Raw genomic sequence first — 144179 nt, forward strand, 5'->3', positions numbered from 1 at the left:
AGCATTGCTAAGGCGAGCCTGTCCTCAGCCTCCACTGTACACTAAATAGGCCACTTTTTCAAAAAATCCAGTCCCTTTAGCTGGTTTCTGCCTATCTGACTTGCTGTCAGCGCTGATCACTGGCAGCTCTGCTAATTACTATTTTCCCTGCACTTCTCTGATATCTTGTGAGAGCAGAGAAGAGAGAGAACAGGAATGATGTAATCAGAACTGAAATAGTTGAGACTGTTACCGTGCTAAAAGCACAAAGGAGGAAGTTAAAAAGCCAGGACAGAAAGTAAAACACATTGAATGATTTAAAAAACAACTATAGCCAGAAAACCATCCAGACGTTTAAATATATAAAAAAAAAAAAAAAAAAAAAAAAAAAAAAACACACAACACACATGCAAAAGAGGCTTCTCCCAAGAAAAAGAACCATCTCAGCAGCCCCACCTCAGCAGCCTCAACAAGCCTTGAGATTTGATAAGGGAATATAGCCAGGCCAGATATCCAATCGTAGACTAGCTATTTTAGGGGGCTTGCTCTCAGTCAGTATTGAGTAGGATTCTGGCTGGATGAGTGCAAGGCCTTGATTCTGCCTTAGGCAGGGTGCTGAATCTTCTTAAAGATACCAGTCCTGTATGGAGATTCACTGGAAGTACACCATGGTATGGAGACCTATTGGCAATGTTTCATGGGAAACAAATATGCAAAAAAAAGTATCTCCCAAGCATTGCCATTAAGTCTCCATACCAAGACTGGTCTCTTTAAGGAGACCAAGCACCCTGCTTAAGCCACATTCAAGGCATCTAACCCAGCCACCCAAAATCCTACTCTGTACTGATGAGGTCCAAGTACCCCAAAACAGCTGTCTATGGATTGGCTATATTGCCTTATCCAATCCCAAGGCTTTTTGGAAAGAAGGATTTTGACTCATAGGAGCCACTTCCAAGTGGTGGCACTCGTGAGATGGTTCTATTCCTTGGGAGATACCGCTTTGCATATTAGTTTCCCACGGAGCATGCCACCAAGTCTTGATACCATAAAGTACTTCCAATAAGTCTTAATACAGGACTGGTCTCTTTAAGGAGACTCCGCACCTTGCTTCAGATGTAAAAAATAAAAAACATACATAGAATATACACTTATAGGAATTAAATATGTGGTAAAATGTTTGTTGGTAGTGTCTGTAAGGGTGGGTTAACTCTGGGAATAAAAAAATGCATAAACTACAGATTTTAGAAAAATATAACTTATTTGCATGTACTGTACTATACAATATAGTTTTGGTTAAGATTTTGGTGCAATACTGTATCTATGGTGAAAATTTTAACCAAATACATGTGAGTAGAGCCTAATTTGATGTAATTATAGCACTGTTTGGGGATAGTGAACTGTATAATATACATGATACTAAACTGAGAAGTTTAGAAACCAGTAAGGGAACCAGGACAAGCAGCATGTCCGTTATTCGCGCCATTGCCGAAGTACTAGCAATCTTTGACTGAATTTAAAAAGGAGTTCATTTTTATTTATAGAGCAGTGGCAGAAGGGCAGCTTTGATATGAAGAAGCACAATGGGCGATAGGTCTCTGCATGTGTCTCATTGCTACAATCTTTGCATATAATGCATAATACAAAGAGATCTTTGAAGTCATCTCCCTCTGCAGGATCTTTGGAAAAAATAAAGTCATCAAAATGTATTATGACATGTAAGGAAGATACACCTATCTGGGATATCAAAAGTACATTTATTTGCTGAAAGAAGACCATGAATGTCAGCATACCAGTTTTCAGGCTACAGTTAAGTTTGCATAGATACAGCTGGTAAACAGCATGCAAATACAGATTCGAAGGCTTACGTTACTGCATGAATAACACAACCATACAATGGGTTTAGGCAGCAGCAGGAAACATGCCGCTTCCTTCAAACTACAAAAGAAATCTGCAAGATTTATAGCACAAATTAACTCCTTGCTTGCAAGTTTTACATATGAAATTACGCAGAACAGGTATCATAGGTTTTAACGAATGAAATATTCAATATCCCATTAAAGGGGTTTTCTTTGCAAAATAACCTCCTTTTTGAACAGAAGATGGGGAGGTGTGGGTAATGGAGGTGTGGGTAATGCATGGACAAGCTGGGTCCGCAGAGCAGCGCTCCATTCTGGACCCTCCCATACACATGCATGCCCATCTCAGCCGAGTGTGCCAGACTCCTTCCACACTTATGGTACTAAGAACAAGTTCAAGACACATTTGGCATGTTTATAGCGGATGACATCAGTATAGGCAAGGCCTTAGAGGGGTATTTCAGTTTCATTAAATAAAGTGTATTCACTGTATACTGAAGAGTTCTACATTTTCTCAATAAACCTGCGGTATCAATTCTTTATGGTTATTCAGTAGAACCCTTCAATATTTACGTCCAGTAGCTAAAAATCACACGACCAGGACAGAAGTACGCAATGGTTCCATGGAATCATAAGAAGCAGAAATTCTGAAAATGTTAAGGAATTGCTACAAAAGGATACTCGAAAGCTGTACAACTTTTCGCTTTAATTGCAGAAAGTGAAACCCCTTCTACAGGTGTGGGAGTGCTTGTTAACCATTTCTTAGATACGTTTCCTGGAAACTGGGTTGCAATAAACTTCCAATATGGCTTGTGACTGACCTGAATGGTAAGTAATGGACTTCCTTGGATAAGAACATTGGGGGAGATTTATCAAACTGGTGTAAAGTAGAACTGGCTTAGTTGCCCTTAGTAACCAATCAGATTCCACCTTTATTTTTTTTTCAATTTCCAAAAGGAGCTGTCAAAAATGAAAGGTGGAATCTGGTTGCTAGGGACAACTAAGCCAGTTCTACTTTACACTAGTTTGATAAATAACCCCAAATGGGATTGCATATCTAGTACTACTCTACATTCAGGCAGATCAGCATTCTAGGAAGGCTGACAACAACCGTAAGAGCTGTAATGGTTGGTTATAATTTTCCAGGATATTAATTTAATGGTTGAACAGAGTTTAGAACAACATGACCATAAAGAACAACTCCTAGAGGGGGGTCTATAATATCCCCTACACTGATGGAGGATGAGTCTAATTTGGGACAAGGTGCAGGACTCATCATAAATTAGGTGCATCCTCTGGCAGTCCATGTGCCTAGACTGAAATGTATGGCAGTTCCAAGATAAATTAAGATAGATGTGCTGGGCCTGCTAACCCCCCCTCCTCCCCCAGCCCTCGCCTTGCCCCTGTTCCAGGAAAGTGGCGAGGGTGGTGTAGAAAAGACACTTGCACCTAGATTTAGCACAAGGGCTGCAACTTATTTTATTCGAGAAAACCATTGTGGAGGGGAAAGATAAATTCTCCCCTTCCCCCATGACTGTTATATCTGTTGGTGGGGTTTTTTAGGCAGAGAAAACTATTGAGCTGTGAGAGGCAGGTATAAAAATAATTAGTCCATAAAAACTGAATAAATCCATTACATAGAGAATGTGTTGACGACAAGGCTCCATGATATCATAGCTGAAATGATAATTTACTTTATAAGCAATTCATTCTAATGCAGTACACCATCCCTGGACTGTGGCTTCCTCATCGTAACAATACATTCACTATAAAGTGCAGCAAACTAATGCCAAGTTACTTGATCATAATATGTGGTTGATATGATAGTGGAAACTGTATTTAGGCAGTGAAGAGGTTTATATCAAGCAAAGCAGCATTTCTCATTTTCAATAAACTTGCATAAAAGCGATTTTTCTTGCAAAAGTACAACTGCTGGGCAAGTCCTCTTCAAAGAGTTCCACCTGATATTGAAATGATTACATTATTGTCTTTTCTAGGAAGTCATTTTCTTCTTGCACTCCACAGAGCAGAAGACCATCCCCTCTATTGGCATGAACTTCTGACCAATCAGACACTTGCTGCAACAGGAGCATACGAAGCAATCCGTTGATGCATGCCAATGGAAGCCACTGTAACTCACACGCTGTACTTCCGGGTCAATGGCATTGTGACAACCTTGGCATGTCTAAGGGAAGCAAAAGATATAATGCAATTTAATTATTTATTTTAAAGTGCCATTAATTCCATGGCGCTGTACATCCAGCAGGGGTTACACAAATATAAAAATACAAGACACTATTAACAGACTGGCACAGAGGGGTAGAGGACCCTGCCCGCAGGAGCTTACAATCTATAAAGGTAAGGGGAGAACACAGTAGGTGAGGGTATAGGCTGCTCATGCGGCTGTGTGGTGGCAGCATGCTTATTAGAGGTGGTAGGCTTTACTGAAAAGGAGGGTTTTTAGGTTACTCTTGAAAGTTTGGATGTTGGTGGAGGGCCTCATGTGTTGGGGTAGTGAGTTCCAGAGTAGGGGAGAAGCACGCGAGAAATCTTGTAGTCAATTGTGTCAAGAACAGATGATAGGGGAACTGAGGAAGAGGTCCTATGAGAATCAGAAATTGCATGTGGGGATGTATCAAGAAAGCAGGTCAGAGATGTAAGGAGGGGACAGGTTGTGGATGTCCTTATATATGTAGTTGTAAGTATTTTAAACTGAATTTGCCAGGCAATGGGGAGCCAGTGAAGGGGTTGGTAGAGGGGGGGGGGGGGAAAGATAGATTGGTTAGGAGCAAGAGTGCTGGATAGGAGGCCACACAGGGGGATGTTGCAGTAGTCCCGGTGGGAGATGACAAGAGCATGCACTAGTATTTTAGTTGATTCAGGGGTGAGAAAGGCACAAATGCGAGAGATGTTCTTAAGTTGAAAACGGCAGGTGGAGGTGAGGTTTTGGATGTGTGTCTTAAAGGACAGGGCAGAATCCAATGTTACCCCCAGGCAGTAGACCTGCGATACTGGAGAAAGCGTTGTGCTATCAACTGTAATGGACAGGTCAGGTAGGGGGGCTGAGTGACATGGGGGCGGAATAATGTGCTCCGTCTGTGAAGCACCATATCTCTGCAGTGATGTGGACAGCTAGTCTTTACTTCATCATGTCTTTGCAAATGCAAGACTGCAGGAGCCAATGCATTGTGGGTTTGTGTCACTTCAGTAAGTGGCATTTATCGTGTAGAGAAAGTTAATACAAGGCACTTACATTTGCTTCCTGGATTCATTTTCCATCATTATACACTGCTTGATTCCATGGTTACGACCACCCTGCAATCCATCAGTGGTGGCAGTGCTTGCACAATGTAGGAAAAAGCGCCGGCCTCTCTGTCTCTCACATAGCCTGGTGCTTTTTTCTATAGTGTGCAAACATGGCCACCACTGATTGATTGCAGGGTGGTCAACACCATGGAAAAAAGCAGTGTATAACGATGGAAAAAGTAATCCAGTCAGCAAAGGAAGCAACATGTAAGTGCCTTGTATTAACTTTCTCTACACAATAAATTCTATTTGCTAAAGTGAAACAAACCCCTTTAAGGTAAGGTAAACAAAATGCTAAATGTAGTGGGGTATCCGATCTGTAAGATATCATCAAGGTGCATTTACACTGCACAACCATTGGGAATGAACTTGCTACGAACGCTCGTTCCCGATAACCTGCCTCTGTAAAGGTGCTGCAGATCGCCCGATGAACGAGCAAAACACTCATTAATCTGGTGAAATTATCTTCCATGCAGCACATTAACTAATAGCTTCTGTCTGGACAGCAGACCGTGCTGTGTGAAAAGTGAACTGCTGCACACAATCTGTAGGAGGATGAACAATGGCAGTAACCATCGCTTGTCCTCGCTGCATGTTACAGCTCTTCACCTCCACTGACGAGCAGGCAATTATCAGGAAGGAGCAGTCCCTTCCCGATGATTACATGCTCAGTCTGGCAGTGCAAATCCGTCTTTACATGTAAGGCAAACGTGAGTATGATGAAATTGCACTTCCATGGAGAGTGAAGGATGGACAGGCTATCAACTTGCTTTACAGAATATAAACTGATAACCCCAAGTTGGCGGCCTCTCCATCCTTCCCTCCGAGGCAGCACCATTCCACCATACCAGAGTTTGTTAGCCCTGTGCTTTCTGAAACTGACTGCTGTTGGTTATGTACAGTATACAGTAAAATATGATAGCTCTTTAAAGAGATGAAGGGTCGTGATTTCCAGTACTAACAGTGGCAAGAAAAAGTGAAGCCTTTGTGCATTACTAATAAAATGTGGCCTGACTCATAATAGAGACACACAATCTAACTAAACTAATAACACAGACAGAAATGCAGGTAAATTTCAAGTTTTAACTTACTTTTCCTTGCAATGGTATTTCTACTCTTGCACATAGTGTTAGGCTGTCTTGGACATTTTATTCTAGCAAGGCGAGTTTAAATATAACCAAATTCATTAATATGAGCATATTATTACATTTTAAGTTCAAAATAAAAAATGCCATAGCATGTCAAAGATAATAACTTTTCCTAGCACAAGAATCACATTGATAAATTAGTGCAGGAAAAATACAACTGTTCTGAAACCACAGAAGGCAGGTGCACGATTATTAATAAAATAATCTGAAGGTCTTACCACAGCATGATTTTTCACATAGCAAGGCTTGCACACTGGCTTGTCATTCACCATCACGTAAATTTCCCCAGCCAGGACACAATCACAGTCAAAGCAGCAGAAATGCTTCAGATGCCAGTTTTGACCTTCCGCTTGAGTATATTCATTGCTGAAAATCAACTAAGAGAAAAAAATATATATTCTAGCTTATGATGCTTTATTACTGTATATAACACTGAATTATTTGTTAATTTCAACTCTGACCACTAGATGTCACTGGATCCTTACTTTTAAATTGGTGATTTGTGCCACCTAGTGTACATTTAGAAAAACTACAGAGAGATCTGCTCAGTGGTGTTCTGTATTACAGAAATAGATCCCTATCAGGTGTATTAGCTAAATACTGCAAACCAATTATACTGTTGCAGTTTAGTATTAGAGTTTTTCCACTTTTGGCTGCTTACACCTAGAGTGCTGGAAACAACCTTCCTCTTCTCTCCGCAAGGTGTTATGCTACAAGAGAATATTGGAATGTAGAAATGGATTACACCCACTCCATATTAACAAAAAAAACAAAACAAAAAACAAAAAAATCACACGCAGGAGCATTTAAATTAATTCCATCACTGTAGAAGACAACATGACTGATGACTCATAGAAAATTGGCTTTCAGTAAAAATCTTATGCATAACTAGGACTGGAGATATTGCCATTATATATTTGGTTGGCATTGCTTCCATGCCTGCTCCATGAGATCAGTGGTCAGAGTATATACTGACTGTCCACCGAGCATTCTGCCAGAAGATTTTACACTGCCTAGACTGGGGGTGCACTGTGATATCGAGCACCTGTGGTCATATACATAAGGGCAAAGTTGTCTGAATTTACCGACTATCATGTATTGGGAGTGCTGACTTTTCCCTGGCGGTAAACAAAAATAGGGCATGTTGGATTTAAAAATGGTCAATCCTTTGCTCTCAAAGGTGTCTGACAAGGGAATCCTTTTCTCTACCTTTGCACTCTCGACCAAGCTGGGCATGCATGTATTTGAGGGGATTCAAAGGAATAACTGTCGGCTGGATGAGTGAGTTACAGCACATTTACTGAGCAGCCCAAAACCTGCAACCTGATAGAAAATTGTTCACTGCTTCATGAATGCTGCTACAACTGGTTCATTAAAGGGGCTTAAAATATACCCCCCCCCCCCCCCCAAGTTTTAACATTCCTAAAATGCGTTGTTTTTTCTTAAATGAAAGAGTCACCAAAAATGTTGGTGTTTTTACCCATTTTTTTCCCCTCAATGCCCTCAGAGTACATCGCTTGTTTTCCTGGGTTACGCCCATTATTGGGGTGTGTCATTAGGCAAGACATCAGCCCAAAACTATGTGCACCTCTCCTAGCTTTGTTTAGTCCTGCCTATTACACCTTACATAACATACATGGACCAGTTTACTGACTGCTACACATATAGAGAAACAGACACCTGGCCCATGTATGTGACGTCAGCCATGATGAAATATACATTGGGGTAGGCCGCCATCAACAGAAAATCCCGTTTTGGCACATGATTTTACGAAATGACCTAAGGGGTCACGTGACCATGTTCAGAATGGCTGGATTCTGCCTGAAATTGGAAGTAGTAGATTACATGATAGAAGATATGATTGGGCATTAGCATCTGAAGAAAACAGGGGTCCTATTAAGTTGTCCAACGTATTTTGGTGTAGTAGTATATAGTAAACATGTGGAGTAGGAGATTCATGGGAGTCTTTGTCCCTATAATGTTGTACAGGTGAGATTATATACAGAAGGTAGGCCACAACCAATGAACTACTAGACATATGATAATATCATGAACGTCTTGTGTAGCAAGAGGGATTCAAACGTGCCAAAAAGCTGTTTGGATAATTTCAAACTACACATGATGAACATGTGCTGGCTACAGATAGTCATATGGTCCAGTGAGCCATTCCATAAATAATGCAATATTAAAGGATACCATCTATGACATGTGGAACCTTCTGAAGGTGGTGGGTCAGTTTTAGACCTCATGCACACGGCCATTGTTTGGGGACCCATTCACTTCAATGGGGCCGCAAAAGATGCAGACAGCAAAAATACAACATGTCCTATTCTTGTCCGTTTTGCGGACAAGAATAGGCATTTCTACAATGGGCCGCCTGTTCCGTTGCGCAAATTGCGGAAGGCACGCGGACGGCTTCCGTTTTTTGTGGATCCGCGGACCACAAAAAAACGGCACAGTCGTGTGCATGAGGCCTTAGACTTGCAGAAGAAGAGAACATGAGTTTACCTCATCACAACCGGCACACCGCGGCTTCTCACTGTCACAGTAATGTCTGCCACAGTACAGTTTTCCCTTTTTCCAGAAGTAGATCATGTCAACTAGAAGTTCGTTGCAGGTGAAACAGACAAAGCAAGAAGGATGCCACAGCTTGTCGTAGCCGGCCCGTTCTGCATACACTGCGGGATCACCCTCCTTCATGTTCTCCTTGCATCGGAAGCAGTACTGCGGAGACAAGAGAGAAGAGTTGATGGTCTATCACACAGTAAACCACAGGTAGATGATGATGTGGGGAGGAAGCAGAAAGCAGTGCTTCTAATGACGGAGCATGTCTGAAACCGTGCCAACAGAAACATATGTCGTCCTGAAACCTACATGTGTCCCGGTTCCAAAATGCCATGTAGATAGTGACATGGACCATCAATTAGCAATGCAGGGAGGCTTCCTAGTCCTGCTGTGACAGTGAAAAATTAGGCTGAGAGCAGGAATTGAGCAGGCATGCCAGAGCTATTTCCACAGGGATTCTTAAGGTCTCAACACTCCCTCTCTACGCAACGATAAAATGCTAATTAACAATCCAATTGTGAGCCGGTCACAGTGCATTCTTCGCCCTCTCAATCTTTTAACCCTTCCCTGCGGTCACAAGCATCCCATTGTCCGCAGAAAGGAACGCCTCACATGGAAAAATTGCCACAAGATATTCCCATAACTGGAGATACGCTTCTGATGGAGTTTAGTGAGTAATGAGCTTGTTTTATGACACATGATTCACTTCCAACCGCGGCTGAAATCTGGAGCAGTCAGAGTAAATAAAAGCATAGTGGGCCGTTCTGGACGGATCGCAACCTGTAAACACAGGAGAAGAGGAACCCGCGCATCTTTTCCACTTCACATTCACATAAACCCTTGCTTTTTTAAAGTTTTTATAGACCTGAAATAAGAGACAGCAAAGAATTCCTTAGTATACCCCATAAATTAGATGAAAAGGGCGTGGAGTCAGTGCTGAAAGCAAAGGCTGCGCAGTAGCAGTGACACACAGAGAACGGAGATGTCTGGATCCAAGGACACTCATACCTTCTAGGTTTCCATAGACTACATCCATGATGCACAGCTCACAGGAGGGCACCTATATCAGCATTAATTACAGAAATGCACTTGGTGTGTCTAGCATTAATGTAACAATACACATTTAGGGGCACGCTAAACCAGAATTTTTCTGCAGCACACAAAAAGGATGGGGCCTAGGTGGAGCAGCACATTATTTATACCGTACACCAGAAAAAGTAAATTATACCTTAAATCTATGGCAGCTCGTGGCTGGCATAGATTTCGATACTGGTACACAGACAGCCCGGGACACCCACAATTAAGAGGTGTGCATCTGATACCAGAGGGCCATACAAGAAGACCAGTGTATATAACCCGAGTTTTAACAAATGTTGGTTTTGTTTAGGCTGCATGTAATGGTAGATGTACTTTACACCTTCCTCATTATTACTACAGGACATAAATCAGACTTGTGATAAAAACTGTAACAACCCATTACATCACCTTAAGGCCTTATTCAGATGGCCGTATGTTGCTTTCCGCATCTGATCCGCAATTTTGCAGATTAGATGCAGACCCATTCACTTCTATGGGGCCCCAAAAGATGCGGACAGCACACCATGTCCTATACTTGTCAGTCAAAAATCAGGACGTCACCCCATTGAAGTCTACGGGTACGCAAAAATGCGGAACGCAACAGTGTTTTTGTGAACATGCTGAACTGCCCACCAAAAAACTGATCCGCATTTATGCGGACAGCAAAAAACATACGGCCATCTGAATAAGCCCTAAAGGGGATTTGTCAGCGTACTTGTACCTATGAAACTGGCTGGTTCACGTCTTAAAGAGATCGCCTTGATGCTGGCAGACGGGCACAAATAATTTTGTACAAAAGTATTTGCCAAGAATCTCACATTTACAATGTAGCGTTAGTACTTTATATAGTGAGTATGGCATTATTATATGTATTTAGTTTATTGTTTGTGTTTGCAGAGTGATGTTGCATTTTGTTTGTCCTTTAGTTTTGTAATTTCAGCATGGCGACGAGCACCTGCACATTGGGATGTGCTGACTGACCCCCAGTTTTGTTTATGAAATTGGCTGACTTTGTGCACTTGGCAGCTGAAGGCATCTGTGTTGGTCCCATGTTCATATTTACCCACATTGCTGAGAAAAATATATTATTTGAATATATGCAAATGAGCCTCTAGGAGCAATGGGCTGTTGCTGTTACATAGAGGCTCTGCTCTCTCTCCAACTTATGCGCCCCCTGCACTTTGATTAATAGATCCAGGCATGATAATGTTTACTGGTGTTAATTGCAGTGCAGAGGGCACCAGCAGTTGCAGAGAGAGCAGAGCCTCAAGGGTAATGGTAATGCCCCCGTTGCTCCTAGAGGTTAATTTGTATATATTAAAACATCATTTGTCTCAGCAATGGGGGCACATATGAACATAGGACCAATACAGATGTCTTCAGCTGCCAAGTGTGCATGCAACAGGCCAGCCAGTTTCATAGGTACAAATCTGCTGAGATACAAATAATTTCATAGATAAATATATATTTTTATAGCACTGTTCCAGAGAAGCAGTTTCAGGTAGCCTGCAGATCTTACTACTCTTGCATCAGGATGTGTACGAAGTGGGTGTTAAAGTTAGCTGGAAAGTACTATGCAGCAGGGGGCTCCGCAAGGTTATAACATCCAGGGCTTGGGCTCGGATGTTTTAGCCAGGGCTCTGAATGTTGTGGGTGCTGACTAGACAACTGTATCGTTGTCTTCAGGCCTATGAGACAGTAGAATGGCACAGGTCACAAAGTGATTACAACATTGCTACCAAGGTGCATTTCATCATGACTTCCTGAGCTGAGAAGCCAGCAACTCATGCTGCAGGCAGGGAGAAGCCTGTGGCCAGCATCGCAGATGGTGGGGGGGGACATGGAGTCAGGTGAGTTTATTCCACCTTCTTCCTCACTTTGGTGGAAGATAGTACTGTGGCACCGTGTCGGACATAACTACAGGGGGCACTATTGGCAGCATTATAACTATTGGAAACAGTACAAAAGACATTTTAACTACTGGGGGCTTATTACCGCTGGGGGTTCTGTGGGGGCATAATTTTTAGAGACAATATGAAGGGCACTACTTACTCTTGGGGAGCATTATCACAGAATGGGGCACCATTACTAATGAGGGCATTCTGTGAGAGAATAATTACTATTGGTGGGACTATCTGTATCTTTTGTAAGTAAGGTATATGGGGGCATTGGGGAGCACAGGATAACACTGGGGGTAGCAGCAGGATAACACTGTTAGGGCACCAGGAGGAGGAGGAGGAGATTAGAAAAGTTAGGAAATTAAGACGTTTAATGTGGCAAATCCTGCAGAGACAAGATACAGCTGAAAGAAACAGTCATGGCTGTCTGGGCTGAATGGAGAAGATGAGAAAAGAGGATGTCTAAATCATGTCACTGGATGTAAGAGATATGTGGGGTTGTATTCTCCTGTCTGAGATATAACTGAATATAATGTCCATCCAAATATGCCATTAGCACTGGGTCTGGGAGGTTGGATTGAAAATTTAACAAATATGCATTGGAGCTTGGGTCCCAAAATCTTTTATGACCCTAGCAATGCCCCTGCTGGGCATACTGTGCGTAAGCCTACTGTAAGAGAAATACATTGGGAACATTTTGAGATGTTTGACAGAAGGCTCTGTCATGTATGGTACATTGGTGTGGAATATGTTTGTGCTATATATGCAAGAGAGCTAGACGATTCATTCATTACAGCCTGCCAGCCAGCACATTGAAGGCAAATTGCAGTTTATAACTATCTGATGGTTTTAATACGGGGGATTTCATTTCTTTAAGGATGCTCTGTAATCTAAGGGTAACTCATTGGTTAAAGAGTCTCTAAGGAACTATAGAAAATCCAAAAAGTGGCCTCCCCGAATCCACTTGCTCAAAAACGGTTACCAAGAGTATGAAAGGCAAGGGATGAATTAACCTTGCACTGACCTGCACATCATCGTTGTAAAAGAGTAGAGCTGTCTCTTTCTACCAAGCTACATTTAATGTTTATTCTCTCGTGCTGTGTAGAGGTCAAAGTTAACAGCAAGGAAAATGATATAAACAATGGTAAAAAGATTCTTTGCTGGTACATCACATAAAAAGGGAACTAAAGTAGATGAATGATGCAGTACACAAGCCATTTTTATAGCACACTGTGAGAGTAATTTGCTTTGGGTTTGAGATCAGACTTCATGGGGCCACTTGTGTGAAGATTTACAAGAAACAAGCCACAATGGCATGCAACAAAAGATGCAGACATATAAAAATCATCAGTTTTGACGTTCTGTGGGTAACTCACATAAACAGATCCCGATGGTGCTGCTGCCTTGTCTTCTACGTTCTTTACAGTAGTAAGCGTGCTTCGATTTCCACTGTCCGGCTTAGCAGTTTCACCCCCCTGTGCACCCACTTCTTTGGGCAGCTTGATATCTCCAACACCAAGGACATCATTTTTGTATTTCTTCACAAACTGCTCCATCTGCTTCACTTCGTTAGGAGATAGCTCATGACACTTGGAAGGATCCTGGTCATGAGCAGGCAGCTGCTTAGCCAACTGCTTCTTCCTGTATTGGGCTCCCTCTGAACCAGCTACAGGCTGCTTCTCTTTTGGGATAAGTTCCATGTACCGCCTGGCCTAAAACAACAGGGATTAGTTCAGTCATCGAGCCATATAAAAATTTTTTTTTTTTAAATAGAATTGATAATAAATGAAAAAATACATAAATTTTTTACAAGTGCACACAGTAATAGATTAATAACTACATCCAACAGCACTTTATGCTGTTTTATACTAGACTCTATAATCTACCAATATACCATTACCATTCAATTCTAGACTGTAATACACATTCCACCCAATTCAAGACACCTTTACTTACTCTGCAATGAAGCCTGGCAACAAAATGTTAATAGAGAAATTGCACACTACAGCTCTAACCCCCCAACTACCACCTACCCCAGACCAAGTAGGTCTCTGTGTGCTCATTTATGAAAGGTGTAAGTGTAGGTACTTACTAGAGTTTGGTTCTGCACTGGTGGTGCCCATTCATAGGTCACAGTGTTGATGGACACATCTTTCTTTGCCGAGATCGGGCTTGTCAAGATCATTACATTCCTTTTGTAAGTGGGAATGCCATCTGTTTTCAGCTTTGCAATCAGAGCAGTGTACTTTGTATCTTCAAACAGCTTGCCAACTTTACGATCATCTTCGTTGTTTGAAGGAACATCATGTTCTTCTTGTCCACATTTGCAATTTCGACATATTTTCCTAAATTTCAGAAAACGGTATCAATTACATAGAGGGCACATCAAGAAAAATGTATTACTAAACATGTCTATAAGGTTATATTAGCTAAACCAGGCATCCTCAAACTGCAGCCCTCCAGCTGTTGCAAAACTACAACTCCCAGCATGCCAGAACAGCCTACAGGTATCAGCCTACAGCAGGGCATTGTGGGAGTTGTAGTTTTACAACAGCTGGAGGGCCGCAGTTTGAGGATGCCTGAGCTAAACAAAGGGTAAAAGAGTGGGCTTTTAGCCTCCTTCTGGCTGGTATACATCAGTATACCTCAAAGCAAAACTGCATAGAACAGCATCATTGACTATGATACTCCATGCAATGGTATCCAGTGGAAAAAACAAAACACATTTGTTGAGATGGTGGTCCATGCCTGCCGCTGCCCCGCTCTTCTGAGTGGGCACAGGGGCCATCTTGCTTCTCTTGTCTCGGTGACCAGGACCTGCTCACCTTTCTCTACTCGCCAGCAGCGGGTTCGGCCACCAGCGTCCCATGTGGCTCCTGCAAGCCGTTGCCTGCTCTTCTCAGTCAAGACCTCCCAGCAGGTATATAGGACATGCATTCCCCAGCTCCTAAAGGTACAGCAAGTGGCCACCTTAGCTGTCTCCAGCCACTGGCTGACTACTTGTCTATATGTAAGGCACCGTCCCCAGGTGGAAGGTGCCTGAGCTTTAGGTATTCTAGTCTAAATAGGGCATGGTGGCTTCTGGGAAGTGAAGACCGAATCCCAGTATATGGGTTGAAGGGTGAAAACCAGGTGACAGACAGGACAATGCCCTTAGGAATAGCCAGAAGTTAAACTAGTTAGTTGGCACAGTGGGTCCACCCCCTCTGTCCATTACAATGTTGAGTGTGTGTATATATATATAGATATATATATATATATATATATATATATATATATATATATATATATATCTCTATCTCTTATAAAAAGTACAATAGTTTTTTTGTTGTTTTTTTAAAAACTTTTTTTATTAAATATGGCTATTACAAAACCTTGGATAGTCTGATAATGTAGTTATAATTTCTTCCATCTGTCCTGTGCTTTACTTAAAAGGGTAATTTCAAGTTCAAAAGTTATCCCCTATGCAGAGGATAGGGGATAACTAACTGATTGATGGGATCAAAGAGCTGGGACCCCCACTTATTTTGAGAACTTCGCTGTACTTGGCAATCTCCGGCAATCCCAATGAGAATGAATGGAGAGGCAGGACACATACTCGGCCTTCCACTCCATCAGAACAGGGAAACAGATCCTCTGTTCTTGGAGTCAGTGGGGGTCCTAGGCCCTCCAGTTAGTTATGCTAAATCCTATGAATAGGGGAGGGTATTAAAACTTGGCACAACCCATTTAAAAATGGTTTCCCAAACTTTGGTATTGACTGTCCATTCTTAGGAAAGGCATCCATCTCAGATAAGAGGGAGTCTGACTCCCAGCACTGCAGATTATTGGAGTTCTAGTTTATATATTAAAGGGGTTGTACGGTAATTAATATTGATCACCTAGCCTCTGGATAGGTCATCAATACCAGATCGGTAGGGGTCCACATGCTCCTCCCTAGCCCATGTGACGTCACCGTACATTGGTCACATGGCCTAGTAGCAAGCAACCCTATTGAAGTGAATGATGCTGAGCTGCAATACCAAGCACAACGGCTGTACTATATGTATAGCGCTGTCCTTTGAAAGCTGCCGGAAGGTCCGGTGAGCACAGTGGCTTCCTTAAACAGATGATAGGCTGGGGTGCTGGGACTCAGAGCCCCACCGATGTGATAATGTTGACCTATCCTGAGCACAGGTCATCCTCATCGATTCATGGATAACCCCCTTTAATGAGGAATGGTAACTCATCTTGGCGGAGGCACGCATCTGTCTTATTGCACATATCACTACCGAGCTATAAAATGTTACCAAGGTGGAATAATCTGTTTTCCGTTAAGATGCTTAGTGTCTAATAGAGACCCATCACATGCATGGCATATTTTTGCCTTCTTTGGATAGAATTTGCTATTCATCTGAACTCTAGCCATACTCCCTGAATTATGACCAACATTAAGAATGATTAAACGACAGTCTGCTTTTTAAGCTTTCAGTTATAATAGAGACATGCATTTTTAGTTTTATAGGCATTAACCCATGTATGGAACAGTTGGCGGGCTGCTTAGCATCAAGACGTATATCTCAACAGAAGGACTTGAGAAACAGTGCTGTGAGTAGTAAAGCAGATCAGTCCGTTTCAGTTAAACATGTCAAGCTGTTTTTGCTCTCATTTTATATCATTATATTAGGATAGCCACTACCATGGAAGGGGATGCATCATGCTTCCTAAAATGCTTCAATGAAGATACCAGCAGAGATTTTTAAATAGACTATGGGTGCACAACAACGCCATTCTGTGGATCCCCCAATAATCTACACACAGAAAAGCATGTTTGGGTATGGCTTTTCACATGTAGTTTCCATGCCAAACAGATGAAGAGTAGGGACAGGCAAGCACTACTGGTGCACTGTGTATGTCTCTTTAGGAAGAATGGGGGTGCACTGACCCGTCTTGCACTCCAGAAAGGAGTATATGGGTTAGAGGAGGACGGTTATGCATGTGGCACCCTCCATTGTAGTTTGTAGTAATTGTGAAATCCCAAGCAGTTATCACAACTTGCATAATCTACGGTTGAGAAAGCCACATAAATGCCTGGCCTTCCTACTCTGTAGAGCAGTGTTTCCCAATGAATGGGTCTGCACCCGTTCCACATAATTGTGGAACGGATCCGGACCCATTCTACGGATGTCTGAATGACCCTTATATATGAAAAGGGATAAGAAGGGTATTCTAGTAGTGATAGAAATTCAGTTCTCTCCTGTTCTTATACTATAAACAGTAATAAGGAGGGTGCTCTAGCGGTCAGTAGTAAAGCCCAGAGAAGGAGGTTCACTACTGAGCATTGCTACAGTGATCTTAGAACATGACAGCATTAACCCCTTGCCGACCAGTGGCGTACATGTACGGCGCTAGCCAGGACTTTAAGAACGTTGCCCACTCGCAGACACCCGCAGCTAATGTCTTCGTTCTGCATTACCAGATTTTTAACCCTTCAGACCACGGCATCTGTACACACTAAAACAAAGTATAATTCCCATAGACTCCAATGCTAATGCATTGGAGTCTATGAAAGAAGAAATCTAATAAATTGTTGTTATAGTTCCCTAAGGGAAAACTATAAAGCAATGTTAAAAACTTAAAAATAAATGTTTTTAAAAATAAAAATATATGAGATAAATATTAAAATATTTATCCCATATGGCAAACTGTGAAACAAACAAAAAAAAAGCCAAAATGGCGAAGTTTTTTTAAATTGTTTTTTCAGTATGAAAATGCAAAAAAACTATGTGGTATCACCGTAATTGTACTAACCTGGAGAATGAAAGTAACTGGTCAGTTTTACCATATAAGGAAAGCTATATTTTTTTCAAATTCACCCCATTTGGAATTTTTTTTCCCATCTCCCCACTATATCGTATGCTATATTAAATGATTGAATTAGAAAGTGCAACTTGTCCCGCAAAAAAACAAGCCCTCACATGGCTACGTGAACGAAAAAATAAAGTTATGGCCCCAGAAAAGCAGGGAGTGAAAAACGTAAACTCAAAATAAAAAATATTCCGGGGCTGAAAGGGTTAAACGTGTTTGGGAATAAGTAACCTGCTTCTGCTATGGAAACAATCATACTTACCTACTCCCCACCACTCTGGTCCTGTACACCTCCAGTTTGTCAATCTTCTGGTCCGCAGCTTATGGCATGATAATCTGCTCTGTTGCAGCCAATAACTGGCTTTAGCAGTGATGTATCTCTTGTAGACATGTCACAGCAGAATCCAGTCATTGGCTGCAGCAGATCATCATGCCTATGCTGGAGAGAAAGTAAAGAAGCCGTGGACCTGAATATAGACACAGTAGAGCCAGTCTGCAGGACCGGAGCTGCAGACAGCAAGCAAGTATCAATCTTCCTATAGTGTAGGCAGGCTGTGGGGACCTGTGAAAAGATATTTATTCCTAGACAGCCCTTTTATGCAAATACTGAATATAGCTGCTACAAGGAGCATAATAAATAATAAAAAGGGGTTGAACCCGGACATATCCCCTTCTTCCCCTACTCAGCCCCTCTGACATGAGCATCGGAGCATTTTATGCTCAGATGCTCTCCCTTGCCCTGCACTGAATCATGCAGGGCAAGGGCTTTTTTGTTTACATTTTTACACTGCTAGGTTGAGGCTTCCCCGCCTAGCAGTGTTCCCGGTTACATCACTGGCACTAATAGGCGGGCTTTAGCGCTGCCCTAGCTGTTTTACAGGCTAGGGCAGTGCTATACCCCGCCTCATCAGTGCCAGTGACGTCACCGGGCTGCTCACTGCTAGGTGGAAGCCTCAACCTAGCTTACCCATGGAGAGCCCAGTAGGTCACCGAATCTCCAGAAAAAGCCCTTGCCCTGTGAGATACAGTGCAGGGCAAAGGAGAGCATCTGAGCATGAAATGTCAGAGGGGCTGAGTGGGGGAAGAAGGGGATATGTCCAGGTTCAGCTCTGGGGGTCATTTATCAAAGACCAACCTTTTACAAGTGCGCCTCGTCATAAATTAAGCACATCCTCCAGGCGTCCATGGGCGTAGAGTGAAAGCTACTCCAGCTGATAGCTGGCCTAAATGATAGTGAATAAGCCAGGGCCAATGGAACTGCCCACATCATGCCCCCACCACTTCCCCTTTTCAGAAAGTCCCAAGGATGACGTAGGAATGCATTTAAAAGTCGCAAACCTGCAGTTTGTGACTTTATAAGGACAGTTTCTGGCATACAGGGGCATAGTAAATAACCCCCAAAGGGCCATGTAACGCACCTATACGAGCAAGACGCTTACCTCCAAAAGTGCAGTTCAAATCCCTCACATTTGTCTTTACATTTAAAGCAAGAGGCTCCAGACCCTTCTTCATGGCCCAGTGTCAACTGTTAAAAACAAAAAAATATATAGTTATTTAGTATCAGTATCAATGTACAGAAAAAAAATTGGCTTAATAGAACAAATCATGATAAGAATATTTCCAATCAACAAATTATAGATAATATAACACAACAGACAATAGGAAACATCAGGTTTGCTTGCCCGCCTGCCCTGCAAAACCATAAAGCGAGTGCCCGGCACAGTTCTCTGCATGATCAGGCAGACTGCTTTGCCAAATGTAAATTACCCTAATGAGATTATTATTATATTAGGGATTGGTGCCAGCATGCACATAGTAATGATTACTGTGTGTGTACTGGCAAGTGAGGCCAAGGCAGGAATGTATGACAGACACAGCAGTTGGACTTGGGCCCGAATTTGGCTGCTGTGTCTGCCGTCCATTACAGACTGGGCCTGTGCGTGCCCCAGCAGCAGGCATAGTGCAGTGATGTCATTGGGTCTGCTAGGCTCACTAGGCTAATGCCTGCTGCTAGGGAGAGCATGGCATGCCGAGTTCATCAAGGGAACAGGCCTAGGCCTGGTATTACTTTTCATTTTTTATCGCTTCACTACGGGGGGCACTAAGGGGGAAGGACTACTGTGTGAAGGCAGTAAGGGAGTATTCTACAGTAAAGGGGACACTAAGGGGCATACAGGGCTCGGCTCCATACCGTAAACTTGACGCCTCCTCCTGTTCAACACTAGCAAGCATTTTATTTTCACATTTTTAACATGACTGATTGGTTGGGGGACTGTATGGCGAGTGTGGGCAGTCTTGACTACTTGCGGGAAGTGGGGGCAGCATGGAAGTTGCTCTGGAAGGGGTGGACATTCAAAAATCTGCTATGGGGTCCAGGCTCATCTACTTATGCCCCTGGCCCACCGGACTCCTAAGCCTAGAATGAAGAGGGATATACAGTGATCCCTGAAGATACAATGGCTTCAGGATACAATATTTTCAACATACAATGGTCTTTTTTGACCCATCGCAGGTTAAAACTAGACTCAACATGTAATGCCTCAGACTGAGATCCAACCAATCAAGGTCACTTCTCTGGTAAAATAGCTGAATTAGTTTCTAGTTAGCAGCTATTCCTGAATGTTACATGCAAGGACTTACTTTATCTGCCTTAGGCCTCATGCACACGACCGTTGTTTGGGTCCGCGTCCGAGCCGCCGTTTTGGCGGCTCGGATGCGGACCCATTCATTTCAATGGGGCCGCAAAAGATGCGGACAGCACTCCGTATGCTGTCCGCATCCGTGGCTCCGTTCCGCGGCCCCACAAAAAAAAAATAACATGTCCTATTCTTGTCCGTGATCTGCGGACAAGAATAGGCATTTATGTTGCAACACGAGCGCCTTCCGTTTTTTTGCGGATCCGCCGTTTGCAGACTGCAAAAAACGGCACTGTTGTGTGCATGAGGCCTTAGTTATCTGCTTACTTGTCTTAAATCTTTATTTTCTTTTATCTTGGATGAAATTGTTACAATGGTTTCAACATACAACGGTCATCCTGGAACCAATTAATATTGTAACTTGAGGGACCACTGTACATGAATGAAATACAGATTATACAGAATTTACCATAAAACTATAAATCAATTTTGCTCCTCCTGCTCTGTAACACGTTGCTTACAGATTGCACTGTATTTTAAATATGACAGGGACCCTTTAAGGTAGTGGTCTGAGGACTGTAGAGATTCTTCATAAGGGGTCCTGCACACGACCAAGAATAGGACATGTTCTATTTTTTTTGCAGGACCATGGAATGGACTTACAGATGCAGACACCACATGGGTGTGCTCTCCACATCTTTTGCGGCCTCATTGAGATGAATGGATTGGCACTCTGTACCCATGTACTATGCCAGGATTAGCTAAGCGCAGCGGGCTCCTGCCTGCTCCGCTAAGCTAAGAGCTGACATGCAGTTCTCTTAGCTTAGCGGAGCAGGTATAAGCAGGAGCCCGCTCCACTCAGCTAATCCTGGCAATATGTGCTCCTGTCTGTACTCAAAGTGCTGCTGCGGCCCCATTCATAAATTTCACACTCCGTACACCGCTGAGCCAGCAGTGTAGGTAAGAAAAAGAGTAAAAAGAAATAAAATAAAATATATAATACAAAATTAATAAAGTATATTGCAAAAAGTTTTTTTATGCCATTAGGGACATCATATTAAAATTTCATTCAAAGGTTTAGTTACTCTTTAAGCATCAGCAACAATAAATATAGGCGATGTGTTTTAAGTATATTATTAATATAATAGCTTCCGGGTCATCTGATCTTACGAAAAGTTAAGTTGTCTAAAACTTGGGTCTCATTCCCTTTTTCAAACATTCACGTTTCCACCTATCTCTTAGTTGAACTTGGACTTTTTTTTTTTTTTAAACTGTATTAACTATGTAACTTGATTATATTGGCTTTTATCCTTTTAATAAAAATAAAAAATAAAAATAAATGTAGCATTCTTTCATACAAGCATGCAATGACCAAAGCACATGCAGTGGTAGAAATGCCTAAGGGGTTGGCTTGACTATTCTAATCTATTTCTGGATTACAATTCTACAGTACTTCATTGGAATAACACTGACATGTCTTTTTATCTCTTTGTGCCACACAAAGGATTTTCTTTTCCCATGAATACAGGGCAACAGAGGCAGGTCGCAGGCACAAGACTTAAAAGCTCATGCCCTGTGGTGAGCTGGTTTTTACATGCCATCTACATGACTAGGTTCCCAGCACAATGGGGCAGATTCATCAATGTATTTAAAACTGTTTTGTGTCTAAAATAAATTGAAAAATATAGCCTGGATTAAAAAGAATGGAAACTACATGTGCAAAATCTGCTGCAGTGCACAAGTACATAAAGGGATGTACTGCAGCAAGTCCGCATAGATGACTGAAAACACTATGCAAGTTCTGAATGAGTCAATTACATTTTGTAGAATGCTGGGGTTGTCCCAACTGTACTACCCTGGCATTAAGATGATGACTGGAGGTGCCCACTCATCCATTCAAATGAAAGGACAACATGCAAAACATGGTTGCATCAAGGTGGCCGTAGCACGAACGGCTCTTTCCAGTTTGTTCATACAGGACTCCAGATGGCAAACAAGGTGGACAAAAAGTGACCAAACATTTCCAAATACTAACAGAATTGCAGCTATTTCTTCTATCTAAACCTCAATGGATTTGTGAGGGATACTGAAGCAGCGAAGTGACAGTCCAGGTCGGCATGGGATGGGGAATCTCAACAGTCCAGGGAAGAATTACCACCATACATTAGTCCTACTATGCAGCGTAGGATTGCTGTAGCCCCAAATTTTGAGTTGCAAAATGGAGAAGCAGCATTAGTGGGCACACATATTGAGCCTGCTCTTCATCTATGGATGCTGTCCACTAGTCCCAGTTCTGATCTCTACATTAACCTCTTTAAGACTAGAACCAATTTTTTTTTCTTTGTTTTTCATAGGCATCTCCCAATCTCCATCCTGGGAAGATGTCATCTTATAAAAATGATGAGTACACCCAAACTACTATACCTTATACAGACAATTCCATTACTCATTAAAACATAAGGATGTACTGATGCTAGAGAAATCATTTTCATCTTTCATTTGGGCTAAGAAAAGACCTAGAATATCTAAAAAAAAAAAACTCATGAAAATACATGGGGGCATCAACTTCCCAGACATCCGTGCATATAATCTGGCAAGTTTAATGAGACACTGTATAGATTGGATAAGGAAAAAAAGATAGATTTTCAAACTTTTCACTAGAAACAGACCTACCTGACCCATGGAAACTGAACACTATTACACACCGCACTCGTAGATATTCTCCCCAGAATAAAACGCAGTTTGATATTTAAAGACGTGGGCAACATGGAAAACAGTCAGACTATTTAGGCTGTCTTTCCAAAGTTCCAAGTCCCTGGATATAAAACAACTCAGGGTTTCATTCACACATCCGTATGCGTTTTGCGGATCTGCAAAACACAGACACTGGCAATGTGCGTTCTGCATTTTGAGGACCGCACAGCGACAGCACTGTCGTAGAAAATGCTTTTTCTTGTCTGCAAATCGTGGACAAGAATAGGACATGTTCTATTTTTTTGCGGAATGGAAGTGCGGATGCAGACAGCACATTCCAGCCCCATTGAAAATTAATGGGTCTATACCTGTTCCGCAAAAAACCCTAAGTGTATCAACAACAGGGAGAACACTAAACTGGCAAGGCACTCACACCCTATCTGATTTCTGGAACTCAGAACAGGGAAGATATCATACCTTTCAGGAATTTAGATTAAAAAAAAAAAACGGAGTAAAAGACTCTTCCTTCCTGCATTATTAAAAAACAAACAGAGATTGCTCTAACGAAATCTCCCAAAATGACTTTGATCTAATAATTGGACAGAAAGATTTGAAAGTCACCCTGGCATACTTATATAAAGACATAAGACATCAATAAAACCATCTGCAATAGCCTTTCAAAACTGGAAAAAAGAGATACCGGAATTAAACACGCCATTAGAGGTGTTGGAGGGGTGGAAGAAGCAACAATAAATGAAGGGTGGAGGGAAACCCAATTCCGCATAATTCATAAAGCTAGTTATGGCTTTTATACTCGGAAAGACAAAACTGATAGAATAACTAGGTGTCCCAAATGCCAATTGGAAAATACCAGCCATTTTCATGGCCTTTTGCAATGCCCTAAAAAGGTACAGGACGCCTGGGGAAAGATGCGCAGATCAATACTGGACAAAATGAACATACAATTACCAGAAGCGCCAACGCAATATATATTCCAACATGACACACACATCCAACGTATCCCTGTGATAGAGAAAGATGTGCCATCAGCAGCGAAAAGATGCCCATTACTAAATTGGCTGAAACCAGAATGCCCTCAATTCTCTGAAGTTATATCCCAGTTAAAGAAAAATGTTTAATGCTGGAGATAGTAGAGGTGGAAAGTAAAAAAACAAAGATGACAAACACCTTTTTTTTAAAAAAATGGGAAGTTTTTATTGAAAATTTCTCAACAGATGAGGAAATACAAATGATAGTGACACCTTTCAAATTAACAACATGGTGTCTCCTAGGGAAAGACACCAATGGATTAGGCAGACTCCAGATAGATCCAAAAACCGGTAGATAGAAGAGAGAGGAGGGACAGATGAAACATATCATGCTCTGGACATAGATTGCCATATCTCTCAAAGAAAATCACATACCAGCTCAGATGAATCAAGATCGATGGAGACTGAAGCATAATGAGACAATACTGTATCATAAAAAAATTGATAACTGTGCTGAGAGAAGGGGTGGAAGGAGGGAGGGAAGTTGGGAAGGGAGAGGGAGGGAAACGGGGAAAAAAAGACAATATGGTACTGTATTTCATATAACGAATAAAGCAGACGTCATATTGTAAACACAAGATATATAATACTGGTTAAAGATGTAGCAAACACCAATTTGTGTAAACATGTAACTGCTTTAAAATGAAATAAATAAAAAACTTCAAAAGAAAAATTATTTTTTGGAGCCATAACTAGGGATGAGCGAACTCGAACTGTATAGTTCGGGTTCGTACCGAATTTTGGGGTGTCCGTGACACGGACCCGAACCCGGACATTTTCGTAAAAGTCCGGGTTCGGGGTTCGTCGCTTTCTTGGCGCTTTTGTGACGCTTTCTTGGCGCTTTTTGAAAGGCTGCAAAGCAGCCAATCAACAAGCGTCATACTACTTGCCCCAAGAGGCCATCACAGCCATGCCTACTATTGGCATGGCTGTGATTGGCCAGAGCACCATGTGACCCAGCCTCTATTTAAGCTGGAGTCACATAGCGCCGCCCGTCACTCTGCTCTGATTAGCGTAGGGAGAGGTTGCGGCTGCGACAGTAGGGCGAGATTAGGCAGATTAACTCCTCCAAAGGACTTGATTATTGATCGATCTGCAGCTGTGGATCATTGAGCTGCTGATCCTCAATTGCTCACTGTTTTTAGGCTGCCCAGACCATTTGTCAGTCACTTTTTTCTGGGGTGATCGGCGGCCATTTTGTGTCTTGTGGTGCGCCAGCACAAGCTGCGACCAAGTGCATTTAACCCTCAATAGTGTGGTTGTTTTTTGGCTAAAGCCTACATCAGGGTGAAGCTGTCACACCAAGTGCATTTAACCAGCAATAGTCTGTTCATTTTTTGGCCATATACTAAATCAGGGGCAAGCTGCGCCCGTCACCAAGTGCATTTAACCAGCAATAGTCTGTTCATTTTTTGGCCATATACTACATCAGGGGCAAGCTGCGCCCGTCACCAAGTGCATTTAACCCTCAGTAGTGTGGTTGGTCAAGCTATCACACCAAGTGCATTTAACCAGCAACAGTCTGTTCATTTTTTGGCCATATACTAAATTAGGGGCAAGCTGCGCCTGTCACCAAGTGCATTTAACCAGCAATAGTCTGTTCATTTTTTGGCCATATACTACATCAGGGGCAAGCTGCGCCCGTCACCAAGTGCATTTAACCCTCAGTAGTGTGGTTGGTCAAGCTGTGACACCAAGTGCATTTAACCAGCAATAGTCTGTTCATTTTTTGGCCATATACTACATCAGGGGCAAGCTGCGCCCGTCACCAAGTGCATTTAACCCTCAGTAGTGTGGTTGGTCAAGCTGTGACACCAAGTGCATTTAACCAGCAATAGTCTGTTCATTTTTTGGCCATATACTAAATCAGGGGCAAGCTGCGCCCGTCACCAAGTGCATTTAACCAGCAATAGTCTGTTCATTTTTTGGCCATATACTACATCAGGGGCAAGCTGCGCCCGTCACCAAGTGCATTTAACCAGCAATAGTGTGGTTATTTTTTGGCCATATCCCAGTCTAATTCTGTCACTAAATCCATACCGGTCACCCAGCGCCTAAATACTAGGCCTCAAATTTATATCCCGCTAAATCTCTCGTTACCGCTGTCCTGTTTTGGCTGGGAAAGTTATTTAGTGTCCGTCAAAGCACATTTTTTGTTCTGGGTTGAAATACAATTCCCAATTTAGCAATTTCATAATTTTGTGGTTTCTGCTATATCAGAGCTATTTGAAATCTATCCCTAAAAGGGTATATAATATTCAAGGTGCACATAGGGTCATTCAGAATAACTTCACACACACGCTACTGTGCATTTCCAAGTCTAATTCTGTCACTAAACCCATACCGGTCACCCAGCGCCTAAATACTAGGCCTCAATTTTATATCCCGCTAAATCTCTCGTGACCGCTGTCCTGTTGTGGCTGGGAAAGTTATTTAGTGTCCGTCAAAGCACATTTTTTGTTCTGGGTTGAAATACAATTCCCAATTTAGCAATTTCATAATTTAGTGGTTTCTGCTATATCAGAGCCATTTGAAATCTATCCCTAAAAGGGTATATAATATTCAAGGTGCACATAGGGTCATTCAGAATAACTTCACACACACACGCTACTGTGCATATCCCAGTCTAATTCTGTCACTAAATCCATACCATACCAAGCGCACGTTGGTAGACGCGCTACTGAGAGCATTCCCAAATGTCACAGGGGAACAAGTGGAAGCCCAAGGCCAAGGCAGAGGAGGAGCAAGAGGTCGCCAAGGCAGCTGTGTCAATGCCAGCTCCTTTGAGGGCAGGGTTAGCATGGCAGAGATGTGGAAAACTTTTGTCAACACGCCACAGCTAACTGCACCACCACCTGATACGCAACGTGTTAGCAGGAGGCAACATTTCACTAACATGGTGGAACAGTACATGTGCACACCCCTCCACGTACTGACTGATGGTTCGGCCCCATTCAACTTCTGCGTCTCTAAATTGTCCACGTGGCCAGAGCTAGCCTTTTATGCCTTGGAGGTGCTGGCCTGCCCGGCGGCCAGCGTTTTGTCTGAACGTGTATTCAGCACGGCAGGGGGCGTCATTACAGACAAACGCAGCCGCCTGTCTACAGCCAATGTGGACAAGCTGACGTTCATAAAAATGAACCAGGCATGGATCCCACAGGACCTGTCCGTCCCTTGTCCAGATTAGACATTAACTACCTCCCCTTAACCATATATTATTGGACTCCAGGGCACTTCCTCATTCAATCCTATTTTTATTTTCATTTTGCCATTATATTGCGAGGCTACCCAAAGTTGAATGAACCTCTCCTCTGTCTGGGTGCCGGGGCCTAAATATATGCCAATGGACTGTTCCAATGTTGGGTGACGTGAAGCCTGATTCTCTGCTATGACATGCAGAATGATTCTCTGCTGACATGAAGCCAGATTGTCTGTTACGGGACCTCTCTCCTCTGCCTGGGTGCTGGGCCTAAATATCTGACAATGGACTGTTGCAGTGGTGGGTGACGTGAAGCCTGATTCTCTGCTATGACATGCAGACTGATTCTCTGCTGACATGAAGACAGATTCTCTGTTACGGGACCTCTCTCCTCTGCCTGTGTGCTGGGCCTAAATATATGCCAATGGACTGTTGCAGTGGTGGCTGACGTGAAGCCTCATTCTCTGCTATGACATGCAGACTAATTCTCTGCTGACATGAAGTCAGATCCTCTGTTACGGGACCTCTCTCCTCTGCCTGGGTGCTGGGCCTAAATATATGCCAATGGACTGTTGCAGTGGTGGCTGACGTGAAGCCTCATTCTCTGCTATGACATGCAGACTAATTCTCTGCTGACATGAAGCCAGATTGTCTGTTACGGGACCTCTCTCCTCTGCCTGGGTGCTGGGCCTAAATATATGCCAATGGACTGTTGCAGTGGTGGCTGACGTGAAGCCTCATTCTCTGCTATGACATGCAGACTAATTCTCTGCTGACATGAAGCCAGATTCTCTGTTACGGGACCTCTCTCCTCTGCCTGGGTTCCGGGGCCTAAATATCTGAGAATGGACTGTTCCAGTGGTGGGTGACGGGAAGCCAGATTCTCTGCTATGGGACCTCTCTCCAATTGATTTTGGTTAATTTTTATTTATTTAATTTTTATTTTAATTCATTTCCCTATCCACATTTGTTTGCAGGGGATTTACCTACATGTTGCTGCCTTTTGCAGCCCTCTAGCCCTTTCCTGGGCTGTTTTACAGCCTTTTTAGTGCCGAAAAGTTCGGGTCCCCATTGACTTCAATGGGGTTCGGGACGAAGTTCGGATCGGGTTCGGATCCCGAACCCGAACATTTTCGGGAAGTTCGGCCGAACTTCTCGAACCCGAACATCCAGGTGTTCGCTCAACTCTAGCCATAACAATTATTTTTCTACAGAGCTGTATAAGGGCTTGTTTTCTGCATGATGTACTTTTTATGGTACCATGTTGAGATACATATGAGTTTTATTTATCATTTTTATTTTAATATTTTTTTATTGGCATTTTGGATACTCCGATCACTGAACACATAATGCACAGCGTTACTTACAGTATGTACCTACAACGCCACTGTATGCTGAGCTCTGGGAAGTTAGTCCTTAGCTTGACAAACCGTTACGTCAAGGTGTGAGATGGTTGTGTGGGAGTATCTTGCCGTCACCACTCCCCTTTTACCGAGAACCATGTGCATAATCTCTATGGGTTGCTGCATTCGCTTGAAATCAAGAGCAATACGAGAAGTTTTATTGCTTGATTTTGTATCTCTATTATGCCTCATTCACACGTCAGTGTTTGGTCAGTGATCGCCATCAGTGATTGCAAGCCAAAACCAGGTGCGGCTCTACACACAGAACAGGTGCAGATAATTTAATTCTACCTTATCTCTGTGTAGCTCCCATTTTTGGCTCACAATCACTTATGGAAATCGCAGATCAAACACTGACATGTGAATGAGGCATAATAGAGGAGGTTAAACCTTTACCAACTCAAATTAAGGCTATATGCGGGAAATTTGGCGATGCACTATAGATAGTATACCTTATTAAGTGATATTACTTTAATGAGTGGGCACAACATGTTTTGCCGCATTCCTTCTCCTATCAGTACCAGCCTGCATCGGACCTCATTCTGCATCCACTCGCAGCGGATTGGCTGCGAGTGACTAAAAGGGGGTGGGTACTATGTATATAGGAGGGAGGTTTGAGGTGCGCCGACGCTAATACCCTATACCCCTGACAAAGCCGCAAATGAGGCGAAACATGTCGGGTGGGGAAGTGTTAGTCGTGCGATTTTAGGCAGGCTAGGGACAAGCGAGCAATATAAGAGTGGCTCACCAATAGAAGCCATACTTAATGCAATGAGTGTGCATGAGTGTGAACCTTTCTAGTGTGTATGAGGGACATTGTCAACTCAGAGGTGTTGCAGTGGGAAGGTCCTTGTATGGGTGGAAGGTGCTAGTGAATTTAAATAGTGGGGAGTGTGGCCAGCAAGAGTCACCCCCACTCCACACCAGTATATGTATATTGCAATTCTAGCAGCAGCTGGGAGCATTAACTCCATCCTATAGCACACATACAGGAATATCTAGTACTATAGTAAAAAACACTGGTACCAAACACACTGGTTGTTATATTGTGGTGACAACAGCATTGGCGAGCAGCAGCCCCAAAATACTGTCACCAAACAATTCACAAAAATTGTGCCCACTCATTAAAGTAATATCACTTAATAAGGTATATTATCTATAATAGTGACAAATTTCCAGCATATAGCCTGAAGTTTTAATTTGAGTTAGTAAATGTTTGGGTTTTAAATATATTAATAAAGTGTTTTAAAAAGTATAGGTAGGACCCCTACAGGGGATTTTCCGGCATAGTTATTTGTCATTATATATCCCGAGGGTCTTAAGGGCCCATTCAGAGATAATAGAGGAGGCACCCCTCCAGGGGTCCACAGGGTGATACCAAACCTTTTCATGTCATTATTATCTATGGTACAGATGATAGGTGCTCTTTGATACTTATCACATATGGGATCCCCATACTGGTGGTTGGATGGGAAACATCTAATTACCCCTTGTCCCTGATCAGACCATATGTGATCGAGAATTATTTTTTTCTTTTCTGAAGACACATTTAAGCAGGCACACACATAAGTAACATGTATGAACACTGAACATCTTGCGCTTTTCTTGTTAGAAGATGATTTAAAAGGGAACCAGTTACCAGTTTTATGGTGTCCTAACTAAGGGCAACATAAATAAGTGACCGATTCTCTTAGCAAAATGCTGGGTCACTTTCTTTAATTGACCCAGTCAGTCTGTCAACATCTTGTATTGTAAAGCTCCAGCTCATAATGATGAGTCCTGAATATTCATGAGCTCCTGAGTCTCCCCGCCTACCGGCTGCATAATGACAGTTATTTTCCATATGAATCAGCAGCAGGTGGGCAGGGGAGCGGCTATAGCTGTTAATTAAATAAACACTGGACTCACTGACATCACGCTGGACTCAAAGCAGCTCATTAGCCTATGGCATGTGGCATCTTTGTGTGTATATTATGAGGTTACCATCTGTGACACCAGTAATTGAATACATCTAAGGGTACTTTCACACTTGCGTTGCTTGATTCCGGCAGGCAGTTCCGTTGCCTGAACTGACTGCCTGATCAGGCAAATTGTATGCAAACGGATGTCATTTTTTCTGACTGATCAGGCATTTTTCAGACTGATCAGGATCCTGATCAGTCAGAAAAATGCCTGATCAGTCAGAAAAATGCATTGCAATACCGGATCCGTTTTTCCGGTGTCATCAGGCAAAACGGATCCGTTTTTTTTTTTTTTTTCATTTTTAAAGGTCTGCGCATGCGCAGACCGGAAAAACGGATCCGGCATTCCGGTATTTTGAATGCCGGATCCGGCACTAATACATTCCTATGGAAAAAAATGCCGGATCCGGCATTCAGGCAAGTCTTCAGTTTTTTTCGCCGGAGATAAAACCGTAGCATGCTACGGTTTTCTCTTTTGCCTGATCAGTCAAAACGACTGAACTGAAGACATCCTGATGCAAACTGAATGGATTACTCTCCATTCAGAATGCATGGGGATATGCCTGATCAGTTATTTTCCGGTATAGAGCCCCTGTGACGGAACTCTATGCCGGAAAAGAAAAACGCAAGTGTGAAAGTACCCTAAGGTACTTTTTAGTAGTTAATGATTGTGTATAATTAGTTAGATTATAATCAAATATCCACATGACAGGTTCCCTTTAAGTCTCAAATTCTTAGTTTTTTTCATGTGTCCCTTTAAAGGAGCTGTCCGAGTTTATGGGTGGTTTTTCCCACTTTATAGAAGCCAAGAGACACATTTAAATATATATTTCACATTTTTAACACATTGAACACCTTGTGGTCTTAATCGGTTTAAATTTTTTTATCATTGTAGATCTTCTACAATGAGCAGATCTCTTACTTACCCAGGGTGCATTCTTTTTTCTTCAGGAGGTAAGCCATTGCCAAAAAGGTTCTAGACCCCACTTTCTTCCCATTAACTCCATATGCATGCATGACCAGGCATGAGAGGAACGGGGGACACAGCTTTAAAGGGGGTTCTCCGGGAATTAAGAAAATGAAAAAATACTTAAAAGGGATTCTGTCACCAGGATTTCACTTACTGAGCTGTTAACATGACCACATCAGTCTCCATGATTTATATTACAATCTAGGGTTGTTGCGGGTATCGAAATTTCGATACCCAATCGATACTTTTGTCCCGGTATCGATACGATACCGGGATTTCCGTTTTTTCGATACTGGGCTGCGCTTCTGCGCAGTCTAGTATCTCTGAACATGAGCGCGCTGCTATCGGCGCGCTCATGTTCTCTCTCAGCAGCACGGGGAGAAGGAAGCTGTCCTCCCTCCCCCTGTGCTGCTGCTGCCGCTGCCACCAATGAGAAGCGAGGGGCGGAGGAGGGGCGGCAATGAGAAGCGAGGGGCGGAGGAGGGGCAGCGCCGGCAATGAGAAGCGAGGGGCGGAGGAGGGGCAGCGCCGGCAATGAGAAGCGAGGGGCGGAGGAGGGGCAGCGCCGGCAATGAGAAGCGAGGGGCGGAGGAGGGGCGGCGCCGGCAATGAGAAGAGAGGGGCGGAGGAGGGGCAGCGCCGGCAATGAGAAGCGAGGGGCGGAGGAGGGGCAGCGCCGGCAATGAGAAGCGAGGGGCGGAGGAGGGGCAGCGCCGGCAATGAGAAGCGAGGGGCGGAGGAGGGGCGGCGCCGGCAATGAGAAGAGAGGGGCGGAGGAGGGGCGGGCGCACTGCGCCACCAATGATAGGATTATTTCAACACAGAGCTGCGCCCAGCGATGCCCCAGCACTCACCATTAGTCCTGGGCGCCGCTCCGTTCGCCTGCAGTGCCCCATTACTGTCTCCTCTCCTGCTCCACATGCTGCTGATTACTATCGGAGCGATGGGAGGAGACATCAGCTTCACTAGTAGGCGTTCCTTCTCCCTGCGCTGCGATTGGACAGCGCTACAGCCAGGGAGAAGGAACGCCCACTAGTGAATCTGATGTCTCCTCCCATCGCTCCGATAGTAATCAGCAGCATGTGGAGCAGGACAGGAGACAGTAATGGAGCACTGCAGGCGAACGGAGCGGCGCCCAGGACTAATGGTGAGTGCTGGGACATTGCTGGGCGCCGCTCTGTGTGGCCTGATAGTGAAAGTCTGGACTCATATACAGTAGTCAGTCTTTAACACATACAGGAGGCGGGTGCCGGCAGCAGAATCGCATTGCCGGCACCCTGCCCCTGACAGGGAGCTGCGATCAGCGGCAGTTAACTGCCGCTGATCTGCCAGTACCCGCCTCCTGTATAAAGAGGTAGTTATCATTGCCCCCCCCCCCCCTCAACCCACCCATCCCATTAAAATCATTGGTGGCACAGTGTGCCGGCCCCTCTCAACCCCCCAGTATTAAAATCATTGGTGGCAGTGGCCACAGGGACCTCTTCCCCCCCCCCCCCTCATTGGTGGTGCAGTGGCAGCTTCTGATCGGAGCCCCAGCTGTGTAAGCCTGGGGCTCCGATCGGTTACCATGGCAGCCAGGACGCTACAGAAGCCCTGGTTGCCATGGTAACATCCCTGATGCTGTGTGCACAGAGCAGCAGGGACAGTGTGGAGTCCTATTCACCCTAATAGAGATCTATCAGGCTGAATAGGAAAAGGGATGAAAGATCCCAGGTTCTAGCCCCTAAGGGGGAAAATAGTCATTAAATAAAAAGTGTAAAAAAACAAACAAAAAACACTAAAATATGAAGTATAAATCACCCCCTTTTCCCAATTTCACATATAAAATATTTAAATAATAAACATATTACATCGCCACGTCAGAAAAGTCCAAACTATTAAAATATATTAAAAAAAATCTAGGTGGTGAATGCCGGAACAGAAAAAATAAAATAAAAACTGCGCGATTCGCCATTTTTAAAAATGAGGAATGCACGTGGCTTTTTTTGTTTATTTTTTTCGCGTGGTATCGAATGGTATCGAGTATCGCAATACTTTTTCATGGTATCGAAACCGAATCAAAAAATTGGTATCGCAACAACTCTATTACAATCTACAAGTATTACTGCGCTGTGTCTTGTAATTTGTCTATAAAATATTTTATTATATGCAAATTACCTAAATAAGGAGCCCAAGGGGCTGTCCCTCTGTCTGTTGGAGCCCAGCTGCACCCCTTCTCCTTGAGCCCAGCACCACCCCACTGCTAATTTATTCACTCCTCATCGCTGACCTCATAGGCCTGGTGCGCCGTAATCTCGCGCATGCGCTGTGGATAGACCTGTCAGTGCCTGCGCGGTGTCCTGGCATTTGCCTCACAGAACACATTGCGCATGTGCTGACTGGTCTTTCCATGGTGCATGAGCGAGATTACGGCGCACCAGGCATAGGAGGTCGGCGATGAGGAGTGAATAAATTAGCAGTGGGGTGGTGCTGGGCTCAAGGAGAAGGGGTGTGGCTGGGCTCCAACAGACAGAGGGACAGCCCCTTGGGCTCCTTATTTAGGTAATTTGCATATTCATAAAAGCGATTTTATAGACAAATTACAAGACACAGGGCAGTAATACTAGTATATTGTAATATAAATCGTGAAGACTGATGTGGTCATGTTAACAGTTCAGTAAGTGGAATCCTGGTGACAGAATCCCTTTAAATATTACTTTATCAATAAATATATTCCCAAATACCTTTTATTAGTTATAATGGCTCATTTTGTCTGAAGAACAATCATTAGGAGAAATAAAAAGGCAGCCATCCTATTAGTACACACAAAAGCTGTCCTAATCACACAGCAGGACAAGGTACTTCACAGCACTGAGGTAAAGAGCTGCCTCATCCTTCTCTCTGTTCTGTTTATCAGGGATTATGATCCTGAATACAGTTTAATATGATCTTTAGCAGAATCTCTGTAGGAATGGAGTTCATAAAGAGACATGAGGATGGACGGGACAGACTGTGGTAATGTGAGGCTTTGGTAATGGATACTGAATAGAAGTGCTGCTCCTCATTAGCCACATCCCCACCTCCTCTTCATGTATCCTCATGGACTCCATTCTTACAGAGATTCAGCTAAAGTTCCTATCAGCTGTATCATAATCCCTGACAAGCAGAGAAGAGAAGGATGAGGCAGCTCTTCAGCACCATCCACCTGTCCCTCGACTCTGACCAGTTTCCCCAACTGCTGAAAAGCATCCCCACAGCATGATGCTGCCACCACCATGTTTCACTGTGGGGATGGTGTTCTTTGGGTGAAGGGATGTGTTGGGTTTGCGCCAAAAATAGCGTTTTCTTTGATGGCCGAAAAATGCAATTTTAGTCTCATCAGACCAGAGCACCTTCCTCCATACATTTTGGGAGTCTCCCACATGCCTTTTCGCAAACTCACAAAGTGCCTTATTGTTTTTAGCTGAAAGTAATGGCTTTCTTCTGGTCACTCTGCCATAAAGCCCAACTCTATGCAGCGTACAGCTTATTGTCGTCCTATGTACAGATACTACAGTCTCTGCTGTGGAACTCTGCAGGTCCTCCAGGGTTACCTTAGGCCTCTTTCACACGAGCGTGTCCGGATAAGATCCGGATGCGTTGCGGCAAACCCGCGCGAGTAGGTACCCAATTGCAGTCAGTTTTGACTGCGATTGCGTTCCGTTGTTCAGTTTTTATCACGCGGGTGCAATGCGTTCTGCACGCACGTGATAAAAAAACTGAATGTGGTACCCAGACCCGAACTTACAGAAGTTCAGGTTTGGGTTCAAGGTTGTGTAGATTGTATTATTTCCCCCTATAACATGGTTATAATGGAAAATAATAGCATTGTGAATACAGAATGCATAGTACAATAGGGCTGGAGGGGTTAAAAAAATAAATAAATTTAACTCACCTTAATTCACTTGTTCGCGCAGCCGGCATCTCTTCTGTCTTCTTCTTTGAGGAATAGGACCTTTGATGACGTCACTGCGCTCATCACATGGTCCGTCACATGATCTTTTACCATGGTAATGGATCATGTGACACACCATGTGATGATCGCAGTGACGTTATCAAAAGGTCCTTTTCCTGTACACAGCAAAGAAGAAGACAGAAGAGAAGCCGGGCTGTGTGATCAAGTGGATTAAGGCGAGTTTAATTATTTTTATTTTTTTAACTCCTCCAGCCGTATTGTACTATGCATTCTGTATTAAGAATGCTATTATTTTCCATTATAACCATGTTATAAGGGAAAATAATAATGATCGGGTTCCCATCCCGATCGTCTCCTAGAAACAGAGCGTGAAAATCGCACAGCATCCGCACTTGATTGCGATTTTCACGCAGTCCCATTCACTTCTATGGGGCCTGCGTTGCGTGAAAAACGCACAAAATAGAGCTTGCTGCAATTTTCACGCAACGCACAAGTGATGCATGAAAATCACTGCTCATGTTCACAGCCACATAGAATGGGTCAGGATTCAGTGCGGGTGCAATGCGTTCACCTCACGCATTGCGCCCGCGTGAAAAGGGCCTTAGGTCTCTGTGCTGCCTCTTTGATTAATGCCCTCCTTGCCCGATCGGTGAGTTTTGGTGGGTGGCCGTCTCTTGGCAGGTTTGCTGCTGTGCCATGTTCTTTCCATTTGGTTAGGATAGATTTGATGGTGCTCCTGGGGATCATCAAAGATTTGGATATTTTTTTATAACCTAACCCCGACTTGTACTTCTCAACAACATTGTCCCTTACTTGTTTGGAGAGTTCCTTGGTGTTCATGGCAGTGTTTGGTTAGTGATGCCTCTTGCTTAGGTGTTGCAGCCTCTGGGGCCTTTCAAAAAAGGTGTGTATGTAATGACAGATCATGTGACACTTAGATTGCACACAGGTGGACATCATTTCACTAATTATGTGACTTCTGAAGGTAATTGGTTGGACCAGAACTTTTTATGGGCTTCCTAACAAAGGAGGTGAATACACAGGCACATGCCAATTTTCTGTTTTCTATTTCTAAACAATAGTGTTATTTATATATTTTTCTCATTTCACTTCACCAACTTAGACTATTGTGTTTGGATCCATCACATAAAATTCAGATTAACAAAACATTTAACTTAAGGCTGTAATGTAACAAAAAAATAATAATAATACTTTTGCAAGGCACTGTGACCCTCCCCTACACCCACTCCAGTATAGTTACAGGCCTCACACTGGTTGTGGGAATGTACATACTAGGTTGTTAGCCATCACAACCAGAGAGCAGCTTTTATTCTTGTAGAACAGGTTAACCCTTTCCCTACATTGACCGTATATGTTGGGCTCTGCAGGCAGGTAGCTGCCATACATGACTGGTGCAGTGATGGTAGGAGTTGCGCCACCGCCAGATTCAGCTATATATTTAAAAGTTTAATAAAAGGCCATCCACATAATGTAAAATAACCAGACAACCGTCTTCCACTGCTCAGTGGTACAGTTCTGATCCTCACATGAACACTGTAGTCACTTTTGCCAGAGAACAGTCAGCAATGGCACTTTGTTAGATCTGCGGCTACTCTGCCCTGTACGCAGCGAGCTGTTCTGACACTTTTTAATCATAGCTAGCATTCATTTTTTCAGCAATCATTCCTTCAGCAGCACTTCAGGGGGAGACGATCAGATGGCATAGTTTAAAGGGACACTGACAGGCCCAATAAGCATATTTAGCTATAATATATATATATATATATATATATATATATATATATATATATATGCACAGGTCTTCTAAAGTGTATTAAAATCATAAGTATACCCCCTGTCCACTTTATAAATAAAGTAAACTGATGTTTTATAACCTGACAGAATCATCTTCTTTCTGCCCAAGGGGCGGTGTTTCAGCTACACTTGCGCCCAGCCAGCCTCGCCCCAACCACCGTTTTGAAGTGCCGCCCAGCTCATCAATATTCACTTCGCTGGGCAGCTTCTGCTATCCCCGACGTTCCGAGATCCGGCGCACGCGCCCGGCAACCTCACTGGCTGGGATCACATCGCGCCTGCGTCCCCTCCGCTTCTTAGAGGCCACTTCAGCCTCTGCGTTCTGCGCCTTCACCGGGCACTCTTCAGAGCAGCGCTTCAGAGCGGGGACAGCAGAAGCCGCCCAGCGAAGAGAATATTGATGAGCTGGGCGGCGCTTCATAACAGCGGTTGGGGCGGCTGGCTGGGCACAAGTGAAGCAGAAACGCCGCCCCTTGGGCAGAAAGAAGACGATTCTACCAGGTTATAAAACATCAGTTTACTTTATTTATAAAGTGGACAGGGAGTATACTTATATGATTTGAATACACTTTAGAAGACCTGTACTTTCATATATATACCTAAATATGCTTATTGGGCCCGTCAGTGTCCCTTTAAAGGGGTTGTCCAGGTTCAGAGCTGAACCTGGACAGCCCTCCATTTTCACCCAGGCAGCCCCCCTGACATGAGCATCGGAGCAGTTCATGCTCCGATGCTCTCCTTTGCCCTGCGCTAAATTGCACAGGGCAAAGGCATTTTTCAGAGTTCCGGTGACGTACCGGGGCTCTCCATGGGGCTGACAGGAACCCCGGTGACGTCACCGGCACTGATGGGCGGGATTTGGCTCTGCCCTAGCCAGTAAAATGGCTAGGGCAGAGCTAAAGCCCGCCCCTCAGAGCCGGTGACGTCACCGAACACATTGCTGGGCGGAAGTTACCGCTCGGCAGTGTGTTATTGAAAACAAAAGAGCCCGTGCCCTGCGAGATTTAGCGCAGGGCACTGGAGCGCATCGGAGCATGAGATGCTCCGATGCTAGGCTCAGGGGGGCTGCCGGGGTGAAAATAAGGGTATGTCCGGGTTCAGCTCTGAACCCGGACAACCCCTTTAATGTTCAATCCACCAGATGTCTAGTCTAGTCTTCCTGGGCACTCATGAGTATCACTGGTTCTATAGTTGTGCCTCCTTGGACCACCTTTGGTAGGTACTAGGCGCTGCATACATGGAACACCGCACAAAGAAATGCTGCTGCCTAATATATTGCTGCCCTTGATAGGGGTCATAGAAATAAGAAAATTAAGGTTACCCACTTTAGCCCCCAATGGGTTTAATGGTATGGCTGATCAGTGTAGATTACGCATTGGCACATTACTAATGTGTCTGCTGTTAGAAGCTGGTATTTTGGAGCAACTAGGATTTCTACACTTTTTCTTGGCCAAAGGTGTGTTGGGGCATACTGGGAAGGAGTGCGGCCTAAGATAAAACATTTTGCCACAAGTCTGGTAAAATTCTGTCTCAAACTAAGCCAACCAATAATTGGTATAGAGAGTCCGAGAGAAGCGTCTGTCCCCGCACCACATCTATCATCCAGCCTGAGCCCCCGTGATAAATCTGCTGCTGGTCTAGACAGCGTTGCTAAGCTTCCACCATCTACAGGATCAGGAAATCTGGGCCGTTATATATTATTTTATATCCCGTTCAGTTGTGAAATACAGTTTAGAGCCCCTTTATTGAAACTTCAACAGATGTGTGCGCTTCTTTTCCTGTTTAGCTAGACAGTAGTAAATGCAGCTGAACAGGAAAAGAAAAAGTGCATACATCTGGAGGGGACCCGAGCAGAAGAGCTCTCAGCCTGTGCAAGTGCAGCAGGCACAGCAGCATCAGTGCCATGATGGATGGTATTAACCCTTTCAGGACCAGAGTTTATTTTATTTTTTTGCGTTTTTGTTTTACGCTCCCTGCCTTCCCAGAGCCATAACTTTTTATTTGTCTGTTCACATAGCCATATGAGGGCTTGTTTTTTGCGGGACAAGTTGTACTTTCCAATGCCACAGTTTTATGTTTTGTTTTTTTTTGTTAGTTTTTTTACGATGTTTGATAAAACTGACAAGTTCCTTTTATTCTACAGGTCAGTTCAAATCCGGCAATACCCCATTTGTATAGTTTTTCTTGCGTTTTGATAGTGATCAGAAAATTTAAAGTGGGGGAAAAAAACAATTATTTTTTTAGTCACCATATTTTGACCCCTATAACTTTTTTGCATTTATGTGTACAGAGCTGTATGAGGGCTCATTTTTTGAGGGGAAACTTTTTATTGATACCATTCTAGGGTGTGTATGACTTTTTATTAATTTTTTTGGGAAAAGGGGGGCGATTTCCATTTTTCTTTTATTTATTTATTTTTTTAAACTTTTTTTTTTCTTTTACACTTTTTTTTATAGTTCCCATAGGGAACTATAACATGCAACCATCTGATTGCTATTATCATAGACTCCAATGCACTTATGATGATTTCACTACTTTCCTAAGGGCTCCATAGGAAATACTATGCAGCAGCCTTGTGTTATTCATAAAGACACAGGCTGCTGCATGCACGCTCCGGGTCCTCCGATCGCCACACCGGGGAGCCGGAGCACAACTGAAAGTGTGCACTTTCGGTTTCAGCGCGCTCAGGTGCCGTGGTCAGGATTTACCACGGCATCTGAGGGGTTAAATGTCCACGATCAGCATTACTGCCAGTTGCGGACGTGAGCCGCGGGTGTCTACTAAAAGAAGCAGGCGGGCAGGAGCGGGCACCATCTTTAAACACCCGCCCAGCGCCGTACATGTACGGCGCTGAGCGTGAAAGGGTTAGTGCAATTGTCTCTCTTGAATAAGTCTGAGGAATTATCACGGTCCCTCATGTGACTCATGTCAGGAAATCAAGGAGATTGGCTGAGCGTGGAGGAATCTAACAGCCTTCTTGATTTCTTTTTATTCAGTGTGGATAGGGTTAATGACCACTTCCCTTTTCTCAGCTGTTACTCGATATGATACTTGCCGAAAGAGGTGATGTCTGTAAGGTATTGACAGACCCCCTCATCATGCTGCACGTTCATACCCAACAACACCGGCCCTAATAGTAAGGTCACACTGGCAATAAAGAAACTCGAGGATTTATCAATCGAGCTCAAAAGAAACTCCGGTATCGATAACCCTTGGAACTGAGAAACATCTCTCCTGACGTCAGTGACATCAAACCAAGGTGGTCATAGAGGTCCAGAAAGGTCCGAATCCTTTCAGTCATCACTTCTACCCTTTAGGCCCCTTTCACACGGGCGAGTTTTCCGTGCGGGTGCGATGCGTGCGGTGAACGCATTGCACCCGCACTGAATCCTGACCCATTCATTTCTATGGGGCTGTGCACACGAGCGGTGATTTTCACGCATCACTTATGCGTTGCGTGAAAATCGCAGCATGCTCCTCTTTGTGCGTTTTTCACGTAACGCAGGCCCTATAGAAATGAATGGGGTTGCGTGAAAATCGCATGCATCCGCAAGCAAGTGCGGATGCGGTGCGATTTTCACGCATGGGTTCTAGGTGACAGTCTATTCACTGTATTATTTTCCCTTATAACATGGTTATAAGGGAAAATAATAGCATTCTGAATACAGAATGCTTAGTATAATAGTGCTGGAAGGGTTAAAAATAATAAAAAAGTTAACTCACCTTCTCCTCTTGTTCGCGTAGAGGCCGGTCTGTTCTTTAGCTGTGGCTGAAGGACCTTTGATGACGTCAGATCACATGCTCTATCACCATGGTGATGGACCATGTGATTGGAGCATGTGATCTGACATCACCTCAGGTCATTCAGTCCACAGCTAAAGAACAGACCGGCATCTACGCTAACAAGAGGAGAAGGTGAGTTAACTTTTTTATTATTTTTAACCCTTCCAGCACTATTATACTAAGCATTCTGTATTCAGAATGCTATTATTTTCCCTTATAACCATGTTATAAGGGAAAATAATACAATCTTCAGAACATCAATCCCAGACCCGAACTTCTGTGAAGAAGTTCGGGTCTGGGTACCAAACATGCGTGATTTTTCTCACGCGAGTGCAAAACGCATGACAATGTTTTGCACTCGCGCGGAAAAATCGCGCATTTTCCCGCAACGCACCCGCCTCTTATCCGGGCAAAAAACATGACGCCCGTGTGAAAGAGGCCTTATAGTCTGACCGCACCCATCTGACTATGCAGTAGATATCTTCATTTGGATTTGGCTGAGCTGGTGTGAGTTTGTCTGTCTCTGCAGAAGTTAAGTGTCGTGCTTGTTTGTTATATTCCCTGTTTGTATCTGGGCCTGAGACAGAGACTTCCATTCGTCCATTTGGGGAGGAATGGGTTGTCTCTGGTCCTAACCTTTTCCAGGGCCTTATAGGGAAATCAGGTTGTAGGTATCCTGCATATCAATATTCCTACCTTCAAGGTCTATTCATATTTATAGTTAGGGCCTGGATTAGGGTCGTCTATGTGGCGACCTGTTTCTTCCCTAGCTTCCAGGCCCAGTTACTGTTCCCCTTCCTTCCTGTGTTCAGTGTGGAGTTTCCCCCAACACTGATCATGACAGGAATGCTTCTATTTTATATAAAGCCCAAAGAACCCCTTTAACCCCTTGAATCCCAGCACTGTACACATAGAGCTAGCAGTAGCCCCGAGCTAATGTCTGTAACCAGCAATAACGCTGATTGCAGGTATTTAACAGGCATGGCTATGGCATCTAAATGCCCAAAAAACTGAAGCATGCGCCTCTGGGACAAGATGGACTCCCCCAAGCGGTGATCAGGGGAGCCGTTCTCCCTCTCTGAAGTGACCAGAGCTGCAGTTCTTATGGAGGCCTGCAGGTGGCAGGCCTCCTTTGGATAACTGCAAATGGGCTCTTTCACACTTGCGTTCTTTTCTTTCGGGGCTCTATGCCGGAAGAATCCTGATCAGGATTATCCCCATGCATTCTGAATGGAGAGAAATCCGTTCAGGATGCATCAGGATGTCGCAAGGCCAGATCCGGAATGAATGCCCATTGAAAGGCATTGATCCGGACTTAAGCTAAACGTTGTTTCGGCGCATTGCCGGATCCGACGTTTAGCTTTTTCTGAATGGTTACCATGGCTGCCGGGACGCTAAAGTCCTGGCAGCCATGGTAAAATGTAGTGGGGAGCAGTATACTTACAGAGTGACGTCAGGGCGCCCCACGCGCATGGATGACGTGATCGCATGGCACGTCATCCATGCGCATGAGGCGCTCTGACGTCATTCTGGAGCGCCCCGGGAGCCGCACGGACTGTAAGTATACCGCTCCCCACTACTACTATGGTAACCAGGACTTTAATAGCGTCCTGGATGCCATAGTAACACTGAACGCATTTTGAAGACGGATCCGTCTTCAAATGCTTTCAGTTCACTTGCGTCTTTCCGGATCCGGCGTGTAATTCCGGCAAGTGGAGTACACGCCGGATCCGGACAACGCAAGTGTGAAAGAGGCCTAAGACTGTAGTTCTATAGAATTACAGTCTAAGCTAAAAGAAAACAAAGTATTGCATATCGTAGCCAAAGTTTTACAAAATATATATTTTAAAAAAAATATATATATTTAAATTAAGCCCTTTCCCCAGAATTAAAATAAAAAAACATAATGATCATGGGCATCTCTGCATCCCAAAATGCCTGAACTAATATAAAAATATTTATCCCATACAGTGAATGATTTAATAATCAAAAATTTGCATTTTTTTCATCGCTTCACTTACCCCCAAAAATTGAATAAAAACGACAGATCGTCCTGCAAAAAATGAGCACCTACACAGCTATGTAGACATAACTATAAAAAAAAAAATAATTATGGGGGTCAGAATGTGAACAGAAAAATGAAAAAAAAAAAAAAAAAGATATGGCTCCGGGAAGTCAATGAAAAAACACAAAAAAAATAAAATAAAATCCATTACTCAAGAGTTTAAGTAATTATCTATATCGTCTATGCAAAGGGTTATATGCAGTACTAGTGATCTGTCAGAGAAAGTAAGGAAGAAACACTAAGTCACCCGACTGTAAGCAGTGCTGAAACAAATAGCAGTGGTAAATTAAAACCTGAGCGGCCAACAGAGCAGGAAGGTTTCTAGCCACATGGTTTGCTTCATAATCTTAAGATATATGAGCACGAGTATGAAGCCAAATACTTTCTACTAAAGTCCTAGTTACACAATATCTAAATCATAGAAGTACCAAATCCTTTTTAGAGAATGAGAGATGAACCAGAACCCATATGATGAACCTTCCTAATACCAGAGGCTGTAAAACAGATTACAGCAAGTCCCATGCCGGCCATAGGTTGTAGTGTAACATAGATATTCAGAGTACAAAGTAGTGTCCCAAGGTTATCACCATCTATAGCAGAGATGCCCAACCTGTGGCCACCCAGCTGTTGCAAAACTACAATTCCCAGCATGCCTGCACAGCTTTCAGCTATTAGGGCATGCTGCGAGTTGTAGTTTTGCAAAACCTGGAGGGCCGCAGGTTGAGCATCCCTGATCTATAACAAAGAGTAATGTTCTTCTCCCAGCTGGTAAGCAGGAGCCGTAGGTGTAAGATGGACCCTCTAGGGGTGGATAGTTACATTATTCCTTTGTTTCATTTTATATTATGTATTGTCTGGCACTGTCAATTGTGTGTATATTTGGTGGGGGGGGGGGGACGGGGACTGTACTTTTATAAAAACTTCTGATCTGATGCAGTGATAAATCAAAAGGTTTTGATTGGTGGTGGACCAAATGCTGCGATTCCCACGATCTCTGAAACGAGGAGACAAAAGATCTCACACAGAGCACTATCTCTACTTACTGCTAAAGTAGGGCTGGAGACAGGCTCCTAGAGTTTCTATTGAAGATAAACCACCAATATCAGATAGCGGGGGTCCGACATTCTGTGCCCCCACCGGGAGTAGCTACAGCACTAGAAATATACAGATCTGTCCATGCCTGACCTGTCTGTAGTGGACAGCTCTGGTTACCGTAACACTGCTACTATTCTCTTCAATGGGAGGAGCACTGAAGTAACCAGCTCCATTCATTACACAATGTATAGAACTGTGTAGTTAGAGCACCAGAGCTACTCAGACCTGTTCAAATGTAATACCACGCACAACTGCTAAACAATGTGCGGTGCCGTGCTTGGTATATTATGAAGAGAATGAAGCTCAAGTGCTGCAGTTACTTCAAACAGCTGATCAACTGGAGTGCAGAGAGTTGGATGACCATAAATCAGCCATCGATAACCTATCCTGAGAATAGGTCAACAATATTTATACCCTTCTACCCCCTGGTAATTTTCTATTTTTGCATTTTCATTTTTCACACTCTGTCTTCACAGGGCCATAACATTTTTATTTTTCCGTTTACAGACGATTGAAGGCTTGTTTTTTGCAGGACAAGTTTTACTTTCTAATTGCACCATTTACTATTTCATACAACATAGCGGGAAGCTGAAAAAGATAAAAAAAAAGGCCAAATGGAGTGGCCTTCAATCTCTGGTTCAGTACGATTAAAAGGATACCCTGTTTGCAAAGTTTTTCTTGTCTTTTAATACTTTCAAAAAGAAAACTTTGAAAGAATATATTTTTCTCTTTTCAAACTCATATTTAACCCCCATAATGTTTTAGGCTGGGTTCACACCTGAGCGCTTCTCAAATGCACGTTTTACGCGCGTTTTTGTCGCGCGTTTTTTGTAATAGTAAACGCGCGTTTGTGTGATTGACTGCAGTGTCCTATGGCCACAAACGCGCGTCAAAACGCCCCAAAGAAGCTCAAGTACTTGATTATGCGTCGGGCGTTTTACAGCGCGATCGTACGCGCTGTAAAACGCCCAGGTGAGAACCATTCCTATAGGGAAGCATTGGTTTTCATGTGTTGAGCGTTTTACAGCGCGTTTGAACGCGCTGTAAAACGCTCAGGTGTGAACCCCGCCTTATAGTTATGTATATAGAGCTGGGTAGGGGCACAATTTTTGTGAGTCGAATTTCACTTTTTAGTGATTCCATTTTGGGCTATATACGACTTTTTGGTTACCTTTTGTTAAAAAAAATTGTGAGGTTAATTGACAAAAAAAAATAATTGCCACTGTATGGGATAAATATTTTTATATTTTAATAGTATGGGCATTTTTAGATGTGGCGATGCCTATGTTTATTTTTTTCATTGTTTATTTTTATTCTGGGGAAAGTGGGGTGATTTGAAGTTTTATAGTTACATTTTTTAAAATATTTTTAATTTTAAAAAAAATACTTTTTAGGCTACCAAGGGCCTATCATGCAATTGTTAGATTGCCTATGTCAAAGGAAATAAATTTATTGACAAATAGAAGATTCGGTATATTACACTGGAGTGATGCCATGTGCATGCTTACATTGGAATACACCTGTAAAAAGGCATTGGAGCCTCAGAGCTCCCCCAATCACAGCGTGCAGTGTTTGTTTTATTGCGCTTTCAGATGCACAAAAACCATGGCATTCGAGAGATTAAAGGGACACTTACAGGCTGAATAAGCATAATTAGCTGTATATATGTATGCACAGCTCTTCTATTGTGTAATAAAAAACCCTGTCCACCTTATGAATACTGTAAAATGATGTTTTATAACCTGATAGAATTGCTAGTCTTTCTGCCCAAGGGGCGGCGTTTCAGCTTTACTTCTGCCCGGGCAGCCTCCCCCCAACCGCCGTTCTGAAGCGCCGCCCAGCTCATCAATATTCCCTTCGCTGGGAGGCGCAGAACGCAGAGGCTGAAGCGGTCTCAAAGCAGAGGGGACGCAGGCGCGATGTGATCCCAGCCAGTGAGGGTGCCAGGCGCATGCGCCGGATCTCGGAACGTAGGGGACAGCAGAAGCTGCCCAGCGAAGTGAATATTGATGAGCTGGGCGGCGCTTCAGAACGGCGGTTGGGGGGAGGCTGCCTGGGCAGAAGTAAAGCTGAAATGCCGCCCCTTGGGCAGAAAGACGAGCAATTCTATCAGGTTATAAAACATCATTTTACAGTATTCATAAGGTAGACAGGGGTTAAAACTATATGTTTTTATTACACAATAGAAGACCTGCGCATACATATATACAGCTAATTATGCTTATTCGGCCTGTCAGTGTCCCTTTAAATGCCTGTGATCAGCATTATCACCGATCGCAGACATAAAGGCCAGGAGGTCTAATAGCTTAAATCCAGTGGCTATGGACCCAACCGCCATTATTATCATCATTATATACTATTATTTTGTTTAAAAATAACAAAAGAAGTCATACTCGCCCCTTTTCTCCCCCTGTCACTTCCAGCATAGTGTTCCAGCCCTGCAGTAATTATGTAATCTTCCTGGCTGTAGCTGTGATTGACTGTATGATGGCCAGGTGTGCACAGGACATCACTGGCCTCAACAGTATAAAGGATGAGACTGCTGAGGCCAGTAACTGGCTGCAGTGGAGACGTAGTGTGTACAAGCCATCACTGCTGCACCCAAAAAAAAAAAAAAAACACTGGCGGGGAGGACTGGTGCACAGGAAGAGGCCGCGGAGAAAAACAGTAAGAACGATTTCTTGTTATTTTAGCATAATTTACTCTTGCTGCTAGTGTTTTAAGTTAAGGCTAGTTTCCCACTAGAACTAGCGCTCCAGCAGACTGTTCCAGCAGGGAACAGAATGCTGGATCTCTACATTCCGGCATTGCTTATAATGGGGAACTGCTGAGATACTGCAAATATGGCGAAAATCAGCTGGAAGAAACCCGCTGTGTGCAGCACTAGGGTCCCATGGGTGGAACTTCCATAGAAATGAATGGAGCACCCACGGGTAAGCCCAACCGGCTGCTCCATTCATTTCAGGGGGCTCCACAGGTAACAGGGCCCCTGTTCTCGTGATCTATGGGGGTCCCAGTTGAAAGACCCACACTGATCTAAGTTATTCCCTATCCTTTGGTTAGGATATAAAGGCATATTCTGATTGTATAAAATTAAAGGGGTATGGTATTCCAGTTGTGTCAACCTATCCATAGGATGGGGGATAACTATTAGATTGGAGGATTCAACCTGAATCATGAGAACAGGGGACTCTTACCCCCTGCAGCCCCCTTATCCACGGAATTCCCATAGAAATTAATGGAGCAGCCGCACTCATGTGGAAACGGGTGCTTCTTTCACTTCAGGGAGGCTGCAGGGGGCATGGGGCCACCATTCTCGTAATTTGTGGGGGTCCCAGTGGTTGGAGCCCCACTGATCTCTTATCCCCTAATTAGTAGCAGCTTTTTCTCTCTGAAACTTCTCCCTTCAGCTCAGGCTGACAGCAGATAAAATAAAGCTTGGGAAGAGTACTCCTAAGGAACACACTGCCCAACAATTCGGCTCCCCCCACCTCAGCTCTGGCGCAGTAGTGAAGTATATTGTGGTCCTCCGCCATGCCTCCTCTCTGTTAACCTTTCATACTGAAGCTTGCTTCGGGCGCCATAACTTTTCTCCTTGACCCTGTCCTCTCTCTTCAGTCATAAAATGGATGCCTTCTGGGCTCCAGTTCTTCCCTTCCCACATTCTTTCCATGACCCACTGCCTTTCTGTTCAATAAAAGAATCCCATTTTTCACCCCAAGCTTCTAGATTTTGCAGGCAATATAAATTTAATGCTAAACTATATGTACATCAAAATATTTCCTAGGGAAACTGCAACTCCTCAAAAAAAAAAAAAAAAAAAAAAAAAAAAAAAAGTGGCATACAACTGTTAACCACTTCAGCCCCGCTAGCTGAAACCCCCTTCATGACCAGAGCACTTTTTACACTTCGGCACTACACTACTTTCACCGTTTATCGCTCGGTCATGCAACTTACCACCCAAATGAATTTTACCTCCTTTTCTTCTCACTAATAGAGCTTTCATTTGGTGGTATTTTATTGCTGCTGACATTTTTACTTTTTTTGTTATTAATCGAAATGTAACGATTTTTTTGCAAAAAAATGACATTTTTCACTTTCAGCTGTAAAATTTAGCAAAAAAAACGACATCCATATATATATTTTTCGCTAAATTTATAGTTCTACATGTCTTTGATAAAAAAAAAAATGTTTGGGCAAAAAAAAATGGTTTGGGTAAAAGTTATAGCGTATACAAAAATGTGAATTTCCGCTTTTTGAAGCAGCTCTGACTTTCTGAGCACCTGTCATGATTCCTGAGGTTCTACAATGCCCAGACAGTAGAAAAACCCCACAAATGACCCCATTTCGGAAAGTAGACATCCTAAGGTATTCGCTGATGGGCATAGTGAGTTCATAGAACTTTTTATTTTTTGTCACAAGTTAGCGGAAAATGATGATGATTTTTTATTTTTTTCTTACAAAGTCTCATATTCCACTAACTTGCGACAAAAAATAAAAAATTCTAGGAACTCGCCATGCCCCTCACGGAATACCTTGGGGTGTCTTCTTTCCAAAATGGGGTCACTTGTGGGGTAGTTATACTGCCCTGGCAATTTAGGGGCCCAAATGTGCGAGAAGAACTTTGCAATCGAAATGTGTAAAAAATGACCGGTGAAATCCGAAAGGTGCACTTTGGAATATGTGCCCCTTTGCCCACCTAGGCGGCAAAAAAGTGTCACACATCTGGTATCGCCGTACTCAGGAGAAGTTGGGGAATGTGTTTTGGGGTGTCATTTTACATATACCCATGCTGGGTGAGAGAAATATCTTGGCAAAAGACAACTTTTCCAATTTTTTTTATACAAAGTTGGCATTTGACCAAGATATTTTTCTCACCCAGCATGGGTATATGTAAAATGACACCCCAAAACACATTCCCCAACTTCTCCTGAGTACGGCGATACCAGATGTGTGACACTTTTTTGCAGCCAAGGTGGGCAAAGGGGCACATATTCCAAAGTGCACCTTTCGGATTTCGCAGGCCATTTTTTACACATTTTGATTGCAAGGTACTTCTTACACATTTGGGCCCCTAAATTGCCAGGGCAGTATAACTACGCCACAAGTGACCCCATTTTGGAAAGAAGACACCCCAAGGTATTCCGTGAGGGGCACGGCGAGTTCCTAGAATTTTTTATTTTTTGTCGCAAGTTAGTGGAATATGAGACTTTGTAAGGAAAAAAGAAAAAAAAAGAAAAATCATCATTTTCCGCTAACTTGTGACAAAAAATTAAAAATTCTAGGCACTCGCCGTGCCCCTCACGGAATACCTTGGGGTGTCTTCTTTCCAAAATGGGGTCACTTGTGGCGTAGTTATACTGCCCTGGCAATTTAGGGGCCCAAATGTGTAAGAAGTACCTTGCAATCAAAATCTGTAAAAAATGGCCTGCGAAATCCGAAAGGTGCACTTTGGAATATGTGCCCCTTTGCCCACCTTGGCTGCAAAAAAGTGTCACACATGTGGTATCGCCGTACTCAGGAGAAGTTGGGGAATGTGTTTTGGGGTGTCATTTTACATATAACCATGCTGGGTGAGAGAAATATCTTGGCAAAAGATAACTTTTCCCATTTTTTTATACAAAGTTGGCATTTGACCAAGATATTTTTCTCACCCAGCATGGGTATATGTAAAATGACACCCCAAAACACATTGCCCAACTTCTCCCGAGTACGGCGATACCAGATGTGTGACACTTTTTTGCAGCTTAGATGCGCAAAGGGGCCCAAATTCCTTTTAGGAGGGCATTTTTAGACATTTGGATCCCAGACTTCTTCTCACACTTTCGGGCCCCTAAAAAGCCAGGGCAGTATAAATACCCCACATGTGACCCCACTTTGGAAAGAAGACACCCCAAGGTATTCAATGAGGGGCCTGGCGAGTTCCTAGAATTTTTTTTTTTTTTGCATAAGTTAGCGGATATTGATTTTTTTTGTTTTTTTCTCACAAAGTCTCACTTTCCGCTAACTTAGGACAAAAATTTCAATCTTTCATGGACTCAATATGCCCCTCAGCGAATACCTTGGGGTGTCTTCTTTCCGAAATGGGGTCACATGTGGGGTATTTATACTGCCCTGGCTTTTTAGGGGCCCTAAAGCGTGAGAAGAAGTCTGGAATATAAATGTCTAAAAATGTTTACGCATTTGGATTCCGTGAGGGGTATGGTGAGTTCATGTGAGATTTTATTTTTTGACACAAGTTAGTGGAATATGAGACTTAGTAAGAAAAAACAAACAAATTTTTTTTTTATATTTCCGCTAACTTGGGCCAAAAAAATGTCTGAATGGAGCCTTACAGGGGGGTGATCAATGACAGGGGGGTGATCACCCATATAGACTCCCGGATCACCCCCCTGTCATTGATCACCCCCCTGGTAAGGCTCCATTCAGACGTCCGTATAATTTTTACGGATCCATGGATCGGATCCGCAAAACACATGCGGACGTCTGAATGGAGCCTTACAGGGGGGTTATCAATGACAGGGGGTGATCAGGGTGATCACCCCCCTGTCACTGATCACCCCCCCCTGTAAGGCTCCATTCAGATGTCCGTATGATTTTTACGGATCCATGGATACATGGATCGGATCCGCAAAACACATGCGGACGTCTGAATGGAGCCTTACAGGGGGGTTATCAATGACAGGGGGTGATCAGGGTGATCACCCCCCCTGTAAGGCTCCATTCAGACGTCCGTATGATTTTTACGGATACATGGATAGGATCCGCAAAACACATGCGGACGTCTGAATGGAGCCTTACAGGGGGGTTATCAATGACAGGGGGTGATCAGGGTGATCACCCCCCCTGTAAGGCTCCATTCAGACGTCCGCATGTGTTTTGCGGATCCGATCCATGTATCCATGGATCCGTAAAAATCATGCGGACGTCTGAATGGAGCCTTACAGGGGGGTGATCAATGACAGGGGGTGATCAGGGAGTGTATATGGGTGATCACCCGCCTGTCATTGATCACCCCCCTGTAAGGCTCCATTCAGACGTCCGCATGTGTTTTGCGGATCCGATCCATGTATCCGTGGATCCGTAAAAATTATACGGACGTCTGAACGGAGCCTGACAGGGGGGTGATCAATGACAGGGGGGTGATCAGGGAGTTTATATGGGGTGATCATGGGTGATCAGGGGTTCATAAAGGGTTAATAAGTGACGGGGGGGGGGGGGGGTGTAGTGTAGTGTAGTGTTTGGTGCGACTTTACTGACCTACCTGTGTCCTCTGGTGGTCGATCCTAACAAAAGGGACCACCAGAGGACCAGGTAGGAGGTATATTAGACGCTGTTATCAAAACAGCGTCTAATATACCTGTTAGGGGTTAAAAAATTCGGATCTCCAGCCTGCCAGCGAGCGATCGCCGCTGGCAGGCTGGAGATCCACTCGCTTACCTTCCGTTCCTGTGCGCGAGCGCGCCTGTGTGCGCGCGCGTTCACAGGAAATCCCGGCCCTCGCGAGATGACGCATATATGTGTGACTCTGCGCAGGGCTGCCACCTCCGGACCGAAAATCTGCGTTAGGCGGTCCGGAGGTGGTTAAAATACAAGCAGCATGTCACTGCTTAGGGCTCTTTCACACTTGCGTTGTTCTTTTCCGGCATAGAGTTCCGTCGTTGGGGCTCTATGCCGGAAGAATCCTGATCAGTTTTATCCTAATGCATTCTGAATGGAGAGAAATCCGTTCAGGATGCATCAGGATGTCTTCAGTTCAGGACCGGAACGTTTTTTTTGCTCCGGTCAAAAATCCTGAACACTTGCCACAAGGCCGGATCCGGAATTAACGCCCATTGAAAGGCATTAATCCGGATCCAGCCTTAAGATAAACGTTGTTTCGGGGCATTACCGGATCCGACGTTTAGCTTTTTCTGAATAGTTACCATGGCTGCCGGGACGCTAAAGTCCTGTTTGCCATGGTAAAGTGTAGTGGGGAGCGGGGGAGCAGTATACTTACTGTCCGTGCGGCTCCCGGGGCACTTCAGAGTGACGTGATCGCATGGATCACGTCAGCCATGCGCATGGGGCGCTCTGACGTCATTTTGGAGCGGCCCGGGGTGATCACCCTGATCACCCCCTGTCATTGATAACCCCCCTGTAAGGCTCCATTCAGACGTCTGAATGCGTTCTGTGGATCCGATCCATGTATCCATGGATCCGTAAAAAATCATGTGGATGTCTGAATGGAGCCTTACAGGGGGGGTGATCACCCTGATTACCCTGATCACCCCCTGTCATTGATAACCCCCCTGTAAGGCTCCATTCAGACGTCCGCATGCGTTCTGTGGATCCGATCCATGTATCCATGGATCCGTAAAAAATCATGCGGATGTCTGAATGGAGCCTTACAGGGGGGGTGATCAGTGACAGGGGGGTGATCAGTGACAGGGGGGTGATCACCCTGATCACCCCCTGTCATTGATAACCCCCCTGTAAGGCTCCATTCAGACGTCCGCATGCGTTCTGTGGATCCGATCCATGTATCCATGGATCCGTAAAAATCATGCGGACGTCTGAATGGAGCCTTACAGGGGGGGGTGATCAGTGACAGGGGGGGGTGATCACCCTGATCACCCCCTGTCATTGATAACCCCCCTGTAAGGCTCCATTCAGACGTCCGCATGCGTTCTGTGGATCCGATCCATGTATCCATGGATCCGTAAAAAATCATGCGGATGTCTGAATGGAGCCTTACAGGGGGGGTGATCAGTGACAGGGGGGTGATCACCCTGATCACCCCCTGTCATTGATAACCCCCCTGTAAGGCTCCATTCAGACGTCCGCATGCGTTCTGTGGATCCGATCCATGTATCCATGGATCCGTAAAAAATCATGCGGATGTCTGAATGGAGCCTTACAGGGGGGGTGATCAGTGACAGGGGGGTGATCACCCTGATTACCCTGATCACCCCCTGTCATTGATAACCCCCCTGTAAGGCTCCATTCAGACGTCCGCATGCGTTCTGTGGATCCGATCCATGTATCCATGGATCCGTAAAAAATCATGCGGATGTCTGAATGGAGCCTTACAGGGGGGGTGATCAATGACAGGGGGGTGATCAGGGAGTCTATATGGGTGATCACCCCCCTGTCATTGATCACCCCCCTGTCATTGATCACCCCCCCCGGGTAAGGCTCCATTCAGACATTTTTTTTGGCACAAGTTAGCGGAAATTTTTTGTTTGTTTTTGTTTTTTCTTACAAAGTCTCATATTCCACTAACTTGTGTCAAAAAATAAAATCTCCCATGGACGCACCATACCCCTCACGGAATCCAAATGCGTAAACATTTTTTGACATTTATATTCCAGACTTCTTCTCACGCTTTAGGGCCCCTAAAAAGCCAGGGCAGTATAAATACCCCACATGTGACCCCATTTCGGAAAGAAGACACCCCAAGGTATTCCGTGAGGGGCATATTGAGTCCATGAAAGATTGAAATTTTTGTCCTAAGTTAGCGGAAAGTGAGACTTTGTGAGAAAAAAAACAAAAAAAAATCAATATCCGCTAACTTATGCAAAAAAATAAAAATTCTAGGAACTCGCCATGCCCCTCATTGAATACCTTGGGGTGTCTTCTATCCAAAGTGGGGTCACATGTGGGGTATTTATACTGCCCTGGCTTTTTAGGGGCCCGAAAGTGTGAGAAGAAGTCTGGGATCCAAATGTCTAAAAATGCCCTCCTAAAAGGAATTTGGGCCCCTTTGCGCATCTAGGCTGCAAAAAAGTGTGACACATGTGGTATCGCCGTACTCAGGAGAAGTTGGGGAATGTGTTTTGGGGTGTCATTTTACATATACCCATGCTGGGTGAGAAAAATATCTTGGTCAAATGCCAACTTTGTATAAAAAAATGGGAAAAGTTGTCTTTTGCCAAGATATTTCTCTCACCCAGCATGGGTATATGTAAAATGACCCCCCAAAACACATTCCCCAACTTCTCCTGAGTACGGCGATGCCACATGTGTGACACTTTTTTGCAGCCAAGGTGGGCAAAGGGGCACCTTTCGGATTTCGCAGGCCATTTTTTACACATTTTGATTGCAAGGTACTTCTTACACATTTGGGCCCCTAAATTGCCAGGGCAGTATAACTACGCCACAAGTGACCCCATTTTGGAAAGAAGACACCCCAAGGTATTCCGTGGGGGGCACGGCGAGTTCCTAGAATTTTTTATTTTTTGTCACAATTTAGCGGAAAATGATGATTTTTCTTTTTTTTTCTTTTTTCCTTACAAAGTCTCATATTCCACTAACTTGCGACAAAAAATAAAAAATTCTAGGAACTCGCCATGCCCCTCACGGAATACCTTGGGGTGTCTTCTTTCCAAAATGGGGTCACTTGTGGGGTAGTTATACTGCCCTGGCAATTTAGGGGCCCAAATGTGTGAGAAGAACTTTGCAATCAAAATGTGTAAAAAATGCCCTGCAAAATCCGAAAGGTGCACTTTGGAATATGTGCCCCTTTGCCCACCTTGGCAGCAAAAAAGTGTGACACATCTGGTATCGCCGTACTCAGGAGAAGTTGGGCAATGTGTTTTGGGGTGTCATTTTACATATACCCATGCTGGGTGAGAAAAATATCTTGGTCAAATGCCAACTTTGTATAAAAAAATGGGAAAAGTTGTCTTTTGCCAAGATATTTCTCTCACCCAGCATGGGTATATGTAAAATGACACCCCAAATCACATTACCCAACTTCTCCTGAGTACGGCGATACCAGATGTGTGACACTTTTTTGATGCCAAGGTGGGCAAAGGGGCACATATTCCAAAGTGCACCTTTCGGATTTCACCGGTCATTTTTTACAGATTTTGATTGCAAAGTACTTCTCACACATATGGGCCCCTAAATTGCCAGGGCAGTATAACTACGCCACAAGTGACCCCATTTTGGAAAGAAGACACCCCAAGGTATTCCGTGAGGGGCATGGCGAGTTCCTAGAATTTTTTATTTTTTGTCGCAAGTTAGTGGAATATGAGACTTTGTAAGGAAAAAAGAGAAAAAAAAAATCATCATTTTCCGCTAACTTGTGACAAAAAATAAAAAATTCTAGGAACTCGCCATGCCCCTCACGGAATACCTTGGGGTGTCTTCTTTCCAAAATGGGGTCACTTGTGGCGTAGTTATACTGCCCTGGCAATTTAGGGGCCCATATGTGTGAGAAGTACTTTGCAATCAAAATCTGTAAAAAATGACCGGTGAAATCCGAAAGGTGCACTTTGGAATATGTGCCCCTTTGCCCACCTTGGCATCAAAAAAGTGTCACACATCTAGTATCGCCGTACTCAGGAGAAGTTGGGGAATGTGATTTGGGGTGTCATTTTACATATACCCATGCTGGGTGAGAGAAATATCTTGGCAAAAGACAACTTTTCCCATTTTTTTATACAAAGTTGGCATTTGACCAAGATATTTTTCTCACCCAGCATGGGTATATGTAAAATGACACCCCAAAACACATTCCCCAACTTCTCCTGAGTACGGCGATACCAGATGTGTCACACTTTTTTGCTGCCAAGGTGGGCAAAGGGGCACATATTCCAAAGTGCACCATTTGGATTTCACCGGTCATTTTTTACACATTTTGATTGCAAAGTTCTTCTCACACATTTGGGCCCCTAAATTGCCAGGGCAGTATAACTACCCCACAAGTGACCCCATTTTGGAAAGAAGACACCCCAAGGTATTCTGTGAGGGGCATGGTGAGTTCCTAGAATTTTTTATTTTTTGTCGCAAGTTAGTGGAATATGAGACTTTGTAAGAAAAAATAAAAAAAATAAAATCATCATCATTTTCCACTAACTTGTGACAAAAAATAAAAAGTTCTATGAACTCACTATGCCCATCAGCGAATACCTTAGGGTGTCTACTTTCCGAAATGGGGTCATTTGTGGGGTTTTTCTACTGTTTGGGCATTGTAGAACCTCAGGAAACATGACAGGTGCTCAGAAAGTCAGAGCTGTTTCAAAAAGCGGAAATTCACATTTTTGTACCATAGTTTGTAAATGCTATAACTTTTACCCAAACCATTTTTTTTTTTGCCCAAACATTTTTTTTATATCAAAGACATGTAGAACAATAAATTTGGCGAAAAATTTATATATGGATGTCGTTTTTTTGCAAAATTTTACAGCTGAAAGTGAAAAATGTCATTTTTTTGCAAAAAAATCGTTACATTTTGATTAATAACAAAAAAAGTAAAAATGCCAGCAGCAATGAAATACCACCAAATGAAAGCTTTATTAGTGAGAAGAAAAGGAGGTAAAATTCATTTGGGTGGTAAGTTGCATGACCGAGCGATAAACGGTGAAAGTAGTGTAGTGCCGAAGTGTAAAAAGTGCTCTGGTCATGAAGGGGGTTTCACCTAGCGGGGCTGAAGTGGTTAAAGGGGTTTTCTGGACTTTTACTATTGTTCCTCAGGATAGGTCATCAGTATCAGCTGTATGAGGAGACGGCGCACGCAGCATAGTGCAGTCTCCCTTCTCTCTTCCTGTTCGCTGCTGCAGTCTGTGGCTATAGACATCAGCAGTGAACAGGAAGAGAGACGGGAGACAACACATGCACACTGAGCGCATAGTCTGATCAGTGGGGGTGTCGGACCCGGACGATCTGATATTGATAACTTATCCTGAGGATAGGTCATCAATATTAAAAGGCCAGAGAACTCCTTTAAATTTTAGGTACATGGGACAAAGTGAGGATTTAAAATAAAATAAAAAAAGTGACTTAGGCTTCATTCACATCACCGTTCAGCCTTTCTGTTCTCCTGCTCTGTTTAGGAGCAGAACGGAAAGGACTGAGAAGGCACATAAGTGAGCCGAACAGAGCCTAAGGACCCCATAGACTATAATGGGGTCCGTTATGTTTCCGCTCAGAAGACGATTTTGGAGCGGAGACATAAGTTGTGCGTGCAGGACTTCAAAATCATGTTCTGAGCTGAAACATAACGGACCCCATTATAGTTTATGGTGTCCTTAGGCTCCGTTCGGCTCGCTTATGTGCCTTCTCAGTCCCTTACGTTCTGCTCCTAAACAGAGCAGAACAGAAAGGCTTCGTTCACATCAGCGTTCAGCCTAAGTGAGGATTTTTCCAATTTTAATGTTTTTTTTATTGGGCAGTTAAAGGTGTTCCCAGCAGTCAGACAAGTAGTGACACCTCCTGAAGTCACATCCTATCGACAGGGTTTTTCTTTTCCGGTATTGAGTTCCATCACAGGGGCTCAATACCGGAAAAAAACTGATCAGTTTTATCCTAATGCATTCTGAATGGAGAGCAATCCGTTCAGGATGTATTCAGTTCAGTCCCTCTTACATTTTTGGGCCGGAGAAAATACCGCAGCATGCTGTATATTTCTCTCCGGCCACTTGCTGGAATGCCAGATCCGGCATTAATTTCCAAAGAAACGTATTAGTGCCGGATTCAGCATTAAAATTGCCGCATTGATGTATCCGTTCTTCCGGGCCGCGCATGCGCAGATCTTTAAATCTGTGAAAGAAAAAAAAATATCGTATCAGTTTTTCCGGATGACATCGGAGAGACTGATCTGGTATTTCAATGCATTTGTCAGACAGATCCGCATCCGGATAAGGCTACTTTCACACTTGCGGCAGGACGGATCCGGCAGACTGGTCTCCCTGTCGGATCCGTCCTTCTGCTGTTTTGCCGTTCCGCCGCTCCGTCCCAATTGACTATAATGGGGACGGGGGCGGCGCTCCGGCGCAGTACGGCAGTTCGCGGTCAGAGACCGCCGGACTAAAAAGTCGGACATGCAGGACTTTTAGTCCGGCGGCCTTTCGCCGTGCACTGCCGTACTGCGCCGGAGCGCCGCCCCATCCCCATTATAGTCAATGGGGACGGAGCGGCGGTCCGGTGATACGGCAAAACAGCGGAAGGACGTTATCCGACAGGGAGACCAGCCTGCCGGATCCGTCCTGCCGCAAGTGTGAAAGTAGCCACAGTCTGAAAAATACCATCAGTTTGCATCCGGATTGCCTGCTGGAATCCTGTGCCGCAAGTGTGAAAGTACCCTTAACTGGCAAATAAAGTGACATTTATTGGGGACCTTTGCTATAAATGGTAGTCAGGGTAAAATTAGTGTTCCCATTTAGTTTACACTTTTTAAACGTTAGACCTTCACATGCAGACATCCCATCAGGGGGAGTACATTTCTAAGCGTGCCAGCATTTGGCCTGGGTGACTTGATTTACATTTGTTTCACATCTAGAAGATTTGGGGCTGGCGTAATAATCTGTACAAGAAAGGTCATCAATCAGACCACACGTCCATAAACAATATGCACAATTCAGAACTACCACAGATACGCAAGACTAACGGAAAAAGATTTTGTAGCCAAGACAGAATGGATATTCCCATTTATGGAAGCTGGAGCTGATCTCCCACCACAAGTACTTTTCATATTATCTGCAAATTTTACATTTACATTCATCTTAAAGGGGATATTCCAACTTTGCAAGTTATCGCCTATCCACATGCTGCTCCATTAAAAGGGATGTCCGGGTTCCGAGCTTTTCCCCGATGCTTTTCTTTGCCCTGTGCTGAATCGCGCAGGAAAGGGCTTATTCTGAAGATCCGGTGATGTACCAGGATCGCCATGGGTAAGCTAAAAGGAGGCTTCCGCCCAGCAATGAGCCTGGTCACGTCATCGGCAGTAATGGGCGGGCTTTATTGCTGCCCAAGCCTGTAAAATGGCTAGGGCAGCGCTAAAGCCCGCCCATCAGTGCAGGTGACATCACTGGCAACACTGCTAGACGGAAACAAACAAAAAAGCCCTTGCCCTCCAGAGCAGGGCAAGGTAGAGCATGAAATGCTCCGATGCTTATATCAGGGGGGCTGGAAGGGTGAAAATGGGGATATGTCCGGGTTCAGCTCTGAACCTGGACAACACCTTTAATGGTCTATGGGACTGCAAGGGATAGTAGAGTACAGTGCTCAGCAATTTCTGCTGGTCCCACAGAGAATGAATGGAGTGGCAGAGCGCATGCAGTTTGCGGGATCATAGGATCCCAGAGGTTGGACCCCCAGTTTAGAGGTTATCCCTTGAAAAAGTATTACCTACCTACAGGCCAAGTGATAAAGGTTTGATCACTGGCAGTCTGACCACTAGGACCTACAGCAATTCCATGAACAGAATGAGAGACATTTAGCAAAGAGTTGACTCCACAGCATATAAACGTCACAAATAATGGTGCATGCCAAATACGAGTGCCATAATTAGGCTTCTCTACACTTTTCCCAAGGTGTCACGAAAGGGGGGCGGGCTGCAGGTGGCATGCCGGATTTACTTTAACTTTCGCTAGAAAGTGGCAAGTTATAGCTGAAGTCGGCTCCAGGCCCTGGCTGACTTCAGCTTCTGGCGCATGACCAGGCAGAGATGCACCTAAATTAGGCGCATTCTCGTGCCAGCGCAGGGAGATCATGGACTGGTGTATGGGTACGCCAGTCTTGATAATTCTCTCTATGAATGGACCGGTAGCGTGCACGTCAGCCCACCGATGCATTCCCTTCACTGACAAAGGCAGCACTTTGGCCCTTGCTAGTGATAGAGCAGATGTCAGTCCACCTTTCTACCGCTCCATCCAAACAGGGAACTCATGGACTCTACATTCTCCGGGTCTCTGAGGGACCCAGTGGTTGGACTTCCAGCTATCCAACATTTAAATCACCTAACTTATGGATAGGCAATACATGCTTTTTGTGGGATAACCCTTTGAAAAAGTGACAGTAGAAACTTACCTTTTATCAATATATTTTTTTTTTTTATTAGGTCTCATGCACATGGAGACAAATGGAGCACCTATGGGCCCGTTCTATAAAGGCACAGATACTAATGGGGAATTTATTTATTTATTTTTTAACGCAAAAAAAAATAAGTTGTACATTTTGGAACACACCATTTCTGTGCCCAAAATGTACCAACTTTGAGCTATTCAGTCACTCAACTATTCCAAATACTTACGGAGGAGTCCTCATCCCCTTCTGGTACGTCAGATTCATTCATTGAAATTCATTCCATCTCATAGCTGCCATAGGTTTCAGTTGGTGACACACGGACAGGCCAAAGAGGTACCAAATTTATTAAGGAGGTGTGTGCGCCTTTTAAACAATTTATTGCATCTTACTCTAATAGACTTCTGAGTAAGACTGGCATAAAACTCCAGTCTTAGTAAAACTCCCACTATGGCCTCTTGCACACGAACGTTGTGTGCCCATGGACGTATTGTGGTCCGCAATACACGGACACCGGCCCATGTGCACTCCGCATCATGGATGTGGACCCATTCACTTGAATAGGTCCGCAATCACGGATCAGAACCCCACGGAAGCACTACGGAGTGTCCATGCCTTCGCACTTTTTTGTGGTGCGGACGCATCACGGACCCATTCAAGTTGAATGGGTCTCAATTTGTCCTGGCCGCCACATGGATGTTGCTGTGCATTGGGGACTGCAAATTGCGGTCCCCAATGTACGGAACCGATGCACAAGGTTTGTGTGCAAGAGGCCAAAGTGTGCTGCCATATAAAGCCTTCATATGGCACCATATTATCACACTTCATACGGTATTCTCCGTAAAACACTGGCTCATACATGGGCTGTCAGTTTTATGTCATCGTGTGTTCAGGTAGAAGGATAAAAAACTGCAGAGAGCAGCCGATCGCGGCCACACCAAGGGGTTACAATGGTCCTACACAAACACAATCTACTAAATAGGTCAAATGTAATATTCATAGAATGAGCTGTGTAAACACACACACACACAAAAAACACCACAACTAGGAAAGTCTAAAAATAATAGAAAGTCAAGGGCCGAGGGTCCTGGGATACAGGGTACATCCACTTTCTAATATGATATCCAGAGCCGCTCGGTGCTTTCATAGTCTCCATCTGAAAGCTGCACTTAACTTGATTTACATCATCCAATTTAGAAAGCAGGAATTCCTGCCGCACATACTGGATTCATGGGTAAAAGCAGCAACAGGACGAGACTGTATAAATCCCATCAGGACAGTGAACTAATATCATTCCCTCTGCGCCAGAACACTGCCAACAAAAAGGCACACATTATGCCACATCATTTTTGTGCAAAACTTTGAGACTTTTTAGGATTTTACGTGTGCAAAAAAGAAAAAAAGGGGGTTAGTCAGCACCTCCCAGTGCGCAGGTGCACGCTGCCATGGCAAAGACCTAGAGGAAAAAAGACAATGCAGCAGCACCCTGCAAATCAGATAAAGTACAACAATGCCATAGTCACAAAAATTATAATGCCTAGGCTACGACTATGGTATTGTCGTACTTTATCCGATTTGCAGCGTGCTGCTGAATTGTCTTTTTTCCTCTATGATTTTACATGGCCAACAGAGTTATTATATCATAATAACATCTATTATAAGATCTTAAAGGGGTTGTGTCATCTCAGACAATGGGGGCATATCGCTGGGATATGCCCCCATTGTCTTATAGGTGTGGATTGCCACCGCTGGGACCCGCACCTATAGCGGGAACGGAGCCCCAAAACTGGTAGCTGGAAGACTCCAGTCCGGCCACCACCAAGCGCGCTCCCCATAGAAGTGAATAGGAGCATACCGCGCATGACCGGCCACCGCTCCCATTCACTTCCATGGGCCCAATGGAAATGGCCAAGCCAGCACTCTATAGAAAAGAACGGAGGACGGCTACACATGCACAGTGCGCCCTTCACCGCTTTCAGGGCTTCGTTCTCGATATAGGTGCAGGTCCCAGCAGTGGGACAACCCCTTTATATGGAACCTGTCAGCAGTTTTGACCATAGTAAACTGGTGAGAGGCAGAGGCTAGGAGAAGCAGTACAAACATACCTTATGTGGGCCTTTTACCAGGAAAGTAGTGTGAATATCCTGTTTTATTCTGCCAGGCTCTGCTCCTGCAAGTGTCCAGGAGAAAAAGCTTCACTATGAAGCGTTCTCTGCTTCACAAACCTTCCCTGAGCGATAGCTGCAGCCCCCAACCTGGAGACCACTACAGCTGTCACTCAGAGCAGCTCACCGCACAGATCACGGTGTATCGGATGCTCTCCCTCCGATACACTTAAGGCCTCTTTCACTCGAGCAATACGGACCGTGTCAGAAGCTGTTCAAGGAAAAACTGACGGTTTTGCATGCAAGTTCAATCACTTTTTTCTGTGCCAAACTTGGGGTACTTTCACACTTGCGGCAGAGGATTCCGACAGGCAGGTCCGTCGCAAATGGCAATCCGGATGCAAACGGATGCATTTGTGAGACGGATATGGATGCGGATCAGTCTCACAAATGCATTGCAATACCGGATCCATCTTTCCGGTTGTCATCCGGAAAACTGGATCCGGTATTTATATTCTTATTTTTAAAGGTCTGCGTATGCTGTAACACTTGGGCCGGATCCGGCATTAATGCTGGATCCGGTATTCCGGCAAGTGTTCAGGACTTTTGGCGGGAGAGAAAACTGCAGCATGCTGCGGTATTTTCTCCGGCCAAAAAACGTAAGAGGGTCTGAACTGATGCATACTGAACAGAATGCTCTCCATTCAGAATGCATTAGGATAAAACTGATCATTTTTTTCCGGTATTGAGCCCCTGTGGCGGAACTCAATACCGGAAAACAAAAACGCAAGTGTGAAAATACCCATAGCTCCTGGATTTCACTTTTGTGATGAATGGTGAGATATGCAGCAAAACTGCATCAAATTCACACCAAAAACCACTATTAGAAATTGTGGCTTTGGGCACAGAAATCTGCATAGAAATTTGTGCAGATCTTGTACACGTTAACCTGTGCTTGTCCCCCATCCCCTATATACTGATGTCAGCAGTTTAGCATGGTCAAAAACTACTGACAGACTCCCTTTAAAGGGGTTTTTCCACTATTCAAATATCAAAATATAAATATATCTATACTAGAAAATATATCAATATCAAATCAGTGGGGGGTCCGACACATCTGGGGCCAGAATCTAAACAGTGGAGGGAGCTGGAAGAAGTAGGCCCTGCCCATTGTGTAGCGGCTGTGCTGGTGTACTTCAGCTCAGCTCCTGGCTCCATCCACTATTTAAAGGGGTTGTCCAGGTTCAGAGCTGAACCCGGACATACCCAGAATTTCACCCAGGCAGCCCCCCTGACAAGAGCATTGGGGCAGTTCATGATCCGATGCTCTCCTTTGCCCTGCATTGAATCGCGCAGGGAAAAGGCATTGTGTGCAGTTCCGGTGACGAACCGGGCTCTTCTTGGGGCTGCCAAGTGGAGGCTTCTGCCTAGCAGTGAGCCCGTTGACGTCACCGGCACTGATGGGTGGGATTTAGCGCTGCCCTAGCCTGTAAAACGGCTAGGGCACTAAAGCCCGCCCATCAGAGCCGGTGACGTCACCGAACACACTACCGGGCGGAAGCCTCCACCCGGCAGTCTGTTACAGTAAATAAGAGCACTTGCCCTGCGTCATCCTGCGCAGGGCAAGGGAGAGCATCGGAGCATGAACTGCTCCGATGCTCATGTCAGGGCGGCTGCCTGGGTGAAATTATGAGTATGTCCAGGTTCAGCTCCGAACCCGGACAACCCCTTTAACTTCTGGTGCAAATGGCTGCTAAAAAAAGCTGATCCCCAGTCATCTGTTACTGATCACATACCCTAACGATAGATTATTAATATCTAGAGTGGAAAACTCTTGTAATGATCATCAGCTTGTGGTCCCCAGTGCATTGGGGACCACAAATTCTGGAACACAACGGCCGTGCGCATGAGGCCTCATACCTTATGTCTGTGGAGGTTCCACTCCTGGGTTTCGGCTCACAATCACAGATTGAAATCACTGACCAAAACACTGACGTGTGATTGAGGCTTTAGGCCTCATGCACACAGCCGTTGCCGTATTGGAGCCCGCAATTGCACCCGCATTGAACCCCACGGTGGGGTTCCGACTCCTGGCACCCTCACCAAACGCTGTTTGAAGAGGCCACAGTACTGTAAATGCTTAGGCCTCTTCCTCGGTCAGTGACGTGACATTCATCGGTCACATGGCCTCGGTTCAGCTCAGTCCCATTCAAGTGCACCGTTCTGAGCCGCTGTACAATGGACGGCACTGTGCTTGGTAAGCTCTGATGGGCCCGCAGAGCTCACCGAAGGTACTTTAAGCGCTTCTGCTTCCTCAAATGGCTGATCAGTGGGGGTGCGGACCTTCACCAATTTCATACTGATTATCTATCACCACGATAGGAGAACCCTTTAATAAATTAATTTCATCTTACTCCATCACAATTCAGACCAAGACCAGTGTGTAAAATGTCAGCATCAGTCAGTAGAGAAATAGGCAGAAATCTGAGAAATGGTTCCAGAGGCCAGGACGTCTTGAAGGATAAAGGCTTACACTGGGCCGTGCAGCACATTCCTTCCAGCACTTATCAGCCAGACATCAGGAGGAGATAGTCATTTCCTGTTTCATGTGTCATGGGTGGGTTAAATGCTCAATACATTCCGCTTTCATTTCCTAATGTCACTACAACACTGAAACATAGTGCCTCCCAGAACGTACACAGCACTGAATGCTGCACCTTTCATGAGGAAGCACGTGGGAGACTAGTGTGAACACACCAATATACAGACAGTAAGTCAGGTCAGGCATCTGTCAGCAGATCTGTACCTATAAGGCTACTTTCACACCAGCGTTCAGATCGGATCCGTTCATATAATGCAGACGGTGGCCCCGTTCAGAACGGATCCGTCTGCATTATATTGTATAAAATTTTCTAAGTGTGAAAGTAGCCTGAGCGGATCCGTCCAGACTTTTACATTGAAAATCAATGGTGGACGGATCAGTTTGAAGATTGAGCCATAGTGTGTCATCTTCAAACGGATCCGTCCCCATTGACTTACATTGTAAGTCTGGACGGATCCGCACGCCTCCGCACGGCCAGGCGGACACCCGAACGCTGCAAGCAGCGTTCAGGTGTCCGCCTGCTGAGCGGAGCGGAGGCTGAGCGCTGGCAGGCGGATGCATTCTGAGCGGATCCGCGTCCACTCAGAATGCATTAGGGCTGGACGGAAGCGTTCGGGTCCGCTTGTGAGTCCCTTCAAACGGAGCTCACAAGCGGACAGCCGAACGCTAGTGTGAAAGTAGCCTAACACTGGCTGACCTGTTACATGTGCACTTGGCAGCTGAAGACATCTGGGTTGGTTCCATGTTCATATGTGCCCACATTGCTGAGAAAAATAATGGTTTAATATATGCAAATGAGCCTCTAGGAGCAACGGGGGCGTTGGTGTTACTCCTAGAGGCTCTGCTCTCTCTGCATCTGCCATGTGCTCGCCACTTTGATCGACAGGGCCAGGAGTGATCACGTTTACATTGCCTGGTCCTGTCAAAGTGCAGAGGGAGCGGCAGTTAAAGAGAAAGGTGAGCCTCTAGGAGTAACACCAACGCCCCCGTTGCTCCTAGAGGCTCATTTCTCAGCAATGCGGGCACATATGAACATGGGGCCAACACAGATGCCTTCAGCTGCACATGTAACAGATCAGCCAGTGTCATAGGTACAAATCTGCTGACAGATGCCCTTTAAATCTTCTGTATAGCCCAATCTATGCAGCTGTATGCCAGCCGTTCATGGACTCCCATTATAGAGAATATATTGGGGTCTTTACAAAGAATGGCTTTTTCTGCTGCCTGGCTGCCACAATGACAGTAAAGTCACATGTACTTACACATGGTTTTGCTGACATAATCACGCTGCTCTCTGTCTCACAAGGGCGGATTTACACGAAAACACAGCCCATGTACCAGCTTCATCTCCTGGCCCGACTGCAGCCCCCCTGACCCGAACTGACTGCATCAGAGTGATTTATGATAGTCAGTACCTATCGTGGGTCTATTGTACTGTGCTCATATGATGTCAGTACAGAACAACAGCCCCAGGATCAGATAGGAACTGACATAAATCACTATGATGCAGTCAGTACCTATCGTGGGTCTATTGTACTGTGCTCATATGATGTCAGTACAGATCAGATAGGAACTGACATAAATCACTATGATGTAGTCAGTACCTATAGTGGGTCTATTGTACTGTGCTCATATGATGTCAGTACAGAACAACAGCCCCAGGATCAGATAGGAACTGACATAAATCACTATGATGCAGTCAGTACCTATCGTGGGTCTATTGTACAGTGCTCATATGATGTCAGTACAGAACAACAGCCCCAGGATCAGATAGGAACTGACATAAATCACTATGATGCAGTCAGTACCTATAGTGGGTCTATTGTACTGTGCTCATATGATGTCAGTACAGAACAATAGCCCCAGGATCAGATAGGAACTGACATAAATCACTATGATGCAGTCAGTACCTATCGTGGGTCTATTGTACTGAGCTCATATGATGTCAGTACAGTACAATAGCCCCGGGATCAGATAGGAACTGACATAAATCACTATGATGCAGTCAGTACCTATCGTGGGTCTATTGTACTGTGGTCATATGATGTCAGTACAGAACAATAGCCCCAGGATCAGATAGGAACTGACATAAATCACTATGATGCAGTCAGTACCTATCGTGGGTCTATTGTACTGAGCTCATATGATGTCAGTACAGAACAACAGCCCCAGGATCAGATAGGAACTGACATAAATCACTATGATGCAGTCAGTACCTATCGTGGGTCTATTGTACTGTGCTCATATGATGTCAGTACAGATCAGATAGGAACTGACATAAATCACTATGATGTAGTCAGTACCTATAGTGGGTCTATTGTACTGTGCTCATATGATGTCAGTACAGAACAACAGCCCCAGGATCAGATAGGAACTGACATAAATCACTATGATGCAGTCAGTACCTATAGTGGGTCTATTGTACTGTGCTCATATGATGTCAGTACAGAACAACAGCCCCAGGATCAGATAGGAACTGACATAAATCACTATGATGCAGTCAGTACCTATCGTGGGTCTATTGTACTGTGCTCATATGATGTCAGTACAGTACAATAGCCCCGGGATCAGATAGGACCTGACATAAATCACTATGATGCAGTCAGTACCTGTCGTGGGTCTATTGTACTGTGCTCATATGAGGTCAGTACAGAACAACAGCCCCAGGATCAGATAGGAACTGACATAAATCACTATGATGCAGTCAGTACCTATAGTGGGTCTACTGTACTGTGCTCATATGATGTCAGTACAGAACAATAGCCCCAGGATCAGATAGGAACTGACATAAATCACTATGATACAGTCAGTACCTATAGTGGGTCTATTGTACTGTGCTCATATGATGTCAGTACAGAACAATAGCCCCAGGATCAGATAGGAACTGACATAAATCACTATGATGCAGTCAGTACCTATAGTGGGTCTATTGTACTGTGCTCATATGATGTCAGTACAGAACAATAGCCCCAGGATCAGATAGGAACTGACATAAATCACTATGATACAGTCAGTACCTATAGTGGGTCTATTGTACTGTGCTCATATGATGTCAGTACAGAACAATAGCCCCAGGATCAGATAGGAACTGACATAAATCACTATGATGCAGTCAGTACCTATAGTGGGTCTATTGTACTGTGCTCATATGATGTCAGTACTGTACAATAGCCCCAGGATCAGATAGGAACTGACATAAATCACTATGATGCAGTCAGTACCTATAGTGGGTCTATTGTACTGTGCTCATATGAGGTCAGTACAGAACAACAGCCCCAGGATCAGATAGGAACTGACATAAATCACTATGATGCAGTCAGTACCTATCGTGGGTCTATTGTACTGTGCTCATATGATGTCAGTACAGTACAATAGCCCCGGGATCAGATAGGAACTGACATAAATCACTATGATGCAGTCAGTACCTATCGTGGGTCTATTGTACTGTGCTCATATGATGTCAGTACAGAACAATAGCCCCAGGATCAGATAGATCATAAATCACTATGATGCAGTCAGTGTGAATCAGCCCTAATGCTTGCCCAACATAAACAGATCTCTGTCCATTAGAAATATCATTTTTACACATTGGTTCCAGTTAAGGTCCATTCACACGTCCGCAATTTCGTTCCGCATTTTGCGGAATGGAATTGCAGACCCATTGAATTCTATGGGGCAGCACGATGTGCTGCCCGGACACGGAATTGCGGACCCGCACTTCCGGGTCCGCAATTCCGTTCCCGGAAAAAATAGAACATGTCCTATTCTTGTCCACAATTGAGGACAAGAACAGGCATATTCTATTAGTACCGGCAATGTGCGGTCCGCAAAATGCGGAACCACATTGCCGCTTTCCGTGTTTTGCGGATCCGCAGCTCCGCAAAACACGTTGCGGACGTGTGAATGGAGCCTTAAAGGAGTAGTCACCTCACCTGTCTGTTTTAGTAACTACTTGCACTAATAATTCTATGTTATGCCATTCCTTTATTATTCCTGCTAGCAGTTATGAGTGAATTACCAGCAGGCTACAATAAAGATCCAAATGGGAACCAGTTGGGCGTGTCCCTGCACAGTACACTGGCAGCACTGATTGGATAGTGTCAGACTGTTCAGAGACAAGCCCCCAACTGGTAACATCCATCTGGACCTTCAGGCTGAGGGTCACACGTGACTGAAAAGTCAGTGCATCCACTTTGCTGGTATTTGCCGCACCAAATCTGCAGCTAATCAGCCAGGTGTGACCCTGGCCTCAGTGAAAACTGCTAGCAATTCATTCATAACTTCTCGCAGTAATAATGAAGGAACAGCACACGAGTCATCCAGACACGTCAGGAGAGGTGACAGGTCCTCCGTAATGCACCTTATCGACCTGCTGTCCATGTGTGCAGGATCAGTTGGCGCACCACTTATATAGCAACATACTGGGCGAGCGGCGTTAAAAATCTGCGACACTGGCCTTGAAAGGAGCACGTAGATGCTATAAAAATAGAAATAACACTTCAAAGGTGGCGATTAGTGTGAAGCAATGCCTTGTGCGGCCTACACGGCTATTAGAAGTCAGAGTAATACGGTTTGGGTTTTGTTTGCACATGTCCCACCTACCACACCCTGAAACAAAAGGGTTAAAGGCGTCCATATTTGCTGATATGACTGGTACAATGGCTGGGGCGTCGCCTGCTCTTAGTCTACAGTCGTTCTTGGACTCTATTCAATGACAACCCACAAATGTGCAGCTGGTACCAGGTGAATAAATAGTCCGAGACATTTATCAGCAGTCCGAGACGCTTCCCAGTTTATCAGACGAAACGCATGTGAAAACCGCATTCCGAAAACCCTGACTATTCAGCGTTTTTTGATAGCATGCATGTCTCATAGGTCACGTGCACACACTTGAAAAAGCCACTACGAACTTGGCGTCAAATCTTAATCAGACCCTCGGATTTTTGCCACGGTTTTACAGTTTGCATTGCCCTGGGTCTGCGCGCCAATTTTAAGGTTATGTTCAAACTGTATTTTTTATGCTGAGAATTTTTTTTTTCTAAATCTGAATCAGGTTTTATTTCTTTAACGCTTTTTATGCTGCAGTTTTACATCCTGCCAATTTTCTATGGGAATTCTGGAGACGGAATCTGTGGGGCGGTTTTTAGCACCGAAAGAAACAATGGTTGAATTAACTCGTAGAATCCCCACTGAAATCAATGGGGAAGATCCGTGTGCGCATTTAGTATGGAATCCTAAGGGCTGACCCGAGCGCAGACACGTGGCGCTGAGAACCGGTTTCCGGGACGTGGATATGAAGTCTGCTCGGTGAACTAAAGCGCTGCTTCCCATTTCCTAACTTTTTGGACGGTCACACTTCCGGTACATCATGTGAAAGATCCATTCTTCCTACAGGTCTATGCACTTTAACGGTTTTCTTTGACACAATAATGCAAAAATTATCTGAACGTAGAAATTTCAAAAAATCTAAAATTGCACCAAATAATGAAATAATATAGAAGGCGGGCTGTAATATACAGACAGGAACCAATATAGTAAATGCAATGATGCTAAACTTTACCTCAGATCAAACAAAGGGACATTTAAGGAGCAGAGAGGGACTGGGGTCCAGAGTAGGGACTGTCCCTCCCAAGGTCTGCAGTATATTATTGGTAGTTAGGCTCAGCATGTTTTCATGCAGATTTCAGTTCAGGAATATAAAATCCCGGAAGAGTCTGCATCTGTAATGGGGCTTGCAGCAAGTCGTGCCCATGTCCCACACCTGGACTGTCGGCGTTCCCTCCCAGCAGTGACACAGCCGCCGCCGCTCTCACCTTCTTCACTTTGTTCTCCAGCTCCATGGTCCGGCCGCTCCGCCCTGTCAGCTCTATGGACGGCTGGGTACAAGTTACCGGCTCTGCTCTCCGCACCGTCCGCTCACCGCCGCCTCATTGGACGCGCAGGGCTGGGTGCCTGTAGGATAAAGGACCTGCGATGACGCCATCGCCATGTGACCAGTAACTTGCGGAGGCGGAGTCCTGCTGCGGGAGAAGTTTTCCTCACAAGCAGGTGACAGAGGTGCGAGGGTTATGGAGCCATGACGGTGGTGTGTGACAGAGGTGCGAGGGTTATAGAGCCCTGACACTGCAGTGTGACAGAGGTGTGCGGGTTATGGAGCCCTGACACTGGTGTGTGACAGAGGTGCGAGGGTTATGGAGCCCTGACACTGGTGTGTGACAGAGGTGTGCGGGTTATGGAGCCCTGACACTGGTGTGTGACAGAGGTGTGCGGGTTATGGAGCCCTGACACTGGTGTGTGACAGAGGTGCGAGGGTTATGGAGCCCTGACACTGCAGTGTGACAGAGGTGTGCGGGTTATGGAGCCCTGACACTGCAGTGTGAGAGAGGTGTGCGGGTTATGGAGCCCTGACACTGCTGTGTGCCAGAGGTGCGAGGGTTATGGAGCCCTGACACTGCAGTGTGACAGAGGTGTGCGGGTTATGGAGCCCTGACACTGCAGTGTGACAGAAGTGTGCGGGTTATGGAGCCCTGACACTGGTGTGTGACAGAGGTGCGAGGGTTATAGAGCCCTGACACTGCAGTGTGACAGAGGTGTGCGGGTTATGGAGCCCTGACACTGGTGTGTGACAGAGGTGCGAGGGTTATGGAGCCCTGACACTGGTGTGTGACAGAGGTGTGCGGGTTATGGAGCCCTGACACTGGTGTGTGACAGAGGTGTGCGGGTTATGGAGCCCTGACACTGGTGTGTGACAGAGGTGTGCGGGTTATGGAGCCCTGACACTGGTGTGTGACAGAGGTGTGCGGGTTATGGAGCCCTGACACTGGTGTGTGACAGAGGTGTGCGGGTTATGGAGCCCTGACACTGGTGTGTGACAGAGGTGTGCGGGTTATGGAGCCCTGACACTGGTGTGTGACAGAGGTGCGAGGGTTATGGAGCCCTGACACTGCAGTGTGACAGAGGTGTGCGGGTTATGGAGCCCTGACACTGCAGTGTGAGAGAGGTGTGCGGGTTATGGAGCCCTGACACTGCTGTGTGCCAGAGGTGCGAGGGTTATGGAGCCCTGACACTGCAGTGTGACAGAGGTGTGCGGGTTATGGAGCCCTGACACTGCAGTGTGACAGAAGTGTGCGGGTTATGGAGCCCTGACACTGGTGTGTGACAGAGGTGCGAGGGTTATGGAGCCCTGACACTGGTGTGTGACAGAGGTGTGCGGGTTATGGAGCCCTGACACTGGTGTGTGACAGAGGTGTGCGGGTTATGGAGCCCTGACACTGGTGTGTGACAGAGGTGCGAGGGTTATGGAGCCCTGACACTGCCGTGTGACAGAGGTGCGAGGGTTATGGAGCCCTGACACTGGTGTGTGACAGAGGTGTGCGGGTTATGGAGCCCTGACACTGGTGTGTGACAGAGGTGCGAGGGTTATGGAGCCCTGACACTGCAGTGTGACAGAGGTGTGCGGGTTATGGAGCCCTGACACTGCAGTGTGACAGAGGTGTGCGGGTTATGGAGCCCTGACACTGCAGTGTGAGAGAGGTGTGCGGGTTATGGAGCCCTGACACTGCTGTGTGCCAGAGGTGCGAGGGTTATGGAGCCCTGACACTGCAGTGTGACAGAGGTGTGCGGGTTATGGAGCCCTGACACTGCAGTGTGAGAGAGGTGTGCGGGTTATGGAGCCCTGACACTGCTGTGTGCCAGAGGTGCGAGGGTTATGGAGCCCTGACACTGCAGTGTGACAGAGGTGTGCGGGTTATGGAGCCCTGACACTGCAGTGTGACAGAAGTGTGCGGGTTATGGAGCCCTGACACTGGTGTGTGACAGAGGTGCGAGGGTTATGGAGCCCTGACACTGGTGTGTGACAGAGGTGTGCGGGTTATGGAGCCCTGACACTGGTGTGTGACAGAGGTGTGCGGGTTATGGAGCCCTGACACTGGTGTGTGACAGAGGTGCGAGGGTTATGGAGCCCTGACACTGCCGTGTGACAGAGGTGCGAGGGTTATGGAGCCCTGACACTGGTGTGTGACAGAGGTGTGCGGGTTATGGAGCCCTGACACTGCAGTGTGTGACAGAGGTGCGAGGGTTATGGAGCCCTGACACTGCAGTGTGACAGAGGTGTGCGGGTTATGGAGCCCTGACACTGCAGTGTGACAGAGGTGTGCGGGTTATGGAGCCCTGACACTGCAGTGTGAGAGAGGTGTGCGGGTTATGGAGCCCTGACACTGCTGTGTGCCAGAGGTGCGAGGGTTATGGAGCCCTGACACTGCAGTGTGACAGAGGTGTGCGGGTTATGGAGCCCTGACACTGCAGTGTGAGAGAGGTGTGCGGGTTATGGAGCCCTGACACTGCTGTGTGCCAGAGGTGCGAGGGTTATGGAGCCCTGACACTGGTGTGTGACAGAGGTGTGCGGGTTATGGAGCCCTGACACTGCAGTGTGACAGAGGTGTGCGGGTTATGGAGCCCTGACACTGCAGTGTGAGAGAGGTGTGCGGGTTATGGAGCCCTGACACTGCTGTGTGCCGGGGCAGTGCACACAGAGAGGTCATACATGTGTGGAGAGCTACAGCTAGGGCATATTCACACCTGGCAGATTTGTGCGATTGTGTTATATGATTCCTGCAGTGCTGAAGAAGCAACCTCAGTTATCTCTATGGGACAGATATTCCGTAGTAGACAGATCTGCCCCATGTGAACATACCCTAAGGTCAGATTCCCAGTCTGTGTGCTGGACATATTATGCGTTATGTGCCTGTTTATATGACCAGAACAGCTTCATATATCCCTGGGATTCATTGAATCTGAGGACGCCTTCACACGCTGCGGATTTTGTGATAGAATTTTCCGTGACTGAAAATCAGTTCAATTCACCTGACTGAGGCTTGCGGAAATCTATATGCTTCCTGCCTCATTCAGGCGAATGAAACTCCTTTTCAGTCGCTGAAAATCCCGCCACAAAATCCGCTCTATGTGAAGGTGCCCTCGTGGTTGTCCACACTCCTAAATTTGAAGGGACTGTATTTAAGGTCTGACTCGCGGCACCCTCTGCTGATCAGATGTCACTGGACTAGGAAGAGGCTGCAGTGCCCACAGAGCGCTGCAGCCTCTTCCTAGGGCAGTGACATCACTGTACATCGGTCTTGTGGCCTAGGTGCAGCTCAGTCCCATTCAAGTTAAGGCCTCTTGCACACGGCCCTGTGTCCCCCGTGGCATACGGCGGGTCCGCGATACACGGGACAACAGCCGTGGGCATTCCGAATCAATGTATGCGGACCCAATCACTTGAATGGGTCTGCAAATCCTGAGGTGCGCAGAACGGAAGCACTACTGAGTGCTTCTGGGGTGTTCCATGCTTCCGTTCCGCATAAAGATAGAACTTTGCGGAACGGACGGATCGCGTGCACCATTCAAGTGAATGGGGTCGCGATCTGCATGCGACTGGCCCACGGCCGGTGCCTATGCATTGCGGACTGCAATTTGCAGTCCGCTGCACAGGTATGGGTGTGCAAGAGGCCTAACAGGGCTGAGCTTCAATACCAAGCACTGCCACTATACAATGTACGGCGCTGTGCTGGGTGAGCTGTGAGGAGACCACAGTGAGTGCAGCGGTGGGGGTGCGCTGGTGGATTCAGGGGAATGCAGATCAACACAAATCTGATATTGGTGATCTATCCTGAGGACGGCCATCAGTATCAAATTTCTGGATAACCCCTTCAATTTAAGGAGACCATCCCTGCAAATGTGGTCAGCCCTGGGACAGAAATAGGTGGGGCTTATGTAAGCCCATACCTTAACCACCTCAGCCCCCCTAGCTTAAACCCCTTAATGACCAGACCACTTTTTACACTTCTGCACTACACTACTTTCACGGTTTATTGCTCGGTCATGCAACTTACCACCCAAATGAATTTTGCCTCCTTTTCTTCTCACTAATGGAGCTTTCATTTGGTGGTATTTCATTGCTGCTGACATTTTTACTTTTTTAGATTTTGATATTAATCGAAATTGACCGAAATTTTTGCAAAGAAATGACATTTTTCACTTAATTTTGAAATGTTTCAAATAAAACTACATTTCTATATAATTTTTTCTCTAAATTTATTGTTCTACATGTCTTTAATAAAAAAAAAAAAAATGCAATAAGTGTATATTTATTGGTTTGGGTAAAAGTTCTAGCGTTTACAAACTATGGTACAAAAATGTGAATTTCCGCATTTTGAAACAGCTCTGACTTTCTGAGCACCTGTCATGATTCCTGAGGTTCTACAATGCCCAGACAGTAGAAACACCCCACAAATGACCCCATTTCGGAAAGTAGACACCCTAAGATATTCGCTGATGGGCATAGTGAGTTCATGGAGGTTTTTATTTTTTGTCACACGTTAGCGGAAAATTATTTATTTATTTTTTTATTTATTTTTCTTACAAAGTCTCATATTCCACTAACTTGTGACAAAAAAATAAATGAACTCACTATACCCCTCACAGAATACCTTGGGGTGTCTTCTTTCCAAAATGGGGTCACTTGTGGGGTATTTATACTGCCCTGGCATTTTAGGGGACCTAAAGCGTGAGAAGTATGCAGTCCAAATGCGTAAAAAATGTCCTGTGAAATTGTAAAGCTGCTCATTGGAATTTGGGCCCCTTTGCGCACCTAGGCTGCAAAAAAGTGTCACACATGTGGTATCGCCGTACTCAGGAGAAGTAGGGCAATGTGTTGGGGTGTATTTCTACATATACCCATGCTGGGTGAGAGAAATATTTCTGTAAAAGACAACTTTTCCCTTTTTTTTTTTTTTTTATACAAAGTTGTCATTTTACAGAGATATTTCTCTCACCCAGCATGGGTATATGTAAAAAGACACCCCAAAACACATTGCCCAACTTCTCCTGAGTATGGCGATACCACATGTGTGACACTTTTTTGCAGCCTGGGTGCGCAAAAGGGCATTTTTAGGCATTTGGATTCCAGACTTCTTCTCACGCTTTAGGGCCCCTAAAATGCCAGGGCAGTATAAATACCCCACATGTGACCCCATTTTGGAAAGAAGATACCCCAAGGTATTCCGTGAGGGGCATGGCGAGTTCATAGAAGTTTTTTTCTTTTGGCACAAGTTAGCGGAAATTGATATATTGTTTTTTTCTCACAGTTTCCCTTTCCGCTAACTTGTGACAAAAAGTTCAATCTTTCATGGACTCAATATGCCCCTCACGGAATACCTTGTGGTGTCTACTTTCTCTAAAGCATGAGAAGAAGTCTGGAATATAAATGTCTAAAAAATGTTACGCATTTGGATTCCGTGATGGTTATGGTGAGTTTATGTGAGATTACATTTTTTATCACAAGTTAGTGGAATATGAGACTTTGTAAGGAAAAAAAATATATATTTCCGCTAACTTCTATGAACTCGCCATGCCCCTCAAAAGTGATCTTTATAGCGCCGCAGCGATTTTACGATGTTTTTGCAGTGATCAGAAAAAATATATATTCTGTCACTGCGGTGGGGCGGACTGAATGCAAGTGTGCGCACAAGATCAGGCCTGATCGGGCGAACACTGCGTTTTTTGTAGAGCCTATAGAACATGTCCTATTCTTGTCTGCAATTGCGGACAAGAAAAGGCATTTTCTATATATTTCTGGCAATGTGCGGATCCGCAAAATGCGGAAAGCACATTGCCGGTGTCCGTGTTTTGCGGATCCGTGGTGTCCGTGTTTTGAGGATCCACAAAACACATACGGACGTCTGAATGGAGCCTTACAGGGGGGTGATCAGGGAGTCTATATGGGGTGATCAGGGGTTAATAAGTGACAGGGGGGTGGGGGGTGTAGTGCAGTGGTGTTTGGTGCTACTTACAGAGCTGCCTGTGTCCTCTGGTGGTCGATCCAAGCAAAAGGGACCACCAGAGGACCAGGTAGCAGGTATATCAGACGCTGTTAACAAAACAGCGTCTGATATACCTTTCAAGGGTTAAAAAAATGACATCTACAGCCTGCTAGTGAATGATCGCTGCTGGCAGGCTGTAGGATCCACTCGTTTACCTTCGGATCCTGCGTGCGCGCGTTCACAGGAAATCTTGCCTCTCGCGAGAGGGCACATTGGCGCGTCCAGGAGGAATAACACCGCGTTCGGCGGTCCTGAGGTGGTTAAATGGGTTTTCTTAGGGCGGGGCCTATTTGTCCCTAATTTACTAACTTCAGTGTTGGTAAGGGCTCATGAATATGACCGTATGTATTTTGCGACCCGCCAGAACAGCTGGCTCCTGATAGAACAGTACTATCCTTGTCTGTAATGCAGACAATAATAGGACATGTTCCATTTTTTTGCAGAACGGACATGCAGAAGCGGAATACACATGGAGTAACTTCCGTTTTTTTTGCAGACCCATTGAAGTGAATGGTTTCGCATACAGTCCTCAAAAACAACCAGAACTGACACGGAAAGAAAATACGTTCGTGTGCATGAGCCCTAAGTATGGAGTTTGGGTCAGTTAAGTCCACTGACAGGCGGCGACATATGCGACTAATGTGTTTGGATAACGAGGACATGTGAATCCAGCCTTATGGTACAGCCACATGTGGGATCAAACTAAATAGAACTGAATTGGTGACGTGGTTTGATCCCACTGCGGCTTGTTGGGTGAAGAGCCTTAGCCCGGGGTTGACATACATAATGCAGAGCTGTGTTTGAGGGGGCGTGCCGTGTGCAGAGCTGTGTGTGTGAATAGCCTTTTGTCTGGGGTGAGGCGCACACTGCAGAGCTTTGTGTGGGTGGAGGTTATGTGTGCGATTGCCGGATACGGGGGCATGTGAAAAGCAACTGATCAGCTGTGATGTTGGAGCTCACTGATCTGGTGGTGATGAACTATCCTAAAGATAGATCACTAATAAGGAAGTCCTGGTAGTTGCAATGTTCCAGATCAGTGATGCTCAGTGATCGGTTGGTGGCATATTTTGTTCTCCATATACAAAACACTATAGCGGTTCCCATGGATATGACCTTTGTACTGATTGGTGGGGATCCAGTAAAACAGGAATATGTCTTGCTGTCCAGCGTAAAGATAAGGCTCTGTTCACATTTAGATTTGTAGCATCCGTAAGGGGAGTATGTCACATTGTACGGGAAGAATAGCACAGCATGCAGCGCAATTCTCCCAGCCAAATAGATGGGTGTCCCATATGCCAGTGTCTGTATTTTCCGTCAGACATCCTCTGGTGGAACAGAAAACTGGTAAAATGTAAACGGACCATTAAAGAGTAACCTTTAGGCTACATGCACATGACCGTATGTGTTTTGCGGTCCGCAAATTGCAGATCCACAAAAACAACTGATGACATCCGTATGCCATCCGTTTTTTTTTTGTGGATCCATTGTAACAATGCTTAAAACAGACAAGAATAGGACATGTTCAATTTTTCGGGTGGGGCTACGGACATACTAATGCAGATAGCACACCCATTGAAATGAATAGGTCCGCATCCTGTCCGCAAAAAAACCCCACAGAACTGACACGGAAACAAACAACATTCGTGTGCATGTAGCCTTATATAAACTTTTAATTTTAATATGTTCTCCCTAATGCCCTAATAAAACTATCTCTAATATACTTTATTAATCAGTTTTCTATTTTTACTGCACTTTTCCCTACCTGAAGCTAACTGCTGGCATAGCACATGGGTACTTTGTAATCATGTACTATGCCAGGATTAGGCTACTTTCACACTTACGTTCAGAGCGGATCCGTCTCAGACGAATCCGCTCATATAATGCAGACGGTGGCTCCGTTCAGAACGGATCCGTCTGCATTATATTGTTAAAAAATTTCTAAGTGTGAAAGTAGCCTGAATGGATCCGTCCAGACTTTACATTGAAACTCAATAGGGGACGGATCCGTTTGAAGATTGAGCAATAGTGTGTCATCTTCAAATGGATCCGTCCCCATTGACTTACATTGTAAGTCTGGACGGATCCGCTTGCCTCCACACGGCCAGGCGGACACCCGAACGCTGCAAGCAGCGTTCAGGTGTCCGCTTGCTGAGCGGAGCGGAGGCTGAACGCCGCCAGACTGATGCATTCTGAGCGGATCCGCGTCCACTCAGAATGCATTAGGGCTGGACTGATGCGTTCGGGGCCGCTTGTGAGCCCCTTCAAACGAAGCTCACAAGCAGACACCCGAACGCTAGTGTGAAAGTAGCCTTAGGCTCCTTTCACATCACCGTTTCTCCTTTCCGTTCTCCGGCTCCGTTGAGGAGCAGAGGACGGATTCTGCAGATAACTGAGACCTAACTGAGCGTAACGGAGCCTAAAGACCCCATAAACTATAATGTGGTCCGTTCGGTGTCTCAGGTCTCAGTTATCTGCAGAATCCATCCTTTCCATTCTCCTGCTCCTCAACGGTGATGTGAAAGGACCCTTAGCTGAGCTGAGCGGAGCGGGCTCCTCCTTCTGCCTGCTCCGCTAGGCTAAGAGCCGACACGCAGTTCTCTTAGCTTAGCGGAGCAGGCAGAAGAAGGCGCCCGCTCCGCTCAGCTAATCCTGGCATAGTACATGGTTAAAGGGTAGGTACCCATGTGCTATGCCAGCAGTTAGTAATAGTCCAGGGAGCACGGGCAGGAGTAGCAATATGCGCTCCTGCTCGTACTCACAGCGCTGCTGCCCATTCATAAAATGTGTACTCTGACTGAGCTGTCAGCGGTGTACGGAGAACTGAGTTCTAAGTGAATGGTGAGCTTTTAGGTAGGGAAAAGTGTAGTAAAAATAGAAAATTCATTAATAAAGTATATTAGAGAGAGTTTTATTAGGGAGAACATATTAATAGTTTATATAAAGGTTTAGTTACTCTTTAAAATTATCTAGGGAGGTTTGAGACGGTCTTTGTTTTGCATAGCATGCATTTCTTATACTGTTGCTTTGGGCAAGAAAGCCAGTCTCCTTTATTAACGGCATGTTAAAATCTGCCAAGACAAGAAATGCCTATAGGTGTCAGATTACAGTAAGACTTTATTCATAGCCTGTCCTGCCCAGAAGACCTGTGCCACACCACACTAGCACCCATATGAAGACTGGACTAGATTCGAGTGGGCAGAAGGACAGATGAACATGCTGGGTGCTTTTATTGCCTGCTAGGTTTAACATTGAAGACCCATCCTATGTTAGATGGTTGGGGTCTGGCTCCTGTAACCCCCGCTGATTAGCTGTCTGAAGGAGCAGTAGCGCCTATGTGTGTGTTACTACTTCTTCAAAATTACCTGCACGTTGTCCCCTTGGTAGAGGCGGCGCAGTGTAATTACAACTGCTCCATTTTATTCACCTGAATGGGACAGAGCGGTTGTAAATTACACCGCAACGCTGCTGTAAAGGAGGCAATGCTCAGGTAATTTTGAGGAGGAGGCAACGCGCACATGACCACCACTGCCCCCTCAAACAGTTGATCAGCGGGGGTACCGGGAGTCATACCCCCTTCAATCCATTATTGATGACCTATCCTGAGGACATCAGTAGGAAGCCACTGCACAACCCCTGTAATAAATAACAGCCATGGGGTTCGGCATTCTGCCCACTGCTGAAAAGACATTTCTTCTACTTCCGCACTCGTTTCTGTAGATACCACTCAAGTTTGAACAGAAATCATTGGTAACTACTTCAAGAAATATTTTCTGAGCCCTGTAGTTCCACTTTACATTGTCTATCTACTTCTGCAATCATGCATCTTTCAGCATCAGGAAACAGTCATCATTTCCTGTTCTGTGTAGCGGTGTACATGTAAGGAGGGGCACTCTGGTGCAGTCCAAAAAAGAAGCGAGGCGCTCACATTTCCATTTTTTACTGATGTGTGTTGTCACTGACTCTTATGGGATGTATAACAGACCCTCCAGAAACTCAGTTGGGATGTCAAAGAAATTTAGCTCACCTAAACTTGTGATGTCACAGCAGCTTACCTGTCTGAAACTGTGATGTCATAGGTGCTCACAGTAGATATAGAAAATTGTCAGCGTCACAATCAGTCCCAATCTAAGTCCAAGGTTACTGACTGGCTTACCTGACTGAACACCACTGTGATGTCACAGTAGCTTACCTGACTGAACACCACTGTGATGTCACAGCAGCTTATCTGCCTGAAACTCTCTTGTGATGTCACAGCAGCTTACCTGACTGAACACCACTGTGATGTCACAGCAGCTTATCTGCCTGAAACTCTCTTGTGATGTCACAGCAGCTTACCTGACTGAACACCACTGTGATGTCACAGCAGCTTATCTGCCTGAAACTCTCTTGTGATGTCACAGCAGCTTACCTGACTGAACACCACTGTGATGTCACAGCAGCTTATCTGCCTGAAACTCTCTTGTGATGTCACAGCAGCTTACCTGACTGAACACCACTGTGATGTCACAGCAGCTTATCTGCCTGAAACTCTCTTGTGATGTCACAGCAGCTTACCTGACTGTAACCTACTTTTGATGTCCTAGTAGCTTACCTGACTGCAATTCACTATGATGTCACAGCATTTTATCTGGTGGAAAGACATTTTTGATGTCGCAGTACCTTATCTGAAACTCGCTTGTGATGTTGTGGTAGCTTAGCTGATGGAAAGACATTTATGGTTTCAAATCAGCGTAACCTAAAATATTTGTGATGTCACAGAAGCTCAGGGTAGGTCCATATCTGCGACAGGTAAATCTAGCAGTCTATTCCGGCAGAGAAGCCTGCAGCAGTATTTTTATGGCAGAATGCCAGCATTTATGCTGGAAACACGTTGGGTCTCATTATAGTGAATAGGTATCGATGTGCCCAGCCGAATACAATAACTCTGGTAGTCTTTTGCCTGCCGCAGATGTGAACCTGCCCTAATTTGACAAAAGATATTTGTGATGTCACGGCTAACTAGACTGAAACCCGTCATCACAGTAGCTGAATCAAACGTAATATTTATTTAAGCCACCGATGGTTTTTAGTTTTATTGGGCCAACGTTTTGGTCCTCCCAGATCTTGTTCACGGCCTCAAATCTAATGCTGAGCGGAAGAAGGGTGGGGGGGTGGCAATCTTCCCTCTGTTAATCAGCTAGCTACTAGTGTTGATCGAGTACCACAGTGCTCGGGGGCACAGGCTGAACACATCGGGGTGCTCTACCGAGCACCCGAGTATAATGGAAGTCAATGGGAGAACCCGAGCATTAAACCAGGCACCCCCTGCTCTGAAGAGGGGAGGGTGCCTGGTTCATAGGAAAAGGTCAGAAATTGATGGAAACACCACCGAAATGGTTCGGGAACAGCATGGGGAGGATGTCTGGATGCATCTTAAACTCCTAGGTCGCTGCTGGGAACGATAGTTGTCCGAGTAGTACGCCACTTTTACAGACTGAGAATAATACGCACAAAACCGAAGATAAAATCCATTTTAGAGGAAACATTGTTAGGAAACATTTTTTCCTGTATATTTACTTGTATATAAAGTGCAAGAGCTGCCAAAAATTACAAGGAAGAAGCACTCCGATACAACCTGTATATCACATAAAGGAGGGCCTCATTCACATAGTGGTGCAATTGTTCAGGTAGTGGGACTCCTACACTCATAAAGCCTATGCACTAAGTGAAAGAGCTGCCAAAAATTACAAGGAATCGGCATTCTTCCAATACACCCTTTATTACACATAAAGGAGGGCATCATACACACCCTTGAAAAATTATGATTGATGGCCTGCTGGTGACCCTCAAACATTTGGAGCAAGGGCCTGCTGGTCTGACCATCTAAAACATTGTGCGAGGGCCTGCTGCCGCTTTGGTGACTCTAGATAACCTGGGGACGATTGCATGTCCCTGTGATGGCGACGATCCATTCGGATGTCTTCCCTATCAACTTTCAATGTTATTGTCAGCGCAAAACATGGTGACTACGGGTAATGGGAATTAGGGTTCAATTCCGTTGAGGGAGCCTGAGAAACAGCTATGGCTACCAAATCCAAGCAAGGCAGCAAATTGGGGATCGACCGATTATCGGTTTTGCCAATATTATCGGCCGATATTCACGATTTTTAAAGTTTTCAGTATCGGCATCTATTTTGCCGATATGCCGATAAGGAATCGGGAGCAAGGATCGTGCTGCTGTAAGTGCGATCCGTGTTCCCTCAGCAGCACAGGGGAGAAGGAAGCAGTGTCTCCTCCGCCCTGTGCCGCTGCCACCAATGAGAGGAGGGGCTGTGGTCACTGTGCCACCAATGATGTTAACTCATTCATTCAAATTCAACAGGAGGCTGGAGCTGGCTGCAGAATCATATAGCCGCACCCGGCCTCTTTGACGAGTAGCTGCCATCCGCAGCAGCTAACCCCTGCCGCACCTAAGGAGTTAACTGCCGTGGATCGCAGCTACCGCTCATAGAGGTAGGGTGCGGCTATATGATTCTGCAGCCAGCTCCCGCCTCCTGTATATGAATTAATGGGAGTGTTATCTTCATTGGTGGCGCAGTGCACCCTCCCCCCACCCAACCCCAGTATTAAAAACATTGGTGACGCAGTGCGCCCCCCCCACCCAAGCCCCCCAGTATTAATCATTGGTGGCAGTGGCCACAGGGTCCCCTCCTCCTTATTGGTGGCAATGTTTCTCATCGGAGCCCCAGCAGTGTAAGCCTGGGGCTCCGATCGGTTACCATGGCAGCCAGGACGCTATTGAAGCCCTGGCAATAAACATGTTCATTTTAAGCAGATTTGTGTAGTAATTTTTAGTTTTTTCAAAAATGAAAATGCACAGAAAAGCAGTATAAATTATATAAATTATCGGCCTGAAAGTTTGCAGATTATCGGTATCTGCTCTCAAAAATCAATATCTGTCGATCCCTAGCGCAAATTACCTATTAGGTATAATTGGGTGCGGGCCTGCTGGAGAGCTGACCCTGTAAAAGATTGTAGGTGAAGGCCTGCTTGTGAGCTGACCCTGTAAAAGAGTGTAGATCAGGGCCTGCTATTGAGCTGACCCTGTAAAACATTATATGCGAGGACCTGCTGGTGAGCTGACCCTGTAAAACATTATATGCGAGGACCTGCTGGTGATCTGACCCTATAAAACAATATATGCGAAGGGGATATATGCGACGAATAAGCATGTGTTGATATGGAAGAGGAGAAGGAGGAGAAGAAAAGGAAGATTCAACCATATACCTATGTTGTGGTGGAAGGGGTGCATGGAAATACAGTGTATTCAGTACATTGCAAACAACACATTTAAAGTGCCTTTATGTTCATCAGCTTTCCTCTGGTGGAGTCGAGAAGTCATAGTCAATCTAGGCCTTGTTCATTTTTTATAAGAGTCAACCTGTCTTCATTTTCAGTTGACAGGTGGATACGCCTATCTGTTATAATGCCACCAGCAGCACTAAATACCCGCTCAAACAAAACGCTGGCGGCAAGGCAGGCCATCATCTCCAAAGCGTAGAGCGCTAGTTAGTGCCATGTGTCCATCTTGGACACCCAATAGTTGTAAGGCACTGAGGGATCATTGAGGATGCTGACACGGTCTGCTATATACTCCTTCACCATCTTCCAAAATGTTTCCCTCCTTGTGACACTCGGCCTCGCATTAGGCCTCATGCTCACAACAGTGTTTTTTCACTGTCAGTGATTTGGCTTCAGTGGTCCGTGTCTGATTTTGCTTCAGTTGTGTTTCCTTGTGTCTTCCTTTTTTTTTGTCTGACAGGGGAAAAAAAAGGAAGGTTAATAAAAAGTGTAATTTTATTGCACCAAGGTCTTGTAGAAAAAAACGGACGCGGACACGGATGACATACCAGTTGTGCATCAGTTTTTTTTTGACTGACCCATTGACTTGAATGGGTCCGTCCTCCGTTTTCCGCTGACAAGAATAGGACAGGTTATATTTTTTTTGACGGACGGGGAAAAAAAATGGAGGACTATCAGTTTTTTTTTCACAGCTACATAGAAATTAATGGGACCTCCGCTAAACTGTGAAAAATGACGGAACGGGCGCGGATGCACACAGCAAACAATGGGTTTCCGTTGTTCCGTGATCTGTGTCCGTTTTTGTTTCCGTGTGTCTTCCTTTATTTTTGGAGGATCTCCAGACATGAAGAAAGGTAAAAAAAAGTCAAGTTTACCATGCAAATGATAGGAAAAAAACGGACGCGGACGACAATCTTGTGTGCCTCCATGTTTTTTCACGGACCCATTGACTTGAATGGGTCCGTGAACCGTTTTCCGTGAAAAAAATAGGACAGGTTATATTTTTTTGACGGACTGAAATCACGGACGCGGATGACAAACAGTGCATTAGCCGAGTTTTAAACTGACTCATTAAAAGTCAATGGGTCCGCAGAAAATCACGAAAAACGGAACAACAGACACAGAATGAAACAACGGTCGTGTGCATGAGGCCTTAGAGTGAGGGTGCTGGCGGGGTGTCATGAAACTGTCCCAGGCTTTGGAGAGCGTTGCCCTGCCTCTGTTGGAACTGCTGTGTGTTCTCCTCATCTCCCCTCCTCAGTTGGCCAAGGAACTACGGACTCTGCCGCCAGAGTTGTCAGATGAAAATTTTTGGAGCAATTTTTCTACAAGAATCTTCTGGTATTGCACCGTTTTGCTTGTCTTCTCCACCAGAGGAATGAGAGATGAGAAGTTCTCTTTGTAGCGGGGGTCGAGAAGGGTGAACACCCAGTAATCCGTGTTGTCTAAAATGCGTATAACGCGCGGGTTGTGGGAAAGGCAGCCTAACATGAAGTCAGCCATGTGTGCCAGAGTACCAACAGGAGGATCACTCTCAATCGCCTCTTCTTCTGCCCACCCACGCTGAACAGAATTAAACTTCCATGGGTACTACCCTCTGTAGCGGAGGCAACCGTCTCCTCCTCTTTATCCTCCAATTTGCAATGAGAAGACGAACTGAGAGTGTTCTGGCTATCACCCTGTGTAATGTCTTCCCCCATTTCCACATCTTCCACATGCAAAATATCGTCCTTAATTGTGAGCAGTGAGCGTTTGAGTAGACACAGAAGTAGGATGGTTACACTGATAATAGCATTATCGCTGCTCACCATCTGTGTTGATTCCTTAACGCCTTAGTGACCAAGCCTGTTTAGGCCTTAACGACCAAGCCAAATTTTGGAAATCTGACGTGTCATTTTAGCTTAGAATAACTTTATAACGGTTTTGCACATCAAAGTAATTCTGACATTATTTTCTCGACACATATTGTACTTTATCTAGGTGGTAAAATTCTACCGAAAAAATATGCGTATCTTTATAACAAAAGTGAAAATTTATGAACATTTGTAAAAATTGGCACATTTTCCTATTTTCAACTGCAATATTTCACATACATAAATACTATTCAATATTTTTATCAGAAATATATTTCCACATCTTTACTTTATTTTGGCTGCACTTTACTGTTTACTTTTTTGATTTATTTAGCTGTGGGGGAGGGCGCCCTAATAACTTTAACACATCGGGGAGCCATATTGCCCCGATCGGAGTGCTGGGGGACCTGATCGGGGCATAATTTGAACGTCTCTCTCCTGTCCTGAGAGCAGCGGTGAGCGGCGACGGCTGGCTTTCAGCATGCGCCGGGCCGCCCCCCACCATCTTTCTTGAGGGTAAGGGGGGGTGAGGATCGGGACCCAGCTTAGGGCCAGAAGTGCTGGGGGAGCCGATCGCTGCACCGGAGACAATCTCCCTCCTCTCTTACATGAGAGGAGGGAGAAAGTTTAGTGCGGGCAGGCATTTTCTGTGATTGCCGTGATAAAGTGTATCACAGCGATCACGTGAACAGAGACCGCTTGTCACGGTCTCTGATCACTGCCCCAAGCCCTTAGCTACCTCCGTTAGCTGTGGGCACGGAGCTACAGCGCTTGATTTTATCACTAACTTGGGCTGAAGTGCCGCCGTAAAAAGGCAGTGCTCCAGCCCAAGGCCCCTTAGTGACTGCCGTAAAAACATGTATGGGTGGTCACTAAGGGGTTAAAGTTTCTTAAAACCTCAGAGGTTTCCATGCCCACAACTCGCTTGTGAATAGCGGAAGCTGACTGGAAAGGCTACGACTATGTTGCAGCTGGTATTACTACTGCCCTCTGCTGCTCACAAAGCCTGGCCAATATGTGGAACATGGATTCCAGCGTGTGCTCACATCGCCCAACAGCCGATGAGCTGGCAATTTCAAGCGCTGCTGCAGCGTTGAGGCTGTCGATGGCTTGCAGAAATGTGCACACATGCGGCGCACCTTCACCAGTACCTCAGGCAAATTAGGATAGGTTTTGAGAAACCACTTAACCACAAGGATGAACACGTGGGCTAGGCATGGGATGTGTCATACACAATAGTCCTAAAAAGGACTTTTGGGTCTCTGAAAAGTTTTTTGTATAGAAATCTTCCTATTACACTCCCTACACTGTCTGAACCTTCCTATGCACAGCTCTCCCTAGTAATTTAGCACAGGTACAAACATATATTGCTGCTGTCACACACAATAGTGCTTACAAGGACTTTTGGTTCTCTGAACCGTTTTGGTACCAAAAACATATTAAATTACACTCTCTGTCCCGTCCTATACTCGGCTCTCCCTGACTACAAATGAGCCGAACATGAGTCATCCGGCGCTATATAGCAGCCAATCACTGTAATGCCAGTATCCATCATGGCTACTGGCATTACAGTGAGGGCACTACTTGCATGTTTATTGGCTGTATAGCAGCCAAGAAACGTTCGGGGAGTAGACTCGGCTGGTTTTCGGCTGAGCAGGCTCGATCATTACTACTAGCTACCTGACTTTCCTGCTCCTTCGTACTGCCACCCTCCCCCACAACTACCCCACAGAGTACCTGCTCATTGAGAGATCCAGGATTTGGGCTTCCAAACATGCAATTTGCTCACATTTTGCACAGCAGTATGCACCCTCACATGGATTCACAAAGATTGCATGCATTGCTCAAGAAGTGCACCGGATTGCATTGTCCGTCATGGAGCACATATATGCTAATGTGGGTTACACCAGAAACTAAACGCAAGATAAATTATACAGTGCTATGAAAAATATACACAAATGAAGTAAAACCTATCAGGTGCAGCTGCACATTATGTGAACAGCCACCAAGGTAACACACAGACCTTTCAGGTTAAAGCCATTGAAGGGGTTAATCAGCCCAAAAGAAAAGGCAGTTGGAGACCAGCCCTGCTGAGGCGTGAGGCATACTGGATCCTTACAATGGGAAGCAGGTCTCCTAATAGAATGAACATTAAGGGTTAATTCACACATCCGTGGTGTATTACGAATCTGCAATATTCCGGGCCGCACATGGCTGGCACTAAATAGAGAAGTCCTATTCTTGTCTGCAGCTGCGGACAAGAATAGGACATGCTCTATTTTCTTGCAAAGTTGCAGACCGGAAGTTCGGGGCCGCGCTCCGGAAATGCGGATGCAAAGAGCACATAGTGTGCTCTCCACATCCATTCCGTCCCCATAGAGAACTAATGGGTCCGCACCCATTCCGCGCAATTACGGACCACACTTGCGGACCTGTGAATGGAGCCTAGGACTGATTTGTCATATCTATATTGATAACCTTTTTCACACTGCATTTTGCCTTCTTGTTAAATGCATACTGTACTGGGCTTGATATATTATATTATATTATATTGTATTGCTCTTTTATGAAGATATTTCCAGTCCAGCTCCCATTCCATCCATGCCAGATTTTCTGTTACTGCTTTTTTTAGCATGCATGTTAGTATATACATTTTTATCATTTTCTATGTCTTGTATGCTATGAGGAAGAGTTTGTATGCCCGAAACGCGTAACTGGCACTGGTTTTAACTCCTTAAGGACCAGCGCCGTACATGCTGCACCCACCTGATCAGCGACAGTCACTGACAGCCGGACCCCTGTTGAATACGCCTTCACCGATGCTGGCGTATTAACCCCTTTTATGCTGTGGTCAAAGCTGACAGCAGCATGCATGGGGTTTGTTGAGGGCACACGTGCCCTCCGCTTCCCCATCAGAACTCCTCGCTGCAGTGACGGGGACTTGATGGCAGAGAAGGCAGCCCAAAGCCTTCCATAGGCATCGGAGCTCGCCTTCTACGGAAGCCTATGAGATACATCCCTTAGGCTGGGCCTCACAGGCAGGCTGTCAGCATAAAAGCTGACCGGAAATGCATTATAATACAGGTTGTATTGTAATACATTGCAGAAGGGATTAGACCCCACAAGTTGTCCCAGAGTGGGACAAAAAAAAAGTTAAAAAAGTAAAAAAAAAAAAACCCTTTCCCAAAATAAAAACACATTAAAAAAATAAATAAAAAAGCAGACATATTTGGTATCACCGCGTCCGTAACAACTGGCTATATAAAAATATCACACAACCTAACCTTTCAGGTGAACGCCGTAAAAAAATAAAAACGGTGTCAAAAAAAGCTATTTTTTGTCACCTTACATCATTAAAAGTGTAATACCAAGCGATGAAAGTCATACACACACCAAAATAGTACCAATCAAACCGTCATCTCATCCCGCAAAAAATTGGACCCTACCTAAGACAATCGCCCAAAAAAAGCAAAAAACTATGGCTCTCGGAATGTGAAGACACTAAAACATGATTATTATTTTTCTGTTTCAAAAATGCTTTTACTGTGTAAAACTTAAATAAATAAAAAAGTAGACATATTAGGTATCGCCATGTCCGTAGCAGCCTGCTGTATAAAAATATCAAATAAACTAACCCCTCAGGTGGACACCGTAAAAAATAAAATTAAAACTTTTAAAAAAGCCATTTTTGTCACCTTTCATCACAAAAAGTGTAATACCAAGTGATCAAAAAGTAGCATGTACCCTAAAATTGTATAAATTAAACCATTTCATCCTGAAAAAAATGAGCCCCTACATAAGACAGTCGCCCAAAATATAAAAAAAAAAATATGGCTTTCAGAATATGGAGACACTAAAAAATCTTTCTTCAAAAATGCTTTATTATGTAAAACTGATACAAACAATCCAAAAAAGTTGTCATATTTGGTACTGTCGCATCCTTAACAACCTGCTCTATAAAAATAGCACATGATCTAACCTGTCAGGTGAACGTTGTAAATAACAAAAAAATAAAAAACCGTGCCAAAACATCTATTTTTTGTTACCTTGCCCGACAAAAAGTGTAAAATAGAGCAACCAAATATCACATGTACCCTAAAATAGTAGCAACAAAACTGCCACCTTATCCCGTAGTTTCCAAAATGGGGTCAATTTTTGGGAGTTTCTACTCTAGGGTTGCATCAGGGGGTCTTTAAATGTGACATGGCAACTTAAAATTATCCCAGTGAAATCTGCCCTCCAAAAACCATATGGTGTTCCTTCTGCGCCCTGCTGTGTGCCTGTACAGCAGTTTACGATCACAAATGGGGTGTTTCTGTAAATTACAGAATCAGGCTAATAAATATTGAGTTTTGTTTGGCTGTTAACCCTTGCTTTGTTACTAGAAAAAATGGATTAAAATGGAAAATCTGCCCAAAAAATTCTGAAATTTCCTCTACATTTTCCTTTGTAAAATCAGTTTTGAGTAACTTGAAGGGTATAGTTTCAACAATGGGGTATTTATGGGGGGTTTCTACTATGTAAGCCCCACAAAGTGACTTCAGAGCTAAACTGGTCCTTTTAAAAAGTGGGTTTTGGAAATTTTAGAAATAGTTCAAGATTTGCATTTAAACCTCTAAGCCTTCTAACGTCCCTAAGAAATGAAATGGCATTCACAAAATGGTCTAAACATAAATTGACATATGGAAAATGTAAAGTAATAACTATTATATGAGGTATCACTATCTGTTTTAAAAGCAGAGCAATTGAAATTTGGAAAGTTGTAAAAAAAATTTTTTTGTGTAAATTTGGTATAAAAAAAAATATTGACTGAAAATTACCACTATCATGAAGTACAATGTGTCACAAGAAAATATTCTCAGAATGGCTTAAATAAGTGAAAGCGTTTCAAAGTTATTACCACATAAAGTGACACGTCAAATTTCCAAAAAAAACGGCCTGGTCCTTAAGGTGAACGATGGCAGGGTCCTGAAGGGGTTAATATTTTTCTACTTTGTTCTGAGTTAACAAAGGAATTTGTTTTTATTTGGGTACCGGATCTATCCAAGTTTTTCCGACTTAAATGAAGTCCTTTAATCTAAAATCACACACTTAAAGGGGTTATCCGCCTTTTTGGCAATTTTATTGACTGATGATTTATCCTTTTGATAGGTCATTTAACGTCTGATCACTGCTTCCTGTATGCCATTAATGTTACAACCATAGATGGCATAGCCCAGCCACATTCACCCGTTTAAGACAAAATACACTTTAGATGAAAACACACTCACAGGCTCCCATACTCTCTTTTTCAGCCTCCTTATGATGTTGCTTTTCTTCACTCTGCTGCAAACAATCTGCAGATTTATTTCCCCTGGATTCAAAGGACCTTGTTTTCACCATGTTGTCACATGTACAAAAAATGTCTGTACAAATTTTTGTATACATTTCACAGGAGCTATACAGTAGTATTTTGCCTTTGGCAAGCTGGAATGCTTTGTTCTTCTTTCAGTAACCTGTGAAGATGGACAGTCTCTTTAACCCCTTAAGGACATAGGGCGTACCGGTACGCTCTATTTCCCGAGTCCTTAAGGACCAAGGGCGTACCGGTACGTCCTAACTTAAAATCTTAATTCCGGCGCCGCTGGGGTTAATCGGAACGGGATTTCGGCTGAAATCATTCAGCCGGCATCCCGTAACAACGCAGGGGGGGGTCATTTGACCCCCCCGTATCGGCGATCGCAGAAAACCGCAGGTCAATTCAGACCTGCGGTTTGCTGCGCTTTTTGCCGTTTCTGATCCCCGCGGTCCCTGACCGCGGGGATCAGAAACTTCAGAGTGCCCGAAATCAATATTGTTAACCCCCCCCTGCACCCCTGCACGATTTGATGGCGGCGGGTGGTGCAGGGGGGGTGTCGCATGCAGTGGGGGCGTTGCGGGAGGCGGGCGGTGCGGCAGGCGGGATCGCGATCCCCCGCCCGCCTCCCATTGCATAATCGTTGGTGTACAGTGGGTATACCAGGGTGCCAGCACATTGCTGGCACCCTGGTATAAACGGCTGACATCGTTGATGCGATGTCAGCCGTTTAACCCTTTCCATACAGCGGTCCGTACGGACCGCTGTATGGAAAAGGTTAACAGTAAGAGGGAGCTCCCTCCCTCTCCGATCGGGGGGCTGCTGTGCCTTTGCAGCCCCCCGATGGGAGAAGGAGAGAGCCCCCCCAGAACCCCGTCCTTACCCTTCCCCGTCTGCGAAGTTCTGACCATAACTGAGCAGACGGGGAAGGTTCCCATGGCAACAGGACGCCTGATCAGGCGTCCTGCTGTCCATGGTGCTGAACAGATCTGTGCTGAAAGCATAGACCTGTTCAGTGTAAGTAAAATACAGTGCAGAAACCTATATAGGTTCTGTTCTGTATTTTACAGACATCAGACCCACTGGATCTTCAAGAACCAAGTGGGTCTGGGTCAAAAAAATCAAATAAAAAGTGAAAAAAGTTAAGATAAAAAAAAAAACATTTATCACTGAATAAAAATTAAAAAAATAAAATACACTACACATATTAGGTATCGCCGCGTCCGTAACGACCTGATCTATAAAATGGTCATGTTACTTTCCCCGCACAGTGAACGCCATAAAAATAAAAAAATAAAAACTATGAGAAAATTGAAATTTTGCCCACCTTACTTCCCAAAAAAGGTAATAAAAGTGATCAAAAAAGTCGCATGTACGCCAAAATAGTACCAATCAAACCGTCATCTCATCCCGCAAAAAATGAGACCCTACTCAAGATAATCGCCCAAAAACTGAAAAAACTATGGCTCTTAGACTATGGAAACACTAAAACATGATTTTTTTTGGTTTCAAAAATAAAATCATTGTGTAAAATGTACATAAATAAAAATAAAGTATACATATTAGGTATCGCCGTGTCCGTATCGACCGGCTCTATATAAATATCACATGACCTAACCCCTCAGGTGACCACCGTAAAAAAAAAAAAAAAAAAAACTGTGTAAAAAAAGCAATTTTTTGCCATCTTACGTCACAAAAAGTGTAATAGCAAGCGATCAAAAAGTCATATGCACCCCAAAATAGTGCCAATCAAACTGTCATCTCACCCCGCAAAAAATTAGACCCTACTCAAGATAATCACCCAAAAACTGAAAAAACTATGGCTCTTAGACTATGGAGACACTAAACAATTTTTTGGTTTTCAAAATGAAGTTATTGTATAAAACTTACATAAATAAAAAAAATTGTATACATATTAGGTATCGCCGCGTCCGTGACAACCTGCTCTATAAAATTACCACGTGATCTAACCTGTCAGATGAATGTTGTAAATAACAAAAAAAAAAACATGCCAAAAAAGCTATTTCTTGTTACCTTGCCGCACAAAAAGTGTAATATAGAGCAACCAAAAATCATATGTACCCTAAACTAGTACCAACAATACTGCCACCCTATTCCGTACTTTCTAAAATGGGGTCACTTTTTTGGGAGTTTCTACTCTAGGGGTGCATCAGGGGGGCTTCAAATGGGACATGGTGTCAAAAAACCAGTCCAGCAAAATCTGCCTTCCAAAAACCGTATGGCATTCCTTTTCTTCTGCACCCTGCCGTGTGCCCGTACAGTAGTTTAGGACCACATATGGGGTGTTTCTGTAAACTACAGAATCAGGGCCATAAATAATGAGTTTTGTTTGGCTGTTAACCCTTGCTTTGTTACAGGAAAAAAAATATTAAAATGGAAAATCTGCCAAAAAAGTGAAATTTTGAAATTGTATCTCTATTTTCCATTGAATCTTGTGCAACACCTAAAGGGTTAACAAAGTTTGTAAAATCAGTTTTGAATACCTTGAGGGGTGTAGTTTCTTAGATGGGGTCACTTTTATGGAGTTTCTACTCTAGGGGGGCATCAGGGGGGCTCCAAATGGGACATGGTGTCAAAAAACCAGTCCAGCAAAATCTGCCTTCCAAAAACCGTATGGCATTCCTTTCCTTCTGCGCCCTGCCGTGTGCCCGTACAGTAGTTTACGACCACATATGGGGTGTTTCTGTAAACTACAGAATCAGGGCCATAAATAATGAGTTTTGTTTGGCTGTTAACCCTTGCTTTGTTACTGTAAAAAAAAAATTAAAATGGAAAATCTGCCAAAAAAGTGAAATTTTGAAATTATATCTCTATTTTCCATTGAATCTTGTGCAACACCTAAAGGGTTAACAAAGTTTGTAAAATCAGTTTTGAATACCTTGAGGGGTGTAGTTTCTTAGATGGGGTCACTTTTATGGAGTTTCTACTCTAGGGGTGCATCAGGGGGGCTTCAAATGGGACATGGTGTCAAAAAAACTGTCCAGCACAATCTGGCTTCCAAAAACCATACGGCGCACCTTTCACTCTACGCCCCGCTGTGTGGCCGTACAGTAGTTTATGACCACATATGGGGTGTTTCTGTAAACAGTAGAGTCAGGGCAATAAAGATACAGTCTTGTTTGGCTGTTAACCCTTGCTTTGTTAGTGGAAAAAATGGGTTAAAATGGAAAATTAGGCAAAAAAATGAAATTCTCAAATTTCATCCCCATTTGCCAATAACTCTTGTGCAACACCTAAAGGGTTAACGGAGTTTGTAAAATCAGTTTTGAATACCTTGAGGGGTGTAGTTTATAGAATGGGGTCATTTTTGGGCGGTTTCTATTATGTAAGCCTCGCAAAGTGACTTCAGAGCTGTAGTGGTCCCTAAAAATTGGGTTTTTGTAAATTTCTGAAAAATTTCAAGATTTGCTTCTAAACTTCTAAGCCTTGTAACATCCCCAAAAAATAAAATATCATTCCCAAAATAATTCAAACATGAAGTAGACATATGGGGAATGTTAAGTCATCACAATTTTTTGGGGTATTACTATGTATTACAGAAGTAGAGAAACTGAAACTTTGAAATTTGCTAATTTTTCCAAATTTTTGGTAAATTAGGTATTTTATTATGCAAAAAAATTAATTTTTTTGACTTTTTTTTACTAGTATCATGAAGTACAATATGTGACGAAAAAACAATCTCAGAATGGCCTGGATAAGTCAAAGCGTTTTAAAGTTATCACCACTTAAAGTGACACTGGTCAGATTTGCAAAAAATGGCCTGGTCCTTAAGGTGAAAATGAGCCCGGTCCTTAAGGGGTTAAGCAGTTATCATTCATTGTATAAAGATGGTGCTTCCCCGTGGTTCTGTGCAGAAAATTTGAAATCGATTAATGTGGCGCTTCCTGCAGCTTTACTTATCCACATAACATAGGATGGCATCCAAATTATTTTGTCAGTGTAAAAAAAATTTTTTAAAAATCCTTTGCCTGGAATTTTAATGTTTACTTTTATAATTTGTACACTGAGCACTTTATTCAAGTCTAAATGTTTAAGCGACTGCCAAAGAAATAGATCTCAGTTTACAAAGTCTTTTTTTTCAGATTATATTTGTAGACAGTTAGACAATAACACAAGTGGACATAGTACATGTTCTCTTATTCTTTTGTTAAATAAAAATGACATATGCCATTGGATAAAACATAATGTTTTTTTAATGTGTCTACCCAGACCAAAAACAAAAAAAAGGTGTTGTGGAAAATTTAAGTATGCTGTGCTGTACATAAGTACAAGTACAAAAGTATGCATGTTTCATCTTCCATTAAAATAGCAAACAGTGTGTCCTAAAGTGGAAGGCAATCTGTTTTTAGGATTTTGCTTACATATTTGCCAATGAGATCATTGTTGCATCCTTTGTTGTCTTTAGAAAATGACTTCATATTGTATGCACAGATCTGTTAGGCTTCATTCACACTTCAGTGAATCATGGATATGTGCTGTCTGTGTTCTGCACAGACAGCACATGTACCCATTGATTTTTTTATTTTATTTTTTAACCACTTCCCGACCGTCCATTGACTATAAACATCCTGGAACGTCCATTCGTCTGGAACGTCCATTGAGAGATCGCAGCTGCACACTAACCGTGCAGCTGCCGAGCGGGGGGCTTGCTGTCTGTAACAGCAGGGCACCCCAGACAGAAGGCAGGGATCGTTCCTGTGTATCTCTGCCTTTTGGATCGCTGTATACATAGCGCTGAATGAGTTATGTGTTGTAGGAGAGTCCCCGGGATAATAATGGACAATACATGCCATCAGAGGTCCTGGCCTCGGTGGAGTAAGAACCGGATCATTGCGGTTACAGCGGCGAATGCTGCTGGCGCAGCGTGTCCGGGCCGGTTCTTACTGGGAACAGGTAAAGAGTGGGGGGGTGCCTGTTCCCCACGGTCAGCCCAGGTTTTTGGTGGAGCTGGGCCTTTAAGAACCCAGCCTGCTGATGATGGGGGGGGGGGGGGTCTTGCTGTGCTGGAGATTTCCACAGACAGAGTGAGTGCTGGTGAAGGAGAGTCTGGGCGCAGCACACATTGAAGGATAGCCCTGGGACCTGTGGTGCTACGAGCCGAAGGGGCTCTGGCCTGAGGGAGACAAAGGCAGGTAGCTTACAAGCCTGCACGACCGCTGTGGTCTGTCCAAAACAAGGTGACTCAAACCTGCTGTTTATTTCCTATGGAAGGACTTTTGTTTTATGCACTATGTGAATATGCACCTGTGTGGTCTGCACATTGCCTGTTATGCCTTTGGTGTGAATAAAGTCACGGTGTATCACAAAGACTGTCTGTGGGTGCCTCAATACTGCCGCCGCTACCGTAGCCTACCACGAGCACATCCCCACAGTGTATACATCAAGAAAGCGCTATGCCACTTTCTGCTCTGGCCCAGGGGGGCCGGGGGAGTGCAGGAGCTGTCGGATCTTCCATAGACCTCGATCAGCCCTGCACTGAGGCTGTACAGCGTTGTATTCTGCTGTACAGCCTCTCTGGGGGGTGTATTTTCCAGGTAACTGGTGCTACAATGTCATCCCCATCTATAGAAGAAATCAAGAGTGGGGGGGGGGGGTTGGGGGGGAGTGAAGTTAAATGTCCACCTAGAGGTTTTGTATGACCTTATGGGGGATACAGAAGGTAAAATAAAAAAAAAAAAAAAAAAGTGTTTTATAAAAAAAAAGTTTTTACATGTAAAAGTCATTAAAAAAAATGTTAAAATAGGAAATAAAATAGACATATTTGGTATCGCCGTGTCTGTAATGACCAGGTCTATAAAAATATCACATGATCTACCCCATCAGGTGAATGCTGTAAAAAATAAAATAAAAATATTACGCCAAAACAGCTTTTTTAGTCACCTCACCTCCCAAAAAAGCATAATGTCAGTCGATGAAGTCATATGTACCCCAAAATGGAAATTTTTTAAAACTAGACATATTTGAAATGACCATGCCCCTAACAACTGGCTCGACACAAATATCACATGACTTCCCCATCAAGTGAGCGGTGTAAAAAAAACAAATACAAATAATGCCAAAATAGCATTTTTTTGGGCACCTCGCCTCCCAGAAAACATAATATCAAAAGGTCATGTACTACAAAATGGTAGCAATAAAAATGTTACCTCATCCCCCAAAAAGCGAGCTCACATAAGACCACAGCCAGAAAAAAAAAATAATGTCTCTCATGTTTCTAAAAAAGGTTCTTATTTTGTAAAACGTTAAAAAATATTGCATGATCTACCTCATCAATTGAACGGTGTAAAAAAATATATATATATAGAAAAATTACACCAAACACCTATTTTTGCGACTTCACCTCCCAAAAAATTATATAAAAAAACTATAAGAAAGCCAAAGGTACCCCATTATGATGCAAATAAAAACTACAGCTTGTCCTGCAAAAAATAAGCCCTCATGCAGCTCAGTCAAGAAAAAATAAAATTCCATGTTAGAAAAGCCAGATGCCGCTCCTTCCCTTCTGAGCCCTGGCATATCCTCAAATAACAGTTTATGACCACAACTGGGGTGTTAATGTATTCAGGAGAAAATGGGTAGCAAATTGTGGGGTGATATTCTCCTGTCATCTTTTGTGAAAAAAGAAAGTTCTGGCCTAAAGCACCATTTGTAAAATGTTTTTTTTAAATTTAACATTTTTACAGCCAAGTAATATAAATTCTATGAAACTCCTATTTGGTCAAGTGCTTCCTACACCCTTTAAAAATGCCTTGGGTGGTGTAGTTTACAAAATGTGGTCATTTTTAGGGGGTTTTTACTGTTGGAAAACCTGCGGGGTCTCTTCAAATGCAACATGGCACCTAAAGACCATTCAAGCAAAATCTCCCCTCCAAAAACCATATGGCGCTCCTTGCCTTCTGCGCCTTGCTGTGTGTCCATACAGCAGTATATGACCACATATGGGGTGTTTCTGTAACCTGCAGAATCAGGGTACTAAATATTGAGGTTTGTTCTGTTTATTTACTCTTGATGTGTTACAGGAAACAATCGATTAAAATGGAAAATCTGCAAAGAAAAGTGAAATTTTAAAATTTTACCTTCATTTTGCCTTAATTCCTGTAGACTACTTCATGGGTTAACAACATTTCTAAAACCAGTTTTGAATAGTCTGTGTCATTTTATGGGTGGTTTCTATTATGTGAGCTCATCAAAGTGACTTTAGAACTGAACTGGTCCTTAAAAAAGTTGATTTTGGAAATGTTCTTGAAAATTTCTTCTAAAATTCTAAACCTTCTAACATCCTAAAAAAAATAAAATTACATTACCAAAATGCTGCGTACATAAAGTCAACATATGGTGAATGTTAATTAACCCCTTCTACCCCGTGCCAGTTTTTATTTACTTCATAGCGCAAATCAGACAGCTCACGATCCTCCAATTACGTTGCACGGAAAGGGGCAACCCCCATCAAATAATTCAAAGAGTAATCCCAGCAGACATATTGATTTTTCAATCCATGATATGCTTTTATTCCATATAATGAAGTAGATTCGTCCCGTCCAGCCTTCCTCAACTGCATAATACTCAATAACAGCACATACAGTGCTGCCCAAAATTATTCATATCCCTGGCAAATTTTGACTTAGTTACCTTTATTCAACCAGCAAGTCATTTTTTGACGGGAAATTACATAGGTGTCTCCCAAAAGATAATAAGACGATGTAAAAGAGGCAGCTTTTATTTACATTTGAGCAAAAAATGCAAGATGTTCCGCACTGCTGAAAAGCTCAGAGGACGTGGTCGGAAGCCAAAAGTGACACCTGTGCTGGCCAGGAGGATAGATAGAGAGGTAAAAAAGAATCCAAGGATCACCACCAAGGCCATCCTGGTAAATCTGGACTCTGCTGGTGGCAATGTCTTAAGGCAGACAATCCAATGGACACTGCACAATGCAGACCAAGGAGGATGCCACTTCTCCAGATAAGGCACACAAAAGTTTGCTTGGCCTTTGCAAAAGCTCATCTGGACAAAGAAGAAGACTTCTGGTCTTCTGTGTTATGGTCAGGTGAAGCAAAAATTGAATTGTTTGGTCACAATGATGTTTCCTTCATTTGGCATAAAAAAGGAGAAGCCTTCAATCCAAAGAACACCATCCCCACTGTCAAACATGGTGGTGGGAACCTAATGCTTTGTGGGTGTTTTTCAGCCAATGGACCAAGGAACCTAATCACAGTAAACGGCACCATGAAATAAGAGCAATACATGAGGATTCTCAGCGACAACATCAGGCAGTCTGCAGAGAAACTTGGCCTTGGGCACCAGTGGACATTTCAGCATGACAGTGACCCAAAACACACAGCAAAAGTGGTGAAGAAATGGTTAGCAGACAACAACATTAACGTTTTGGAGTGGCCCAGCCAGAGTCCAGACTTGAATCCAATTGAGAATCTGTGGAGGGAGCTAAAGATCAGGGTGATGGCAAGAAGACCCTCCAACCTGAAAGATTTGGAGCTCATTGCTACAGATGAATGGGCAAAAATACCTGTGGAGACATGCAAAAAGCTGGTCTGCAATTATAGGAAGCGTATGATTGCTGTAATAGCCAATAAAGGCTTTTCTATTGATTATTGAGAAGGGTATGAATAATTTTGGACTGGACACTTTTTGCTCAAATGTAAATAAAAGCTGAGAAATGTTTTTTTCCCCACAATAATGCCTCTTGTACATCGTCTTATTTCTTTTAGGAGACACCTATGTCGTTTCCCGTCAAAAAATTACTTGCTGGTTAAATAAACGTAACTTTAAAGAGAACCTGTCACCAGTTTTATGGTGTCCTAACTAAGGGTAACATAAATAAGTGACTGGTTCTCTTAGCAAAATGCTGGATCACTTTCTTTAATTGACCCCATCAATCTGCTAACATCTTGCATTGAAAATCTCCAGCTTATAATGATGAGTCCTGAATATTCATGAGCTCCTGACTCTCCACGCCTACCTGCTGCTGATTGACAGTTTTTTTTACATATGAATCAGCAGCAGGTGGGCAGGGGAGTGGCTATAGCTCTGAATTAAAAAAACGCTGGACTCAAATCGGCTCATTAGCATACGGCATGTGGCATCTTTGTGTGTATATTATGAGGTAACCATCTGTCACACCAGTAAGTGAATACATCTAAGGTACTTTTTAGTAGTTATTGATTGTATATAATTAGTTAGCTTATAATCAAATATCCACATGACAGGTTCCCTTTAAGTCAAAATTTGCCAGGGGTATGAATAATTATGGGCAGCACTGTACATTTATAGCAGGTCACCATAAATTAGAAGTGCTTTTATTGCTGAGTACATTGGAAAACATGTGGCAGTTCGTGTGTTAGCGTTTTTGGCACATAGGCCTTCGTCAGACACTCTGCCACAGTAGGAATGAAAAGTGTAGGCACATTAAACGGAATGGTGCATAATCGCAAGTAAGAGCGTGCGTCTTACCTCTGGTGCGATTATGCACTTCTAATTGATGGTGACCTGCTGTACATGTATGTGCTGTTATTAAGTATTATGCAGTTGAGGAAGGCTGGATGGGCCGAAACGCGTCCTGTACATCTACTTCATTATATGAAATAAAAGAATATAACGGATAAAAAAATCAATACGTCTGCTGGGATTACTATTTGAAACATTGTACTTCATGACAGTCATAAATTTTTGTCAATATATTCCACCTTTATTTATGAAAAAATCCCAAATTTGCCAAAAATTTAAAAAAAATTAGCAATTATCAAAATTTATATTTCTCTGCTTATATAACTGAATGTGATACCTCATAAAATATGTATTACTTAAAATTCCCCATATGTATACTTTATGTTGGCATCATTTTGTAAATGTATAGTCAGGTCCATAAATATTGGAACATCAACACAATTCTAATATTTTTGGCTCTATACACCACCACAATGGATTTGAAATGAAACGAACAAGATGTGCTTTAACTGCAGACTGTCAGCTTTAATTTGAGGATATTTACATCCAAATCAGGTGAACGGTGTAGGAATTACAACAGTTTGCATATGTGCCTCTCACTTGTTAAAGGACCAAAAGTAATGGGACATAATAATAATCATAAATCAAACTTTCGCTTTTTAATACTTGGTTGCAAATCCTTTGCAGTCAATTACAGCCTGAAGTCTGGAACACATAGACATCACCAGATGCTGGGTTTCATCCCTGGTGATGCTCTGCCAGGCCTCTACTGCAACTGTCTTCAGTTCCTGCTTGTTCTTGGGGCATTTTCCCTTCAGTTTTGTCTTCAGCAAGTGAAATGCATGCTCAAGCGGCTTCAGGTCAGGTGATTGACTTGGCCATTGCATAACATTCCACTTCTTTCCCTTAAAAAACTCTTTGGTTGCTTTTGCCGTATGCTTTGCGTCATTGTCCATCTGCACTGTGAAGCGCCATCCAATGAGTTTGGAAGCATTTGGCTGAATGTGAGCAGATAATATTGCCCAAAACACTTCAGAATTCATCCTGCTGCTTTTGTCAGCAGTCACAGAGAACCAGTTCCATTGGCAGCCATACATGCCCACGCCATGACACTACCACCACCATGCTTCACTGATGAGGTGGTATGCTTAGGATCATGAGCAGTTCCTTTCGTTCTCCATACTCTTCTCTTCCCATCACTCTGGTACAAGTTGATCTTGGTCTCATCTGTCCATAGGATGTTGTTCTAGAACTGTGAAGGCTTTTTAGATGTCGTTTCACAAACTCTAATCTGGCCTTCCTGTTTTTGAGGCTCCCCAATGGTTTACATCTTGTGGTGAACCCTCTGTATTCACTTTGGTGAAGTCTTTTCTTGATTGTTGACTTTGACACACATACCTACCTCCTGGAGAGTGTTCTTGATCTGGCCAACTGTTGTGAAGGGTGTTTTATTCACCAGGGAAATAATTCTTCAGTCATCCACCACAGTTGTTTTCTGTGGTCTTCCGGGTCTTTTGGTGTTGCTGAGCTCAACAGTTGTTTTGGCCACACCTAATGTTTTTGCTATCTCTCTGATGTGTTTGTTTTTGCTTTTTTCAGCCTAATGATGGCTTGCTTCACTGATAGTGACAGTACTTTGGATCTCATCTTGAGAGTTGACAGCAATAGATTCCAAATGCAAATAGCACACTTGAAATGAACTCTGGACCTTTTATCTGCTCATTCTATTTGGGAAAATGAGAATAACACACACCTGGCCATGGAACAGCTGGGAAGCCAATTGTCCCATTACTTTTGGTCCCTTAACAAATGGGAGGCACATATGCAAACTGTTGTAATTCCTACACCGTTCACCTGATTTGGATGTAAATACCCTCAAATTAACCACCTCCCGACCGCCGTACGCGTATATGCGTCCGGGAGGTGGTTGCTTTACTCCTCCTGGACGCATATACGCGTCTTCTCGCGAGACGCGAGATTTCCTGTGAACGCGCGCGCACAGGCGCGCGCGCTCACAGGAACAGAAGGTAAGCGAGTGGATCTCCAGCCTGCCAGCGGCGATCGCTCGCTGGCAGGCTGGAGATCCGAATTTTTTAACCCCTAACAGGTATATTAGACGCTGTTTTCATAACAGCGTCTAATATACCTCCTACCTGGTCCTCTGGTGGTCCCTTTTGTTAGGATCGACCACCAGAGGACTCAGGTAGGTCAGTACAGTCCCACCAAACACCACACTACACCCCCCCCCCGTCACTTATTAACCCCTTATAAACCCCTGATCACCCCATATAAACTCCCTGATCACCCCCCTGTCATTGATCACCGCCCTGTCATTGATCACCCCCCTGTCAGGCTCCGTTCAGACGTCCGCATGATTTTTACGGATCCGATCCATGTATCCATGGATCCGTAAAAATCATGCGGACGTCTGAATGGAGCCTTACAGGGGGGTGATCAATGACAGGCGGGTGATCACCCATATACACTCCCTGATCACCCCCTGTCATTGATCACCGCCCTGTCAGGCTCCATTCAGACGTCCGCATGATTTTTACGGATCCGATCCATGTATCCATGGATCCGTAAAAATCATGCGGACGTCTGAATGGAGCCTTACAGGGGGGTGATCAATGACAGGCGGGTGATCACCCATATACACTCCCTGATCACCCCCTGTTATTGATCACCGCCCTGTCAGGCTCCATTCAGACGTCCGCATGATTTTTACGGATCCGATCCATGTATCCATGGATCCGTAAAAATCATGCGGATGTCTGAATGGAGCCTTACAGGGGGGGTGATCAGTGACAGGGGGGTGATCACCCTGATTACCCTGATCACCCCCTGTCATTGATAACCCCCCTGTAAGGCTCCATTCAGACGTCCGCATGCGTTCTGTGGATCCGATCCATGTATCCATGGATCCGTAAAAAATCATGCGGATGTCTGAATGGAGCCTTACAGGGGGGGTGATCAGTGACAGGGGGGTGATCACCCTGATTACCCTGATCACCCCCTGTCATTGATAACCCCCCTGTAAGGCTCCATTCAGACGTCCGCATGCGTTCTGTGGATCCGATCCATGTATCCATGGATCCGTAAAAAATCATGCGGATGTCTGAATGGAGCCTTACAGGGGGGGTGATCAGTGACAGGGGGGTGATCACCCTTATTACCCTGATCACCCCCTGTCATTGATAACCCCCCTGTAAGGCTCCATTCAGACGTCCGCATGCGTTCTGTGGATCCGATCCATGTATCCATGGATCCGTAAAAAATCATGCGGATGTCTGAATGGAGCCTTACAGGGGGGGTGATCAGTGACAGGGGGGTGATCACCCTGATTACCCTGATCACCCCCTGTCATTGATAACCCCCCTGTAAGGCTCCATTCAGACGTCCGCATGCGTTCTGTGGATCCGATCCATGTATCCATGGATCCGTAAAAAATCATGCGGATGTCTGAATGGAGCCTTACAGGGGGGGTGATCAGTGACAGGGGGGTGATCACCCTTATTACCCTGATCACCCCCTGTCATTGATAACCCCCCTGTAAGGCTCCATTCAGACGTCCGCATGCGTTCTGTGGATCCGATACATGTATCCATGGATCCGTAAAAAATCATGCGGATGTCTGAATGGAGCCTTACAGGGGGGGTGATCAGTGACAGGGGGGTGATCACCCTATTACCCTGATCACCCCCTGTCATTGATAACCCCCCTGTAAGGCTCCATTCAGACGTCCGCATGCGTTCTGTGGATCCGATACATGTATCCATGGATCCGTAAAAATCATGCGGACGTCTGAATGGAGCCTTACAGGGGGGGTGATCAATGACAGGGGGGTGATCAGGGAGTCTATATGGGTGATCACCCCCCTGTCATTGATCACCCCCCTGTCATTGATCACTCCCCCCCTGGTAAGGCTCCATTCAGCCATTTTTTTTGGCACAAGTTAGCGGACATTTTTTGTTTGTTTTTGTTTTTTCTTACAAAGTCTCATATTCCACTAACTTGTGTCAAAAAATAAAATCTCACATGAACTCGCCGTACCCCTCACGGAATCCAAATGCGTAAACATTTTTAGACATTTATATTCCAGACTTCTCACGCTTTAGGGCCCCTAAAAAGCCAGGGCAGTATAAATACCCCACATGTGACCCCATTTCGGAAAGAAGACACCCCAAGGTATTCCGTGAGGGGCATATTGAGTCCATGAAAGATTGAAATTTTTGTCCTAAGTTAGCGGAAAGGGAGACTTTGTGAGAAAAAAAACAAAAAAAATCAATATCCGCTAACTTATGCAAAAAAAATAAAATTCTAGGAACTCGCCAGGCCCCTCATTGAATACCTTGGGGTGTCTTCTTTCCAAAGTGGGGTCACATGTGGGGTATTTATACTGCCCTGGCTTTTTAGGGGCCCGAAAGTGTGAGAAGAAGTCTGGGATCCAAATGTCTAAAAATGCCCTCCTAAAAGGAATTTGGGCCCCTTTGCGCATCTAGGCTGCAAAAAAGTGTCACACATCTGGTATCGCCGTACTCAGGAGAAGTTGGGGAATGTGTTTTGGGGTGTCATTTTACATATACCCATGCTGGGTGAGAAAAATATCTTGGTCAAATGCCAACTTTGTATAAAAAAATGGGAAAAGTTGTCTTTTGCCAAGATATTTCTCTCACCTAGCATGGGTATATGTAAAATGACCCCCCAAAACACATTGCCCAACTTCTCCTGAGTACGGCGATACCAGATGTGTGACACTTTTTTGCAGCCAAGGTGGGCAAAGGGGCACCTTTCGGATTTCGCAGGCCATTTTTTACACATTTTGATTTCAAGGTACTTCTTACACATTTGGGCCCCTAAATTGCCAGGGCAGTATAACTACGCCACAAGTGACCCCATTTTGGAAAGAAGACACCCCAAGGTATTCCGTGGGGGGCACGGCGAGTTCCTAGAATTTTTTATTTTTTGTCACAATTTAGCGGAAAATGATGATTTTTCTTTTTTTTTCTTTTTTCCTTACAAAGTCTCATATTCCACTAACTTGCGACAAAAAATAAAAAATTCTAGGAACTCGCCATGCCCCTCACGGAATACCTTGGGGTGTCTTCTTTCCAAAATGGGGTCACTTGTGGGGTAGTTATACTGCCCTGGCAATTTAGGGGCCCAAATGTGTGAGAAGAACTTTGCAATCAAAATGTGTAAAAAATGCCCTGCAAAATCCGAAAGGTGCACTTTGGAATATGTGCCCCTTTGCCCACCTTGGCAGCAAAAAAGTGTGACACATCTGGTATCGCCGTACTCAGGAGAAGTTGGGCAATGTGTTTTGGGGTGTCATTTTACATATACCCATGCTGGGTGAGAAAAATATCTTGGTCAAATGCCAACTTTGTATAAAAAAATTGGAAAAGTTGTCTTTTGCCAAGATATTTCTCTCACCCAGCATGGGTATATGTAAAATGACACCCCAAAACACATTCCCCAACTTCTCCTGAGTACGGCGATACCAGATGTGTGACACTTTTTTGATGCCAAGGTGGGCAAAGGGGCACATATTCCAAAGTGCACCTTTCGGATTTCACCGGTCATTTTTTACAGATTTTGATTGCAAAGTACTTCTCACACATATGGGCCCCTAAATTGCCAGGGCAGTATAACTACGCCACAAGTGACCCCATTTTGGAAAGAAGACACCCCAAGGTATTCCGTGAGGGGCATGGCGAGTTCCTAGAATTTTTTATTTTTTGTCGCAAGTTAGTGGAATATGAGACTTTGTAAGGAAAAAAGAGAAAAGAAAATAAATCATCATTTTCCGCTAACTTGTGACAAAAAATAAAAAATTCTAGGAACTCTCAGTGCCCCTCACGGAATACCTTAGGGTGTCTTCTTTCCAAAATGGGGTCACTTGTGGCGTAGTTATACTGCCCTGGCAATTTAGGGGCCCAAATGTGTGAGAAGAACTTTGCAATCAAAATGTGTAAAAAATGCCCTGCAAAATCCGAAAGGTGCACTTTGGAATATGTGCCCCTTTGCCCACCTTGGCAGCAAAAAAGTGTGACACATCTGGTATCGCCGTATTCAGGAGAAGTTGGGGAATGTGTTTTGGGGTGTCATTTTACATATACCCATGCTGGGTGAGAAAAATATCTTGGTCAAATGCCAACTTTGTATAAAAAAATGGGAAAAGTTGTCTTTTGCCAAGATATTTCTCTCACCCAGCATGGGTATATGTAAAATGACACCCCAAAACACATTCCCCAACTTCTCCTGAGTACGGCGATACCACATGTGTGACACTTTTTTGCTGCCAAGGTGGGCAAAGGGGCGCATATTCCAAAGTGCACCTTTCGGATTTCACCGGTCATTTTTTACACATTTTGATTGCAAAGTTCTTCTCACACATTTGGGCCCCTAAATTGCCAGGGCAGTATAACTACCCCACAAGTGACCCCATTTTGGAAAGAAGACACCCCAAGGTATTCTGTGAGGGGCATGGTGAGTTCCTAGAATTTTTTATTTTTTGTCGCAAGTTAGTGGAATATGAGACTTTGTAAGAAAAAAAAAAAAAAAAAAAAATCATCATCATTTTCCGCTAACTTGTGACAAAAAATAAAAAGTTCTATGAACTCACTATGCCCATCAGCGAATACCTTAGGGTGTCTACTTTCCGAAATGGGGTCATTTGTGGGGTTTTTCTACTGTTTGGGCATTGTAGAACCTCAGGAAACATGACAGGTGCTCAGAAAATCAGAGCCGTTTCAAAAAGCGGAAATTCACATTTTTGTACCATAGTTTGTAAATGCTATAACTTTTACCCAAACCATTTTTTTTTTGCCCAAACATTTTTTTTTTATCAAAGACATGTAGAACTATAAATTTAGCGAAAAATTTATATATGGATGTCGTTTTTTTTGCTAAATTTCACAGCTGAAAGTGAAAAATGTCATTTTTTTGCAAAAAAATCGTTACATTTTGATTAATAACAAAAAAAGTAAAAATGGCAGCAGCAATAAAATACCACCAAATGAAAGCTCCATTAGTGAGAAGAAAAGGAGGTAAAATTCATTTGGGTGGTAAGTTGCATGACCGAGCGATAAACGGTGAAAGGAGTGTAGTGCCGAAGTGTAAAAAGTGGCCTGGTCATGAAGGGGGTTTCACCTAGCGGGGCTGAAGTGGTTAAAGCTGACAGTCTGCAGTTAAAGCACATCTTGTTCGTTTCATTTCAAATCCATTGTGGTGGTGTATAGAGCCAAAAATATTAGAATTCTGTTGATGTCCCAATATTTATGGACCTGACTGTAGGTGTCAGGAATTGCATTAATGCAGCTTTAAAATTCGAATTTTGTGAAAAGGTTCAATATTCTAGGCTCAAAGTGTCACACTCTAGTCAGCTAATTAATCCATACCCCCTGGGCAAAGGGTACCTCGAAATTGTGACTTCGGGGCTTTATAAGCTGTAAGCCATAATCATCCATTATAACAAATAAAGGCTTGAAATATCTCGCTTTGCATGTAATAAATCTATCTCATATGTTAGTTTCACCTTTAATGTTGCGTTACTGAAATAAATGAACTTTGCACAATATTCTAATTTTTTCAAGTTTCACCTGTAGGTGTCAGTGTGCACAGTGCTGTAGTATATGCATATAGTTGTCAGTGTGCACAGTGCTTTAGTGTATGCATATAGCTGTCAGTGTGCCCAGTGCTATAGTATATTCATATACAGTCAGGTCCATAAATATTGGGACATCGACACAATTATAAAATTTTTGGCTCTATACACCACCACAATGGATTTGAAATAAAACGAACAAGATGTGCTTTAGGGCTCGTTCACATGTACGTTTTTTGCATTCCATATACGGTCCATATATGGAACCATTCATTTCTATGGGTCCGCAAAAAAAACGGAATGTACTCCGTGAGCATTCCTTTTTCGTATGTCCGCATTTCTGTTTCGCTACATTTTTAGTCTTGTCCTATTATTGTCCGCAAATCGCGTTTCGTGGCTCAATTCAAGTCATCGAGAGGCAAAAAAAACGGAACACATACGGAAATGCATTCGTATGTCTTCAGTATCCGTTCCATTTTTGCGGAACCATCTATTTTGCGGAACCATCTTTAAAATGTTATGCCCAGCCCAATTTTTCTATGTAATTACGGTATACTGTATATGCCATACTGAAAAACGGAACAGAAACACAAAGGAAACAAAAAACGGAACAACAGATCCGTGAAAAACAGACCGCAAAACACTGAAGAAACCATACGGTCGTGTGAAAGAGGCCTTAACTGCAGAGTGTCAGCTTTAATTTGAGGGTATTTATATCCAAATCGGGTGAACAGTGTAGGAATTACAACAGTTGGCATATGTGCCTCCCACTTCTTTTTATGGACCTGATGGTAATTAAATTTTTTAGGACGTTAGAAAGCTTAGAATTTTAGAAGCAATTCTTAATTTTTTTTATTTCAAAAGCCCACTTTTTAAGGACCAGTTTAGTTCTAAAGTCACTTTGTGGGGCTTACATAGTAGAAACCTCCTATAAATGACCCCATTGTAGAAGCTACACCCCTCAAGTTACTCAAAAAAATTATGTTTTTGTGTCTCCCTTTTCTGAACGCCATTTTTTTTCCCCGCCGATCGTCTTGTGGAGGGGCTTATTTTTTGCAGGAAGACAACGTTTTTATTAGTACCATTTTTGGGTACATATGATTATTTTGATCATTCAATATTACACTGTATGGGGCATGGTGACCAAAAAATTTGTTGTTTTGGCACAGTTTTTATTTTTTTGTACAGTGTTCACCTGAGGGGTTAGGTCATGTTATATTGTTATAGAGCAGGTCGTTACGGACATGGCAATACCTAATATGTATACTTTCTTATTTATTTAAGTTTTACACAATAGCATTTTTTAAGTTTTAGTGCCTCCATAGCCTGAGAGCCATAGCTTTTTTATTTTTTGGGCGATTATCTTATGTAGGGGCTCATTTTTTGTGGGATGAGGTGACAGTTTGATTAGTACTATATGGTGGGGCATACACCTTTTTGATTGCTTGCTGTTGCACTTTTTGTGATGAAAGATGATAAAAATTGCTTTTTTTTACTTTATTTATTTATTTTTTACAGTATTTATCGGACAGGGTGGATCATGTGATATATTTATAGAGCCAGTCGTTACAGAAGCGGCAGTACCTAATATGTGTGTGTGTGTGTGTGTGTTTTTTTTTTTATTACTATCAAATATGGGGAAAGTGACTTTTTTTGAATTTTTTTACTTGAATATTTTTTGAACTTTTGGGGGTCTGATCCCCTCTGCAATGCATTACAATACATCTGTATTGTAATGCATTGCCTGTTAGTGTATTAGACGAGCCTGAGGCTAGATCTCCTGGGCACCTGTAGAAGGCAGGTCCCGATGCTGTGCAAGGCATTGGGCAGTTTGTGCATGGCATCGGGCTGCCTTGTCACCCATCGGGTTCCTGCCACAGCAGTGCGGGGTCCCGATGAGCTCCCTCACAGGCCGGAAATCCCTTCTATGCCGCAGTCAGCGCTGACCGTGGCATTAAAGGGGTTAATCCGCCAGCATCAGATTTTACAGTGATGCCGGTGGATACAGCAGGGGCCCGGCTATCAGTGACTGCCCGATCACTATGAGTTTATGGTACGTCCAAATGCGGGAAGTCACTTGCCGCCATGATGTACTATTACGTCATGTGTCGGGAAGGGGTTAATAAGTGTTTTTTTCTGAGGTATCACTATCTGTCTTAAAAGCAGAGAGATTAAAATTTAGAAAATAGTGAATTTTTCCAAATTTTCTGTAACATTTGCATTTTTTTTTTATAAATAAAGGTAAAACATATTGACTCAGATTTACCATTAACATGATGTGCCATGTGTCACGAGAAAACATTCACAGAATGGTTTGGATAAGTAAAAGCGTTCCACATTAAGACATTTGCAAAATTAGGCCTGGTCAGGAAGTGGATAAATAACGTATTATTCATTTTTCGACAAAGAATATAACAACCAGTGTACACTTTACACCAATGAGGTGTATAATTGAATTTTAATATGTTTGTTCACACATCAGTGATTTTCCACAGAGACATGCACCACTTGTGATGTCTGTGATGTTGACCAAATACACCTATTGAAGTCTATGGGTCTGTGAAAAAACGCTGACACAGCACAAATGCTATAATGGTACTGTCAGTAGTTTTTCATGGACCATTGGTAAGAGATGCTCTTGAAAAAAAATTTCAGCTATGCAGTGTACCGTGTAATACTGATGACACACGGAGGGCAAAAGATGGACAGACAGACCAAACACGGATTCCTCACTCATGAAACATAAACAGATTCTCTACAGACATCAAACAGACAATGGAAATGTGAACAAGGCCTTAAAGGGAACAGGGAACCTGTCACCTCTACTATGGTACCCTCGCTGAGCGTTTCTAAATGTTCATTGTTACCCTAAGCATATAAATTACACTTTTAATTTCATTTGCAGACAAATTCAATAAGCATTAAGAGTCAAATTTTCAAGCACTGACTCATTTCAGGTCAATTTGCATATGTAGTTTTTTTTTTACACAATAAAAGCACACAGAGCTATGGGGACTGGGTATTGCTGGTGTGCTAGTGGCCATCTAGCAGCCCATGTCCTCAGTTCTATACCCCAAATCCCGGTGACAGGTTCCCTTTAATTGGTTGAATAGATATCCTGACAGTTCTACAGTATGGCTGAATCGATCTACTTCGGTAGTCCGACAGATGGAACAGCTATTATTTTATTTTACACACTTATATAGCGCTACTACTGTATATTCTGCAGTGCTTTACAGACATTAGCATCAAGCTGACCCCCAATGGGGATCGCAATCTAAGGTCCTAATCAGTATGTCTTTGGAGTGTGGGAGGAAACCCACACCAAAATATTGTACAATATACCTTATTTTTTAAAACATAAGATGTAATTTCCCCCCCTCCCCCAAAGGTAGGAGGAAATGGCAGTGCATCGTATGAAGGGAATACTAGTGAGCGCTTCCATTATGGGACAGCTCACTAGTACACAGTAGGACCAGGAGTGGTGAATACAATGCTCCTGCTGTTGGCTGTACTCACCCTGGTCTTCTGAGCATTGCGCTGCACTGTCCTGACTGCAGTGTTTTGGTGTCCGTCTGATGAAACTGAGCCAAACGTCAATGGGGATGGATCCGTTTTCACTGACACAATATGGCACAATAGAAAATGGATCCATCCTCCATTGGCGTCTTGGCTGTGTTAAAGATAATACAAACGGATCCGTTCTGAACGGATGCAGACGGTTGTATTATCTGAACGGATGCGTTTGTGCAGATCCATGATGGATCGCCACCAAACGCGAGTGTGAAAGTAGCCTAATTTGAGTTTGTTTTCAAGACCAAGAAAAGTATTTCAATACTCATTACCGATTTTGATTCCACTTGCCTGACAACATGGGGTTAATATGTATAAGTATTGATTGTCAATTATGTGAGGAGGTACTTGATGGGGTCACTTACTATTATGGCCCTTGCACACGACTGTATGCCCTCCGAGACATACGGTCCGTGAGCGGGCCATATGTCCCAGAGCAGCATGGAGGGAGCGCACAGCATCCTATAAGCATATAAGATCATATGAGTGCAGGACAATAGTCCTGCGGGTGGCCCGATGCACACAGCATCATAGTAACCTATGATGCTGTGCGCTCCCGTGCGCACGATCAATGCCGCTCTGGGACATATGGTCCGCTCAGGGACTGTATGTCTCGGAGGGCATATGGTCATGTGCAAGAGCCCTTAATGTGAGGCTAATGCTATATGCATATACTGCATCACTAGGTACACTGACACCTACAGTACAGACCAAAAGTTTGGACACACCTTCTCATTCAAAGAGTTTTCTTTATTTTCATGACCTATGAAAATTGTAGATTCACACTGAAGGCATCAAAACTATGAATTAACACATGTGGAATTATATAGATAACAAACAAGTGTGAAACAACAGAAAATATGTCATATTCTAGGTTCTTCAAAGTAGCCACCTTTTGCTTTGATTACTGCTTTGCACACTTGGCATTCTCTTGATGAGCTTCAAGAGGTAGTCACCTGAAATGGTTTTCAGTGGCCATCATTACTTTAAGAAATGAAGGTCAGTCAGTCCGAAAAATTGGGAAAACTTTGAAAGTGTCCCCAAGTGCAGTCACAAAAACCATCAAGCGCTACAAAGAAACTGGCTCACATGCGGACCGCCCCAGGAAAGGAAGACCAAGAGTCACCTCTGCTGCGGAGGATAAGTTCATCCAAGTCACCAGCCTCAGAAATCGCAGGTTAACAGCAGCTCAGATTAGAGACCAGGTCAATGCCACACAGAGTTCTAGCAGCAGACACATCTCTAGAACAACTGTTAAGAGGAGACTGTGAATCAGGCCTTCATGGTAGAATATCTGCTAGGAAACCACTGCTAAGGACAGGCAACAAGCAGAAGAGACTTGTTTGGGCTAAAGAACACAAGGAACGGACATTAGACCAGTAGAAATCTGTGCTTTGGTCTGATGAGTCCAAATTTGAGATCTTTGGTTCCAACCACCGTGTCTTTGTGCGACACAGAAAAGGTGAACGGATGGACTCTACATGCCTGGTTCCCACCGTGAAGCATGGAGGAGGAGGTGTGATGGTGTGGGGGTGCTTTGCTGGTGACATTATTGGGGATTTATTCAAAATTGAAGTCATACTGAACCAGCATGGCTACCACAGCATCTTGCAGCGGCATGCTATTCCATCCGGTTTGCGTTTAGTTGGACCATCATTTATTTTTCAACAGGACAACGACCCCAAACACACCTCCAGGCTGTGTAAGGGCTATTTGACCATGAAGGAGAGTGATGGGGTGCTGCGCACATAATTCCACATGTGCTAATTCATAGTTTGATGCCTTCAGTGTGAATCTACAATTTTCATAGTCATGAAAATAAAGAAAACTCTTTGAATGAGGTGTGTCCAAACTTGTGGTCTGTACTGTATATGTATATACTACAGCACTGTGCACACTGTCACCTATATGCATACACTACAGCACTGGGCACACTGACACCTACAGTACAGACCAAAGGTTTGGACACACCTTCTCATTCAAAGAGTTTTCTTTATTTTCATGACTATGAAAATTGTAGATTCACACTGAAGGCATCAAAACTATGAATTAACACATGTGGAATTATATACATACCTAAAAAGTGTGAAACAACTGAAAATATGTCATATTCTAGGTTCTTCAAAGTAGCCACCTTTTGTTTTGATTACTGCTTTGCACACTCTTGGCATTCTCTGGGGCGGTCCGCATGTGAGCCAGTTTCTTTGTAGCGCTTGATGGTTTTTGTGACTGCACTTGGGGACACTTTCAAAGTTTTCCCAATTTTTCGGACTGACTGACCTTCATTTCTTAAAGTAACAATGGCCACTTGTTTTTCTTTACTTAGCTGCTTTTTTCTTGCCATAATACAAATTCTTACAGTCTATTCAGTAGGACTATCAGCTGGGTATCCACCTGACTTCTACACAACGCAACTGATGGTCCCAACCCCATTTATAAGGCAAGAAATCCCACTTATTAAACCTGACAGGGCACACCTGTGAAGTGAAAACCATTTCAGGTGACTACCTCTTGAAGCTCATCAAGAGAATGCCAAGAGTGTGCAAAGCAGTAATCAAAGCAAAAGGTGGCTACTTTGAAGAACCTAGAATATGACATATTTTCAGTTGTTTCACACTTGTTTGTTATCTATATAATTCCACATGTGTTAATTCATAGTTTTGATGCCTTTAGTGTGAATCTACAATTTTCATAGTCATGAAAATAAAGAAAACTCTTTGAATGAGAAGGTGTGTCCAAACTTTTGGTCTGTACTGTATATGCATATACTACAGCACTGGGCACACTGACAGTTATATGCATACACTACAGCACTGTGCACACTGACAGTTATATGCATACACTACAGCACTGTGCACACTGACAGCTATATGCATATAATACAGCACTGGGCACACTGACAACTGTATGCATAAAATACAGCACTGTGCACACTGACAGCTACAGTGGATATAAAAAGTCTACACACCCCTGTTAAATGTCAGGTTTCTGTGATGTAAAAAAATGAGACAAAAATAAATCATTTCAGACCTTTTTCTACCTTTAATGTGACCTATAAACTGTACTGTATGTTTATGGCACTATATGTTTCAGGAACACTATTTGCTGGGCACACTTATTTTATCTTATTATTTGCTCTATGTGCCAATAATTATTGAAAGAGAACTATCTGTGTGGTACTAGTATTTTCTAGTATTATCTGTTTCTGTAGTATAGAGGGCAGCGGGCCCGATATTAGAGGTGGCAGGATGGGATGTTGAGAAGGTGGGGAGAATGATGGAAAAGTAGGAAACTAAGATGTCTGTCAAACTCTGCAGAGACAAGAGATGGCTGAAAGAAATTATCATAGTGATCTGGTGAGAAGATAAAGAAGAGAACGTCTACATTAGAGAAGACCTCACTGGATGTAAGAGATGTGGTGCTGTATTACTCTATATGTTTTGTAGCGCTGTATGTAGTGTTTTCCAAGTACATCTTTAACAGTAGGGCTGGAGGAAAGGGGTTAGGTTAAGAAATTGGCATTGGGGGAAGGAGGGGGGGGGAGGGGGGACAGTTTCAGTTGTCACCTCAGGCAGCAGAAAGGCTAGGTGCACCCCTGTTCTCACCACATAAAGAATGCTGGTTCTCCTGGTCACTGTCGGGCCACGTAGCACCGTCCTCATGAACGTGTCTCTGCCTTTCCAGGCAATGGCCAGCCGGGTCACAGTGGGAAGGGAGTGCGCTGTGCTGTACACGTGTCCTTTTCTCTTGATGGGAACTAATACTAAGATGCAAAATAGCGCAGATTAGCATAGAAAAAAATTGATATCCAACCAAACCAGGTATCAAAATATCGTAAAAATATTTGTCTTTTCTTTTTAAATTTTTTCCTTACTAATTAATGTACAATATAGCATCAGTTGTAAACTAAAGATGTTTATTCTTTCTCCAATGTAAAATAATTATACTTCCTAATATACCAGTACTTTAGTTTTGAAAAACATATGTATCATCTTATGCAATCTCTTTCTTTCTCTCCTGTAGTCCTGGAAACTCCACTTTTGCTGTCCTGACACAGGCTGGGAACGTCCTTCCCCTTTCTATGTCTTTTTTATGCTTGAAGGGGGCTGGCTGTTTTTTCTCAGTTCATTAGTTTAGACAGCCCTCTTCTCCGTCATGGTTGAGTCAAAGACTATGAAGTTAGCTGTCTATGGCTAGTTTCAGAGATCAGGCAGGCTGTTCCGGCAAATATAGGAAGAATCGGCTGGAAAAATACCACTGTGCGCAGCAGTATTTCTCCGGCCGATTCTCAGCATATTTGCCGGTGTGCAGTCAGATCTCCACCGGTCCCCATTATAGTTGATTGGTCAGGCAGACATTCAGGCAACGTTCGGCAATGCCGGATCAAGAGAGCTCCTGCCAGAACAGCCTACCGGATCTCACTAGTATGAAACTAGCCTTAGATAATGAACTGGGCTGGACAGCTAATTGCTTTAGCCACTTAGTGACCAGCCTGTTTTGGCTTTAGTGACCAAACAATTTTTTTTATTATCACATTCAAAAGAGCTACAACTTTTTTATTTTTCCCATCGATTTATCCCTATGAGGGCTTTTTTTTTCATAGGAGTTGTAGTATCTAATTGCACCATTTTGTGGTAGACATAACTTACTAATTAATCTATCGATCTTCACAGTACCCCTAATGGTGGGGATAGACTTTCCTGAGGGGAACACCAGGTCGCTACCTCCTGAGGAGGATTGGCACATGAGGCAGCTGGTCCAGGCGGACCAGGAGGTACCTGAGCAAGGTACCAGAGGTATAGGCGTTATCAGCAGGCTGAGTCGTAACCAGGAGCAACAGTGCAGAACTGAAGGATGAGGCAGAAGCAAAGTCAAACAGGCAATAGGTCAGGGCAAGCGGCACAGGTACAGGTCAGGCAATGCAGATCAGCAACAGGAGAGTCAAGACAAGCAGGCAGGGAACAAACAGGTAGCAGAGTCCAGGAACACAAGCAGACCTCAGGACCCTTAGCAGGACACAAGGACCTTGACACTGAGGCATCTGAGAAGGGGGCTGAGCCACTTACTGTATATATGTGCAGGAGTGCTAGGATTGGTCAGCGAGGTCACATGATCCAAAGCATAAAACACAGAAAGTAATGGGCGTCTGCCCTTAAGGAAATGCTGCAGGAAACAAGAAGCAAGCATACTGTGGCCAGGACTGAAAGCAAACACTGGCAGCAGATCACCGCTGATCACGGCGCCCGGGACTGTGGCGGTAAGCAGGGGAACAGCGGCACACAGCAGCCATTGTTACACAGAGATACCAAATATATATAGTTTTTTTTATGTTTTACTACTTTTGCACAATAAAAGCACTTTAAGATTCTTCTTTCTGTGGAGCTGTTTAAGGGCTTGAATTTTTGCGGGATGACTTGAAGTTTTGATAGGTATAATTTTGGTGCACAATCTGTAACCCTTTTTGATTGTGTTTTATTCTGCTTTTGGCAACAAATAAGCAAAAAACTGCAAATCATGCATATTTTTACAGTGTTCACCTTATGGGACAAATTACATGCTAATTGTCCAGTGTGGAAGCGGCCATACAAAATTATATAAAGCTATTTTCCAATGGTAAAAAGGTATACGTTTTAACTTGGAGATATTTATTTATTTATTTATTTAACCTTTGTTTTTAATCCATTTATTAGTCCCACAAGATGACTTTAACAGGCAATCTTTTGATCGCTTCTATAATACACAGTACATTGTATTATACTGTAAGTGGTAATCTCCATATAGCGCCATCCTACATGTGGTCATTGTATCAGATTCTTCAAAACATCTAGTTTTTTAATTAAAATGTTTTCGGTTACGTTACGTTCACATATGCGGCATAAACTTAGGTACTCTGTTCTGGCAGGAGTACTAGAGTTTACCATATCCAGCATAGCTGGATCACCATTGTTTATAATGGGATCTGACAGTGATCTGTCCACTTTCTGGCATAAATTCCGTCTTTCGAACAGACAGAAAGTACATTAAGCAGTATTTCTTGTCCAGACAAAAGTCGACATTTATGCTAGAAACTAGCAGTATCCCTTTTTCATCACATTATAGTCAATGGTGATCTGGTGGATATGCTGGACATGGTAAACTCTGGTGCTGTGTTCTCTCAAGGCAGCGCCCCATGCCTGTCGCTGTCCTGCAATCTAGGGTGGGCATGGGCGCCATATTGCTCACCAAGCTCGGTTACTGGCCCCACTCTCTGTGCTCTGCCTTCTTGCAGCGGGGATGGCTACCATACTCCTGTGTCCCATTTTGGAGGCCGCAAGCAGCACCAAGCTGCAAGGCCTCCTTCTGTCTGCCTTAGGGAACATGTATCTCTTGGCGTTTAAAAGGGCTAGTGTTCAATTGTTTCAGATCTCTGCCAGCCAGTGGCTGGACATTTTTGAATATTTAAGGAACCGTCCCCTGGAGGAAGGTGCCTGAGCTTTAGGTTCCTAGTTGTCTGTTTAACAAGTGAAGGTATGCTATTCTGATTGTCTGCCCTTGTACATAACTTTTGCCTGTTAATTGACTTCCATTACTCAGGAACCTGTCTTGACCTTAGCTTGCCGACCATACGGACCCTTTGCTGCCTGCCCTAGACTTGTTTCTTAGAATGGATCAAACTCTGCCTGCCCTGACCTCTGTTTACAGCATACGAGTATTGCTTGAACCCTTGGTGCTTCGTACCAGTATCTCAGACCTCCGTGAATCAGTTTCCAACTACACCAACTACTATTCCTGGTGGATCCCCAACATTGGTTCCACAACCATTGTTTGTAATGCATGCTTTGAAAATAAACTACTAGATACTCAAACTCCACACATTAGTTACAACACACAATGCCAAGCATCCTGCTCAACATGTGCCCCCAACTCCTCATTACTAATAATACAGACTAGTCTCTATCCTCCTCTCTCACAGACTGCTAACTAGAGTTGAGCGAACACCTGGATGTTCGGGTTCGAGAAGTTCGTCCGAACTTCCCGAAAATGTTCGGGTTCGGGATCCGAACTCGACCCGAACTTCGCCCCGAACCCCATTGAAGTCAATGGGGACCCAAAATTTTCGGCACTAAAGAGGATGTAAAATAGCCCAGGAAGGGGCTAGAGGACTTCAAAAGGCAGCAAAATGTAGGCAAATCCCATACAAAAAAATGTGGATAGGGAAATGAATAAAAAAAATAATAATAATTAACCAATATCAATTGGAGAGAGGTCCCATAGCAGAGAATCAGGCTTCTTGTCATCCACCACTGGAACAGGCCTCTGTGAGATATGTAGGCCCCCGGCACCCAGACAGAGGAGAGAGGTCCCATAGCAGAGAATCAGGCTTCATGTCACCCACCACTGGAACAGGCCACTGTCAGATATTTTTAGGCCCTGGCACCCAGACAGAAGAGAGAGGTCCCATAGCAGAGAATCAGGCTTCATGTCACCGACCACTGGAACAGGCCATTGTCAGATATTTTTAGGCCCCGGCCCCCAGACAGAGAAGAGAGGTCCCATAGCAGAGATTCAGGCTTCATGTCACCCACCACTGAACAGGCCACTGTGAGATATTTAGGCCCCGGCACCCAGACAGAGGAGAGAGGTCCCATAGCAGAGAATCAGGCTTCATGTCACCCACCACTGGAACAGGCCATTGTCAGATATTTTTAGGCCCCGGCACCCAGACAAACTTTGGGTTGCCCCGCAATATAATGGTAAAATTACCATTGCAGCATGTAGTCGCTCATGTGTGCCAGGCTGCCCAGAGGTAAGGACAAGCTGTCCTCTGTGGGAGGCGTATCGTCATCGTCCTCTGTTTCCCCCCAGCCACACACCAGTGATGGGCCCGAGCTGCGTTGGGTGCAACCCCGCTGTGAACATGCTTCATCCTCATCCTCGTCCTCCAGTAGTGGGCCCTGGCTGACCACATTTGTACCTGGCCTCTGCTGTTGCAAAAAAACTCCCTCTGAGTCACTTCGAAGAGACTGGCCTGAAAGTGCTAAAAATGACCCCCCTTCCTCCTCCTCCTGGGCCACCTCCTCTTCCATCATCGCCCTAAGTGTTTTCTCAAGGAGACATAGAAGTGGTATTGTAACGCTGATAACGGCATCATCGCCACTGGCCATGGTGGTGGAGTACTCGAAACAGCGCAACAGGGCACACAGGTCTAGCATGGAGGTCCAGTCATTGGTGGTGAAGTGGTGCTGTTCCTCAGTGCGACTGACCCCTGCGTGCTGCAGCTGAAACTCCACTATGGCCTGCTGCTGCTTGCACAGTCTGTCCAGCATGTGCAAGGTGGAGTTCCACCTGGTGGGCACGTCGCATATGAGGCGGTGAGCGGGAAGGCCGAAGTTACGCTGTAGCGCAGACAGGCGAGCAGCGGCAGGATGTGAACGCCGGAAGCGCGCACAGACGGCCCGCACTTTATGCAGCAGCTCTGACATGTCAGGGTAGTTTTGAATTAACTTCTGCACCACCAAATTCAGCACATGCGCCAGGCAAGGGATGTGTGTCAAACCGGCTAGTCCCAGAGCTGCGACGAGATTTCGCCCATTATCGCACACCACCAGGCCGGGCTTGAGGCTCACCGGCAGCAACCACTCGTTGGTCTGATGTTCAATACCCCGCCACAACTCCTGCGCGGTGTGGGGCCTATCCCCCAAACATGAGGAACAACATACTGTGGGACAGCAAGCAACATGAGATGTTTGAAGCTGTCTGTGTCCACCAGCCTGAATGACAGCATTTCATAGGCCAGTAGTTTAGAAATGCTGGCATTCAGGGCCAGGGATCGAGGGTGGCTAGGTGTGAATTTACGATTTCTCTCAAATGTTTGTGAGATGGAGAGCTGAACGCTGCCGTGTGACATGGTGGAGATGCTTGGTGATAGAGGTGATAGAGGTGGTGGTGTTGGTGGTACATCCTCTGTTTGCTGGGCGGCAGGTGCCAACGTTCCTCCCGAGCCGGAGGAAGAGGCCGAGGCGGCAGCAGCAGAAGAGGTAGCAGGGGGAGCCTGAGTGAGTGCCTTGTTTTTAAGGTGTTTACTCCACTGCAGTTCATGCTTTGCATGCAGATGCCTGGTCATGCAGGTTGTGCTAAGGTTCAGAGCGTTAATACCTCGCTTCAGGCTCTGATGGCACAGCGTGCAAACCACTTGGGTCTTGTCGTCAGCACATTGTTTACATTGTTTGAAGAACTACCACGCCAGGGAACTCCTTAAAGCTGCCTTTGGCTCGGTCCCAGGTGGCGGTGGCCAGTAGCAGGCGAACTCTCTTGGCGCCGGGTGTTCTGCTTTTTCCCCCTGCTCCCTCTTTTGCTACGCTGTTGGCTCGGTCTCATCACTGCCTCTTCCTCTTGCTGCACTGGCCAATCACAGCCTTGCCAATAGTAGGCATGGCTGTGATGGCCTCTAGGGGCAAGTTGTATGACGTTTGTTGATTGCCTTTCAAAAAGCGCCAAGAAAGCACCGAACCCAGACTTTTACGTAAATGTTCAGGTTCGGGTCCGTGTCATGAACACCCCAAAATTCGGTATGAACCCGAACTATAAAGTTCGGGTTCGCTCATCCCTACTGCTAACCTGATATCCAGTTTCTCAGAAATACTAGTCCCCCATGCTACTTTCTTACATCGACTGCTCTCTAATGCAATCTTCAGATGTCAACTACACCAAGACTATTCCAAGAGGTAGCGGCCTGTGGGATCCCCATCAAGGAAGCCCAGATCCCTGAATAGGGCTTAAAGGATGAAAACAAGGGGCTTGCAAGAATAATGCCTTTAGGATTGTCCCACAGTCAAACTGGTTAGTTGGTACAGTGAGTCCACATCCACTGCCCGTTATATGTTCCTTTGCTACAATAGCATACCAGAGTTTATGCTACATATGTGAATGTAGCCTTCGCCACTGAAACTGCTTATTTATGAAATTTGCTGATTTTTTCCCTTTAGTATTGATGGCATTATTGAAATTTGTATCACCCTCTACAAAAAAAAAAAAAACTTAATCGAAAACAGTGTTTTTGAGTGGTTGATTGTAATGAATTATTAGAAGGTATTTTACGCCAGTCTATTATTATAACTTGCATATTTAAAACATACCACAACACCATCATTGAATACAAATATTTATTGATCATAATACTGGTACAATAAAACCCTATTCCATAAAATTAATAAAAAACCTTTACAAATGGGACCACAAGATAACAGTAAATGAGGTTACATGATGTGATTTGGATTATTGTACTTCAATCACCTATAAAGATGTCATTAGTATATAATAAAATACATAAATGAAAATAAATAATCTAAAGTGTCAGTGCATACATTAAGTACTGTCAGTCATCAGTAAATATATACTACTAGTTAGCTGAATGTGTACGGGGAAGCTGAGAGAGGGAATATGGAGAGAGAATTCTTAGCCGAACCATCGTTCAGCTGACAGTTATTGAATGTGTATGGGTGCCTTAGGCTACTTTCACACTTGCGTTGTTGTTTTCTGGTATTGAAATTCGGAATAGGATCTCAATACCGGGAAAAAAATAACTTTTCTGTTTCGTTCTCATGCATTCTGAATTGAAAGAGATCTGTTCATGATTCATTAGGATGTCTTCCTTTACTGCAGCATTCTGTTTTGTGACCGGACACAAAAATGCTGCAAGCTACGGTTTTGTGTCCAGTGATAAAAATAGAAAAAAACGGATGCGGCCCTGAAATTTTTTTAGGTCAGTGGTGACCTTTTTTTTTATGGAGCCTAAAAAATCCATTGACACAAATGCATCCTAACGGAACAGATGCATCCTGATGTGCAAAAATAAAATGGATCTGTTTAATTCCGGTATTGAGATCTTCTGCTGGATCTCAATACCGAAATTAACAACGCAAGTGTGAACGTAGCCTTAAAGGGCTTGTCTCACTTCAGTAAGTGGCATTTATCATGTAGACAAAGTTAATACAAGGCACCTACAAGTGTATTGTGATTGTCCATATTGCCTCCTTTTCTGGCTTGATTCAGTTTTCCATCACATTATACACCGCTCGTTTCCAGGGGTTAGGACCACCCTGCAGTCCAGCAGTGGTAGCTGTGCTTGCACTTTATAGGAAAAGGAACTGGCCTCTCTGGTGCCCAGGACGTTGGAAATGTGCATAGGCCAGCACATTTTCCTATAGTGTGGAAGCATGTCCACCGCTGTTGGATTGCAAGGTGGTCGTAGTCATGGAGAAAAGCAGTGTATAATGCCATGGAAAAATGAATAAAACCAGCAAAGGAAGCAATATGGACAATCACAATACATTAGTAAGTGCCTTGTATTAACTTGATCTACATGATAAATGTCACTTACTGAAGTGAGACAACCCCTTTAACTGTAATGTCTCCATTGATTCAGAAGTGTACAGACTACATGGCTTCATTCTTCTAGAACATTGTCCTTACCTTGCCTTTTCACTCCAACTTTTGCAGAGTTCCATTTGTTTATAATATTGTTGCCGTAATCCTCTATTAAAACTAGAGCCAATGTTATATTGCCATATATATTTTTTATCTGCCAGCATTGTAAAGTGCAGTCCTGCAACCCACTCAATAGCCAAAGTTTAATGATTCATTTGGCTTTCATCTTCACACTTACTAGCTTTTACTGATATCTGAAACCCATATCTAGAGACCAGTGACATATTTTCAAGGGCTTAGTTCATTTCAGAAAACATGTTTGCATACTAATCCATTCTGAGGTAAGCCAGAGATCTGTATTTATCTTATGATGTTTCAGACAAATCCTAAAGAATAACATTGTGGATGGAGATATAACTGCAAATCCCTACGGTTAACGTAGCCAAATAACCAATCTGAAGACAAGCTTGTCATGTTTGTAAATTGTATTGGTCCAATAAAATAATGGCAACAATGAATGGACACTAATACATTTGATACCTTAATTAACAAATTAGTTTAAGGCAGTGATAACATACATAAAAATGCCAATATAATATAGGAAACCATAATAGTGTACGGTACCTCCAGCCGGAAAATAAAATGTTATGTGGATACCGTATTTCTTCTGTATGTTCATCCGCTTGTGTTCTAGGTCAGTGTTTCTCACCATTTCTAAGCCAGACTCCCCTATTCAAACAAATTACATGAAAATGCCCACAAGGCTATGCTCATAAACTACACTGCCCATTAAAACCACAGCCTGAGGAGGGTGTAAGTACTGGCTGGAGACACAACGTGTCATTATTCCACTAATCTAAAGCCATTGGTCTGCAGGTATCAAAAGCGGTGTCATTTTAGCCTATATCAGAATTTTAATGAGGTTGTGCAACTTATATTAAAACCTTATATATATCACTGAATAATTGTCCTACTTAAAACTTAACTTTTAGTCATTATTAATTCAAATAAGTCCCACAAAAGAAAGATATTATTGATAGCTGCAAAAATAAGATACAATGGACTTATGTACAATAAGACACAGGGTGACTTTACAGAATCAAGAGCTCGGATTTGGACCATGTAGTCCCACTCACGGTTTGATGGTTATTCTGTTTATGGAGATGGATCATACCACAGCAGGAAGGAACGTTGTGGGAGGGTCCACCGGAATCTTGATGAAAAGGAAAACGGCTCTTCTTAAAGAGGACAGTAAAAAAGGGAGAGAGGCTGGGGAGATAATATCCCTATCCCACTGATACAATTCTGCCTGAAAGCGGAGAGGTCCCCCGCCTAAATGCGGGAGAATCACCCCAAAAGGAGCGACCCCACTTATCGACGGCTGTCCCTGTTATTCTGTCCCTGAAAAATGACTCCCAGTGTCAGTACAGCCAATAATGAAAAAATCTTGGATTCCCAACGCGTTTCCTCCAATGCAAATATGACCGGATTCATCAGGGGAAGAGAAATATATATAGATAAAGATAACTAGATATTTTAAATGGCACAATAGCCGTCAGCACTATGGCTCTCTATCGATGTATCCAACTGAATGATGCAGTCCAGAGTGCTCTCTGCAACTGCCCCTATATATATGCTGGTCTAGATTATCGATGCAAATTAAATTAAATTGAATAGGTACCTCATAGTCCGGTTTGTGAGCGGCGTGCGTTCCACCATCGGCCATGCCGGGACCGGAAGTGCGTCATAACCTATGCGCCGACCGTTACCATTGGCCGCTGGTGGAACGCAGGCCGAGGATGGACCGCAGGAAACCGGAAGTATGCGCAGAGCGCCGGAGATGACGTAAACAGGACACTGGAGCGCATAAATATATGCGTTCCAGAGATAGTCGCTATTAGAAGGTGCTAAATATATTTGAAAACATCCTAAAATGGGAGGGAAATACCTTAAAGGGATTTAAACAATACACATGATGATTATTAAATGATAATATAAGATACAGCATATAAAGGTTTATTTTGGAAGTTACCCCTGGGAACATTCAGATGCGGATCATGTATAGCCTGTCCTTACATACATCAAACCAAAAATTTTACTAGTCATACCACTAACAAAACATACAAAATCCGGGATTTTGCTAACTGCAAAACGACCGGGGTGGTATACCTCTGCACCTGCTCATGTGAACTTCAGTATGTCGGTAAGACAAAACGGGAGTTCAGAAGAAGAATTGGAGACCATCTTGGGGACATAAAGCACAAAAGGGACACTACTATCTTGCGACATGTGCATGATCTCCATGATGGTAATCCAAAATGTCTTAAGTTCTGTATTGTTGAGGTCATTCGTACATCCCCTAGAGGAGGCGACCTCAATAAGAGAATTCTGCAAAAAGAGTCCGAATGGACCTACCGATTAAAAACAGTGAGCCCTTCTGGACTCAATGAAATTCTGTCGTTCGCTTCTTTTATCTAAAAGGTGTTCTTATGGTGTCTCCTCTTATATCTCTAGTCCTAGATATTATCGGATATACGCCCTGACCTTTTACGACTGCTTCTACCATCATAAATAAATAAATATAACATGTAAATTATCTTCCTATTGATGATTTGACATACCTAATAGAGTTGATCAAGATTATTGTTTATCAATTATTAATTTTTTCGGACCATACAAATGAAGGCATCAGACCGCAATAGGTCTACCTTGTAAAATCTATATCTAAATGGTACTCTTATCATATGGCAGGACTTAATCATTAGTTAAAAGTATTAACAATATAATGTCCTCCCCTGTTTCCATTTATTGTCCCATTCATTCCAACTTCCAAAATAAACCTTTATATGCTGTATCTTATATTATCATTTAATAATCATCATGTGTATTGTTTAAATCCCTTTAAGGTATTTCCCTCCCATTTTAGGATGTTTTCAAATATATTTAGCACCTTCTAATAGCGACTATCTCTGGAACGCATATATTTATGCGCTCCAGTGTCCTGTTTACGTCATCTCCGGCGCTCTGCGCATACTTCCGGTTTCCTGCGGTCCATCCTCGGCCTGCGTTCCACCAGCGGCCAATGGTAACGGTCGGCGCATAGGTTATGACGCACTTCCGGTCCCGGCATGGCCGATGGTGGAACGCACGCCGCTCACAAACCGGACTATGAGGTACCTATTCAATTTAATTTAATTTGCATCGATAATCTAGACCAGCATATATATAGGGGCAGTTGCAGAGAGCACTCTGGACTGCATCATTCAGTTGGATACATCGATAGAGAGCCATAGTGCTGACGGCTATTGTGCCATTTAAAATATCTAGTTATCTTTATCTATATATATTTCTCTTCCCCTGATGAATCTGGTCATATTTGTATTGGAGGAAACGCGTTGGGAATCCAAGATTTTTTCATTATTGGCTGTACTGACACTGGGAGTCATTTTTCAGGGACAGAATAACAGGGACAGCCGTCGATAAGTGGGGTCGCTCCTTTTGGGGTGATTCTCCTGCATTTAGGCGGGGGACCTCTCCGCTTTCAGGCAGAATTGTATCAGTGGGATAGGGATATTATCTCCCCAGCCTCTCTCCCTTTTTTACTGTCCTCTTTAAGAAGAGCCGTTTTCCTTTTCATCAAGATTCCGGTGGACCCTCCCACAACGTTCCTTCCTGCTGTGGTATGATCCATCTCCATAAACAGAATAACCATCAAACCGTGAGTGGGACTACATGGTCCAAATCCGAGCTCTTGATTCTGTAAAGTCACCCTGTGTCTTATTGTACATAAGTCCATTGTATCTTATTTTTGCAGCTATCAATAATATCTTTCTTTTGTGGGACTTATTTTAATTAATAATGACTAAAAGTTAAGTTTTAAGTAGGACAATTATTCAGTGATATATATAGATTATATTCCTACACCATATATATATTTTTTCTCTACTGTGAATTTTTTATATTAAAACCTTCTGAAAGCCCCTAAAGATGATAAAATAATAAAAGATTGCATACTTAGCATGCAGTCCACTACCGTTTCCAGCACTGCAGCTTAGGTTCTCTCCTTAAGTCTGTGTTTACAGGCTGCATCGGTGACATACTGTAGATGTATAAAGTGTATGACCGCAGCACAGGTGAGCCCAGTCATGTGCCTATATAGCTACATCACTACTGCAGCCTGTAAATGGGGTACGGACTGGAAAAACAGTGCTGGAAATGGGGGATTATATGAAACTTAGAGGACATTTAAATATTTAGGACAACCTTTTAAGTTAGACTTAAATAAATCTATTGACGTATGAAATTTATCACATGTCCCCTATTTGATAAATCTGTCACAACATACATCATTGGCAATTTTTAAGGGGAATCTGTCACCATGATCTTGGACTATGTGCAGTAACACATGAGTAGTATTGAAGATAAGGAGTCCAGATCTCTACTGCCCTCCGTTCCCCTGCTGTCAGCATTTAAAGCTGCACTGATATACATTGTCAGAATAGCTGTGCATGTGCAGGAGTCCTCTCCATTTTGGTAGCATGGCACAGCAGTCCAGACTGTGTGTTTCTGCTCCGCTTTAAGTGCTGACAGCAGGGAAACGAGGGGCAGTAGGAAGAAATGGACTCCTTATTTGCTGTACTATTACCTCAGATAATCCTCCAGAATCGTGATGACAGATTCCTTTTAACACTGGCACTTTTATGCCATGGTCTTAGTGAAGTAGATACCCTATCATAAGATGTACCAAATTTATTAAGATGTGCATGCCTCTTAATTATTTTGGTGCATATCGAAGGCTCTGTGTGCCAAAAACTGAAATCTACGCCAAATAGGAGCTAGCTTAGATTTCATTTTTAATTCATGGCAGTTTTCGGGTGGAACTATAAAATTTGCTGTGCCACTTAGGTCACACCCCTCTCACAAACTCAGAAAAATTGTGAGATTGGCGTAAATGGCCAATAAGTCACAACTCTGCACAAGTGAGGCCTTTGCAAATATGTGTGGCTTTTTGGTGCAACTATTGTGGCACACAGTCTTGATAATAGTTTTTTCTTATTTGTGACTTATTGAAAAGCCACATTTCCTTATCGAGCAAAATACCATGTTTACTTTCTACTTAAAAGGGAACCTGTCATCAACTTTATGCTGTCCATACTAATGGCATCATAAAGAAGAGACAGGCGAGTTGATTTCAGCGGTCTGTCATTTATAAGTTAAAAGTAAGTGGTTGCCGAGAACCAAGATCACAATCATTGTAGACTGGGCCTGGAAAAGAGTCATGGCCACCTGAGAAGAGTCCTGGTTGTTCATAATCTCCTGTACTCTCACCCACCTGCTGATGACTGACAGTCTTCTACCTAGTTTTCTCCCTTTCTGTCTAGGAGAGAACTGCCAATCATCAGCAGGTGGGTGGGAGAGCAGGAGATTATGGATAACCAGACTCTTCTCAGGTAGATTTGACTCTTTTCAAGGTCTGGGCTGCAATGATTATGATGCTGTTCTCAGCAACCACTTACTCTTAGGTCTTGAGTGACCCACCGCTGAGATCAGCATTTCTGTTACTATTTTATGCTGCCCTCAGTGAGGTCACCGTAAAGTTGATGACAGGTTCCCTTTAAGTCAATGTCCAAGGCCCAAATGGCGCTAAATTTTGGCACACATAGTTAATATATATGTTGCACAGCAAATAAAAGACTATTTGGAGTAAAATTCATCAATAAAGACGAAGCAACACTGAAAAATATGGGCGAAACGGCTTCTCCCTGTTTTCAACTCACAGGAGGACCAATAAGTGTGCAACAACCCTTTGCTATCCTTCTTACTATGCTGAGACATAGAGTAGACCAAGAATAAAGAAAACTTTTTAATAATTTTATTGTGGACCCCATCACACAACTACATTGTGTTTTTAATAAACTGTAATTAAGCATCATGACTGGCGTTTGATATGCCAGTCTTAATGGTAAACCCCACTGGCATATGATGTACCAAAATTATATGAGGTAACAATTTGTCAGGAGTTCTGTGCACCAGAAAGGGAGCTGGTGTAGTTTTGGTCTAAGATGTGCCAGTTTTCTGGTGCACATGTTAAATGAGTTGAGTCCCAGGGATCCCACCTGCAGCCTACCTCCTTCGGCCCACAACCTGTCCACATTTTGTAACCCTAGTGGGGATAGTGTAAAAGTCGCAATGTTTGGCACAAAATGGTACTTCTGCCAAAACTTGCATCTTTTGTACGCCACAAAACAGCTTCAGCGTCAAGTAGTCTTCCAATGGTTGGACTGAGCGTGATCTGGGCCCTGAAAGTAGTCCGTTTACCCCTGGCTCTTCTTGGGCGCTAATCTTATGTTGCAAAATAAATTATATAAAAAAATCTGAGGTTCTGGTTTCTACTTCAAATTAAGTTGATGAAATAATATTCAAGCTCCAAAAAAGGTAAGAAGAATCTGACCCCTTTCCACACAATTCTGTACCTTCCAGAGAGAGGAGGGATTCTATCACCTAGATTTTTTATTGTTTTCTGTTTATTTGTCTTATAGTGTGTTTGTACTATTGTCCAGCATTCTTTAGTTTTAAGCTCATGCTGGGAGTTGAACATTGACAGACGTTGTGTCTCTTAAAGGGGTTGTGTCACTTGAGCAAATGGCATTAATCATGTAGAGAAAGTTAATACAAACCAATTACTAATGTATTGTTATTATCCATATTGCTTCCTTTACTGGCTTGATTTATTTTTCCATTGCATTATACCCTGCATTATATCCAGGGGTTACAGCCACTGCTGCAGTAAAGATATGAGATGGCCGGCATGGGATCTGCTGCTCATGCGTGCCTATACGCACTCTCACAGTCCCGGTCACCAGAGAAGCCAGCGCCATCTTCTACAGTGTGCAAGCATGGCCACCGCTGCTGGATTGCAGGGTGGTCGTAACCCCTGGATACAAGCAGTGTATAATATGATGGAAAAATGAATCCAGCCAGTAAAGTATGCAATATGGATAATAACCATACATCAGTAGTTGGTTTTTTATTAACTTTCTCTACATAATAAATGCCAGTTCCTGACCAGGCCTTTACCCCTCCCTTTGTGACCAAGCTCATTCAATAAATTTTTATTTTTTATTTTTTTAGCCCATGGGTTTTTGAAAGCCATAACTTTATTTTTTGTACCTTTTTTGAGACACATGGGGCTTTATTTTTTCATTTTTGTTTTAGTATTATTTTGGGTAGTTTTTATCACAAGTAAAATGTTAAAATAAAGTTTTTCAATTTTTTTTATTTATTTATTGTGCACACTAAAGCACAAACACACATACAGCGTGCTTGTGTATGTATGTATGTGTATGTATATGTGTGTGTATGTATGTATATATATATATATATATATATATAAGAAATAGAACGTGATGGCGGCACTGGACAATAAAAGCTAGCGGGTGCTAGGTCCAGGGATATAGCTGCTTACCCCGTAATGATAATGAAGAAAACCGGACAGCACTCCAGGTAAAAATCAATTGGTGTTTATTCACCCATGTGGAAGGCCTTCCACATGGGTGAATAAACACCAATTGATTTTTACCTGGAGTGCTGTCCGGTTTTCTTAAAAAAATAATAATATATATATATATATATATATATATATATATATGTGACCTTTATGCCATTAGCTCCCATTATCAGCCCTTATAACTCATTATCCCCCATTATGCCTCTCATCAACCCCATTATGCCTCAATATCCTTCATTAGCCCCATTATGCCTCATTAGCCCCATTATGCCTCCTTAGTCTCCATCAGCCCTTATGCCTCATTAGCCCCCATTATGCCCCTCATTAGCCCCCATTATGCCTCTCATTAACTCCCATTATGCCTCTCATTAGCCTCATTAGCCCCCATATGCCTTATTAGCCCCATATGCCTCTCATTAGCCTCTATTATGCCCCCAGCAGCCTCATTTTCCTCTTTCTGTCGACTGTGCTCTGAACTGGCGCGCACAGTGCGACGTCACAAAGCGCCTCACACTGTGCCCAGCCCTGCACAGCCAACAGCCTAGGACCAGGAAGCGGTAAGGACATAGCATTCACCGCTTCCTGGTCCTCCGGTACTAATGAGCGCTTCCAAAATAGAAGCTCTCATTAGTATTCGCCGGCCAGCAGGCTTCATTAGGGAGTGCCCGGGCACACCCGGCACACCCCGTGCGCATGCCTATGGCCCTCAGAGAGGATGTACTTGCTTGTACAGCCTTTTTGCAGAGCTGATCTGGATCTGCTAAATCCCAGGCAGCTCCACACACTCCTGGCCTCTGGTGGACATGTCTGTTGGGAGTGGAGCAGGAAACGACATTGCTGCTACCTGATCTCCATATGCGTTGCTCATTGAACACTGTGTATAGAGCAATAGGGATGGTAAAAAACTATGCCTGCCTTCTCTATGGGGAGCCCTGCTGTCATTGACAGTGGGATTCCCGCTCCCGCAGCTGCACGATTAGCATGCAGCTGTAAACCCTGCACGGATGTTTTAAAACATCTGTGCAGGGATATATACCGACCCCCCCCCCCCCCCCCTTCCAGACATATATAGTCAACAGGCAAAGGGGTTAAGAGGAGCCAAAGACATCTGGGTTGCAAACTATTCAGACATGAGTCATGGTCAGGAGCAGTTGTCATGGCAGTTTGGGCCAAATGAAAAAAAAAAAGGAAAGAGAGCAACTCTATTCAAAGTTTACCTGTGAGTCAATGAATGTAAGTATTACATTCTGCTTGTGTGAATCAGTAATGATACACTGTATTTTCTGCTGCAGGATGATGGGTGGTAGCATTTTCAGAATCAAGAACTCATAATTTCCTTGCAGTTGTTCAGACCATTCTGTACTGCAGCTATAGTTTCACATGATGCTAAGGGCCCATTCACACGACCGTATGTACGGATCCGCACTCGTTTCGCAATTTTGCGGAAGGTCTGTGGATCTATTCATTTCTATGAGCCTTCGAAAGATGCGGACAGCACACCGTGTGCTGTCCGCTTCCGTTATTCCATACTGTGGGTCCGCAAAAATAAACTTCAATGTCCTATACTTGTCTGCATAAAACATTCCGTGGACCCATACAAGTCTATGGGTCAGCAAAAATGCGGATTACAACGGAAATGTTTCCGTATGTAATCCTCATTTTTGCAGATTAATGTCCGCAATTTTATTAACCCAGCCTCAAATAAAAATTTACACATTATAAGACAGGTCTATCTGGGCAAATTCAGACAGAGAAAAAACATTTTGTGAGTTGGCTGTGAGTTGTGAGTTGCTTGACATGGCTTTCTCTGTGGAGAAGATGATAGTTATTATCCAGGAGAGAATAGAGTTGTGGGACAATCGTTCAGAATTGTACCACGACCGTGTCCGCAAGGATAGGTTGTGGTGCGAAGTTGCTGAAATCCTTATGCCGGATGAGTGGGCCAAGGGATATGGCAAAGTCCATAAAAGGATTAGTAAGTAAACTTATATTTTAGTATTTCAAGATTGTTTTTTATTTGAAATGAAATTGGGATTAGGTTTTCTAGCATGTGCAGCATTGTCAGAGAAGTTTGCAAACGGGCAGTTCAAATTAGTGCAGCGCTCCTCTCCTTCTCCTTTTGTGTCCGGGATCCGCGGAGAGAGGAGCAAGCTTGCACAATCTTCAGAGCCTGCACCCCCTTCTGACCCTGCACAGTGAAAGGTATTTAGGGAAAGGTTAGGGACAGGTTATGTTAGGCAGAGATATTCAGGGAAAGATAGTGGGAAAAACAAAACAGTTTTTGATTGCATCACCCTAAATCAGGTGTCTGGGGTCCACAGAACAGCTGTGTGACTCTAGACCCCCCAGGGGTGCTGCAGCTTGCCCTCCTGCCCCCTCCCCACAACTTTTTTTGGGGCGCAAGCATATTTTTTTTTTCTGCTTACGCTGACTGTGGCCAGCACTCTTAGTGTTAGCGCATCGCACACCCCACTGCTGATCAGCTTCGGACGACTGATCAGCGAGTTTGATTTTTATTTTTATTTTTTTATTCTCATTTTTTGCCCTTTTTTATTTTTTTTTGTCTGTTAGGTTTAGGTTAAGTTCGTGAACACCCGTGCCCCCACACACACGCACACCAAATAAAGTTTAACATGTGTACACACACACACACTCCCCTATGGCCCGCCGTATGTTCTCGGCCAAGGAGGCATGCGCCCAGCTTGCCTCCGAATCCGAGAGCCCCAGTGACGACGAGGATGACCTCACTTTCCTTTTGTCATCCGCGTCCCCCTCATCATCTAGCGATAATGATGAGCCCCCCAAGGCGGCGGAGACGCCGCAAGGCGGAGCAAGGGGACCGCCATGCTAGGGACCCTGTGGCCCACACTAGTATGAGCCGCTCTGGGGCTCGTACTAGTTTTCCAGCCCACCAGTTAAGTCCACCAGAGCCCCCTACCGGTGAACTTGTCTGAGGTACCCCAGAGCATTTTGAGCCCTCAATTCCTGATTTTGTAGGCCAACCAGGTATCCAGATTTCCACAGTGGGCTTCACTGAATATGACTATTTTAGTCTTTTTAGTGACCACTTTGTAAATCTGATGGTGGATCAAACGAACCTGTACGCCCAACAGTTCGTTGCTCAACACCCAGGCTCCTGTTTGGCTAGGGCCGGTGGCTGGACTCCGGTCAGTGCAGTCAAGATGAGGACGTTTTGGGGCCTCGTGCTGCACATGGGCCTAGTCAAAAAACCTAGTGTCAGGCATTACTGGAGTGGGGACTTCCTCTACCACACCCCACTTTACAGTACGGCCATGACACGTACCCGGTTTGAGGCCATCCGGAAATGCCTGCATTATGCAGATAATGCAGCAATGTCCCCCCCCCCCCCCCACTCTGGGTGTTAGCGGGAAACTTGTGTGGGACATTATGCACCCACTGCTAGATAAGGGTTACCACCTGTACGTGGATAACATTTATACTAGTATCCCCTTGTTCCAGTCCCTCGCCGCCAGATCCACGTCCGCTTGTGGGACCGTGCGGAAAAATCAATGTGGCCTCCCTACCCACCCCCTCCAGGTACCTATCCCCAGGGGTGCAACCCGTGCCCTTACCAGTGGAAACCTGTTGCTGGTCAGATATAAGGACAAGAGGGATTTCCTTGTACTTTAAACAATTCACGGTAACGGCATCACCCCTGTCCCTGTGCGAGGTTCCACAGCAACGGTCCTCAAGCCCGATTGTATCGTCGACTACAATCGGTATATGGGAGGAGTTGATCTCTCTGATCAAGTCCTCAAGCCATATAATGCCATGCGCAAAACCCGGGCATAGTACAAAAAAGTTGCGGTCTACTTGGTACGGGTTGCCTTGTACAACTCTTTTGTGCTGTCCCGGAGCGCTGGCAACACAGGGAAATTCTTTCAGTTCTATGAAGCAGTCCTCAAGGCCCTGATCTTTTCTGACCGGGAAAGAGCAGGCCAGAGTACCTCGGGAACTGGAGGCGCCCGGATCGTCCCTGGCCAACACTTTCCAGGTGTGGTCCCCCATACTTGAAAGAAGGGACGGACCCAAAAAAAAAGTGCAGAGTGTGTCACAGGAGGGGGATACGGAAGGGCACCCACCACCACTCAGTGTGACATGTGCCCCGATCATCCGGGCCTCTGCATTGACGGTTGCTTCAGGGAGTACCACACTTCCATGGAGTACTAAATTTATATTCCCCTCCCCCAATTTAGCCACTGACAATCGGATAGAAAACTATGGTTCTCAGACTTGAGACACTAAAACAAAAAAAAATGTTTTTCAAAAATATTGTTTAGTAAAACTAAAATAAAAAAAGTAGACATATTAAGTATCGCCACATCTGTAAGAATCTGCTCTGTAAAAATACCCCATGACCTAACCACTCAGATGAACAATAAAATAAAATAAAACAAAAAATAAAATAAAAACGGTTCAAAAAAAGTTATTTTTTTGTCACCTTACATCACAAAAATTGTAATAGCGAGCGATCAAAAAGTCATAAGCCCCCCCAAAATAGTGCCAATAAAACCGTCCTCTCATCCCGCAAAAAATTAGCCCCTACCTAAGATAATCGGCTAAAAACTAAAAAACACTGACTCTTTCACTATTGAGATACTAAAATGTTTTTTTTTGTTTATAAAAAGATAATATAGTGTAAAACATAAATAAAATTAAAAAGTAGACATATTCGTTATCGCCGCGTCCATAAGAATCTGCTATATAAATATACCCCATGACCTAACCCCTCAGAGGAACATGATCAAACATTTTTTCCATTTTAATCCGTTTTTTTTTCCTGTAACAAAGCAAGGGTTAACAGCCATTCAAAACGTAATATTTATTTCCCTGATTCTTAATATTTATTACCCTGGTCGTAAACTGCTGTATGACCAAATGGCAGGGCGCAGAAGGAAAGGAACGCCGTATGATTTCTGGAAGGCAGATTTTGATGGCCTTTTTTTATTTTTTGGCACCATGTCCCATTTGAAGCCCCCCTGATGCACCCCTAGAGTAGAAACTCCATAAAAGCAACCCCATCTAAGAAACTACACCCCTTAAGGTATTTAAAACTGATTTTACAAACTTTGTTAACCCTTTAGGTGTTGCACAAGAGTTATTGGCAAATGGAGATGAAATTTGAGAATTAAATTTTTTGGGCAAATTTTCCATTTTAATAAATTTTTTACAGTAACAAAGCAAGGGTTAATAGCCAAATATATTTCTATTATTTTTATTCTCTTATAAAGGACAAGTCGACAGCCTCGAAGATGAGCCCACAGCAAGCCAACAGTCTGCAGAAAGCACTCTAGTGATGTCACCACAGGAGCCCTCCTCTCCAGCTTACACTCCACCAATGGCTGTGACACCACCGCTAGAGATCATAATAACACCCGAGGTCCCGCATCCAGGCAGACATTACCACAAGGGGCTCAAAACGTAAAAGGAATCCTCCTCAGCCTGTTTCAGGTACAAGTACTCAAGACCTGATTGATAGTCAGGTTCTTGAGTATTTAACACTAAACAAGCCAGAAACTCAAGAGGACAGCATTGTGCTTGGTCTGTGGCCTTTCTTACAAAGGGTACCCAGATCCTGACAGTATATGTGCGTGGCTTGACAGCTGTTCTGGAGATATTTGCAGGCCCAACTATGCCGATGCGAGTGTACGACTAACTCAATTATGCTAGGATACAACTGTATCAGCCTGCAATGTCATTGATACATCATTCATTTCCTCCTCCAGTCCAAGGTCCAAGTGCTACAAGGGTCTTCCCACAACCTACTACCTCCTCTTCTGACCAGTATTCGTACTCTCAGGACCTTTATGACTTTATGAATGATTTATTTATTTTTTCTGTTGTATAAAATAATTTTGGATTACCTAAAAAAATTGTATGTTTTGCTTTCAAAAAAGGTTTATTCAGTAAAGGTATAATCAAAAAGGTATATTTCATTGTGTTAGAATAGCACAGTGGTGGCAATCCTATGGCACGGATGCCAGAGGTGGCATTTAGAGCCCACTCTGTGGGAACCCACGCCTGGGAAAAAAGTCTATAGTGTACTAATATGCCTTTGGACTTTTTCTACTATTTATCAGCACAGGGCGCTTTATGAACAGCAGAACTAGCACATTTAATGTAGGCTACCTATTATAGCTAAATGATAAAGTACATGGATGATATACTATATTCTGTTTAAATTGCCATGTTAGCACCTTGTAATAAAAAAAAGTGGGTTTTTATATATACATACAATGTATTTTTCTAATGAGGCATTAGTCAGTTTAAAAAAAAAAACATTAAATGAAAAATTGTATGTTTTTCTAAAAAACCTTAGCTCGCAAGCCCACGTCAAGGGTCCTCATTCTCTTGCAAGTCCCTAATCTAACAATATGAGAACTAACTAACAAAAAATTTAAATTTGGATAAATTTATATAACCATAACCCAAGTTTTATCTACGAGTACCACAAATGCTGTTCAGCTGCCATGATAATGCACCCTCTGTACTAATGAAATAATCAACAAAAAGTTCCAGCAGATCCATGTCTTCCATTTTGATTATGGTCTAATCCAACAGATGTGATTTTTGTAGAAGGGGCCACCAGGTTCGGAGGGTGCATCATGGATCCTGGTGAAATTATGTAAAATCACACATGTCTGTATCACCAAGGTGGCATTTTGCGGACTCATTTGCAAGGATGACATGAACACTCTACATTTATTGGACAGTATTCCAAAAGCACATTCAACATATCGACGTGCACAAGACAGACGATAGTTGAATACGCGCTTTCGGTCATCCAAATCGCATCTAGGAAAAGCTTGCATTACATGTGGAGATTATGCAAACCCTTCGTCTGCGGCTGAAGCAGAAGATCCGGGTAGTCGTTTGGGCTCTGGCAAGGCAAGTTGGTTGGCGCGAAGCCTTTCACCCATTCTAGATGAACAGAAGATGCGGGTCCCAATATCAACAATAATAAATCTATAATTACTGTCAACTAAGGCCAACAGCACTATAGAAAAATATTGTTTGAAATAAAAATATTGGGACCCTGAGTGAGGCGGTTTCTTAACACGTATGTGTTTGCCATCCAATGCTCCTATGCAGTTTGGAAACTGCACAGATTGATAAAACCCATCAGCAATTCTAAGCCAATCTTCTGCCTTGGGTTGGGGCATCACCGCATCTTTGAGTCGCTGCCAGATAAGTTGACATGTGTGACAGACGATCCCAGATATAGTTGAGATTCCAAGCAGATACTCATAATGCAAGGAGGCAAAAGAGTTCCCAGTTGCAAGAAACCTGTGAAGAGAAAATACATTTATAAGTTCCCATTTTATTAAATCTAAATATTTTACAGTTATAACTAACGATAGACTAATAAACTTACCTCAACGTGACTAGAAGTCTTTCTTCAGGTGAAATGCTGCTCCTCATGTTTGTGTCCAGGAAAGTTAGTCTAGAACGGAGAGATGCAAGCAGTAGCTACAGACATACAGAAATAACCCTGAAATTTATCAGGGTGCTGCCGCAAGTCGAAGTACAAGGTGTGAAAGTGGCCCTTCTGTAGGCGCTGGGAGACAATGGGATGAACCCACCGCCTCCTCCTCGGTTCTTCAGACAGCATAGCTGACTGCCGTCCAAATCTCCATGATACACAAGAAATATAGCCCAAAACAGATGCCGACCAAGCACAAGTTTCACACTAAGCTCTCTGTGCAATCAAAGCCAGACAAAATGGCGCTAAAGCAATCTGACAGGATTATTTATACACATTTTCACTTTTTTTATTCAACATTTAAAGGATATTCTCAACACTCTATTTCATACTTACCTGCTCCCGGCACGCTGTCCACTTCCTGGTTTCGGCACTCGACAGGGTGCGGGCTCCATCTTGATTGAAGTCTTCTCCTGGCCGGGCCGTGCGCTGTACTGAAAGCGCACGCCGAGGCCGCGCATGCGCCCTGGTGACTTCTTCCTGCCAATTAAGCTATACTGGCCAGGAAGAAATCACCATAGCGCATGTGCGGCCTCGGCGTGTGCGTTCAGTACAGCGCACGGCCGGCCGGGAGAAGAGAAGAAGTCGTCCGCGCACGCGCGGCCACCGTGATTCCTGAGAAGAACGGTGGCCGTAACCAGGGGAGACGGAAGACAACAGTCAGGTAAGTATATGTTTATTTTCTTCTAAGGGGTGGGAATTTGTTAATTAAATATATTTTGAAAAATGATCACTGTTAAATCATTAACAGATTTAACAGTGATCATTAAGATGGGAATACCCCTTTAATTCTTTATACAAAATGTAAAATGCATTTTCCGTTCAGTTTTTTTACGGAAGAATTTTTGCGGATCTGCATAGCCATATGGTCGTGTGAATGGGCCCTAACTATGAATGTGATACAGTAGGTATTATAAATAGACATGAGCAAATTTTTCTAAAATTCGATCCGGCTGGTTCGCCAAATGTTTAAAAAAAAAGTGTCTTCGATCCGAACTTATTTGCGGTGAATCGCGTTAAAAAACGTCTATTTCCTGGCTGCAGAGAGCCTTTATAGTGGTGTAGAACACTGTGCCTTGCAGTAACACACATAGGGAGTCCGCTTTGGTATTGAAATTATACAGTCAGTATGACATGCAGATGACAGGTGTCACTCTTAGAATCACTGCACACTTCATTTATTTGGACAGTTACTGGGCCAAAACTGACCAAATAACTCAAGTATGAACTGAGCCTTACAGGTTGATGTTAGCGCCAAGAAGAATCGCACGCCTTTTACACCATTGTCAGCTGAGTCCACATAAATGTCTACAGAACCTATTCTATTAAACGCTTATACAAGTAGAGCCCCCAACAGAATGTAGAGGGTGTCAGCTGTAAGTTTGTGTTGACGTCACTGACTATTTTGCCCTTCCTCTGATCCATCAGAATAATAACCCCCAAAAACACATCCTGTCTGTTGAGCATCTGCCTTCACTCGATCAGCATTTGGTCAGTAATCCATCAGTATTGCTAATGCAAAAAAAAAACAGGAGTGGATCCAAAACAGAGATGACACGTGAATGGAATATTTGCATGTCTTATGTGTTTTGTACCCTGCTTTTGGCTACCAAATCACAAGCCAATTCTTATGGAACCATACAGGCCTTACAGCCGCTACACAGACAGGATCCATTGTGTGTCTCATTTTTCCTTCCTTCTGACAGATCAGAAGAAGGGTCAAATAAATAATGACGTTAGCCAGGCCGAAATGCAAAGTAGTGGTCCAGTCATGAAGTAAGGAGGGTGGGAACAGCAAGAGAAGTCCACATAGTCGCCCTATGGCATAGTGGTGAGGTGGAATCAGCATGAGGAGACCACAGAGTGGCCCAATGACAGAGTCTGGAGGTGGTGGAAGCATCAGGAGGAGGCCACAAAGTGGCACAATGACAGTGTGGAGGTGACAGCAGCATCAGGAGACCACAGAGTGGCAAGGTGACATAATGGGGAGGTGGCAGCAGCATCAGGAGACCACAGAGTGGCAAGGTGACATAGTGAGGAGGTGGCAGCAGCATCATGAGACCACAGAGTGACCAAGTGACAGAGTGGGAAGGTGGGTGGCAATACGAGTACCAGCTGAAGATGGTGGGTGAAAGAAGGAGCACTTGGCATCAGATGTGGGGCACCAGGTGGGTGGCAGCATCAGAATAGTAGCTGAGGCAGGTAGCCAGAAGAAACTGGTCTCTTTTGTCAAAGTGTTGGTGTGACACCATGGATGATCTAGTCTGATGTATCAGGCATTGGTGGGTGGAAATCCTGGCTGATCCACGCCTGATTTATCTTGACAAAGGTCATTTTCTCCACATTTTGGACAGGCGAGTTCTTCCTTGGGTAATTATGGCCCCCGCCGCACAAAACACCCGCTCTGATGCCACACTACTGGCCGGGCAGGACAGCTTTTCCAGGGCAAACTCTACTACTTGCGGCCACAAATACAGTTTGGGTGCCCAGTAGTCCAGTGGATCTTCAATGTGGGTGGCAGGGTACTGTCCAAGTATGCCACCACCTACTGGTTCAGGTCCTGCTCCAGGTCTAGCTGCTGCTGCTGCTGGTATGTAGTTTCTTCACTAGGCAGGTTAAGAATGCTGTTCATCAGCGACTCTAGATTCAAGTTGCTGCTGATTGAGCTGGAACTGCTCCTACCCCCCACCCTACCACAGCAGGCATGGCAGAAGAACGTGCATGAAGAGGGCCCTGCGAGAGGATGGACAATGGCACAGATAGGCAGCGGCCAACTGACTACATAGGATGTCTCTATAGTAGTTCAGTTTGTCCTGCCTCTCAACGGGTGCAAAAAAGGCCCCCATTTTGGACTGGTAGTGAGGGTCCAACAAGGTGAAGAGCCAGAAGTCATCCCTCTGCCGAATGGTGACAATTCGGCAGTCAATATGCAAGCAAGTGAGCATGCATCGGGCCATTTGTGCAAGTGATATGGAGGGACTCCCTGCCTCCATCTCCACTGCATATTTCCACGGTGTGTCTAGGTCTTCTGCCTTGTCTTCTTCATCGCCCTTTAGCTCCACTGGCTGCTCCTGCTCCTCCTCTCCTGTCACCTGTGTGTAAAAACCATTTCGCCACACATTGCTTGTGCTCCAATGTTCTCCTCCTCCTCCAATTCAGCCCCAGGGCTCATGTGGCCGTGAGATCTAGGTGGCTCGTCTCCAGTCCCCTGACCAGCCAGATTTACCAGCATCTGTTCCAGGACATGAACAGTGGAATGGTATTGTTCATCCCGTAGTCCTGGCGAATGACAAATAACGTGGCCTCCTCAAAGGGCCCGAGCAGATGGCAGGTGTCACGCATGAGCTGCCACTGGCTGACATCAAAGTTACACAGAGTAGTGCTCCTGTCCGCTTGGATCATCAAAAAATTGTATGGCTTTTCTATGTTCGTATAGTCAGTCCAACATATGGAGGGTGGAATTCCAACTGGTGAAAGCGTGGCATATCAGCCTATGTTGGGGGGTGCCGTTCTGCCGCTGCAGCTGAAGGAGGGTATGCTTTGCAGTGTATGAGTGGTTGAAGGGCATGCAAAGTTTCCTGGCCATTTTTAGGATGTCTTGCAGATGGGTGGAAGACTTCAGGAACCTCTTGACAACCAGATTGAACACGTGTGCCATGCAGGGCGCATGGCTCAGCCCTCCTTGACGCAGCGCCGACACCATGTTCTACCCGTTGTCGGTCACCATGGTTCCGATTTTGAGTTTTCACAGAGAAATCCAGGATTCGATTTCTTGATGAAGGACATGGAGGAGTTCCTCCACTGTGTGACTCAGGAATGCGAGGTGCAGAACAGCATGACATCGCCGTGCCCTGCACATGTGGTATGCTGGAGGGGCACAGTGAATTTTCCTGCAGTGGAGGCTAAGGACATGTAGGATGAGGAGGCAGAGGAGGAACATTGTTGCAGGACCAACGGTGTGACAATATGGAGGCAGAATCGGCATCACCTGGCCAATTTGCTGGTGTGGCTGTGCAGGAACCACTTTCACCCAGTGGGTCGTAAAGGACATGTATTGTCCCTGACCGTAGTTACAGCTCCGCAAGTTGGCGCTGCCATGCACTTTGGCAGACACCGACAGGCTCAAGGACTGGCCCACCTTCTGTTCTACATGTGTGTGCAGGGCTGGTACTGCCTTTTTGGCAAAGAAATGACGGCTTGAGACTCTCCACCTCGGCTCGGTACAAGGATGAGTGCACGCATAGTGTTGTCTCTTGGCAATCGCTTGGTGATTGATTACTGATGGAATGACTGACGAAGAGGAGGAGCAGGAGCATCAGGACCAGCAGATGATGGGAAGGACAGACAGCTCCCTTCGACTGAGTTGGTGGAGCCTTGACTGCCTGAAACCAGGTATGTGCAACTGGGTGATGTAGCAGTTGCTGCGGCAGGCTGAACCACCACATCAGAGCTACGGTTCTTGCAGGCCACTTTATGGTGTTGCTGCATATGTTTACGCAGGGCTGTCATGCCAACATTAGCACCCTGACCAAGCTTCACCTTCTTACCACAGATTCTACATATGGCCATGTTCACCTCCGGCGGCTTAACAAAAAACTGCCACAACGTGATTAGGTGATTTTACCCCGAACACTACGCACTGATTGACTGCTACCACCGTTGCCTCCATGAACCCTTGCACCGCTACTTTTTGGGCAGGTAGGCTCCTGCAAAGCGTGTTTGGCTACCGACCTCCCACTGCTGCCTCCCTGCTGACTCCCGGTCACGCTAGCAACTTGCTGGCTCCTCTGCTAGCCTCACGGGCAAGCTGCCGTCCTCTTCTCCCGATGATGAAGCCCCTTTGTCACCCTGCCCCCAAGTCCAATCAGCTACATCATCATTGAGCACTGTCTGCATGTCACTGATGTCCTCCTCAGCGGTCTCTGGGTCAGGATCCTCACCGCTCGCAACACCAGCTCCCACGCCACTATCCTCATCAATGATTGCCCGTCTAGCAGAGGAAGCGCCAAATATCTCCTCCACATCTTGGCTGGCCAGTATCTGCTGACTGTCCTCTAATAGCTCGTCCTCGCTGTATAGTGGGGCTGAGCACACAGCATATACCGTATTTTTCGCCCTATAAGACGCACTCCCCCCCCCCCCCCAAAAAAAAATGGGGGAAGAAAGTTAGTGCGTCTTATGGGATGAATATAGGTGTAAACATGGGGTAAAAAAAGAATATCCGGCGCTTATGATGAATGAATTGTACCTGCAGCGCTCGCAGCGCTCACATGTCTGGCGGGTGGCTCTTGTATTTTGCAGGAGCGATGCGGTCTGTTCATGGGCGGGTGTTCATGGGCCGCTGCAGATGGTGATCGGGGCTGGTCGGCTCTGAGGGCTCTTGGTGGTATGGGCCAGCCGGCCTCAGTAAGTGCTGGATGGTAGGGACCGGCCGGCCCGAAGAGCTGGTATGGAGGAGGAAATGGAGTGCAGGAGAAGGAAGACGAGGGGCGGAGCTGGCATGTGTGACAGGGAAGTCTGCTCCGCCCCTCGTCTCAGTCGTCACGCTGCCTGCGCTCAGAGGTACCGGTATGCAATGTTCATTTAGAGGCTGTGTTTAGCACTCTTTCCCACATTTAAAATGCTTCTGGCTGCATGCAGAAAGACACCCCTAAGGAAAAGTACTGTTAATAAAGTGCCACCCATAATAATAAAGTGGTGTGCCCTGCCAGAAAGAAATCCCTAAGGACCCCACTGTTAATAAAGTGCCCCCCTTCTAATAAAATGGGCACTTTATTAACATTGGGGTCCTTAGGAATGTTTTTCTGGCAGGGCACACCACTTTTTATTATTATGGGTGGCACTTTATTAACAGTGGGATTCCTTAGGGATTTCTTTCTGCATGCAGCCAGTAGCATTTTAAATGTGAAGTGGGGGGAA

At 44.1% G+C, this 144179-nt stretch overlaps 1 protein-coding gene across 1 annotated transcript; it reads right to left on the bottom strand.

Annotated features, from left to right (window-relative positions):
• Positions 1 to 3289: 3289 nt before the first annotated feature.
• On the bottom strand, positions 3290 to 70741 carry TES (testin LIM domain protein). The gene is made up of 7 exons (XM_044280299.1): positions 70590 to 70741; positions 19116 to 19201; positions 13922 to 14174; positions 13206 to 13541; positions 8798 to 9013; positions 6508 to 6666; positions 3290 to 4020 (listed from the first exon to the last, which is right to left on the bottom strand). The coding sequence occupies exons 1-7, from the start codon at positions 70614 to 70616 to the stop codon at positions 3829 to 3831; spliced, it is 1269 nt and encodes a 422-aa protein (XP_044136234.1). The 5' UTR covers positions 70617 to 70741; the 3' UTR covers positions 3290 to 3828.
• Positions 70742 to 144179: the final 73438 nt, after the last annotated feature.

Source organism: Bufo gargarizans, chromosome 2 (genome assembly GCF_014858855.1).
Source record: "Bufo gargarizans isolate SCDJY-AF-19 chromosome 2, ASM1485885v1, whole genome shotgun sequence".
Taxonomy (NCBI): Eukaryota; Metazoa; Chordata; class Amphibia; order Anura; family Bufonidae; genus Bufo; species Bufo gargarizans.

What these genes read in the sequence shown, in the direction of transcription:
- TES (XM_044280299.1), bottom strand. Translation starts at nt 70,616, where the DNA reads ATGGAGCTGGAGAACAAAGTGAAGAAG. An exon ending in TTTGAACTGCACTTTTGGAG is followed by an intron (nt 14,175 to 19,115) that starts GTAAGCGTCTTG and finishes TCTGAAATTTAG; the next exon opens with GAAAATATGTCGAAATTGCA. An exon ending in CACCATCGGGATCTGTTTAT is followed by an intron (nt 9,014 to 13,205) that starts GTGAGTTACCCA and finishes TTGTCTCCGCAG; the next exon opens with TACTGCTTCCGATGCAAGGA.